General features: G+C 43.5%; 5 protein-coding genes and 1 pseudogene across 9 annotated transcripts in view; 3 read left to right on the top strand and 3 right to left on the bottom strand.

Annotated features, from left to right (window-relative positions):
- The first annotated feature begins 809 nt into the window (after positions 1-809).
- LOC110988203 (uncharacterized) lies at positions 810-64,620 on the top strand. The gene is made up of 50 exons (XM_022251518.2): positions 810-2,100; positions 14,478-14,633; positions 26,166-26,294; positions 27,533-27,670; positions 28,647-28,754; positions 32,047-32,210; positions 34,982-35,108; positions 35,757-35,789; positions 36,196-36,512; positions 37,013-37,157; positions 37,617-37,754; positions 38,229-38,419; positions 38,915-39,068; positions 40,267-40,421; positions 41,624-41,797; positions 42,107-42,248; positions 43,020-43,424; positions 43,839-43,964; positions 44,650-44,865; positions 45,973-46,135; positions 46,455-46,696; positions 46,982-47,208; positions 47,473-47,641; positions 47,826-48,251; positions 48,873-49,082; positions 49,268-49,370; positions 49,578-49,747; positions 49,892-49,942; positions 50,510-50,836; positions 51,223-51,348; positions 51,738-51,866; positions 52,181-52,297; positions 54,359-54,478; positions 55,283-55,426; positions 56,034-56,150; positions 56,468-56,584; positions 57,038-57,146; positions 57,544-57,663; positions 57,760-57,831; positions 57,989-58,060; positions 58,362-58,433; positions 58,792-58,863; positions 58,990-59,061; positions 59,233-59,304; positions 59,745-60,078; positions 60,526-60,921; positions 61,324-61,550; positions 62,117-62,238; positions 63,139-63,377; positions 63,689-64,620. The coding sequence occupies exons 1-50, from the start codon at positions 2,037-2,039 to the stop codon at positions 63,857-63,859; spliced, it is 8,190 nt and encodes a 2,729-aa protein (XP_022107210.2). The 5' UTR covers positions 810-2,036; the 3' UTR covers positions 63,860-64,620.
- A 3,211-nt stretch (positions 64,621-67,831) lies between these two features.
- dnaaf3 (dynein axonemal assembly factor 3) lies at positions 67,832-77,457 on the bottom strand. Of its 3 annotated transcripts, none has more exons than XM_022251519.2 (10): positions 77,271-77,457; positions 75,592-75,707; positions 74,813-75,000; positions 73,237-73,383; positions 72,820-73,036; positions 72,202-72,324; positions 71,801-72,047; positions 71,529-71,643; positions 70,992-71,148; positions 67,832-69,123 (listed from the first exon to the last, which is right to left on the bottom strand). In XM_022251519.2, the coding sequence occupies exons 1-10, from the start codon at positions 77,335-77,337 to the stop codon at positions 69,058-69,060; spliced, it is 1,443 nt and encodes a 480-aa protein (XP_022107211.2). In that variant the 5' UTR covers positions 77,338-77,457; the 3' UTR covers positions 67,832-69,057. The 3 variants fall into 3 exon arrangements, with proteins under 3 accessions (XP_022107211.2, XP_022107214.2, XP_087003038.1); XM_087146912.1 differs by lacking the exon at positions 67,832-69,123 and adding an exon at positions 71,305-71,404 and having other exon boundaries at positions 71,015-71,148; XM_022251522.2 differs by lacking the exon at positions 75,592-75,707 and having other exon boundaries at positions 77,271-77,403.
- A 51-nt stretch (positions 77,458-77,508) lies between these two features.
- LOC110988206 (uncharacterized) lies at positions 77,509-83,632 on the top strand. The gene is made up of 7 exons (XM_022251523.2): positions 77,509-77,633; positions 78,737-78,861; positions 79,587-79,651; positions 79,897-79,934; positions 80,769-80,848; positions 81,227-81,289; positions 81,913-83,632. Exons 1-7 carry the CDS (start codon positions 77,576-77,578, stop codon positions 82,015-82,017), a joined length of 534 nt encoding a protein of 177 aa, XP_022107215.1. The 5' UTR covers positions 77,509-77,575; the 3' UTR covers positions 82,018-83,632.
- A 682-nt stretch (positions 83,633-84,314) lies between these two features.
- Positions 84,315-108,964, top strand: LOC110988199 (telomerase protein component 1-like). 2 transcript variants are annotated; one of them, XM_022251508.2, is made up of 24 exons: positions 84,315-84,468; positions 86,448-86,746; positions 89,889-89,957; positions 90,190-90,296; positions 91,319-91,452; positions 92,116-92,249; positions 93,826-93,888; positions 94,545-94,640; positions 95,175-95,327; positions 95,913-96,049; positions 96,803-96,914; positions 97,347-97,454; positions 97,614-97,787; positions 98,764-98,951; positions 100,185-100,514; positions 100,999-101,113; positions 101,704-101,832; positions 102,197-102,324; positions 103,299-103,431; positions 104,464-104,580; positions 105,163-105,306; positions 105,668-105,748; positions 105,937-106,095; positions 106,607-108,964. In XM_022251508.2, the coding sequence occupies exons 2-24, from the start codon at positions 86,549-86,551 to the stop codon at positions 106,733-106,735; spliced, it is 3,138 nt and encodes a 1,045-aa protein (XP_022107200.2). In that variant the 5' UTR covers positions 84,315-84,468; positions 86,448-86,548; the 3' UTR covers positions 106,736-108,964. The 2 variants fall into 2 exon arrangements, with proteins under 2 accessions (XP_022107200.2, XP_022107201.2); XM_022251509.2 differs by lacking the exon at positions 93,826-93,888.
- LOC110988202 (transmembrane protein 50A-like) lies at positions 107,618-116,501 on the bottom strand. Its single transcript, XM_022251517.2, has 7 exons — positions 116,341-116,501; positions 114,860-115,163; positions 113,778-113,890; positions 112,924-112,991; positions 111,521-111,613; positions 110,840-110,903; positions 107,618-110,671 (listed from the first exon to the last, which is right to left on the bottom strand). Exons 2-7 carry the CDS (start codon positions 114,956-114,958, stop codon positions 110,626-110,628), a joined length of 483 nt encoding a protein of 160 aa, XP_022107209.1. The 5' UTR covers positions 114,959-115,163; positions 116,341-116,501; the 3' UTR covers positions 107,618-110,625.
- A 1,819-nt stretch (positions 116,502-118,320) lies between these two features.
- Positions 118,321-121,896, bottom strand: part of LOC110988201 (N-acetyllactosaminide beta-1,6-N-acetylglucosaminyl-transferase pseudogene) — a 4,198-nt pseudogene continuing 622 nt past the window's right edge. The window contains exons 1-2 of the transcript XR_015427890.1: positions 121,337-121,896; positions 118,321-120,588 (exon numbers count right to left, since the gene is read on the bottom strand). The exon at positions 121,337-121,896 is cut by the window's right edge and continues 622 nt beyond it. The product of XR_015427890.1 is annotated as an N-acetyllactosaminide beta-1,6-N-acetylglucosaminyl-transferase pseudogene (transcript). The remainder of the gene's footprint in view (positions 120,589-121,336) is intronic.

The raw sequence follows: 121,896 nt of genomic DNA, 5'->3' as shown, positions 1-121,896 counted from the left end.
ATATAGTCGACGAAAAGCAACCGGGAAGAAAATATATGTTAGCCATGACATTTTGTCTTCAAGCTACATTTCGAATGACCACAAATCTTGAAGTAAAACACTGTTGTATTAGGGTTTGGAATTTTTAGTCAAATTTGAGAACCAAGGGACCAGATTCTAAATCCATTTTGCATTACGATTCACTCCACACAGAATTTTAGCTCAAAGTGACCGGAGCCTACTTGGATTAAGTAACTCTAGATCTATAATCCATCAGCCAGTCGGTGACCTTTCAATTGCACAAGTACAAGTATTGTTCTCTTGGTGAACTTCTGGAGATTGTGCAGCATCTTTTATGTATGAACTCTTTCACTATAAGCACTGCAATGCAAATACTCCGAATAGCATAATGTAGTTACGACTGTTTTTCTGCGTGCATGGTCAGGTTGGCATTAGGGCCCTTTTTCAAGATCAAACTAGCTGATAATTAATCGGTTTAAAAAGAACTAAAGTGCCCCAAATTGTCCTGAAGCTACTTTCATCACTCCGTATGGGTATCCGTATTGACCCCCCAAAAAAACAGTATTGCTCAGTACCAGTCTGTATCGTTGTCGGCTCTTCGATAATGATTCACTTTATGTGCTTACCACTCTGTCAGGTTCCCTGAAAAGTAGAGTAGTCTTAATTGTATGCATCACACGTGGACAAGACACGTGTGAAACGATTATCCTGTTTGAAGTACACAGCGCCCTCCACGCCGAAAGTGCAAAACAGGTGGTTTTAACAACAGTGCACCTTTTTTTTTTAACGACTTCAAGATTTATCCACGGTTGGTTGGGACAGGCAGTCAAGCTCAACTTCCGCGCATCTGTCCGCGAGTTTCATAAGGATGATATGGGTTTAATATCCACAAGGAACACGGGTTCTCCTAATTTCATTTTCTCTGGTGTTGCGGCTAAAACAACATACAGAGGGTAAGGGGACCATCTGCGAGGGACTGCAGTGCCGACGTGTTCTCCCTTTGCAACCTGATAGATCACAGTGAAACGTATGTTTGTCGTCTTCGTCATATCCCTTCGGACTAGTTTGATATATCGTTGTGCCGCTTTCATGCGGTGACCGTACGACCAACTCGGCACGCTGCGATTTGCCCAGTTACGGGTGCGTTCTCATTCGACATCTTCCCGGTACTCGTAACGGTTTGAAATGCACTAAATTTTCTCTTCGGAAAGGCGACTCGACGCTCGGCAACTCTGAGGACTGTTGTACGGGAGTGGAGTGAATGCAGCCACCGCGTAAGGTCCGAGGTTGCGCCCTGACGGGAAACAGCAGTGTCAGATGCACGGCTCGGTTGCGTCCGGTACGCGGTTCACGGTTTCCACTATCGACCATCTTCTGTGGACAGAGAGCAAATTAGACCACTGCACACGGACTCGCGAACGAACCATGCCTGTGTGTGAGACCGCCCTGCCTCGTATTGCGAAGCCCAGATTTAGTTTGGACACAATTACCGGAAGGTAAATCTTGCCGCAAGACTGGATTTCAGAAAAATAGGCCCGGAGATCGGACAGGGAAGAAAAGGAGGTGCGGATCACGCAACTAAGAAAGGCTCGATACGTGCACGTGTGCGTGTCTTGTGTTTCCTTTTTTTAGCAGCTTTCTTGAGGAGAGAGTACGGGCTTCAAGACCACTTGATCTCGTTTTAATGGTTTCAACAAGCTCACATACTGGCTAACAATCTCGGGCACCCGATACTGTGGGTCGATAGTGGTGAGTGATATCGGATCCACGCGGCCACGGTGGCCCGTCTGGGGGGAAGAAAGGAGAGAAAAAGCTTGTTGCACGAGGGGAACTGAATCATTTTCTCTCTCGAGCGTGCTGGGAAATACAGCATTTTGCGGGCAATTAGAAGGACGCAGTGTCCCTTAACACCTGTAGCCGATTGGCTTAGGGGAAAAACCTGAAAAGGAAAGGAAGGACACCGACAGAGTTTTTTGGGGAAGTGGAGACTCTTATTTGTGTCGGAGTTGTTTATCACTGAGGTTCCAGGAGGCGTTATGGAGATGGAGCGTGGGATAGCTGTCCTCCTGCTGACTCTGACGGCACTCCGATGTATCGCAGGTAAGACTTGCTCTAAAACATCTACGTTGGTAGAATACAAAAGGTCATCCCTCTCTCTTTAATCCCCGGAGGAATCCTTTCTCAGCACCATGATACTGCTGTGCACTTTCCCCCTGCCAAGCTCACCCGATATGACTACCAACCACCGTTAATAAACGAGACGTTTACAGCAACATACAAATATTTGGAACGTGGAAGAAATATAGTATATGTATCATATTACGTAATATTATCTGACAGGCTAATAAGAGAGGTTACTTCATCGATAACGCGTCGAATGAGCGTTTTCCACTTGAAAAGGACAAACTTCAAGTTCGAGGCCACACATTTTGAAAGTACGCGAAAGAACTAAAAAAATTTGTCTCTGAAAGGAAAAAGACAAACCAAACGAAACAGTGAAGTACCTTTTGGCATTCGAGCCACGGACATCCTCAACACTAATCTCCTCGCCCACCTTCCCACCCACCACGCAAGCCAGCTCGATCGAGCTCCCATTTTACTTTTATTTGCTTCCACTATTCCGCATAATGGCGTTAAGCTTTCAAGTACTTAAGATTCCTATTATAATGTATTACCGGCAAGCTTCTTATCTTGGCATTTTCCTTAAAAAATTTAATGGAGCCTAAATGTAATGATTTTCCTTTCGGCTAACATCTTGTTGCCGTTTTATGACTCAAAGTTCATTAAAATGAAAATTAATGCTATGTTTAATCTTCAATTACCTCAATGGTTAATTTGCGTTACATTTTACCAGCGTGTGACAAAAAAATCTCATTTACGTTTTGGGCAAAGTAACAATTTAAACGTATGATAAATTGTTTGTAAATTCGTGAACTGCAGAGTACATCATTCCGGGTTACCGAACGATTTGAATGGACGATTAATCAAAGAATGTTTCTGGCATGCAAAATTTCAATACAAAAATCGGTCCGCGCAGGACCAATATTGGGGTAACCGGGTGAAATCCGTTCATGGCTACTTTAACGCATGCTGTTAGTCCATAGACTTCTGCAAATTGAGCCTGCTTGAGAACGCCTTTTTCTGGCCCCTCACTTTCAACGCCCACGGTTCGAGTATACCTGACGCATTGCGTGGATTCAGTGTCAGGCTGCTCATCGTTTTCCTGTTTTCAGAAGCAACGTGTTTGGGTTTTCCTCAAGAAGCCCCCGAACGCTATTTTTTTCAAAAATCATTCTCATGTCGCAAGAGCTGCGTTTCGGTGAATTAAATGCCAGAATATTAATTTTCTCAATTGTCAATACAGTTCCTAAAATGGAAATGAGCAACTACAAATACACTGCCTCCCGCAAACTTTAGAATGATTAATTTTGATTGAAGGACATCTGTCGACGTTCGTCCATGTCTAGCGATTCACTCGCACATTTTGGTATGTTTAAACAATCAACGTAGCGTATTCGCCCTATCCGTGTAGTTTTTATGAATGGTGCTGACGCAGTGGGAAATCAGGCTATATTGTGTCTTAGTGTACAGAGCACACAGAGCTCTATCATTCCTGTTTGAGACTGGGAGTGTATAAAGGTACTAGGTTTCACAAATTGGTAAATTTCGCGTGAAATCGGTATAAAAGACCTGTTGTTCGACTGTTGTCAATGTGTACCATTTTGCATTAAATTGCCAGACCGTGGTCTTCAGAAAAAAACAAAGGAATTTCTGTTAATTGCCCGTGTGATAGTGACGATTCAATGTCAATTCACTGGTGGATAGACCCGTAAAAATCACCGCCTGACGACAATCGTTGGGAATATCACATATTTTTTAAGGGCGAGTTTATCACTAAGCGTATAGCCGTTTTACTGTTACATTAACGATATTCAGCGCTGCGGTAACTATGTACCTGCGCACGCGTAACGTCACCAGTGCCTTGCCAACACAGTTTCCCCTTTAAATATTTGTTACAGCGGCACCCGCCTGAATTTTGATTGGTCAGCTCTGAACATCCCTAGTCAAACACTCCACCGTTGCCGTGAGCTTTTACGGAGGCGTCTCTTTGCGTGAAGTCACAGCAAGCACCGAGCATGGTGATTACATTGGGCTCGAGTCGAAAATAAGTTTGGATCAGGGTTGTCAAGTTACAAGTCAATTTAAAAATTGCTACTAATATCAGCCTAACGACCGGAAGATGAGAGATCCTTGGGACAAGTTGTAAAGTGACTCGTATCTTTAGCATCGTATACGAGCTAAACCCTCGATTTATCAGCTAAATATCCACTCACTGACAGCTTTATTTCAAGACCATTTCTGGTAACTATATTTAGAGAGCGTTTGCAAGATCTGGCTTTGGGCCCAAATCATTTTCAACTCGTCAAAATATACATTCTCAGACAGCTTTCTAAATTTAGCCACAATTTAACCTAACCGCTTGCCTTCTGAAAATAAGACACTAGAAAGCGCTGCCACATCCTAATTTGCGCCTTAAAACAAAACAGTTGGCACTTTGGAGAGACAGCATAGGTCCATGATGGATAGAGTAATTTCCATTGAAGAGCTTGTCCGGTAAGTTGTTATATACGTCTCTCTCTTTCTCCATTAGTGTCAAGGGCACGTGTAAATCAGAATCATCTGCGTGAAGACATCCGAGTGTAATGATGAATTTGAAAGTGTATGGGCCCATGTGATGGGTTTTGTCAAGATATGTGCATAACATTTCCAGCTGAGGGCAAGACAACGGCAAGGTCCCTGCTGCATTTTGCTTTCTTGCTGAGGCCGTCCGTTCGAGTAGCCGTCGCCATCTTTTGCCCGCCTCGCACATGTCTGCTTACCCGCATGCAAACAACATACATGAACGTCATTGAAGCCTTGTTAGCTTTTTCCATCCAAGGGTGGATGAAACGCTCAGCATGAAGCAGACTGGCTTGATGTTTGTCACGTTTTACCATGTTCTGTTCCTGATTTTGATGGTTTGAACGTGACGAATGGCCAAAAAGGCTGTGCAATATGAAAGTATGCCCTCTTTGTTCACACAATTCTCTCTCTCTCTCTCTCTCTCTCTCTCCTCTCTCTCTCTCTCTCTCTCTCTCTCTCCTCCTCTCTCTCTCCTCTCTCTCTCCTCTCTCTCTCTCTCTCTCCTCTCTCTCTCTCTCTCTCTCTCTCTCTCCTCTCTCTCTCTCCTTCTCTCTCTCTCTCTCTCTCTAATGTCTGGAGGTAAGATAATATTGCATTCCCTCTGGATATTCAAAATCCTACTTAGATCACTTGTTAAGTTGTATATAACTTTTATAATAAGCACAAACGGTACCATTTTCCAGAGATTCTCGAAAGTGGAATTATTGTAACGTGTATTTCAGCAGTACCAACTTTATTCGGTTCATTTTATAATAGTAAAGGTGTGCGGTGGCACCAAGTAACTGTCTTATTTGGGAAGATATGTGGTTCTGAAAAACTCACCGGTTCTTTTCAGAACCAGGAGCGTCTCCCTATTGAGATAGTCACGTGGAACTATGACAAACCTCTACCAGTCGATACCACTCCCACGCCAAGTTTCAACTCTTACTAAAGTTTATTTTGCAAAACTAAGGAAAACGTGATAATCAGAAAGCACTCCTAACTACATCTCTTCGCCGGAAAGGTTCTGAATGGCAGAGAAATCCCTCCGACTTTCGGTCTACTGTCTCTAAGACCTGCCACAAATGTCATCTATTGCTGGTCGTCGTGTGCATGGCAGAAGCGTCGGACAATTTTTCTATCAAGAAATGATTTCATTACGAGTTTTTACCGAGCAGCAGATGGAGTCATTTGGTGTTTATCACGTATATATTACAGAATCTACACGTCACTGGTCTACTTGTCTGCATGCTTATTTATTGCAAATATCGTCAGTGGACCCCAGACGTCCACGACACACTTAAAAATTAAGCAATTATTCATAAAACCGTTGTGAACTCCTTGTAAAAAATCCCATTAACTTTCGGCTTGATAAGGCCTCGTCTTTGCACATGTGTTGCCAAATGTTGACGGTAAGAAGATGAATAATGCGTTAGGCATTTCTCCATCGTGTATGGTTAAAAAAAGGACTTCGATTGTAGGAGCTATTGTGGTGAATAAATTTTGTCAGTTTGCCCTTTTAACTCTAGAAATTCTATAATCCCTTTAAGAATTAAATGCAAAGAGAGAAAAATACCCCCCAAAAATCGTTAGGCCTAACCTTTCAGTTGATCTAGCAGTGGCACTGGAGCTTTCCTCAAAAGTTGAAGAACCTTTGGACTTAATTTGACGAAGAGTAATGGTCAAGCGTTCGCTTCTTGTACGGTGCAAAGTTCAGCTTCAAAAACTGCATGGATGCAACTCTGGGAATACTGTTTTATTGTAATACTGTGATTGTTTAACATTAGTGCCGCGAGGGGTTGTCATCTACATGTCGGGATCTGCTCAGGTCACTGTAGGTTCTTGGAGTGAAGGAGTCACTTTAAAATTGGACTCGTATGAAAATGCCAGCGCTTCCCGTAAAGAGCACTTCTTGTCTCGCTCGATGTGCAGTGTTAAAAAAAATCCGCTTCCCCTGTAAAGGCCTACATTTTAGACAGTGTGCACAACTCAAAGTGAGCATCGTGTCTTTAGTTACCGGCGCTATATGTTATGAGTTTGGTTTTAAGTAACCATAACATGCTTTACCTCTGGCCCAAAATCTGGCACATTCGCCACCATGGGGTTCCAAGAATAGCATCATTTCCGATTTGCCTGTCTTCCTTTTTCGATCTTTATTACCTTAAAAAAATACGAAATCGTCTGAACATCCTGTCAGCAAAGCCCGAGGAGCAGAAATGTAATTCAGTTAGTCTTGATAAGCTCCACCCTAGGGGTTTAAATCGAATTTCCTCCACGCACGTTTCGTCGTAGGCTCTGTTGCGTGCGCGAAGCATTTTGCCCCAAGGTCTTGGCTCTATTGAAAACTGAAAGAAACTTTTTCCCAATCTGAGAACAGGTAGCTTAACAGGTTTAACGATTTCCTGTCCATGCTTTAACCAGACAAACATGCGTGGGATTTCGAAACGTCGCTCTTTTTTGTAATCGTCAACAGCAGCTGTACGACACTCACGTATACAGCGACCCTATCGGCAAGCCAAGGACAAATTAAGAGGCAGGCCTTCATGTTTCTCTCTCCTGTTCCGTCAAGTCTGATCGTAGATCGCGAGTTTAAGGGCCGTTCGTTTACTGTTTCGATGGTGGGAACGTCACGGTGACAGCGAATTTCTTCACCCTTGAAGTCCGGTCATGGGAAGACGCCCGAATGCGGGGACAGCGCGAAGGTTGCGCTGCGGGTGTTTAGGGTTATGATGCAAGCTGATTAATGGCGTTGATGCCGTCTCCTCCAGCAGTGGATCTAATTCCAAATTCACAATATCTTTGTAGAGTATTTCAAGAGGCTATATTTTGTCTTCATCAGAAATCCACAACCAGCACTTCCTATCAAAGCACATTAGTATTGTGCGAAGGCGGACCAGAATATGGAAGTATGGTGCTGCCGTATGTGGATTGAGGTTAGGGCAGTATGCAACTTACGCGGTACAAAGCTTTCCTTTACAGATGTGGCTATTCCGCAAGACGATCAAGCGCCATTCCCGAGAGGTAGAATATGTAAACAGCCGAAGGATCAATCCATACAAAACAGTGAAATTCTGTAAGAAGTGTGGACGAATGTGGGCGCCTCGTTTGTTTTTAGTTACCGGTGTATGTACACGCCATTTTGACACAGGTGTTCAGTGTCACTCTCAATATGCTCTTGAGACGGTTATCACGACCGTTGTGTCCCGGACGGTTTGCATATGAAGTCTTCGATATTGTCCTCTAGGGGGAGATGAAAGCCCAGGAACGGGATCCTGTCCTCCGCTCGCACCTCCCTCGCCTAGCTTTGCCCCTGGGCAGGCCGAGCCAGGAAAGCTGCTCCATGACTTAACCCGCATGTTACTTGCAATGAAGTAGTATATTCGCGGGAGCGCCGTCGCTGAAATAGTGCGAGAGCCAATGCGGAGGCTGATCGAGATCTATTAAAGCAAAGGTGAATCCCACGTAATGGATTTGGTGTACTTGGACGGTCGGTGTATTTCTAGCACGAAGTTAGGTCAGCTCACTGTTACAAATTTGCAGCGAATGCATGCATATTCATGTGCTTAAAAAAAATCCTCCTTGGTATACATCGTTTCCCAATCGGGTTAATATTTAGCAGTGCCAGATTATGTTTGGTTTTATTATGGTTGTAATGTTACTTTTACAGTTATCCCTTCTAAATCTGACGAGAAGAAGTCAAAATACAGTCACTTTGGACAATCAACATAGTTTTTGTCAACCAAATTTCGCCAGGATTGCTCTGCCGATGGCATTAATCTTAAAACGTTTGGGGTTCAAATTCATCAGTTATTTGAACGCAAGTATGAACCTCCCCAACAATACGGGCGTTTCACAGTAGTGCACCTCCAACAGTTTGCAACTCGTGGGCCAAGTACAATGCGCAGAAATTGGTCGACCCAATGCACGTTTGGAAGGGGTCGACAACTTTCGGCAACTCTTGGAGGCGCACTATTTTGAATCGCCCGTATTGACTGTGGTCCCAGAGCAAACGCACAGTCGTGATTCTGTAAAGACATTTTGAAAAACACTGAACAATAGAAAAAAATGGACCAGTAGTATGAATGGCTAACGGCTATGAGTACAACCGGTTTAGCACTTAATGGAGCAATTAGTCTGCTAAAAAAATTGTCACGTTTCAATCTAACCTTTACCTTGATGCTCTTTCCCTAATTTGACCAAGTCACGTATGCGCGTAATTCTTTGGTCTGGTCAATGCACCGAATTTGACTGCAGTTTCTCCGGAAATGGAAATACCACCTGATGTCCAAATATAACGTCGGCTTCCCGAAACGGAATCAAAAGACTGCGATATTGTTTCTGTGCTTAATTTAATCGATGGCAGATGCACCTTGCGAGAAGACTTAATTTGATTTACGGTAGGGACGGGGATGCGATCGAGAGAATTCCGTCGTGAAGACCGTGGCGGGACCGCCTGCCGGCCTGTGTAACCCCCGAGCGTGTCCGGTCTGTCGTGCTCTACCGGTTCTTTTATTAAGATACTCGACCCTATTCAAACTTGGCTGCTGTCGGCGAATCCCTGACGTAGCTTTCTCTGTATACATCGAGCGCGATCCCCGCGTATTCCCACGGATGGAAACCGTTGCTTATCTCGCGGCCCATCTCGCAGTTAGTCATTTGGGGGTCACATTTGGTAAAAGAAAAATCTGGAATCGGTCGATAAACCAAGAACTGTAAACTGTCCATCAAGAGCAAAGTCCCCGGACGGTTAGGTCTAATGATGGCAATACCGTTTGGAATCGACCCAAAAAAAAAAAAAAACCCGTACAGGGCTTTTACATGAAGGCCTACGTGCCAATACAGCTTAACTTATCCTTTGTACAAAAGCAAGACGCTTTCCCTAACCTGACACCTGATGTACGTTCAGCCGACATGTGGAACTCTTTGCACCTATATAGGCAAACTAACATTAAAAAGCAGTAGCTCCCACTGCCGTACTTTGCACTCGGCTGGTGGACAAAATGTTAATTTACCGACTCTCCTTCTCATTGACTTTAATGATGCAGTTCAATGTTCACAAAAATGTCAGATTTGAAGTCAAATTTCATTCGGTCGTCATTTAAAAGTGTTGATAAACTCGCTGATAAACTTTGAGACAAACCAATTCTGGTATATTGAACGAAAAGCAAAAGGTGAGGGGTGGGACTCATCAACTTGTGTGTGTTGTGGGTCGGGTCTTGGGTTTCACTTGAACTGGATCCCGTCTTTGTGAAGAAAAATGCGAATACGCCTTTCCACCATTCTCGAATCCATACCAGTTGGGGGTTATATATGTGTTTAAGCTTTGCAACTTAGGGGGGGCTCTATTTCTTTCCCCTGCCTTCTTAAAACGGGTACAAATCCCTCGAACGTTGTCTCATCCCCGACAAAAGCCATCAATATTTTCAGATTTTTCGAAGTAGCCCCCCCCCGGCAAAAAACTGGTCACTGGAACCACCTTTGGTTGTAACCATGTACAGGTAAGTCCCCATCCCAGCAGTGGCAGAAAAGGAAGTAATTCTGAAGTCATTGCATAAAACAGCTGTCCCGTAATGGGACACAAGCCGATGCCGTTGCTACAGGAGCTAACCCGCGGCTCAAGAGTATACTCACGCTCGATAAACTGTGTTTCTCATGATAGTTATAATCTCAGAAAAACAATGCTATGCTGTGTGCACGTGGCAGCTATTCGTCTACGTACGAGTTAAATATCGCTAGGTTAGATCTCATGTTCACAATTCTATGTTGTACACAAACCTACAGTGACTCTTTCGTGTGCGCAAATTAATTACCAGTCATGATCGTGTCTTCCATCGTCTGTAACGATTTAACTGTCGGCAATACGTGCAGAGGACGGTTATGGTGTGACCACGCAACATCTCGTAACAAGCACGTCTAACGTTGTCTTGTGCACGTGAGAAGACTGTAATTTGAATGATATAGTTTCTAGGTATTGGCACTCACATGTTCCGGAAAAGCGAAATTTCAGTTGCGGAGAGCAGGTAAAGTAGCGTAGTACTGGGGTAATGATAATGTGGTGAAGCGTGGTTATCGAGCCCTGACGATAAAAATAGTGTCGTCAAGGACGGGGCTTCAGCAACACGGGCGTTGTGCGCGTCCGATGCTTCAAACCTCTTTAGCCACTTCTGTCTTCCACTTTGCTTCGTCCGCACGGTGACCGGTGTCCCATGCATGACGCACTCTTGACGAACATTGTTTATGAACGGGAGAGGAAAAAACGGGCCGCACATTTATGTGTTATTCTAACACGCGAATTAGAATTGGCAAGTGTGTTGAGTCCGTTCTGTGAACACAGGCGGTGGAAAATAGTGTTTTTCTGGTGAAGACATGATTGCTTTGGAGCTAGACGGTGCATGAAGGCCAAGTGAAATCAATGAGGTCTCTGTATAGGGGCTTCCGAGAAGGGACAAGTCGGAAGACCTCACATTGGTCATGAATGAATGGGCTGAAGTATACAGATTGCCAACTAATGAGTTCCGACGGTAATCTTTTAAGCAGGAAAAGTGAAAAGAAACGAAATCCATCTCCACCAAAAGGGGAAAAACACATCAATATCACACCTTGACAAACTGAAGATGTCTTATACGGTTAGTCGCACTCATGATGTGACAGACACCGATATTAAGACAGTAAGCAGAGCTTTGGACCATGAGAAGCATTGCTGGACTTAATTAAGGACTCAATTGAGAGCTGTTTCAAACGTGATAAAGAAAGTGCTCCGCGAGGGAAATATTAATTTTGGTTTGTTGTGGACATCAAACTCGAGTTCACTAAAGAGTAACAACATTAAATTTCATAGCACAATCAATGCCTAAAAGGGTAGTTTCAAACTTTATTTGAACCTGCTCTCGTGGGTTACATCAAACGCTCTTTTGAAAGTTTTTCTGTCAATTTGTTATTCATGGATCGAGTCGTGTTTGGTTGGGCGCCTCCCCGGCCACAATGCGTGCGATGATGTTGATTCGAGCTATACGCATCGACCCGGTGTTCCCTTGCGACGTGCCTGGCATGAACGTGTGGGGACGGTTGACGCTCCCCTCGATCCCCAGAATGCGTGACACTCAACAGATGATGAAACACATCTGCAAGATTGGAAATGGAAATTTTTCCCCTCTCTTTTCTAGTTTTTATAGTGGACAGATTTTGGACGGATTTTCTGGATTTAAAGTTTACACGCCTACGCAGTCCCCATACGGCAATTCTGGAGACTATGAATAACAGTTGAACAATAAACAGCGCTTGTGGGGACCTAAAGTGTTGTATGGATCGCCAGAATCCCCACAACTCAGTCAGGAACGTTCCGCTTATATTACTTTCGATGTTAATACAAGAACAACAATTTTCTTCGAAGATCAAATCAAACAGAGAGTTTGGCAAGTGCTTTCTTTGTCAAAACTATAGCTTAATTCTTCCATAATTCGTTAGCAAGGGAAACCATCCATGGGCAAAGGAGCTCGAATGAAATACTCATTAAAGCAGTCGCTGGCATTCAGCTTCTCTGAAAACTTGACAAAATCTTCCCAAAGTGCTCTGTTTTCCAGCAATCGTACGTGGTACACATCTACACGGGGTAAACATACACCTGTTTTACTTTTGACAGCCCGTGCACTTTGGGTTCAAGCCGTGTCCGGTTCTTGACTCCTTTTTTTCGTTCCTGATGAGAGTTCCGAATAATTAGGCCCCGTAGGTCGGGGTAAATATCACGGGACCATTTTTGACACGGTTATAACGAGTGGGCATTGATCGATTGCACGCTTGGCACAGAAAGGAGACGAACGCAATCTGTTCTATATGAATAGGCGCGTAGAAGTCGCGTGGACTGTCGTGAGTATGTATTTTCGATTACGAGCAGCAGAAAAAAGTGCCAGAGCCCCATGAGCCCGAGCAGGACAAAGAGATGGTGAAATTTCCTAGCAAAAGATGGTCTTTCGGTGGGATCTGCACTTCACTGGTTCACAAACGACTATATGAAACATACACGTTAAGGCGCCTTTCCATGTACCTTTTGCGGTGTTTGCGTACGTGATGCGTTCATGCGTTTCACTTTCACGGACCCCCCTCCAAAAAACGACACCATCGACACAACACACGTTTGCGTTGCGTTAGGCCGTCAAAATCGCCCTGGACAATGATTTTGAAGAATACGTAACGCTTCGCGCAAGAGTTAACGCGCATAGAAAACTAACCAATTTCGTTTCCGTAAAAGTTATCGAAAAGTATTGTAAATGATTTTGCGACACTATTCAGTGTTGCTCTGAGATGACTGTACGGGATTGCAGGTTACCAGAATGTTCATTCTGTTCTTGTTTCTTCCCTATTTCGTCTTCAGCATTTTCCCTATTTCATTAATATTTTTTAAACGAATGTCGTAACAACAGCATCCCATTCACGACACACACAAGCTCTACGTAAATCAATTCGTTTTATGTGCTGCGCAAGTGACCTGTGCAAAACTTCCTTCACGCATGTACAGTCCGTAATTACGAACTTGCTTATTGATACAGTTAGATTTTGTGTTATTGAATGTCTGCAGATAATTGCTTCAGTCTATTAATAATTTCACCTCAAACATCTACTTACTTGATGTAAAAAACAATATTTCCGACAACCACCTACATAATACGGGCGTTTCACAATAGTGCGCCTCCAAGAGTTTGCAACGCGTTGGCCAATCACAATGCGTGAAATCGGTCGACCCAATATGCGTTTGGAAAGGGTCGACAGATTTCGCGCGTTGTGATTGGCCAACGCGTTGCAAACTCTTGGAGGCGTACTATTGTGAATCGTCCGTATTGCATTGCCTCTTTTCTGCCTATTCACATGAAAATTGACTATTCGTTTACTTAAAAAGTTATTTCATTTCGACATCTTCTTTTGCCTAACATGCGCCAGGCCTACATCTCGATGAGAACTAACTCACAAGAAAGAAAAAAAAGGCCTGATGCATGTACCCCCCGTTTTGATCGTCTCAAACGACGAGTAACAAGCGCTCAAACATCCATCATTCCCAATTAATTCGCGTCGGGCGAAGACCTTAACTTGGAGACCAAACAATGTTCACCGAACATTTACAATCGACAATACAACCCAGCTGCACTCATTGGTGACTCTCGGTGCGGTCGAGCATTCGGTAAGGATTTTGCTTCGCAGTGATTGATTGGCCCCCAACCCATGACAATTTCACACAAACTGAACAAAATCCGAGATGATGGATCTGGTTTCCTTTAGATCACAAAAGACATGTTTTATCTTGTCTGGCCAAAATGTGCTCGCCATCTGGAAAGCACACAGCTGTTGATAAAATAATCACAGTTTAAATGAAAAAATGAAATGCAACGAGGTTGAATTTTTTAGTGATGGTGAGAAACCGACGTTGCCCCAGCTCGATCCTAGTTACAAATATCTTGTAAATGTTTTGGATCTCTTCTGATCGTGAGGTCTTCATAGGATACAAAAATTTGAACTGCTGAAACCTAGCAATATACATGTAAGAGAGTAAAACCTCTAAAGAGGGAAAAACCTACACTTCTTGAGTCACAAAATTTGAACAGTTCAGAGAATAATAGGGATCTGCCGCAATTTTACCTTTGTCATTTAATGCTTCTTAAAAATACCAAATGAGATATAGTTCGGAAAAGTTGAGATCTGGCCATACCTTGTAGACAGAGTTTATAAAAAAAATTAAAGCAAAACAAAGGTACTTCAGCACACAAAGAAATGCAGAATAAAAAGATGCATTCAGACACGTTCTTGTCTTTCCTTGACTTCTCCCCCAGGTCAGTGGGATTGCTACGACCCAGGGCGGCGGGAGTACGAGGGCACGGCGTCGACGGCGTGCCGGACCAGTACCGAAGGTACCGAGTGTGTGGAGTGCCTACCCTGGCGAACGGTACAGGAGAAGCGTGGGTCCCTGCCCTTCAACCAGTCCGTTGGTGAGTAGTTCCAAACAGTCTCTTATCGCCATCTCACCCGGTCTATACCCAGCAAGAAATGAGACCGAGGGGTACCCCCCCAACATGTCCAATCCCTGTACACATTCAAGACTATTGTTACTTAACACATCCCCCCAAGATGTCTGAAAGGAATTCCCCAGATTCCTGCGAGACAATGACCAACACAAAGCGGGGGGGGGGTTCTCTCCCTCTCATACCTTGCTGCATATGACCCAGTTCAGCTCATCCATCCGAGCGAGCTGCGATACCTTAGAAATGGGCAACAGCTACCCAAATCAAACTGCCGAACTGCTGCTCAACTGCTGTCGCGAAATCTGTCGACCCAATGCGCGTTCCCGAAAGGGTCGACAAATTTCGCGCGTTGTAATTGGCCAACGCGTTGCAGACTCTTGGGGGCGCACTATTGTGAATCGCCCGTGTTAAAAAGCAAAGCAAAGTGGTACATACGTTAGGATAGGAGCCTGTCACGACAATGCTAAGAATGTTTTTACAAAAGTCCTAAAACCATGCAAAATTCGCATGAGGAGATAAGACCTTTTACAGTGCAACGCCGCTATAAATAAGAAGAACGGGTTTTACACACAAAACGTTCGGTATAGCGATTGCTCTTTATCTGGTTCGTATTTGACTTCGTCACAAAAGCGTACGCACCACGATTTGTAGGCTCCCATTGGACGATCGCTGAAGTTGCACGTTAACTTCCGGTTTCATGGTTCCATGTATTAAACGGCGATCAATGCATACAACTACTGCATGCAACTCTATGTGCAGTGCATGTGCAGTGGGCGTGGTTTAAACTGAAGTGACGTCACACTGACGAACCGGATAGCCGGTATAGCAATTGCTTGGTATAGCGATTTTCAGTCGCTGAGTATCAAATGCCCTTGTTCCCAGCTTTGGCCCGTTCGAACATGTTGCGGCTTGCCTCATGAACGTTTCTGCATGTTAAGAGAAGCTGGGGCCAATGTATATTTCATTGCTTCCATATTTCACCTTTCGTGGTTTTCAATGAAAGTTGAATTGCAAAATGATATTAGGTGTCTCATGACTTTCTCAGCGCCGTCACTTAAAAATCAAATGCAATAAGCAGTTACACTGGTTCCTGCTACTATATTGGGACTGTAAAAATGGAGATCGGAATCATTCTCTAGCGCTGGAGCGAATGACCGAAGTCGGCAGCAATACATTGGCACACGTTCTTAGATCCAAACTAGCAAAAATGTTACGAAAGTTTCTCCGATTTAAGTCTCAAAAGCTGATCCATCTCCGAGTTTATCTCCTGTTTTTGATGATTTTTTGTCATGGCAAAAACCCTTGTGCTCGTGCCGGTTACACGAAGCAAGATCTTCGCACAAGCAAGAGTCGCACATATTCATATTTTATTAAACCAAATCGCAGCATTAAGCTGAATTACATGGGTTTTACATTCATTATAAATTACAAATAAAAATCACAAAATATGAAAAAACAAAATAAATTATTAAAATCAAAATGAAAAACACAAAACTACCCAAGAGTCCATAAAAAAACTTGTTAGGTAATTTGATTGAGAAGCTTTGACAGAAAGGGTATTGCACTATTACCATATCTGTTGGTTTTGTAATGAGGGATCTGGTAATTATTGGAATTTCTAAGAGACATACTGTGGGAACTAATATTTGGGGGAACCAATTTGCACATCTGCTGGATTCTATACATTATTTTATTAGCGAATTGGGAGCAGAGATGACATCTTCTGTCTTCCAAAGATTGGAGGCCTAATGAATTAAAAGCATCTACATATGAGATGTAATCAGATCCAAGGATAATACGATATGCACGCTTTTGAATGCGTTCGAATTGATCAGCCTGATTTTTGTTAATATCACCGAGCTAAACTGGAGCTGCATACTCACAAATAGGGCGAACATAACAAGTGAAACCATACAGAACCATGTCATCGATAGGCCTACCAAACTTGTTTAAGTGACCAAGCATGTATACCGTAGCCTACGACTACTTTTTGAGACCGTGTCATTAATTTGAGGCTACCAGCCAAGATTAGATTGGACTATCAGACCCAGAAGCCTAGTTTCAGACACCACCTCAAGCCCAGTCCCTCAAATATTAACCCGTGGTGGTCTAGGTGGTACTTTTTGAAAACAGATTCAATTCAATTCAATTCACATTTATTTCCATACTCTTACGGGAGCAAGATAAAGCACAGGAAAGTCATGAAATCCGTAATATCATTGTATAACACTGTACATGATTGATTAATAAAAACATTAGTCACAGAAATCAGAGTAATGAAAAAAACAACTTACAAAAGAGAAAACAATAGCAGAAGCATCACGGAATTAATGAGTATGGAGGCTGTTCAGGGAAGCCAGGGCTTATGGGGAACAGCCTTTGGACAGACATGACAGACTGAACAAAAACAAGACAGACATGGCAGACAAGATTTGCATGACCTTGCATTTGGAAGGGTTGAGCCCGAGGTGGTTGTTCTTCGCCCACGCATCCAGGCTATCAAGATCCCGTCCAATCTGGCTAGGTTCACTGGAAGGACGGACCTCTGCCATGGTTAGATCGTCGACATATTTAAAACTTTTAGTCAGAGACCCTTCAGCAGGATTATGGATTACTGCCAAAATATAACAGGGCCAAGTTTTGAGCCCTGAGGGACACCACAAGAAAGGGTTTACACTCAGAAAAACTGAATGGTATTTCACCCGCTGACGTCGATCAGTAAGGAAATTGGCTATCCAGGGTAAAGTTTCGCTTCCAACACCTAATTCGTAAAGTTAATGGGTAGCTAAAGTATGGTCGACACAGTCAAACGCCTTGGAAAAATCTGACGTTACCAGGGTGCCTAAAGCTTTCCCCGTATCAGTGCCTTTAAAGGGAACATCTAAGATTTCAACAAGACAATGAGAAGTAGAAGCTACATAAAATCCCTCACATACTTTTGCCAGAAGAGATGTTAAAGAAAATGGCCTCAGTTTGGAAACTGTTGCAGGAGTTTCTTTTGGTATTGGAGTTACGACAGCATCCTTCCATACCTGGGGAACCACACCTTCAACTAGAGACAAGTTAAAAATGTCAGTCACAGGCTGGCTAAACTCACAAGCAAACTCCCTGAGCAACCTAACTGGAAGACCATCAGGGCCAGCTGCCTTTTTAACATTAAGTTTTTTCAAAGCGCTGTACATCTCCCATACCTGAATTTGTTGGGGCAAGTTAGCAGGGTAAAAAGGCAGGTAATTCCATGAGGTTGATTGGGGGTCGGCTTGTACACACTGAAGCAAAATTTATATTGATAGCTTCAGCAATCACAGAGAAACTACATTGTTCGATATGAGGCACTGAAATGATTGGAGGTTGTTGACTTGTATTTGTTATCAGTTGAATGCCCTTATGCCAGCCTGACGGATCATTAGATTCGAAGTTCTGAATGCGATCTCTGTATGATTTTTTAGCCCGAGATATTGCGCGAATGGTCTTATTACGTAGAAACCGCCAAAGCATCAATTTCCCTTCCTCAAACGCAACTTGACGTTTCCTGATTAGGTTGCATGTTGCATGAACGAACTGTACTTGTGGCCGCAACTCACATAAAAATAATTATGTTTCACGTATGCGTTGCGGTTATAGTACGTGTCAAATCTGGTAATCGGAACCTCACACAAAATGCAGTTTGGTCTTTCAAGGAAGCAGTGGTCTACCTCCTTCAAACCTGGAAAATTTTCCTTATTTCACACTGAAACATCGAAGTGAAGACGTCTCTTTTCGGCATACCAATGAAGAATACTCATCGACTTTTTTTTCTGTCCCTGACGATACTGAGTGCATAATTCCACGCCGCCGATAACATCTAAACAGGCCTTGTTTTTGTCGGAGGTAGGTCAGCTCATTACAAGTGACAAAAAAGGCCGCGGAGAGATCTGCAAATACGGGAACCTGAATTGGAAATGATCAGACCTTGTATCAGCCGGATGTCAGTTACCTGGGGATAGAGGCAGGGGGGGGGAGCGGGGTCGCGGTTCAACGACTGAGCGCTTTTTCGTTCCTCTTGCTCAACATGTGCGGGTCATCAATTCCGACTAGGATATTTTCACGACGGCTGGTGTGGAAAAAAAATGGGGAAGATGGGATGAATTAGGTCATCGCTGACCACCTTCGGGGCGCTCTTTAATCTGGGATCGCTATCACTTCTTTCCGAAAGAAAGTTGTAATGTCGAGAGAAAGCTGAATCCCCTAGAAAGATCACGTATAATAAAGGATCCCCCGCGGAAATCGCGGGCCCCACAGAGAATAGCGTTGAATATTTTACTTATCTATCCCTCCCTCCCCCCCTGCCAAAATGATGGTACTAAGGAAAACTTAATGCAAACACCCGCCGGGCACGGCGCTACGCCGATCAATATCACGCCATAACTTCCAAGTGATTGTGATACATTGTAAATGAATTAATGATTGCTTCCACCGCTGCTGGGCATGCACGTGCGATTTCTGCGCCAGACGCCGGGCGTTTTATCTCGAAAAAAAAAAAGTTATTCGGTGCATGAATAATATCCCGCGGACATTCACCGTAACGGCCTTTGTGGACTTAATCGGAGAGAAATCCTGCGCCTCGGAGGGCATCAAACAGTGCCAAAAATATCTTCCTATGAAGTATAATGATCGTTGGATTGGAGGAATTCTCAGGATGTCGTCGGGCAGATTGATTACTTACCATTTCTGAAACTATTGGCTATAGCCAATTGCCAGGACCTCATTTGTGGAACCTGTTGGATGATTTCTGCAACTTTCGGGAAGTTTTCGAAAGTAGCCGGCTTAAACACTGCAGAAACGAGCAAAAGTCATCATTCTTAAAATGATATATATTTGTCATAGGGACGGGGGAAAAGGTTGATGGAGCTGATTTTTTTACTTGCTTTCAACTTTGAACGAGTGCAGTCCGGTGCCAAAATTGAAATGATACAGCATTGATATGACTTGCAAAAATACCGATGCCTGAAGTCTCTATCGAAGTTGTGCAGGTGTTCGACATTAAAAGCCCGTTCTCACCGATCAGCCGACCGGCTCGTATCTCCCACGCAGACAACTCAGTCAGTAAAACCGTGCGTGGGCTGTCTTCGGTGGCCAAAGACTGGGCCGCGGTCGCAATTATTGCCAACGGGTCTCACGCGATCCTCATTGGATCCTAGTGCCCACGTGATGCAGTCTGTCAGACGGCGCGTGCTCAGTGCCTGAGCTTCGTACCTGGGTTGGCTCCTGGGTGTGGATGTGGCTTCGGCCGGGAGTCGAGTATTAATCATCGTACGATTCGTACTGCGCCTATGTGGGGAATGGCTGCCTCTACCAACTGTCGGCTTATGGCGTGCGGTTTATTTTCACAACTGCGGCTCCAGACTTAGAGGTTTTCACATTCCCGCACTCGCCGATAATTGTTCCATCCATGCACAAAACATTTTGGTGAGGCGCTCTGCCCAATGCAGACCTTGTTATTTAGTTTACAAAGAATTGACCGCCATTTTGTCTGGAGTGTCATTTAGTCTCAAACTTTAATGTTCTCTACCCTTGGCACCCAGCTGTTCACTCTCCCACTGCAAACCCCAACTGACACACTTGAGTAAGCACACACTCAGGTCATGCAGTGCCAGGATCCAGCGCAGCATCCATTGTTCCTGTTTTCACTGTTCCTGCCTCAACGCTTCACCGAGCTAATCCCTACATCTGGATCCCTCTCTACACCATAAACCCGCAGTCTCCTGAAGACGGACAGAGTACACTGTTCGAAACGTCGAGTTATTCCCCGGTTCTTCTCAAGAAAGAGATTGATCTATGGTGTAACTGCAATCGTTTTTACTTCACGCTCTTTGTCAGCAACATATCTTTTATCGGTGATACAATGGGGGCATTTTTATCTAAGATTCGATAGGCTTTTTTTTTTAATTTAACATTTGCATAAGATGGTGTAACACATTGTGAACTACATGTATGTTCTTTTGGCACGTACTTTTGTGACGTAGTAAAAAGGTGTTTACATTCAGGAACGGTCTTACAACTTTACCGTGATGAATCTGAGTAACTTAGTTTATGGATAGTTGTCTGAGCAACTTTTCATTTTGGAGAGATCACATGCAAGATTCCCTTTCTCCACACTAACTCATCAGAGCGTGTGTGTGTCTTGCCTTTCACGATGAGAAAATACCAGACAGGGAGGAAAATATCCTGAGAAAACTCTCTAGGACGTATGTCCCCGGGCCGTTCGGCTTCGATCGGCCCACTGTTCAGATCCCTTGACTCGATTTTGCCGAAGGACTCGACAGTGGGATGAAGTGTCGCGTAAGTTCAAGCATCGGTGGGCGTGCTCAGAAACAGCAATTGAGAAGAAAACCTTTACAGGCGGCTGAAATTTGATATTCAACGTGCTGTCTCTCCACATTCTGGTCTCTTCTCGAGAATAGGCCTGTGGGTGTGGGCATGATTGTCTACGTCTTTTGGAGGGATTGAAGTCAGGGGATCTGTTTTCAGGGAGCTTCGGTTGAGAGTTAATATTAGAAATGTTGTCTCAGGTTGTTACGAAGGCCACGTGTGCATCCATAGGTGGCTGGTGGTTGAGAAGGCCCTGCAGGGCTAATAAGTCGTCTCGAGCAACTGTAATTTGACATCAACAACGAGTTCGAAGGTTTAAAATTAGCGAAATTAAAGCAAACCAACATCAGAAACAAGACAATTGGAAACACATATAGAACGCACAGACGCTTGAAAGAATCTCCGGTGTGTAAATAAACACATCATGCAAGTGCTATATTTGGCAAAAGGCTTGACATAAATAGATGCAGCACGGTATCGGATTAACCCTGCATATTTCTGTAGTATACATGCTGCAGAGGCAAACATGTAAAACAAATCTAAAGAGACACAGACAGAAGATGCCAAACACGTTAGAAATAACAGTGACGGCTGCTCAACTAAATATAGCCTTTCTTGAAGTAATTTAGCGATCATGCCTCAACCTCACGTTCGGCTTACCTCAGATCACCGCGGTATAAAACCAAACGAATTGACCAGTACGTCATACATCCTATCTTAACGATCGCCCTTGAATTGGATAAACTCCGTCCAGCCATCTCTCCCTCGGCGTGACAGGAAACAAAAACACAGTCAATCCGATGCACTGGTGGCCATGACCATGAGTGTAGATATAATGGAACCTTAATGCGATTACATGAAATCATTACAGAGCCTTGGCAATTACCTGATTAAAGAGCTAATAATAAGGACGCGAAACCCCCTCGAGGCAGTGGCGTAGCTAGGATTTTACGAGTGGGGGGAGCCACAAGGGGGCACCAGCATCTTATGAGGGCACCAGCTTTCAGGGGTGTGGTTTTTGGGGCAAGCTTTTGTTAGCCTTGTTTAATATCTAGTCATCCGTTTTTAGTGGGGGACCGGGGGAGCCCCAGGAATGGGGGGGGGTGCACGTTCCCAGGCTCCCCGGGCTACGCCCCTGCCTCGAGGTAAATCACTAAGGAGTAGAAATATTCCAACTTTGTCCAAAGCAAAGAAGAGGGAGAAATGACCTTTCATTTATTTGCCACTAAATCTTTCCTCACACATTCCTCGCTGCGTAAAAATAATCTAGTGCGTAATTTAGATTTAGACTTATTTTGATTATACATTTATTGAACGTGTTACTTACAGTCGTGTAAGACCAAGTAAAGATATCAATTGTGCGTCCACATGTTTCCAAAAAGAGAAGAAAGCGGATTTTTGTCTTCTTTTTTCATATAGATGGTCATCGGTGTTTTTATGTTCCATCTGGCACACGTTTCCGGCCAAAGCTCTGCAGCGTTTACTGAATATCTTTCCAATATTCCACGCATTATCTGCTAGATTCACCCTAATATATGCACGTTCATTTTTTATACTTAGTCTAAATTAGAAACACAGAAATAACAAATGCAAGATATCTGCCCAAGGCTCGTCCACAGCGTTCCCAGATAGTGCTCTATGAACCAAACTGTATATATATATTTCAACTTTGAGGTTTCTTTCAGCTACTATCATGGATATCAGTCCGCGGCATTATGAGGAATTGGAATGGCCTTAGGTTGCTCAGCAACAATGATGGACGGACAAGACAGGACTGGGCCCCCGTTGTGTTACGATGTGGTCCATGAAGATAAATCGGAAGAGGGCGGGAATGCATCCTCAAAGTTTGAACTGAGTCCACTGGCGGACTTCAAGCCCAAGAAGGGGCATATCAAGAATCATATTTTTCAGGGGAGGGCAAACCTGCTTTCGGGGTCTAAAAAGTTGTAAATAATTTATGAATTTGTAATCATGTGGACTTTGAGCTGTACCAAGAGAGAGCGATTTTCTTAGCAACGGAGGCTCCTTTAGAAGTAACTTCGCATCGCTGGTTCACGAACGACTAGGAAACGCAAGCGTTGCAGTCGCATTGCTACCAACAAAATGAACACTCCCGACCGACATGGCTCTTTTGAGGGAATGAGGGCTCTTTTAAACCGATGAATGAAAGGGTCTCTGTGTTGGTGGATGTAACATCAGAAACATCAGGTATGCTGATGATACGGTTCTGCTAGCAGGGTCGGCAGAGGATCTGCCGAGATGTGGTGGTTAGGGAGAGTGAGAGGAAAGGATTGCCCATCAACTGTAAACAGACAGAATACTTGATTGTCTCAAAGACAGATAATCCAAGATGTGCTCTGGAAGTGAGTGGTGAAGAAATTAAGCACGTTTCCTCTTTCAACTACCATGGAAACCTGATCACTGATGATGCCAGATGTGTCAGAGAATTTCAAAGCAAGAACTGCTCTGGCAAAATCAGCTTTCTCAAAAATAATTAGACAACATTCTGAAAAACTGTTCCATGAGGATGAGGACCAGGTTACGTGTTCCGAACTTCTATGAACATGTACATGTATATGTATATTTAGTATTAATGTATGGCAATGAGGCATGGAAAGTAACAGCAGAGTCTATAAAGCATTTGGAGAGTTGCGAAAAATGGCTCCTGAGGAGGATGTTGCGTATTCCGTGGACGGACAAAGCTACGACTGAGGAGGTATTAAGAAGGTCAGGAGAGGAAAGTAAATCTTTAACTGAGATGAGAGACAAGCAAATGAGAATTTTGGGGCACCTAATAAGGAAAGATAGTTTGGAGAAACTGCATTGACTGGATAGATAGAAGGGAAGAGGAGCAGGGGTATAGGAGAAGGGTGCTTTGGATGGGTAGTTTGAAGGAGTGGTTAGCGGAAAGGGGTGTGCATCCTAAGGAGGTGGAACTGTTGGAGAAAGCCAAAGGTCGAGGATTGGGGCATGACATGATCAACTACGTCTGTGGATATGGTAGGGAGAGAGAGGGGGCGTGTTTCAGCTCAGGGTGGATGAGGTTTGATTTTAAGGGCTTTTTACACGCTTTACGAAGGCTGGAAAGTGAAATACAAGCCCATCAAATCGGCCTTTGTTCTCGTATTTTTCCAAAAAGAGCTTTTTGGCTCCTTTGGATAGCCCACTTGCAACCCCCCCGCCATCCACCAATGATTGACATGCAATATTTGCATAATCGTAATAAAAAAATCCAAGATCCCGTGAAGATACTTGCTTGAAGATAGGCCTACTGTGTCTTGTACTTTCTGTCCTTGACAAACAACAGACTGGAAATATCCGTGTCGACTTCCCTGACTGTATGCCTTGCTCATCAGGGGGAAATACTCGACCGTGCTCAATGCTGGGAGCCTATGTACATGTACATGCACATGTAATGTTGGCTTTTAGGCTGCACCGTGACTAATTTTGTAGACTGCGCTTGCAACGTAAATAAACATGACAAGCCCCAGAGAAAACACGATTTAAAAGGACGTTCATATGCCCATGTGCAAATTAAGGACAGGAGGGATGTTATGACTCGTTCAGGTAGGAATTTAGATTGGATGATTTCCTGTTGTTGAACTCGTTCTTGATACAAGACAGTAAGAAGAGTTTGAAAAGTGCAGTGTGTGTGAGATCAATGGGTATTAATCTTTTCTTTAAGAAAATGTGTTTCTGAGCCAAGTAAATCATACATGTTAATCTGTTCATACGTTTTACATCGAGTCAATCTCATCCAGGTGGTTTTGATTGAGCGCTGACGATTCAGAAGCAAAGGTTAGCGGGTTGTCAGGATGACAACTTTAAAATTGTACATTATTATGGGAATATTTCAATGTGTGCATGTATAGAGGGAAACCGTCACACAGTACGTTTAAAAGGAAAATGGTATCGTTGTTCAATCCAAGGCCTGGTCTCTTGACACTGCTTTTTCATGAATCCCATCTGCACTACGGTGTCGCATTGGCATTATGTATTCAAGGTGAATTATGTCTTCGACTATCGAATTAACCGTCCGGCATTTGTCGGCCATGCGGGATCAGCGAATCGCTGTCAGCGGACCCACATCAGAGAATCGAGACAAGCAGGAGGAGTAGATTGGAAAATCGAAGATACCTTACCATATAGATTTTTTTTTTCTGTGATAACGTTTCAATTGTATGTGTTGACACTCACACTATCATATCATGTACCGGGGTACGGGTAATGTTTATTTTGTCGTGTTTTTTTTTTCTATGGAGCATAACATATTTCACTCTATTCAAACTTCCTATTTCTTTCGCGGATGATCCGAATGGAAGAAATTATTGCCTGAGACTTACCTGAATACCTGAAGTTGCCAAGGAAAAGCGCAATTTACACCAGGAGCAAACAACGGTGTTTACATACTGTCTTCGACCAACCAGGCAGATATCTTCTCCATCTCACTCTTTTAGACGGAGTCATCCAACTATTAAGGATACAGACCATTTCAACAGCCCAGTGAATCTGTGCTGTGCAGCTCGCCTTTAAATGTGGCTTTTGTCGTGTTTGCCCTAGATAACGTGATTATGAAGCACGGATGAGCTAATGGCGATCTGTTTTGTTTAAAGGGTGAAGCAGGCTCATGCTGACTGAGTGTCCCCTGGTTTACACATTTCATAGAAACTAAACACATGTGACCCACATATCTTCGCCAACATCCTTCTGCTGATCCAAATTGTATCTCTAATGTTTACATGTGCATGCACATTACAGTTTTGAACTGCGATTTCCTTGAAATGATAGGGATTTCTTACGAGTAATTTTGATCCCTGATTTCCCTTTACACTGTAAACCTCTGGTGTTAAAAACGACACTTTTTGGTGTTATCAGATGATCACACCTTAGGGTGTTACTTTAACACCACTGGTGTTGCTTTGCACACGTATAAGTGTTAAAATTCAGTTGTGGTTGTTAAAAGTAGCACCAAAATTTTTAATACCAGTGGAAAGTGTTGGTGTAGTCCTCTGATAACACCGGGGTTGTTAAATTTAACACCCAAGATTTTGCAGTGTAGCCGGACAAAGTGCTCTTGCCGTGCATTTTGCTTTTAAACATACTCATTGCACTTAACTTTCGGCCGTGTTTCTCTTCTACCAATTGCAGTCAGTGACATTATGGACAAAAATTACTGCCGGTTTTTGAACATCGACAACACCGCGCCAAAATGTTTCTACTACATTCCCGAGGAGAATGCCACTGTCCCGACAACGTGCGACATACCTCCATGTGATGGTAAGTGTGACCCTTCTCAATTGTCGTCTGCATGCTGTTGACGATCTCAAGAGTATAGCGCCAAAAGTTCTCTCCTGTTCTCGAAACTACAGTCAGCACATCTTTAGCAGGGATTCGTTTTTCAAATAAGGAGGGATTGATTGACATAAATTAGAGCCAAATACTATAGAGAAAAACCGATATTTGTAATTTGTAATATGAAGTCCGTGCCTGCATGTCCAACAAAGTGCGCTTTGTTATTTCACTATGTAATCATCGGCGCAACCTCGCTTAACGACATTTGCGCTGGTTTGTGCGTGACGTCCCTGGTGCACGCCCACGGATCTTATTCAGGAGGAATCCATTTTCAATCTGCATCGCTGAATTAATTTTATAAATTGTACACTTTTTTGGGGGGGGGGTGTTTGCGTTATTTTGGATAAGGTTGACGTGTGTTACAAACATCGATCCTTTTCATAATTATTCAAATTTGGCTCAAAGCACCAAGGTATAAGGTTTAATCACAAATTTGAAATTATTCATCCGAGTAGGAGGTTGCTAAATTAAAATATCATTTTATTGTTGTCATTTCTTCCTACCAGTTTGAAACAAGAAGAGGTAACCTCGTTTTAGTTTCAACACGGCTGACCCGTGAATAAGGTCTCATATGAGGAGACGCCATTACTTCGGCGGCACCAAACCCACGTGCGCGTTCTAAAACTGGGGGTGCGCAAGCTTTTTACGCAACTGAAGCCTCTACGCTGTGACGGCTGTCGACAAGCGTGGTGCCATCTTTGTGTCGGTCATCGATGCTGGTCTTCGAATTAGGCTGCATCTAAATCTGTTGTCTAGAGCTAGGTCCACTGGAAATTTGCGCGGACGCGCAGATAATAGGACTACCGTAGCTCTGGAAGGCCATTTGCCTTAGCCTACACAAGGGAAGACAAGAATACTGCTCCCCTTCTCTCCACTGTGGCTCTATCTTCCAAAATCACCGCAGAGGCGCAAGCTATTCGACCAGTCTCGCCCCTGTCCAATTTCATGCTTCGCTTCCAGGGCGATTTTAACGGCCGAACGTAACGCACACGTGTGTTATGTTAATGGTTCGATTTTCTGTCCGTGAAAGTGAAGCGCACGAACGCATCGCGTACGCAACGCACCCAAAAACACGTACCGGTGCATTTAGAAAGGCGCCTGTTAGGGTATAGCATGAAATTTAACCCCGAATGTAATAACTACCGCTCTGATTGTCTCCTTAGCGCACGCTGGCTGCATGAAGTATGGGGACAGCAGTAGTTATCGCGACACCGCCATGTTCACAGAAAGCGGCTACCGGTGTCTCCCATGGGACAACGTGACGGGCATGCCCGTCAATCTGCAAACATTCCCCAACGCAGGTGGGTTCAAAATAGGTAACAAAACACAGAGATGTACGGTGTTCACCAAACACCATAATTCTATTTTCTAAATTTTCCAATAATGAGACCATGTTTATTACACTAAATACTTGCATCTTGTAACTGAAGGTGCAACATAGTTCTACCTGGGCACATAAAAAAACGTTCGACTGTAATTTTTCCTTGTACTTGTGAGAAAACATTGCGGACTAAGGTCAACAAGTCGGAATCTCTACTTGTCTCAGACACAGACAAACCCGAACGACCGTGTTCGTGCATATCATTGTAGATATAATATATTGCCATGGATATTTGTTTCCTTTGTTGAAATCCAATTGACAGATTGCGTTGCGCTGCTGTGGTGACACACACTTGGTTAACCCGTTCAAACGACAATGGAACCTTTATCACAATGCTGCCATGCTTGTCTTGTCCCCTGTAGACCTTCTGGCAATAGTTATGAAACTTCACATATTGTGTAAAAGGGAGCAGTAGTTTTCTTCCAGCCTCAGTTTAGTTATACTGATGGCTACCCCGATGCTAGAGGTCTACAGAAACCATTTTAGGTAACGCAATTCCTCTTTGCACCATGCTAAAGTGCACTGGTCGTTTACATTCTTGTTGAATAAATCCAGACATCCGGACAGAGCCAAGTGGGCGTTTTCGGGCTTATCGGAGATGCCAAAACGAACAGTAATCATTATACACTCGTGAAGCAATAGTTTTTAGACTAAAGTAACGGCTTGTAAGTCGAGTCCATTTAAAATTAAGCATGACATGGCCTTGACAGAGTATAGTATGGTCAGGTATGTGTTATACCCACTGCACGTAGGCTTTTAAAGGTAATTACGCTGAATTTTGAACGAAGCACAAATTCAAAGTAGGCCTATGCACTTAAGTTGTTTATAACATTGGTGGTTGATAGATGATGTAAATAAAAAGTTAGAATGTTTACGGCTGTCTCGAAAATGCCCAGATCTGGTGGAGAATTACTGTCGGAATCCCAATAACAAGACGAGGCCTTGGTGTTACTACAGGGACCAGGATGGCGACACCGCGTGGGATTACTGCAGCATACCATTCTGTAAGTCACTCTCACCTCCTGAAAGATTAATCGTAATCGCAAATAATGTATTGGCGTCATTACGCCGAGGATTAATAATTAAGAGACATTTTGCGCAGTGCAGGGCAGAAATTGTTATGGAACATTAGAGAGATGATGCGAGCGTCAACTGCGTCCGCAGTAATGACGTGTTTCTCAGTGCAACCCTCTAATTTTACGGCGCACTTGTACCAGGGACGTGAATCTCACTTCAAATCAAGTCAAACATGGAATCTTTCGCGGAATCTGAATCTTCTTCACAGGCAGCGGAAAAGAAACGACTGCAATGTTGTATGGTTATATTTTCACTCTACATACCCCGAGGTATTTGTTGGAAGATTTCGTGTGGAGTATCCAACTGATGATGTTGTCCCTTGAAATGGCGTAAAATGTTTAGTTAAGCGGTTTAAACACGTAAACTTAAACGTCATAGTTTTGCATATTCTTCGTGGCATTGTTCAGTGGATCAATGTCGCGTTCTCTTCTCAAGCGTTTCTAAATACAATGTAAGTGTCATAGTAAGCCTTACCACATTCCTTTACCTGGGAAGCAAATGTATTATACATTTACTGATAATATTTTCCTTTTTGATTTGTTGAGGAAAGTTTACTGTAACGGCACTAAGCAGTGGAAGTCATTCGGGCTTATCCATTCCTCCTGATCCATTCCACGCACGGTAGCTTCTTTAATCTTCGATAATGGTCTCACCTAATGAACCTGCACTTTCGCTCGCAATCCCAGGGCGATTCGACCGCTCAAAGTTCGCGGCACTTTCACGTGTATACACACCCCGGCCAAAAGGGAACTTACAAAAGAAATTATCACTTCGGCGCTGGCTCGTGGCAATTTTCTTGAATACCGCTGGGACCTCATTAGATGTATTTCATTACTGAATTATTACTCCTGCAAAATGATTAATTTCACATCAACCTCCCCGGCACGTAATACGTTTATATTGCTGAAGTATTTTATGGCAAACCAAATGGTGACTTATTGTGTGCTCCAGGTTCATTAAAACTCTGCGACTAATTCTCCATCAATTTGCAGCATAATTGAGCTGCTTCGCTGAACAAGAGCGTTATATTCGCTCTCCTTTCATCCTCATCTCATGTTTGCAATATTTGCAACTGAGACGAAAGGTGGTCGTACCTTTTAATTCCTATTGTACCTTGATGCAAGTTTAATGGGGCTATCAATGTACCCTTCTATCAGTACCATTTTAGCCCTGATTCTCAACACAACATCAACATTGACCTTTAAAAATGGTTACTTGACTTTATTTTCAACCGATTTAGAAATGACTTCAATAAAAAAAACTTTTCGGAAATTTTCCAAACGTTTCCCTCGGCAAAAGACTAACAAACAAAAAGGTGAAGGCATAATAACCGTGGTGACGAGGCGTTGTTATGTGTCTTCGACGACGATGGTGAATGGCACATTTTCAATAAAGAGCCGACTAACGCAGTCTCTGTCGGTCGACACCAAGGTATGAGAAGCGACGTCGTCATCCTCTGACGGAGGGAGGAACAGACTTGCAGCTGTTCGATTTCAGTATTCATAGACCACGGCTGTTTCCTGTTAGTATCGATCGTCGAATAACATTTCCCGGGTCTTTGTAATTGTGTCAGTGGCGTGTCCAGCGGGTTGGGAGGGGGAATTGACCCCCTCCCCGATTTATTTTGAAATAATACTTCATAGTTGAGTAGGAAAGAAAGTAACCGGTATATTTATTTATCAAATACCAGCACCAAAACCCTTAGAAAACAACACCAGGAAATAAAAGCAAGGATGTCAAGACCGTCAGTATGGCCGTCGGTATTTTCTCTCCTCAACATCAACCGGAAACCCCCTTCGCAACTGAATCCCTCCCCCGCCCACACACACATGTACAGCCACACCAGGAGCTAGATACGCCGCTGGACTGTGTCAAATTACAACCCACTTCTGCAGCGAAAACGATGAGCGTTGGACAAGGGGGTGCTCCAGCCCCCCTGGAAAAAAGTCAAATTCGGGCAAGGGGGTGCTCCAGCCCCCCTGGGAAAAAAGTCAAATTCGGGCAAGGGGGTGCTCCAGCCCCCCTGGGAAAAAAGTCAAATTCGGGCAAGGGGGTGCTCCAGCCCCCCTGGGAAAAAAGTCAAATTCGGGCAAGGGGGTGCTCCAGCCCCCCTGGGAAAAAAGTCAAATAAAGAGGAAAATCTAAATGAAAAAAAGCGAACGAAAGTAGGGAAAAAGAGATGAAAGTGATGAAAATCACCAAGTTAGGGACTGCACCACTTTAGGGTACATCAACAATACTTGGCCTACCCTAACTTTGCTTGAAAAAACCTTGACCCCTTCCACTTTTCATGATTGACAGTTCGTTGCTGATAAGTGTACAGCCCCTCCCCGGAACACCCCCCCCAGGAAAAGTGTTTTGCCACCCCCCCCGGAAAAATTCTGACAACACCCATGACCAGAACAAAAGGACATCAGTGTAGTCTTCGATCACTCCATTGGCATTCCAAGATAGCAGAATTGTTTCTTGCATTAGGGTTATTGTTTCGTCTGGATTTAAGTATATATGTTGCAACGTAACCAAGAAGGCTGCTGTACTGTGACCGCATCCTTACATCGGCGACGTATGAGAGACAAGTCTTGCTCGTTATCTGACCTCCATATTTTCGCCAACAGGCAAGGTTTCGGTGCCATAACACGGGGTATGAAGTCAATAGGTAATATATATTACAAAATCAATCAAGTGCGACGGTGCGGCAGGCAATTTTTATATAAGCTCTAGACAATGCACATCGGTATACAGCAGTCTGATGATGTCGGATGCTTTCAAGCAGGGGGAATTTTCGTGAGTTCACTGTATTTTTTAAGGCTTAAAACAATCCAAAATATGGGTACTTTACTACCTGTGGTTCACATTCACAACTCGCCCGGACAAGAAAACTACGATATGGCAATGATCCAACGTCTAGGATGTGTGCATTAATTTATGAAAAAGCCCATGTGGACAAACTATTCATCGTAACAGAATCTTTTCCTCAAGGTAGGAGAGGTTTCAAACTAGAGATCTTTGTAATGAGTTGTTCAATTTATTGACAACGATACTGCTTAACCACACTGCATGGACTAACAATAAACCGAAATAGCTGTCGTTTGAGACATAGGAAAGGTTACCATATTTTTCATTGAAGATTAGACCGGCCAGCGAACTTTTGGAACCTATGTTCATTTCAGTCATTGCAAAAAAGCATTGACTTGCTGGGTATCTCCTTCGTCAATACAGGCAGCTCGGACAGTCTGTCCCACTTCAACCGCACGGTATTCGCCACTCTCGATCTGAGCCTGGGCTTACTGAGCGCACAGCCGTCCATCAGTAACGCAGAGGAGTGCGCCAGAGAGTGTCTGGAAACAAGCGATTTCACCTGCCGTTCCTTCATCTTCAACGAGGTATGGACGCTCAATTCACAAAGCGAGACCGCGTTTCGTTTTATCTTGGCGTTGGATTTGCATTAATATATGTGACCCAGATCCTTATAGGCGACGCTGTCATATTTTATCAGTGGCCTCTCAAGATGAGTTCTTAATGGGTAATAAATCGATCGAAACTCAGGTGTTGATAATCAAATAATGCCCCCTCTTACTGAGCATAGAGCAAAAAGAAAGAAGGCTCCAATGCATAATACAATGGACTGATAAATGGCAAAGTAGCCCAGTTTCTGCAATGAAAAGTAGGCCAAAGGAATAAGGCATTGCTTCAGACATTGATGGTAATTTTGGTGCTATTTTTGCAGAGGAACCCCCTGAATAAAATGAGCTACATAACCAAACAAAGAATCTAATCTAACGCCACCTTTACTTACAGTCGATGAAGTTCAGAATGGATGGAGAGGATGCTTCAACGCATTAGATATTGTGCGAAACTCTAAAAACGTTTTTACTTAATCGCACAGGCCAGGTTTTCTTTAAAGCAACAGGACTTCGTGTTTTCCAAGAGCGGTCCTACGTTAAGATGGTATATCTTTCACAGTCTCAAAAGGATTTGTGGACTAAATCAAATCACATTGCTCTGTCTCATGGAGAGAATTGAAAGAAAATGTGATTATAATTATATCTGAATGGAGCACTTTTGACTGTTCAGTCTGTCTGTCTTTGCCCCTGCTGTTTCTCTCATCTTGCAATCACCCATACCATAGGACCTCATCTTGGTGACAGTTAGCGCTCGAGAGGAGGCGAAACCAAATCTGTAATTCGCGCAAGCCCAGGGTCGGATTTCGCTTCCAATTTCCCGGGCCCTCATTCGATTACTTAAAGTCTGTCTCGGATCTTTGAAAAGCCTGGCCCCCTGTTTCTGGACTTCTCTCGTGACATGTATTTTCTGACCCAAATCCTGAAGCATGGGTAAAAAAAGGTGAAATACCACTCCAGAAAATCTTTTAAAATGTGATTCGATTTTGCGTCGTTTTACTGGTTAAAATTGTCATGAAATCAAAGTTTTATTTGGACGATTTTCTTGTTTACAATATTAATTGATTAAACTGATTAAAGACATGCAACTCAACTGAGGAACGACCAAAGGCTAAACGATCTCTGCTAGTTTTGTCTGTTTGCGCAGCGAGTCGGGGAAATTGCCCTCAGAAGGTGTTCGTGCCATGTAATAAAATCTAAAAAAAATACTGCGTGCAAAACTGAAGGTTGGATATTGAATAAGCAATAGTTCCTCAGGATAGAGTTGTAATGGACTGTAAAAGTAGAAGAGGTTTGGAACATAAGACAGCTAGCGTTGAGAAGATTTGCGGTGCGACTTTAGGCGTTCATTTTCAAGGGAGACCAACTGGTTGTGTGGAGCAATTTCGATTATTTGCAATACAGGTTTTATTTCAGGGGATGTGTGCCGAAAGTATCAAAGGCCAGATCATAGGGGTTTGTTGTAACATGGCTTGACATACTGAAGTCTTTGGCACTTCGTTGTGATCGTTAGAATACTACATTTTTTGTTATTTGGTTCATACTTCAAAGTTAGGTAGGCAAAGTTAGGTATAAATTTTGATTTGGATTCTAGTGACCGTCGAAATAAATAGTGGATGTTTTAAGAGAGGGGAAGTAGGGAACGCGAGATTGTGTGTCTCTTTTTAAAAATTGTATCTAACTGTTCCTTGCGGTGTGAGCAAGCTACCTGTTTCACAACTGCAGGTAACGACACTAGTGTTGGTGTATATATAATATTATATTTTGTATAAAGTTTAACTTTGGTTTGTTTTTGACATGCAATGGGCCAAAAACGTCTCCGGTTTCTGGTCAGCGCGCGCATCTCCGTAGATCTGCACGTCGGCAAAAACCCGTTTTTAATCGATGTAAAACGATGTCCAAAAGCTACCAGATATACTTAATCGTCTGGAATCTTGCTACTGCGTAATTTTAACGTCTTTTTGATGAGGTATGGTCGAGTAATACACACAGTACAGGAGTCCCTCTAGTTCCTCATACATTTAGTCGGGTACTCTTATTCAGATGACGCCATTTCTGTATTATACATTTGCATCTGGGTACCAGACAAACGAGGTGGTCTTATGTCCTGTGTACGTGTAAAAGCTGCAAATGCTTTTAAACAGTAAAAAAGTGCAGGGCACAATCTATTTCAGTATTGGTAGCGGCCGGCTTTACGTGCGCGTGCTGTCGCGATGGATACCGCGCGTATACACATTTCCAGAAAAAAAAGTGAGGGTGAGAAAAAAAAACCCACGTTGCTGCACCACTTTTGGAGGCAGCTCCTGACCAGAAACGGGAGACATTGTTAGGCCGTAGTACTAGAATGGGATTGTGGTAGACGTTGGTAGAACTACCTGGACAGTGCAACCAGTTTTTGTAATGCGAAAATGTTGGTTGAGAATATCGGGCAGTACTGGTGTAACAGAAATGTATTTGAAATTACTCCTGTAATAGTTGGCTCTTGATGCGATATCCTTTATCAGTGTTGAAAAGAATTCGCTCAATAGTCTAGGCGATTGATACGTTTCGACCGCGTCAAGCAGCAATTACGCATGCATTTTTCAGAAAATATTGCGATAGTAATCTGACCCGTGTATACCTCCACTGTCAATTTCCAGCCGTCTCCACGGGCAGGGCAGACCGTTAGAGGAAAAGTTGAACGACGCTCCGCGCATCTGCTCCTGTCCAGGCTAAACAGGCTAGTGTTTGATCCGATGCTTGTATTTCCACAGATCCAGAAGCATGTCCCCCATCAGGAAGGCCACTGCTTCCTGACGAACCTCAGCGTGTACATGCTGGAGATGTACCCGGAGCGGATGGGGTCGCAGCACTACGACCTCTTCACCAGACTCGACACGGGTCAGTATCGGTCCGCGTTCGGCTGTGTCCCACATTTTGACAGCTAGCGATCGACAGACGCAACCGCAATCGACATGTAGCTTTTTATAAGTTTAAAAGACATTGCGAGTTCCCTTTGCGAAAATGTTTATTTCTAAAACTATGTCACAGAAGTAATTAGGTGAGGTAATATGATTGTTTTTGGAGCTATAATAGCTATCTCTGAGTCTTCTGGATTTTTTATAGTAATATCTCGCAGTCACTTTGACATCAATTTACGAATATCGGACTCACCTTTTCGCCTTGAGCTTCAAATGGCCGTGATAACAAAACCCTGAATTAGATTGAGTTGAAACTTCACTGATAACGAGCGTCGTTACATGCATGTCAAGTTTAGAAGAAAAAAAATCTCAAACATGAGACAGCCGAGTACTGAAGGAACGGGGAATCTGACTCCCGGCGGTGAGATGATCCGGAAAAAAAACTGACTGTTTTGGGGTTAAGCCTTTCGATAGGCACTTTAAAGAGACAACGGTTTATTGAAACAGGCGCATGTGTAATTAAAGAGAGTTGATCGAGTGTAATTCGGCATGTGGATATTATTAAGTTGTGCCATCTGTTGAACCACTCTAGAGAAATACCAAGAAGTATTTTTGTATCCTGTTTCAGTTTGTGACGCCTATGAAGAGGAAAGCTATCCAGGTAGGTTGCAGCTCGTCTTCCGTTCAAAAGCGTAATTCCTTGAATGACTGATATGCAAGTCCACATATTAACTTACCATTTTCGATAAAGATAAGTTTGAGTTACCGTTTTGGTATTACAGACGCTGTCTTTGCAGCATGAAAAGTGCAGAGGGTCCGATATTCATTGCTTACTGAAGTCCACTTGACTCTTCAATATCCAACCATTAAAATAATGAAGAGCGTCAGGTTTCATCTAAAGTGTTCCATTATGGGAACGGTTGAAGACATCATGTTAAAAAGATTATCTTGTCAAACCACGTCCATGCACCTATCTACAGAGCCAAAATAGTAATTTAAAAATAAATAAACAAAACAGAATAGACAAACTACATCATCAACTACATCAATTATGCGCCTTTTCATAGCGTCATGTCCTCTACCGCTGGGAATGGCCTCCGGTGACATCACCAACGCCCAGCTCCATGCCTCCTCCTACATGGACGAGAACCACACCGCGGGCCACGCCCGCATCGGTAACCACACCTCTTGGCGTCCCCACCCCGACGACCTGGACCCCTGGCTGGAGGTGGACTTCGGGGAGCGGACGCTGATCACTGGCCTGCTGGTGCAGGGCGGGGGGCGGGAACACAGCTGGGTCAAGAGCTTCACGATACGGTTCGGCAACGACCTGACTGTGTTCTGGGCCTACGAAGAGTACAAGAGATTGGATAGACAAGCAATTGTGAGTTTTCCTCACCAAACTTGTATGATTCTTTAAAACTTTCATAATGATATTGTCGTTTCATTTATTTGATGAAGTACTTAAACAGTGTTGCTTAAAAACTCTGTTCCATCTGGCAAATTGGAAAGGAATTTCAAATGACACTTTGATATAGGATCTTTAAGTTACCCATCATTGTTTATGCACAACACAATTTGGCCATGGTTTGGTTTAAAATTTATCTTTTTACACTTCTCTGCGGAGTAATACTTGCATACCAAGGGTTGCTTAACTTGTATTTAAATTAACAAAAAGTTCAAGTTGTATGCGTGCAATTATCTATTTTAGTTAACATTCTTAATCGGCGACCTTTTTCACCGCGAGTGCATTTGGTAGATAGAACGCATGCTGATCGAAGACGGTCAACACCGTTGAAATTTGATATGTGCATCAACACTGACTCACTGTTGTCACAGTTTACGTATTTCACTTCAATTGGAGCAAAACTTTTTTTGTGAAAGGTGGTTAAAGCCAATGGCGAGCCAGGGTGCATCAAGCCCATCTATCTGACTCCGCCCATCAAAGCCAGGTACCTTGAAATAAACCCGACGGAGTCGTACGGGGGAGTTGCCCTGCGACTCGAGGTACTAGGCTGCCGAGATAATGGTGAGTATTCATCGGCTGCTAAAAGCAGCGCGTTTTGAAGTATCTATATGACTTGAATCCAAATGTAACCAGGCCGTTTTTTGAAAGTTTAGCTTCGTGTCCGGCCGTTGCTCCAGAATCGTGTTTAGCATTGTTCCTAAGATTAAAGGGGTATCCGGCATGGTTTTTCCTTTTGATTGTATGAGGGAAATCACATTCCCCCCCTCCGAAAATGACGATTACCGGAGTGTCGATTCCCAGGAGTACTGGCTTATTGTCTTACAATATCACTGAAGTGAACTTTGATTGGAATTACGAATGTGGGAGTGTGAAATGCAGAATGGCAGATTTGAGCATGGCGATTTTAGAGATAAACAGAGACAGCCGATCTCGGGGTTCTCTCAAAGGGTATCGATCTGTGCAGCCTTCCTAATAAAAAAAATCTGATTGAGAAAACATCTGCCTTCTTGACTGCCTCAGACTGCGACTTTGCCGCCGGAATCGCGCGAGGAGACATCCACAACACCGAGATCACAGCATCATCTAGCGTGGATGACGAGAGGGGAAAACATGGTCCGGCCAACGCTCGGCTGAACCCGTTTGGTGTCCCGAAGTCAGGTACACGCCTCTGTCAAATCACCAGGAATTATTGTCGACAAAATACAAGTCGATTACTTAACGAAAAATGTAGATAAACTGTGGTGTAATTAAAAAAAATAATAATCGACGACAAATCACTGAAGGAAGTGTACATTGCTTATTTTCAGTGTACAGAATATTTCCCGAATTTAAATCAGGTTTTCTAACTGTGTGCATTTGCCATGCTAACCCTACGGATATTCCTCTTAAAACTTGTAGTGTCACTGTCGCTTTCATTACGTAGACCGATGACGGATTCTAGCATCATGTGATGGAAATATGTTTATACTTAACTTTCGATAGCCTCCACACTGTGGAAAAGCAAATTCTTGGTTAATGACAAATTGACGGCTACAGATTTCCGTGTTGAGTGAGAAAAAAACACTGAAGGTCCCGCGTTGTTGAGTGATTGGATTTCACCTGTGTTGACACGGGACTTCTTTTCCCCAGCAGGTTGGATGCCGTCTCTGTTCGACGCCAACCCGTGGCTGCAGGTGTACCTCCCTGGAGTCCATCGCATCACCGGGGTGGTTACCCAAGGGTGCGGGAACGTCGACAGGTGGACCGCCCGCTATACCATCCGGTACTCGGCGGACAGGAGCATCGAGGACCTGCTGGACTACCCGGAGCCCGGACGGAGTCAGGTTTGTGGGTTGACACAAAGCCTGCAGACGCGTCTTTCCCCTAGGATACACCAAAGTCTGTGTACATTGGCAGTGTCAGTTTCTCTCCAGCTATTGGTACAGGTGGTTTTTCGGAAACTGAGAAGGGCTTTATGTGCTTGTTTGCCCGTGGAAACCGATGTACCCTTTAAACCGAAGGGAGTCACGCTCGTGGCTATTGGACAAAAAAATTATGTGGTTCACTATATAGTTTGCATGAATACAGCTCACTGTGTAGAATTGAAGGTGTGATTAAACGACGAATCGAAATGAAAATTATTCTGAACTTCACAATATTACGCTCCACGTCAAATCAGGGTGTACAACGCGTGGATTTTTATTGGAAACCCATTTTCACAACAAACAAAAACCAAAATCATTCCGAATGAAATAAAACTCAGTTGAGAGTTGGTCGACATCGATTTGCATAATTAGGTAACTTGACAAAGCATCGATCAATTTGCATAATATACACAGGTATTTGTGGGAAACAATGACCGCTGCACCCTCAAGAGGAACAACTTAGACCCGTCCATCCAAGCTGAGGTCTTGAGGCTCTATCCTCAGGCCGCCCCTGACTCGGACGTGGGCGCCTGCTTGCGATTGGAGCTCATCGGCTGCAGATATCGAGGTGCGTTGCTGGGATACCGCAGTAGTCTAGTTGTTAATATTTGACATTCCTCTCATTCAACTCGCGATAGAGCACTTTCTTCTCATGTTCGAATCACTGCGCGTGAAATTTTACAAGAAGAATGTGACGCATTGTGTTAATAAATCCAAACACTGAAAGTACACACAAGGTTTATACTCTTTAATGTTCACTAATAGATCATTGATTTTTTAGACGGTTTTAGCTCCACGTACACCCAGTATGGGATCAGAATTACTGTGAAGAATCTACGGTGTGCAATTTAGTCCCCTAAATTGGGCAAGACTTACAATGGAATCCTGTGAATAATATCTCTCAGACATGACGAGACTTTCGACGTATTTTGTCTCACAAGGCGTGCCCAGCGCAGCCAGTGAGTGTGTATTTAACAGACTCCAATAGGTTCGTGTCTATTCACAAACAGCTTTGAGTGGTGTAGAAGTTCGTGTCTAAAAACAGTACTTTACAGGCGCCTATGGAAAAACCCCTTGCGAGTTTCTTCATCGTAGCTACAATCAGTGAGGTATTGGGTGAAAATTATCAGGTGCCTTGGGCCACACTTTTTTCAACGGTGTTTTTTTCTGCGGCTTACATAAAAATCATATTTATGCCCCTTTCACATTAAGTTTAACTCTAACATTGTCGCTGGTGGTTAATTCCACATCAGGGAAAGGTACGCACGATATGGTTCAGTCTTAGCGACGCCAATTACAGCACTTCATTTGTAAATGGCAAGAGGATGAAACCGGAGCAGCCTGCACGTGTATTTGTATCGAGGAAGAGTGTGTTCCAATTCAACATGTACAGCTCAGAGCCAAATCCAGGATGTTTTATTTTTCATTTATTTATTATTTATTTATTTATTTATTTATTTTTTGCTGGGGGATTTTTGTTGGCATTTGTGAAACGATTTGGTTGCTTTGTTTTATCCTTAACAGTTCACAGAAAATAAGCCCCCAACGTGATTTAAGTTATGGATGGGGTCTTCCAACCTTTTGACGTAGGCGCCCCGATCTACGTCTGCAAGTATGTTCTAATCGACCCCTTGCAGTTGGTAATCGGTAACACTTCCTTTAACATGGCAAGGAACCATTCAAAACAGACAGAGTGCAATCCCTCCATTGGAACTCCACTGGCCTGCTAATCGGTTCTTACGTGTGTGTGCCTGTATGTGTGACAGCTTGTGGGCGCCGACTCGGGATGGAGTCCGGCCTCATCGCCGCCTCACAGATCACCGAGTCCTCGGAGTACGCCGGGCAGGAGGGGGACATGGGCCGCCTGCATCACTTTAACTGCTGGAAACCCAACGGCATGGGAAACAACCACTGGATACAGGTCAGAAGTGGAGCTGTATACTGGAGTTGCGACCCTAATTGTTGGAACCAAAATGGTGGATTATGCGTCAGTGCGCGCACACGGACAATACAGGCGATTCACAAAAGTGCGCCTCTAAGAGTTTCCAAGGTGTTAGCCAATCACAATGCACGAAATCTGTCGACCCTCTCCAAACGCGCATTGGATCGACAGATTTCGCGCATTATGATTGGCCAGAGCGTTGCAAACTCTTGGCGGCGCACTGTTGTGAAATGCCCGTATTAGTAGACAAAAGTTGCAATATGTTATACTGCACATGATAATGATCAGCCATTTTGGTTCCCGAGTCTGAAATGGGCGTGAATCTCTCCATATATACCTCTCTGTCAAAACTGGCCAGGACCTATTTCACAAGAGCACAACTCCATACAGAAATTTACTTAGCATGGAAAATGTTTGCTTGGCAAAATGGGGTTACCTGCCGAAATGTTATGAATTTGAATGATCTTGTGACTGGTTCCCGGCTAATTTTTGCTTGGATTGGTACTTCAAGTTTATAGACCAATCCGGTGACAAGAATCAGGGGTCATTGTTAGCTGTGATGTCCCCACTCGCGTGAACAAAAGAGATGCACATTGAATACTTCCTCGTTAGCCAATGGGAGCGCACCAAACCAAAATCATCTCAAGCTTAGGAATGTGCGCCTGAGTGACAGGGACACCGCAGTAGTGGTGTCAGCACATTGGTCTATAAGCAATGAATATTTTTGAAATCTAACTCGGGAGGCATAAAGAAAGATGAACAGTGGAAAAGAGAAAAGAGATTAGAAAGCAAACACCCAATATATTCCAGAGGTAGTAGCTAGCACAGTTTGGCTGACAGAAATACAAAATGCGAAGTCCAGCATGTATTGATTTTTTTCCGAGCAAGCTGTGTAAAACTGAGACAAAAAGTGAAAATAAACGCACACAGCCCGATCGACGGCGCTCGATTTCCGTTGAAAGGCTTGATCTCTCCGCGAGGTTCAGTGTCTTCATGTAAAAATATTCTCACACAAAATTGCACTTTGAGATGAACAACCGGTAGTCCCAGGCACAGGTGAGAAAATCGAATTGTGTTTATGAGCAAAGGCACAGGGGAAGTATTAATCATGTGTGTCCAAAAAGCAAGTGATCGGCTGCGTCTTGATGCAAAATATTTTCAGCCTGCCGTTCCCTTTCCAGGTGGATCTCCTGGATCTCTACACAATCACCGGTCTGATTACGCAAGGCGGTTACAATGCTTTCTTAGGCGAGCAGGACGTGTTTTATTGGCCCGATAGCTACAGGGTGCTGTACACCAGCTCTCGAAACGACAGCTTGTGGAGGAAGTACTATAGCCTGGAAGGAGATGTCATGGTATGGTATTCAGTTCGAACGTTTTTGAGATTGATGATAAGAATTATAAGTCAGTCATACAAGATCATGTTTTAATTAAACAAGCTAACTTTAAACATGTAATACCAATGTGTGAGCGGAAATTGATTTTCCCAAAGTTTTTGAACAGTTTATTGGTCATTTAGCCTATATTTCTTAGCGAAGTTGGGGCGTTGAAAATATTAATCCTTTTTACAGGGCTGCTCTTCAGTGTATTTGAACGTAAAAGATTCTCCAGGTCTACTGATTCGTAACTTCAGAATTATGTTGAACAATATTTTCAATTACCAGGACTTTCCCGCGTATCCTGATCCCCACACGGAGAAGAGGCATGACTTTGACCGGCCGTTCATCACGAGAAAGCTCCGCATCATCCCCTACTCTTGGCGAGGTTACTGCCTGAGAATGGAGATCCTGGGATGCAGGCTATCGGGTAGGTGCTAGGCGCCCGTGCGAAGGCGCAAGGGCGCCTATGCAGACGCCGCTTTCAAAATGCGCTACTGTCACGGCAGCATCAACTATAAGAAGAGCCTCTGAGAGCTTTACACACGGAAACGCTTGCATTAAGAGAGAAACGATTGCTCGCCTTTGCAAACAGTATCAAACTGACCTGTCGCATTTTCAACCATCAACCCCGGTCTCGCTGAGTTGTTTGGTATCCTACATCTTTTTACAAGAATAAAGTAATGCCTTTAGAACATCAGCCTTGCAGTAATGGGCTTTGATGTGCATATTTACCCAACATGGCGTGAAAGGCACTTGCAATTGCTGTCATCGTCGCTTGTCTGAACCATGAATTATGCCTAAAAACCATTCATATTCCCGAGGTATTTCGAAGCTTGACACTGGAAAGTGGCTAGTGTTTTTGTACATTTAACAACGTGTGCGTCACCAAAAATGGGAAATTAACTTCCAGAAATATTATAAATTTCTCTCGGGAGTCGTTCTGATCACTTTGTGTTGCCTCGTGAATTTGCTCATTTCTGTTTGATATTTAGCTTTCAAACCATGACCAATGTTGACATCAGGAAACAGCCGTCTCCTGGGTGACCTGAGATTTCCTACCTACAGTTGGAGAAGCTTTACTCAAATGGGACCAAGCATTGAGATTTACCCCACTCAGAACAAGCAAAATAAAATCTGCTAAATACCTCGCTCAGTTTTTGCACCTTTTTGGCTCTTTTTCACCTCCCATCTGGGGCAGAGGGTCAAGTTTGCGGAGAGGACGCTCTTCTCCACGACGGCTTCTGTGTCGGCTCGGTCAACACCCAGTCCAGCGGGGCTTGTGACAACATTTACGCCGAGGGCAGCCAACCCATCACCATTAGCTCCGCGGCTACCCAGCAGTGGCTGGGGTTTAAGCGGGACGACATCAAAGTCAACGACCGCCACTACCAGTACAAGGTCGGCCTCCGGACCCAGCGGGGCGGGGACGCCTTTGCCTGGGCCGACGGCACGCCCATGACGTACGACAACTTCCGCTGGCCCACCAACATCACCGACAACAGCACCGAGTGGTGTGTGTACGTCGACATGAACGATGACTTGAGGTGGAGGGAGTTCCAATGTAGGAATGACGCGGTGCCACGTGCAACCATTTGTCAACTAGGTAACAATCTTATTGCAAGGGCGTAGGTGGGGGTGGCTAGGGGGCTAGAACGCCCCTTTCTAATCCTTTATGGCCAATCGTTGTTTCATTAACAAAACATAAGTCTTGGATTTGTCTTTTCAGACATTTAAAAAAGGTACCACATCGCAGGATTTTTATACCTTTTACAACTTTTCCCTAGAGAGCATGCCCAGGACGCTTCGAGAGATTTGAGGGGATCCCAAGCCATTGCATTTCGTACCCCTTCCTATAGACCTGGGCGGGCCCCTTTATTGAGTCAGTGAAAACAGGAGTTGAAATTAAGGTTCTCAGGCGTTGTGACGTAGGGAGCCATTTTAATCTTTGCCCCGAAATTTGTCTTGTCTGGCAGTATGTCAGTCGAAAAGTCATTTGCTTTTCATTGGACCATTCCAGATGTCGACGAATGCACGGCCAGCGACAACCGCTGCTCTCACACCTGCAGCAACTTCCCGGGAGGTTTCCAGTGTATTTGCCCGCGGGGCTTCCGTCTGGACAGCATGGACGGCATTGCCTGCACAAGTATGACATGAAAAACCGCCCCCGAATCTTTTAGTAGGCTCTGCTGGAGGAACTTACCTGTTTGCTGATTGAATTTGTGATAGAGAAAGAAGCAAGGTGATTTACAGTCGCCACGTTTTTATGCCTGAGAAAGTTCATCAGTGCTCAAAATGTCCCTCGGCAGCATTTTTACTGGTGATTCCGATTTTTCTCAACTTTGATTTCAAAGCAGATGGACGAATGCAAGGCAGCTTTTACTGACAGTCGTTCAGTTTATTTTTGGCATCAGGGATGATAGGAAACAACTGTGTGATTGTCTGGCGAGCCTACAGGGACCACTCCCCCTTTTTTTAAATAACGAAAAATGAATTGTTTGGTTCAGTTTGTTTTCCTTCCATTGGCAAACGCGCAAAAAGCCCCGAAATGTAACTTCACCCCTCAGAAAAGCCACAAAGCTTACGTGAAAAACTCCTATTTTGGGTCCTCACAACAATTCCCCCTTCGAAAATTGGACTCTGGGTCTGCCCTTGGGCACTCAACGCTCGGAATCATGAATATATTCCAGCGTATGATGCACAATTTTTGAGAGCGATTTGTCTTACAGATGCCCCGAATCTTAATGTCCTTTTTCTCGGACCGAACTCGACTTCATGTGCAAATCTGCTGCAGTTTGTTTCACGTTCACCTGCATGCTCTTTCCTGTCAGCACTGTGCACTGATAAACCGCCGGCCGAAGGGAACGGGAACTCCTCTACGGACTGCCTGTCCGACCCGTACGGCTTTGGCTGCTTGGACTTGAACATCCCCGACATCGACTGGCCCAACTTCAGCTACCATTGGCCCGTGCCTGATTCCGCTGATGAAAGTGGTTACGCCCCTTCCACCTTGCCACCTATGCTGTTGGGAGAGAGCACCTGCAACGGTAAGACTTTGTACCGTGCCTCGGCAGCCGCGTGATCCCGCCAAATTTAATGATATTCCGTCCACCATCGTCGATGTCCCGTAACATATTACGAACTGCCAAGGGTCTGCCGACGGCTGTGTCTGTTGGTACGAATAATGAAAGACGCTTGGAGTGTGCGGTTAGACGCCTCTCGGGAGAGATAATTCGGCACAACCTGCGAAGGCTTTGATCACTTAAACTTTCCTTCAGGGCCAAAGTTATCACCACCGCTCCTGAATACGAGAGCGTGAGACGCGTGAGATACATATACATGACGGAAAGTAACCGAGCGGGACTGAGCGGTTAGGGAACTGTTTCAAAAGTGTTGTAAAGATTCATGACTGAGGAGGGTCGCTGACACATCGTTTAGACGCTAACCTCTTTAAGCTTGACAGCCGGCGGCAGAATCTCACCCTTCTGTGTTTCGATCACCGCCACGTTTTTCACGCCAAGCGTTCATGAATTTTGATGAGTTACGCCTTAAGATCGTGTGGACATTAATTTCATGTACAGCTGTCACCGAATTGACAAAATTTCGAAACTCTGTGCCGGAAATTTGAAGTTGGTCACCGGCTGTCCTAAAAAGCCGGATCGTGGACGGCAGAGTACGATGTTCAAAATACGATTGTTTTCGCTAAGCTTGAAGATTATGCTCATCAATATAAATACTCTAGGAGATAGATCGATTTAATCAGAATTTTTTCGAATTTTTTCATCTTAAAAATGTCGTACGTGGGTTCAAAAAGAGTGCGTTTGGGGAATAAGCCCCACTTTTTACATATGATAAATTATTCAAACCTTTGCCACCGAAAATTCTGATTAAATCGATCTATCTCCTAGAGTAAAATATTTGAAACTACGATACTTGGGAAAATGAGACATTAAACTGCTGCAGCGTAACAGACGCCAGCTACGGAACAGTCACAACAACAATATCAAAAGCCTTACACGACAATTCAAAGTTACTGGTTGAAGTTGGTCGCCTCTTAGGGTAGGGGCTTTGCGGAGCCCTCGATCGTCCTACTGCCCCTTACAACTATCCGGGAAACCTTAACTCCGGTCGTGTTTACAACTGCAACATTTCAGATGTAGCTGACGTCAGATGCGAAGAGATGTGGGCGAGGAACGTCAACTTGGAATACGTCTACTTCAGCCAAGGATACATCCATTCCCTCAGCTTCCCGCCCTGGTACAACCAAGGCTCCACCTGTCAGATCAACATCCAGATACCGCCGGGAAACTTTGTAAGGTCAGTCAGGGTAATTGCATTGGTATACAGTTTCAGTGGGGATCACTCGGGATGATGTATCTACGATGATCACAAACCGCCAACAATTCTCATCAGTTTGAAGCTAGGGCCTACATGTCGTTCATGTAATCCACGGAATATGTTGAAAACCTCCTTCCTTTTTGTGTTCTGGCACAAAATGTCCCTGTGGAGTTCCATGTTGTCTCCGTCCTAGCGCAGTGGGCTAGTTTTACCTGTAGGTTAGAGCTTGCTTGTTATGCCAGCCTGTTTATAGTCAGTGATTCAAAAGCATGAACCTGCAGGGTCTCGTCATTTTCAGGCTGGAAATCCACGAGATGGTGCTCCGCAGGATGCCGAGAATGTCCCGCTGCATCGACGTCCTGAATGTCACCGACCACCTGACGCCCCACCACTCCATGTCGCGCGGCTCCTTCTGCGGGGAACTGCGAGATTTGGTGGTCACGTGCCGGTCCAACAACGTCACGCTGAGGCTGGACATAGGCGCTATTGGCCAAGACATGCCCAAGAAGCTGGGCTTCATGGCGTCCTATAGCATGACTGGTAGGATGCTTTTCTGCTTCTTGGTTATAAAACAACTGTAGTGCGGTCTTATGCGAGTCACTTAAAATCTCAGTCGCAAACCAATCACTAAAGAAAGAATTATCTCAAGTTAGGGCACAAGACGCAGAGCATGGTTATAACGAAGCCAAGGAAATTAACGAATTACCAGTTTAATCAGAGTTCATTTGAAGTTAAATAGTCTGTGAACTTGACTTAACATTGGATAACATTCAAATGGAGGTGGTTTAAGACACCCTGGCTGATTTTTCTTGTTACATGGTAAAGACTGCACAGCGTCAACGGACGAGTGCGACCCCGGATGCGGCAAGAAGGACGTCTTGACTGCGCCGAGGGGCAACTTCTCTACGACCGACTTCCCTTCCAAGCTACCACCTTTCTCCATCTGCGCCTGGAATATTAGCCTCCCGACTGGCTCCTTCATCGCCCTCAACTTCTCCGAGTTTCTGATCGCCGAGGAAGAAGACAGTTCCGAGTGTGTTGACTTCGTTCAGGTAAGTCCAGCCGATAACGGAAAGATTTCATCCGCCTTGAGCAGAAGCACCCCCTCATCCGTTGAAAAGAGTTACGTTGGTGGAGAGGGTTCATTTCTGTTGGTAGCGACGCGATCGTAACGCATGTATTTCACACACGTTTGTGAACCAGCGAAGTACAGTTCCCACCAAAAAAAAGAGGAGCCTCCGTGACGTACACTCAGGCATTCCTCTTTCATTACTTGTTGCTCTAACGTATTATGATGTTACTTTCCAATCCGTCAGATATTTCTGAGTGATGACAACGGTTTGTACGACAATGGCCCCGCTGGCCAGCCTATGTGTGGTTCCACGCCGTCTCTCATCATGTCTAACTCCTCCTCCGTGCAAGTCGTGTTCAGGACCGGACTGGACTCCAAATCGCTGGGATTTCTTGCCCAATACGCAAGTACAGGTACATATGGCTTTTCGGTCCACTGATATGCAATTAAAACATCAGACAAGATAACGTTGTTTGTAGTACACATGTATTTAATCCAGACTTGAAAAATCTTATACATACACTGTGTAAATATCAAGATTACTTTGGATTCTTAAAATGAAAGTGCTTAGTAGGAATTCGTTTTGCCTTCTCCAAGATATTCCGGGTTGTGGCGTTGGTTTCTACAGCGGCGAAGGTATCCAGCGCTGTGATATGCCCGAGGCAGCCATCGCGTCCGTCGATTACCCGAGGCCTTACCGTCCTGGTACGTCATCAATCTGGCACCTCACCACGAATATTGGCACATACATTGAGCTACAGTTCGTCACATTCGACGTCCCGGGTTCCTACGGCGACTCCTCCTTCGTAAAAATCAACGACGGGGCGCCAGACAGCACGAGCGGCATGCTCCTGGCCAGACTCAGCAACGAGCAACCGCCGCGCGGGCCAGTCAGATCGAGCTTTAACGAAATGACCGTGCGCTTCCGAGCCGACGGCTCCGTGACTGGAAATGGGTTCTACGCCAAGTACAGAGCGGCCGTCTTCACGCCAAAAGTGAAATTATTCGACAATGAGACCACAGGTACGTAACAGCGTTGTTTAACCGTATTTCCTGTACAGTAGTCTTACAAAGGCTCTTGACTCCTCACTTACGGTATTCTACTCACCCTTGAGACCTGGATGTAATGGAGGCACATCATCTCCAACATGCAGTACTAGGGGATGATGGTGGGTATTTCCTGGAGAATGAGACGAGCCAATGCTAATGTGCTACTAAATGTTACGAGACGCCCTCTGCATGTTGTCAGTGTCCACTGTTTCTCTAAGAAGACTAAGAGATTACTTGGGGTGGGGAAAATCTTAATGCAGGGTAAAGACAGTAGGGTCCTTAAAGGGGAAATGCCCAGAATAAGAGAGATTAAACAGCATGAAGAATCACTTTTGAGGTAAGGAGCTCAGCCGGCAGTCGTGACCAAGTTCGAACAACGACCGCTACCCAACCACTGGTCCTGTTTGTCGGGTGCCCAGGTCGTAGTAATTCGTCCGTGAGGTTAGCAGTGGTCAATGAGTCACGTCGCTAATCAGTCTTGGCACATGATAAGAACGAAGCAACCGGCCAGCACTGCTGCTGGTGTATGTTGTTTGGACAGCGCCTGAACGTTTATTTCAATTGTGCGTTGACCGCTTTTTTGTTTTGAATCAGATGAAGACTGCCAGTCAGGATGGAGGCACTACAACGGCCAGTGTTACGCTTTTAGAGAGGCCAATAATTCTATCCGATGGACGGACGCCCAGCGTCTGTGCTCGGATGAGAACGCTAATCTTGTCAGCATCAGTGACTTCGCCGAGATGAACTTCATCCATAGCTTGATGACTTCTTCCTGGTTAACCAACAACTCCAATACGTACATTGGTAGGCCAGACCACTTTTTTTTTAATGTTCTTCTTTTCTGAGCGTAAATTCGAATATTTACAGACAAGACACTTCTTTCCTTTGGTACGAGCATGCATGGACGACTGTAAGACTTTTAAGGATTGTGGGTTATGGATTTACTTTTTTTTAATCAGTCACTGGAAAAATATCTTCTTACTTATCAGGCTTACGGTATCATCACCTGCAACTGCAGCATCGATGGCAAGACGAAAGTCCCCTGAGCTACGCCGACTGGTTTGTGCCAGGACCTTTGGAAGGTGGGCAAATGTAAGTTTAGCACAGCGTTATTAACCCTGACATGAACAGCAGAGGGCGCCCTTCGACCCGGTTACTTTTTAAGTGCATGACACGGAGTACGCAGGTCCGGTTTCATCTGAACGGACAAAAACCATGACGTCTTCACGTGTTCTGGTGCCACCGCTGTCAGAGAGAATTTCTCGTTATTTTTCACCTATGCTACCTTTTCCTCGTCAGATCGTCGTCGTCATTCGTGGTGAACGGCGCTCCCCAGCCGGACGGGGGCGCCCTAGAACGGTGTTCTCAAATCATCTTACGCAATCTCCATTCCACCAGTCACTGGCACGACGTGCCGTGCGCGTCCAAAAATTCCAATCAGTTTATCTGTGAGAAATCAAATTACCAAGGTAGGCATGCCTTTTGTTTCGTGGAGAATGTTATTGCTGTAGGTTTTTTCGTGATAAGTTAGTAATTTTCATACAATCCACTGGCTTAAAATCAGGTATATTAGAATACACCAAGGAACAACGCTTCCATGTTTCATTTTTCAGGGCATTTACCCCCGACTTCTCCAAAAAGCGTAGGGAAATTGTCAAGTGCAGGTACGTGCGCTGTCTTATTTATTGGTTATAGTCCAAGCCTCATTATTAATTTCATTTTGTTCAGAAGTGAGAACGCCAGAGTTGTAACTAGTCACGAATTTTTGTGACTCGGGTCGAGTCCAGTCATTAGGCAAAAAATCGAGTCAAGTATTTAGATTAGGTCAATTCGAGTCACCAGTATTTGAACACAATAAGACAAATGAAAATGACAGAGAATGTGACTTTTGCCATTTCTAAATTTACCTCTGGGTTTCACCACATCTTACCTGTGATGATAATGACGCATGACAGGAATGTTATAGGCTGGTACTTTCGCAAAGAAGTTTACTTTTATTTTTGAGACTCGAATGCTATTTATTTTCATTTGAGTTGGGTCTTCTTGATGAGGGACTCGAGTCGAGTCATTTGCCCGCATTGACTCGACTCGATTCTAGTCATTTACCTTTTGGGATCTGAGTCATATCGCCAAAAATTATGACTGGGGTCGAACTCGAGTCGCACCATTGACTCGAGTCATTACCACTTTGTAAAACAGTAAATTGATAGTGTTTTTTTCTTTGAAAACAGTTTGTGAAAACGAGTGGACGCTGATACACGGCCAATATTGCGTCAAAATGCTGCTAAACAGTAGTGCAACTTTCCTCACCCGCTGCCCGGCCAACTCTAGACTGGCCACGTCTTTAGACCCCCAAATCGCGCAGAGGTTACCGTTCTACATCGAACACGTCTGGGGAATGGACCCCAGCACCCATACGAGGTTTCTGATCGGTCCCCGCGGAGAAGGTGACGACCGGGCATATGACGTCATGACCTACATCGACGGTCATTGGAGGACGGTTCACGAAAGGGCTGCGGGAGAAATTCACGGGGCTATTTGCGCCATGGAGGCATCAGGTATCGAGTAATTTTTAACAAGGATTGCGAATTTCAGTTGGAAACTTTGAGACACTTAGTGGTGGAAAACATACCGGTCATTTTTACCAGTTCTGAGCATGGGCGCGTTGTTTTGAGCAGGCGTGCGTAGTTCTCAGCACGCGCAATACTGTGAAGAAGGACCGGTATGTCTACTGCCATCAACGTCTCAAAGTCTTCCATTGATTGTAAACTTCTAGAACACAAAGAATACAAGAACGACCATTATTGTTCAATCTCAGATTTAGTTATACAATAATCAATTGTACAACACCTCATAAACTAGTGCAAGCGATTTATATTAAGGAAAGATTTGGATTCCAATTTGCTGATTGATTTATGTTTCGATTTTGCTGTCACCTTTCCAGTGGAAACTCCCGGATGTCCCAGCGATATGTTCACCTGTGGGTCGGGCGAGTGCATTCACCGCGTATTTGTCTGTGATAACCGCCGTGACTGCACGGACAACGGTGACGAGGCCTCCTGCAGTAACGGTATGCAGCTAGAGTTTGTCGTGTGGTGGGCAGAGCTGTTAGTGGTGGCGGGAGAAACATTTTACAATGTAAGGAGCAGATGGGAGAGACCGACCCTCTAAGCCCCTCCCTTTTCATATTTTGACCAATTCCGGCCATGGTTGTACTGCAGAGTGTCTGTCAAGAAAGAGGCATTCACACATGCGCCGTGTGGAGACGCATGGTGGGATATGTTGTTGTCGGACTGTGCGTTTACAATGGCAGTGATTTTTTATCGTTAGCTAAGGACTTAAGTTAAAGAGAACCAATACCTCACGGTCTCGCAATCAAAAGAATATAATTGGTGTTTGCTGCCACCAAGAGAATCGAGATCCCTATAAGCAAAAATGTGTCTGGTTCTTGCCAATCAGATGTTGGAATCACTGGCTACACCTGCACCGACACCAGCTTTCGCTGCGGGTCCGGCGAGTGCGTCTCGCTGTCATTTTACTGTGATTTCCACCCGCACTGTCAGGACGCGTCCGACGAGGCAAACTGCAGTAAGTGGGGGAAAGTTAAGGCTTGGAAGAGGGTTTCTGTTATTATTACCGTTGCGTAATGAAAGAAAATTATCTGAAAGGACAAACGAACAAGAAGTAATCCAAAGAGGATAATATTTTGATAAACTTTCCCGTGTGCGTTGATTTATGTTGAAATGATTGCAGATTAATAATGAATAACTTTTTATATAAAGGAGAGATACTTTAAATGATGTACTTATGTTTACAAAGGCGTCTTTGTGGAACCTCTCACTTTATCGTATGTTCTATTTGGTGATGATTTTTAACATAACAGTTTTACATTTCTCTGGCAGGTATAGTTACGTGCACCGATTTGGAGTTCCGCTGCAATAGTGGGCAGTGCATTAACAAGGAGCTACGCTGCAACTTGGTAACTGACTGTGTGGATGAATCGGACGAGCAAAACTGTGGTACATATGACTTGAAATGAAATGTGTTTACATATCCTATTAAGTCAAGAACAATTGGTTTGCTAATGCAGAGACTGGTGCCAGTATTGTTGCTACTGTTTTTATGCCACCGCGATAATTAATACGCTGAATCGAAACAGCATTATGTTCTCGGGAATGTATTTTGTTTTAATAATTTCCGGCTGTGTCTCCCGATCCTGATGTCAAGTCGCTAAGATCCCGGAATCTTTCAGCCAGCTCTCTCTTCAGATGGTAAATCCGCTCCTCTCTCGACGTGTGGAAGACAGGTGGGCCCCTCGTGGCGTCGCAGCCTCTGATCCAGGGCCAGGACGGGGTGGACTCGGCCGAGTCGCTCCCCTGGGGAGTCGACTTGGACTCTGGTTTGGCGGACAGCCAGGGGAAAGCGGGCAGGTCGCAGCTGCTGAGGCTGCTAGTCTCGTCGTCGCTGCTGGAGCCATTGCAAGGCGCTGCCTCGGAGCTGGGGAAAGGATGGTGGAAGTCACCGCTGGATGAGGCGCTGAGGCGGCGCCGTTTGCAGGCGGTGTCGGATCGCGGAGTGGGCGGGTTCGTGTCTGGCACGGACTCGCAGTCGTCGTCGGAGAAATCCCGGCATTCGTCCCGACTGGTCGGTGATCCTGCTATAGAAGCTGGCATCCAGTCCAGGTTTATGTCACTTCTACGGTCCTTGCTTGAGTATTTCTCCTGCATCAATGCAGTCGTTTGTGAAAGTTGAGTGTCGTCAATGGGAGGTAAGCAACTGTCGTCACACTTCTGTGAAATCGATTGTGGCGTTCCCGTTCCTGCTGATCTCAGTGGAAGATTTCTTTCTTCAGTATAATTTCCAGTGCATCTTTCACCGGTCCTGTCCGTTTCAGTCTCAGTATTCTCCTCGTACGGTCGGCATCTCAACCACACGTCTGCACAGTCTTGCAAGCTTCGTTTCCGGTTCTCACACAGTTGCGATGGCCTCTGTTGTCGCTCGCTGCAAATCTGTGGACAATCTCTCATCTGTCCATCCTCTCCCTGTTCCATCTCACCAACTGCTCGGTCGAAATTGGGGAAACCAGTTTCCTGTACCTCTGACTTGACAGAGATGCCCACGACTCGCCACGAAAACTTGCCGTGTTGAGCGTTGTTGTGTTGACGAGTGAGCTTTATCTTAATACGGGGCTCTTCAGGTAAACCAGTTTCCAAACTTCCAGCAGATTCAGGTGCCACCCTGTTTACAATCGCATTTTCCACGTCTTTCCCCTCCAAGATTTCACCGACTGGCTTACAGGCGATTCTCATTGCTTCAAAGTCGCCCTTACTGATTGATTTGACCTCAGAGATCCTCAGACCTAAATCTTCCGAACTCTTCGCTGTGGTCGGTTTATCGCACTCACCGATAGAGCACGTCTGGATGATGCCATTTTCTCTGACCGGTAGGTCAGGGTTGATCGCTGGACTTCCAATTGTTCCCATCGACTGTCTGATCTTACTCATGGCCCGGCGCAGTGCGAAGTATGGAACCATTTTCACGCAAGCCTGTCCATTCTTGACCAGTAGCAGCGGCACGACAGCGTCTGCTCGGCGGGGCTGGCGCGGGTCGGCTAGCCCCATCCTACGGCTCAACGAGCCTGGTTTCATGCCTGCAGGCGAATAAGTCTGATTTGCAAACAAACAGGGCAGGAACTTTCACTTATTTCACCCGACAGATTTGAGCAGATGGAAGTTTTTAATCAAAAGTTGTTCTCGCCACAAAGGCCAACGGTGGACATTCGTTTTGCATCGTCACACTTTTCGATTGTCTTCTTTATGACGCGTTCAGAACCATTTAGCCAATGGCGTTTCGCGCGAGTTCGACACGCGACGCGCTGTTTACTCAGAACGCGTTGCGCGTCGTTGAGCTGCGCGTGTAAGTAAACTGTTTAGAATCTTCAGGTTAACGGCTCTTTCATGGCTCATTAAAATACCTGAGCAAGTGGTCCTAGGGAAGTAAAGCCGAACACATGCTGTTTAAGGATTTTTTTCTTACAACATGGTTTTCTGAATAGGTTCAAATACATTTGTAATCCACAGAGGCAGTTTCGGGCGGGTTCCAGTGCTACGATGGGGCGTGGCTTCCAGCCCACACCCACTGTGATGGAACAAAGGACTGCCCCGGTAACAATAGAGAGGATGAACCTAACAGTGCATGTGGTAAGAAATGGGATTGTGTACTTGGGCCCCCCCCAAGGTTTTTGTCATTTTACTCTTGCAAAACTGGTGAGTCACCCCCCCCCAAAAAAAACCACACAAAGGCATTGTTGTTTTTGCTGTGTTTGACTCATTATTTCCATATTGCAATGTATATAATTATCAAATCATACACGAGGTCAATAAATGATAGAATTTCGACTACAAGAGTGAAAATTCAATAAGACCATAGACATTGAAAACAAGGGGAGACAAACACGGAGGTATAATTATTCAGAAGAGAAAGTTTTATGCAGAAATGCCTTATTTAGACAAGGAAAAAGAACCAGACAGGGAAGACAGATAACACATGAACGAAAGACAAGTACGTTATAATACAGTCAAAACAAAACAAAACAAAACAAGACAAAGACGAAACAACAGACAGATGTAACAAAAACTGGAATTACCAAACATTCAAAACGTTTGGAAGATCAAAAGGAGGATTGGAATGATAAAAGAGAAGGAGCTACGGTACCTCAGGTAATCAGAGACTAGGTGTTTTTGCAGTTGTTTTTGAAGCATCCCGAAGATGACTGTGACTCTAATATTACCATCAATACTATTCCAAACATTGGGTCCATAGAATCTTAAGGAATTTGCTACATTTATTCAGTAGCTTCTTGAATTCCCTCTAATGCTTTCCGTGATTCAGTGGTGCAAAAGTGAATAATGAACACTTATAATTTATGTCTTGTTTATGCTTTTTAAGAATATTGCTAAATCTAATCACAAATGTCAAAACTAAAATGGAGAATTGTTTCCCAGTTTTTTTCCAGTGCAAGGAAAACCCCAATCTGATTCAGTGCAACAACGGCGCCTGCGCTGACAGACGGCATATCTGCCTGTACGACTTCGATCAGTATGGGTACCAGACGGGCTGTCGTGACGTCACACACCTACGATTTTGTGGTAGGTGAGCATTTTCGTTTTCTTTCAAGTTTTTCCAACTCGAGCAAAATATCAGCTAAGATTATATAGGCTACACCTATCCACTCCGAGCGGAACAAAAGAGGGCGTGGTTTTTTTTTTTTTTGGTACCCACCGAATAGGCGTGGTATGAGGCGCGCAAGTATATGTGCGTTTGACGCGGAGCACGCTGAGATGCGTCAGTAATTTCTTCCCGGGCTTGTATGGTCTTTGCGTAAACACAAAACGTGTGCAAGAATCCGCTTGTAACCACCTGTCTTTCTTCCACCAATTGATGGTGCAATTCAGCTCGCGGCGGATAAACCACTTAAACAAAGTTTCTATTTCAAAGATTCTTTGTACAGTTCCAATATAAGGACCAACAGGCTCTGAAGAGTTCACAAAGTTGAAATAACCTTTGCGGAATGCAAAATTTATCGTTTTTTTTACACTATTTAGCACATGGGTGCCTCTATTGAAACATCAGTAATTATCTGACACTTGACCTACCTAATTTTCTGACGTCAGTGGCTATATTAATGCATTATTGAAAGTTTAGTTTAAATTTGTTTGATACATTGGAAGGGTTGTTGTCGCTGATTCACTGCAGGTGAGTTCGAGTGCAGCAATAACACATTCAAGTGTCCGGGATCGTACTGCATTCCTCTTCATCGCCGCTGTGACGTCACTAAGGATTGCCCTGGCGGCGAGGACGAGATTGGATGCGGTAAGCGTTCGGCGTCTCAAATTACACCAACTGACGCACGACGTATCATTAACTATACACAGTATCTGTTTGCTTTCGAATAAAGTGCCGCCAATCTGTTTGGCGACAAGCAAATTTGCCTCACGATCGATTGGCTTTTCTAACGACTGCGAAAACATACAGATCTTCCCGTTGCAAACAAACTGCGCCTCTGGGTATTTTGTGGATTGTCTTACGCCTGTGACGCAATTAAGCATTGGGTCCTCTTTCCCCAGTTATCTGTGGTGAAATAATTCAAGACGAGCTGTCGTTGATTCGTGCTTGTTCGTTTCCTGCAGCCAATCATACCTGCAATGGCCACTACCGATGCCACGATTCGCGCGTCTGCGTGACCAAGTCGTACGTGTGTGATGGCATCAAGCAGTGCCCGGCCGGGGACGATGAACTTTTCTGTGGTAAAATCTTCCTTTATCAAATTTCCTCCTGACCAATTTGTGGCAATAATTATTATTTGATTTAGTTCATTCCATCAAAACGGAAAACACATTGTTTCGTAATTGTTAAGACTAGGTGGTAGGCCGGTACTTACAGGATGAACAGTTAAACACAGGAGAAGAATACAAGCAGGCTGTTATGTAGGCAAGATTTTAATAGTAGAGCTCAAAACAAGCAGAAAGTGCATCTTCAAATCGTATTCGCTCATGGCCCTAAACGTTTTCCTGGGTTATAAATGTGAGGCATTGTTTGGTTTTTTTTTTTTTTGGTGGCCGCTCTGTGAATACTGAGTTAATTTCCTGACTGTTTAATTCTCCAGCAAGTTCCAAATCATTTTCATAAAGGTTGCGCACAGCTTAAGGAAAATTCCTTTCAAATCAGCTCAGGGTTTTTACTTCTTGGCTGGTTTCTAGAGACACAGTGCCCGGATGGATGTTCTTGTACCGGTCTCTCGTACGCGTGCACTGGGATCAGTTGGAGTGATGAGACGGCTAAGTTGATACCGCGGAACGTTCGCAAACTGTGAGTCAGTGGGAGATTAGATGTTTTCATACGCAATGGGTTCTGCCAATAAGAAATACTTTAAAAGAGTAAAGTTTAATTGTCGCTGGTTAGGGAGAAATTAAGCCTACGAGTTTTCATGGAACTCCACATATCAATTCAGAATGATACCTTCAACTTCAGTTTGCCAGAATCTTACTAAGTTCTGGGTTTTTTGTGGGCTTCATGAAAGTTCAGATCTACGAAGTAATAAGTATTACAGCTAAATCTAATTAGAATGGGGTATAATCGAGTGATAGAGCATACTTCAAGTTATTATATTCATTAATAACTAATACTGGAGGTGACTTTCAAACTCAACACTTCCACACATTTGAAACGGGGCGCTCAAGCTATGGATGTCTCTCTGTCTTGACAGGGAGCTAAGAGGAGTAGCTGCAGTCAGCAGACGGCGTCGGGAGACCGTACTCAACAACAACGTGACCGTAGAGTACACGTTGTATCTACCCCTGGACAGGCTCCAACAACTTGCTGAACTGTAAGAGAAGAGATGATTACCTCTCTTCAAGATAACAATTTTGTTTCGTTATGGGTTTGAAATGTCACTGACGCCGGTACTGTTTCTTTCTTACAGCGACCTGTCTGGAAACGGCATCGATGTTTTAAAGCCTGGGATGTTTAAGAAACAGAACAACTTATATAAACTGTAAGTACAAAGCCTCAGTGTTACTTTTGAAAGTAATGAAGTTTAGTTGCGGTCTTCATACGCGAGAGAAAAATTAGTACTTTGTCGTTATCAACTGAAAGCACGAGTTTCACTCTTTGTATTTGGTTTTCTCCCAAATGTTTTGGATGAATTACAGGGTTCTCGCGGACAATAACATAAGGAAGTTGGAAAATGGAACATTTGAAGGACTCCATCGGCTACAGTTTCTGTAAGTTTAAAGTCTGTCGGACTTATTGCGTACGTCTATATATGCTACTAGTGCGTATTGACAGTGATCTTAGATTTCACAGTAATTTCACTCAATCTGAAAGTGTAATTCCATCTAAAGGTTCGGGAGAAAATATCCCCATTTATAGGATGGGCAACATTTACCTGATACGTTCCCGGTATTCTATTATTTCCGAACCTGGCAAACGGCAAATTCTAGGAGTTGCCAGGACCGTTGAATGTTCATGTTGAGTGTACATGGCTTAAAAGCATTCCTCAATTTTTGGTGTATTTCTTGGCAGTAATTTAACCGGAAACCCGCTGGCCGAAATAGCTTCGGGAGCGTTTCTCGACGTGGTAACACTTCCTATTTTGTAAGTACTGTTCAGTTTGATGAATTCTAAAAAACGATTGAAAAGTTATACATATTAAAGCATCTGAACAGTTCTCATCGAAATGAAACGTATTATCAGAAAAACGCAGCACAGTATAGCATGATTTCATCTTGATTTCACTGTTGTCTTTAGGTACTTACTCCCTTCAATGTAGGGTTCCAATAATGCCCTTATATGGATCTATCTTGATGATGACGCAGCGAACAACTTTCTCAAGGAAATGATTAATTATATCATTGCACAGATCATCTTCTAAAAATGATGTCGCTTTACTCACTTATTATGGTTTTTAAGACTTAGTGCTGTTGGCGGTTTTTCTTTTGATTTTAATCTACAGAGATCTTGGCTATCTCCAACTGCGCCATTTGCAGCCGGGCGTGTTCAAAGGATTGGATTCTGTAGAAGCACTGTAAGCATTTCTGTAATATATTTCATTATCATCATTTTTCTGGGTTTTTGTGTTTTCGTTTTACATGAGTGGATTAGGAGTGAATGCGCTAAAACTTTGGATGATTTGAACCGTTCTTTCCGGCAGGAATGTGGGCCACAATCCGTTGGTGGCGGTCGATCGTGGAGCTTTTGACGGCCTTGAGAAGACCAGTACACTGTGAGCCTCGTACAATTTCTTACTTTAAGTAGATCATGAAAAAGGCAGAAGTTCAATCTTTTACCGTAATTTTGACATGCATTTCCCAAGTACACAACTGCATGAAAATTGTACGTGTATCATGACTGTCAGTGCTTCATGCTAATTTCTCTTTTTGTCTGTTGTGGTCAGCGATATCCGTCAGACTGAAATTTCAAAGGTGGACCCCTTGATGTTCCAAGGATTGGACAGCATACAAACTGTGTAAGTGTTAAGTGTATATGGAGTAGGTTAATCCAATAAAACCAAACGGTGAATTTGATTTAGCGAAATGTGCGATCGTCATCCAGTTGAATACAGACTCCTGATAATGCTTTATTTTCCCTGTAATGTGAATGTGATAAAAAAAGTACAATTCGGTTCGCAAATTGTGCAGTCGATACTAGTAAAGTAGTAATGTTGCTGTAAACCCATGGGTGGTGTTTATTATGAATCAGACTAGTTCATTTCAGAATTGTTCTCTTGGGGGGGGGAGACGCGATTCTATCAACACCAAACCCTTGTCCGGTATGTGTTATTTGGCACTACACTTTATTCTTGTATCTTGCTGCAAGAGGTTTTTAAGATGAAGGAAATGCCCCAATCACATATGGCTGACAAAATGACTGTCCCATTAGAAAAATAGCGCTCACTTTGAACCGCAGGTATGCTGACAAGTACCTCTACTGTTGCCTTCTGAGCGACATACACAACTGCGAGGCGCCAATGGACGAGCTCTCCTCCTGCGAGGACCTGATGCGCAACCCCATCCTTCGCGTCTTCATCTGGATCCTGGGCTTCAGTGCCCTGGTGGGCAACGCCTTCGTCATCGCCTGGCGGGCCCGCAGCCGGGACCGGGAGCAGTCGCGCAAGATCCAGACCTTTCTCATCCTCAATCTGGCGGTGGCCGACCTCCTGATGGGCGTGTACATGATCGTCATCGCCAGCGCCGACCTGCACTACCGGAGCGACTACATGATACACGCCGATGAGTGGCAGGTAAAGCCTATTCACACTCTCTGCCTTAAGCAGATGCAACCCCTCATCGGTTGAAAAGAGCCATGTTGGTGGGAAGTGTTCGTTGTAGCGTTGTAGCATAGTTGTTTATGACCACGAAGTGCATGCAGTTCCGGCCAAAGGAGCATCTGTTGCAAGGAAAATTGCGCCCTCTCTTGGTCCAGCTCAGGGCTCATTCCGGCAACCAGAACTGGAAGCCGTAACTATACGGCGGTGCCACCAAAGACACCTCAACTTCAATAACTAAATCATTACACAAGTATAACTTGACTTGAAGACTGATGAGAGAAAAATGAAGAAATATTTATCCTACCAAAAGTATCAATAACAGACCGGAAACACGCAATTAAGTAATATTGAACATTTATTTGCCTTCTGTAAAACACGTTTTGGACTCACGGAGCGGAAATGACCTTATTGGTGTTCCAGGAGAGTGTCGTGTGCCAAATGGCCGGCTTCATCTCTGTCCTCTCCAGCGAGTCATCGGTCTTCTTACTGGTCCTCATCACCACTGACCGCTTCCTGGGCGTGGTCTTCCCCTTCAGCCGCTGGCGCCTCCACACCAAGTCGGCCCGCTACGCTGTGGCCGGCCTGTGGCTGCTGGCCTTCTTCCTCAGCCTGCTGCCCGTGGTGTTGCGGCCAGCCTTCGGGGACCGGTTCTACGGGCGGTCCAGCGTGTGCCTGGCCCTGCCCTTCACGAGGACCAAGCTGCCAGGCTGGGAGTACTCGGTCGTCCTGTTCCTGGGCGTCAACCTGCTGGGCTTTCTGGTCATCTTCTTATGCTATTTTTCAATGTACATAGCCATCAAGAGAGCTTCCAAACAGGTAAACATAGTACTGGTGCATTGACTACGCTCACTTACTTCCATCCAACAACAAATGGACTTTACATACATGAAGTTATACGAACAATCTTGATGCGGGATATAATTATCCATTTCCCCGTGAAAAGAAAAATGGTACTACAAACTTTTAAGGCGGGGCTTGACGTAAAATCTTCCTCGGACTAGGTGTGTTTTGAAATACAAAATTGATGCAGATTCTAAAGAAAACGAAATATAATATTAGTCAAAATAATCACAGAAATGAAAAATTGGAAAAAATGACGAACAGCACTACTTGGATCCCTGAAAGAAAACACGGCTCTTTTCTGTGGAGGCTGTATGCCATTTCCAGGCAATATCTGAACTCGAAAACCGATCAGTGTGTTAATTGCTGTCTCAACAGTGCACGAGAAAGCGCGAGAACATGGAAGAGATCAAGATGGCGACCAAGATGGGCATCATCGTGGGCACCGATTTCTTCTGTTGGATGCCGATCATCATTATGGGCTTGCTGTCCTTGTCCGGCACGGCCACCATCCCTCAGGAGATGTACGCCTGGGCGGCTGTCTTCATGCTCCCCGTCAACTCGGCGGCCAACCCCTACCTTTATACCATATCTAGTCTGGACAGGTAGATCGCCGAATGACATCTTACTTTACGTCGGGTGGTTTGTTAGCAGGGTATTACTAACACGCATAAGCACCGGGAACGAAAATGAAAAACGGGTTCGATACTACGGCTGCGTCGGAATCACTTGGCTATGGCTTGAAATTACGCACAACTCAGTGAGAACCGGGCACGGCCACAGTCACAGACTCGTGTGTAATTTCTAGCCGCAGCGAAGTAATTCGGACAAGGCCTTGAACTCTTCAACGAAATCCTTCGTAAAAGAATAAAAGTAAACGCTATCGTGTACATGACAACCTTGGAAACAAAATGTTGAGGATACAATTATCCATACCTTTACGAAATCAAGCGATTTCGCAGCCATTGTGTTTCACTTATGTCTCATCATTCATCTGTGATTTATCTGTGAAAGAATAATGCAGGTGGAAATAGGTAGTTGTAGTGATGGACATTATGATTTGGTATAAAATCCGTAACTAAACGTTATGTTGGTTAAGGTCAATGGTGAATGACCATGGCTTTACATTCTAATATATGATGATGTATTCTTTGGTAACCTGTACACGCAGAAAGAGAAAGAAGGCAAGAACATCGACGTCGTCGCCAACGTGGAAGACAGAATGCACGCGTGACAGTGTCGATTTTGAGATGGTGAAATATGCCAAAGGAGACAGTAATTCAAGAGATAAAGGTTTGGGTTGAATATTGAGAGTACTTTATGTCAATACAATTTGTTATTTTGAGGACTTATATTGACCAAAGCTTGCCCCATACGGTTACAAAGAAAAGGAGATGACAACATGGTGAATGCAACATCTGAATCAACATCATGAGGCAGTGGCCGTAGCTAAGATTTTACTAGGGGGCACAAAGGGGCGCGCCACCAGGATCTTATTGGGGCACTAGCTTTCAGTGGTGTGGTTTTTTGGGGGGCAAGATTTTGTTGTCCTTGTTCAATATCCATTCATCCGGTTTTTTCGGGGGGGTGCACCCCGGGGGTCATCGGGAACTTGTTGGGGGGGGGACACCACTGTCATAAGGACGCTAAGTCCTTTTGCCCATTCGTTTTTGAACCGGGGTGGACGTTTGCGGTGCGTCTCACATACCGACACTGGTGGAAAAGCGTGGCATTCATAGTGTTGACCTCAGGACAAAGGAAGTCCACATAATGTACCGCTAAAAGATGTGTGGACTCGCACATGTCCGCACAGTGTATTCCCTCTTTGAAAAAAAAGCTTCAGAGGCATATTGGGGTCAGGGTCATTTTGTGGCAAAATGAACAGGAGACATCCAGGAAACCCTCATTAAAAATCCAACTCGAAGGAGTTATCCTAGTGGGAGAAAAAGAACATTTCCCCGGGATTTCATTAACCAGAGGGAGAATGAAAGAATGTCCACTTTATTTGAAACAAGCATGGGTGGTTCTGTGTGTTCACGTGGGACCCAAACACCATTCATCCAGGGTACATTCAATCGATACACTGATCTCCGGTCCTCGAAACTGATGCACGACTCGGCTATATATTGCTCTGATGGACACAGGCCTTTACGTCTTCTCGCAAAACTTCTCTGGATCTATTCTCTCCTTCAGACAACCCCTCTCTCATGGCCACGGTCTACTCGGAGCAGGTGGAAAACCGCGTGCTGCCCTACATGGGCAAGCGCATGCACTCCTTCATGTTGAGGCAGCACATCGCCGAGACTAAGACACCCCTCGCCGTGTCGGCAGTGGCCGCCATCGAGAACGACCTCCGCAGGGCCCTGGAATTCCTCCACAAGAACGGCCTAGCTCACGGCAAGATAAACGAGGACTTTGTCGCCATCGATAAGGTTTGAAATTGAAAGATGACAGTCCCCAGCTTCTTCCATGGCTCTCTGGGTGTTTTTTTTGTTTATTTCATCCATGCCGTTGTTGAATTCGAATCCATGGTTAAGAGACTTGCCTTCTCCATTTTGTCACCAATGAAAAGCTAATGCTCTTGACAGTCTAAACCAGACTATTAACTTAAAGCTTTAAGTGAATGAATTGCCTTCGATAACAGCTTTTAGCATAAACAAAAATGACAGACCGTTTTTGTGAATGGTGTCATTCAAATTCTCAGACAACACAGTAGGCAAAGATTTTTATTCTCGCCCTCCAGGACAAGAAAGACGGGCGTATTGCCTTCCTCGTCATGCGAGGGGAGCCGTTGGACGGGGACGAGAACAGCGGGGTAGGGAACTCCGTCTCGGCAGAGGAAGAGGTGCCCTTACTCCGTCGAGACAACCGCCAGCTGGACGAGCTGCTGGCCAGACTCCGGGGCTCTCACTGATCCAAACCGCAGTGCACACGGGTTCACGGTCTGAGTGAGGATGAGATATCCTCATTTTGGTTTGCTGTTGAACGATTGCATTTATCAATACACGCCCAACCAAAAAGTTGTAGTTCGACATGACAGCATTTATAATTCTTGAAGTAAACCATGTACTTTTAAAAAGTTAACACTGATACCTCCTCACATTATCAACCTCGGCTGCATTATCTCCTTTTCCTGATGATGTTGTAGGTACTTTGAGAGAAGATATAGCTTTATACATGTACCCAGTACTCTAATCCAGTTACCGTTGATTTACGTAGAATCAGCAGCTGGAAGCCAGACCTGAGACTTGTTATACGAAGTGCTATTTTCAAGTAAAATCAAAACTCATTATGAATTTAACGTCAAATAAATTTTGTCAAGAACTCACAAGTCAGTTATAGACAACCAGTAAATATAAAGAAAAGACGAGAAGGAGAAGCGAGGCCAAGATGACTTAAACAAGCCACGTCCAGTGGAACTCTGGTCAAAGTGGCCCAATCGCGAATAGCCCTGTAATGACGTCACGCTTTTTCATGTGGGCTTGATGGATATCGTGTCCCATTTCACTGCCATTGGAAAGCGTATTATCTAAAACACAGCTTGGCATATTGTGTTACAGTATACTGAACCATTGTTTCACCGTATATACAATGTCAATGCAAAGTACTGTTTCGTAATATGAATCAGATTTAATGAATAACATACATGGCGCAATATGCAAATACTATTCCAAACTTGGCGTGCAATACAATGCCTACTTTATAGATTAATTTCTAAACAGCGTTGATGAAGTCTCTGGTTCTCGTGCATCCAGGTGCACAAGTTCCAGAACTATAAGGTAGGTTAGGCTTTAGTTCTAGAACTTGTGCACAGTTGGCAAAGCGAGAGGGTGGCGTGGTTCATTTTAGGAAAAGACGGAAGAGAAAGAGAGGGAGTGAGTGTGAGCGGAGGTGGAAGGATGTATATGTATAATTTGTGGGAAAGGTCAGGTTATTTAAAGGGTGTGAAGAGAAGGTTTGGAAATATGGAGAGGTAGAAGAGAAACAGGGGGAAAGAGTCAAAGTAAAACAAGATTTGAAATAGTGGTGAAATTAGAAATGCACGACCCACTCAATTCTATGGGCGTTAAGATTTAAGTTTAAAGCATGAAATTTTTTTTACGGTAGAAAATCCAGGCTCCCCCAGAAAGACAGATTAAAAGCGCGAAAAGCGGAAGACAAAAAACGTTCAGTCATACAGAGAAATTGTTAAAAAGGGACTAAAACATACAGATTCATCTTTGATGACCTGGTTCACATCTAAGCAGAGGACCTAAGGACGTATTGGTTACAGGAATTGAGTATTTTTACGATGAGGAAAACTTACTGCAGAGGAAAAAGGATAGAATGAAGAGGTGTTGAATGAGATGACAGTGGCGCACCCAACGGAGTCTTGAGCCCCCCGTCCACCACCCCCGGAAATTTTCAATATTTTTTTGACTTTCTGAAAAGTAAAGATACATGTTTACCTACTGTAGCTCTGAAAGAGTCGTACAGCGAGTCCCCTGTGGCGCTATCGGGGGAGGGGGTACAAATGTGAGATGCATGGAGTGACAACGCCATGAAATGTAAAGCCGGCGACACTATTTTTTCACAGCATCTTTCATTTTAACATCATTTTGGTAACCGTGTTCACGACAATTGTTGATTGTGCCGAGAGTTGAATGTAGCCGAGTCCGTGTGTATTGGAGCGTCGAGAGAAAGGTCTACAAGCGTTTATGCCAACCAAGCATGCGCTCGGCAACGACTGTGGATGGAACGAAGTTCCAGGTCAGATTGCACCATGACGAATGAGGGAAGTCGTGGCGATGCGTCTTTCAGAAACAAGGACACCACCGCCACACAATGTAGGCTGACGGTTGTTGACAAGCAGCTGATGAAGCTCACCAATTAACATTCGACCGGTAAAAAGTCCTGCTTATATAGAATCATTTTTCAGGCGCAGGTACAATTTTTAGGAAAGCAATGTGGATTGGTGATCAGAATAAAGTCAGCGCATTTGCCAGAGTTTAGTTCGGCGACTGTTGGTTTAACGACTGCAGTTCCACTTTACATGTTTTAAAAAGTTTTTTTCAGAATTATATACGGCTCATGGTGTACAGTATAAAGTTTATAAACATCACACCGAGTTCTTTTGTTAAAGCGCAAATCGGCTGTAAGCTACGGTTCGATTAAAATTATAATACATTTATTATTGGTACGAAAAATATTTCATTTGGAAACTGTTGGAGGAGATAGGCGAAAATTCCTGTTATGTGCAATAAAGATGGCGGTATTTAAGGGTAGTGTACTGTGACTAAAGGGTTAGGGAAAAGTTGAAGTAATGATCGCGGGCAGAACTTACTCCCCTAATGAGAAGAGTTGGTTTGTTCAGGAAGAACTACATGTAGTTTTCTTTTCAGCAAGTGCTTTAATTGTGATTTAAATTCAAAACTTGTGAATAGGCCTAAATTGTTTGAATATCTCGATATGCATATCTTGTAACTTGCTAGTTTTGTACGTCGTACTTTGTGGCTTATATAAGAAACGAAATGTGCTTGGCCGGTCTTTAAACGTGTCAGACCGGTCCGGAGAATGAACGGTGAAAATGTTCCGAACTCGCGCAGGCAAGGTACTCCAAGCATATAACATTTTCAACCCATTCATACTGTTTTGTGTCATAAAGTGAACAAGAAATTGAACAACTTTCATTTCCGACAAGTATGTTCAAAAATTTTACTCCACTCGTTTTAAAACACGTCCAGCCATGTTATGGTTGTGCCTCTAGCGCGTACAGTGGTCGTAATTTCCTCCTTTGGAGATAGGTGCGCGTGGCGAGTACTGCGTGCAGAGGTGCACAGCTAGCTAATCAGTGTTCTGAGACCTGTCACGTGACAGGCTCTTGACCCAAAGAAATGGCTAGACCGTCTTTGGTATTTATGAATATTTAAATAATGTTCGTAATTGTATAATAATCAGATTCAAAACTATTTAATCAGTGTGAATTCATATAACATGGATCATAATTTTTTGAGTGATTTGATAATTGGGTAAGCCATAGGCCTATTTCGTATAAGATTCTCCAATGTTTTCTTAGATGTGCTGAGAATGGAAACATTAAGCCTTCGCATTGGTATTTTGAAGAAAAAAAATTATCTATAGGCTGGCGTAATCTTCATTCTAAACACAGTGTGTAAAATATGTATCTTGCAGCGATAATTCAGATAAGAAATGCAATTTATCTGCTTCAGGGAGCTACCAAAATAAAGATATGAATTTTCGCCTGACGCTGGGGAAGCCAATTACATGCACTCTATCGTGTGACTTGTTTTATTTTGAAGAAACCTAAAGGAAGGCTCGTTTTATATAGCGTAGATCTTTTTATCGACGTAGGTCCGTTTGCAAATTTAATTCATTTGAACTCCATGAAGTTGTAGGTAGTTTCCAATTACTGGTGAAATGAAGGCATGTCCCTGCCTCTTACAGTTGGCCAGTTGGTGAAAACCACGTGATTGACAAGAAGTTTGTCACTGCTGCGTTCAAGGCGACAGCACAGCAACTTACTTCGCTAAGCCTCGTTCGGAAGTCATCTTGCTTTCGCCTCCACGGCTACTTTATCATACTGATTAGACTTTTATTCACTACAGAATTTGCTATTTTTAAACCTCAATACTATAATTCAACTTTTAATTACCTGTCGTCTTGTCACGTCTTGCAAAGCTGAAAATCACCGTGACATACTTGACAGCCGACTCTGCAATGTTTAAGTGCCAAACTGTACAGAGATTTCATGCAGATGCATTACCTTTTAGGCCTGTGTCGAAGGCATACAGTACTTTACCGTGCTTGTACCATGATTGTAAAAAGGCACATTTTGAAGGAAAATGACAACGCAGTACTAGCACAATAAACGAAAACGAGAGTCAAATTTGTGTAACATTTGTATTTATTTCCAAATGCATTTCCCAACATGACTAATATGTACAAATGTTTCTAAACACTCGTGAAGGCTTTAAATTGGTGCAGCTGTTTATTAACTGGACAACAGAATGCAAGAACGTAGATATTTTATTATCAAAAACACTTGTATGAATTTTTTCAGTGACTACAATTGCAAACGATAACGGTTGAGGCACCACGCTTGTAGGCATCTGGTATGCGAGCGTTGCGTACCTCACCAACCAATAGCATTTGCCATGAACTGATTGGCCAAAATACACACTCAAGTGTAAGATCACATGCAGTGGCATATCCAGGAGGCAGGGGTCAAGCCAACCCCCCCCCCGACATGTTGCTGATTCTGTTGTTTTCAATGAATTGAAAAGCATTGGCATTATAGAATTCGCTACTACCACTATGATGGGGGGAAGGGCTGAATTTTTTTTAACGGGCGAGAAAAAAAAAGGGGGGCTAAGACCTGGACATGGGCGTAAATCCAAGGGAGGGGGGTATGGAGGTATATATCCCCCCCCCACACTTTTAGAGGGGGGATGGGCTACTGAATCATACCCCCACTTTTTTGTGGACTGTGAAGAATTTTTCAGACTTCCTACGACTAAAATGCACTCAATATCACTCAAAGGAGAACAATTTTTTTAAAAAGCCATACATATGTCATTTTGGACACATATTACAGATACACATGCACATTACTATCATGAACTTCAACCTCTTCATAGAGTCACATTGTGTCCCCCACCCCACTTTTCAAATTTACATGACAACCCTTCCCCTTCCCCCACCCCCCTCCCTTCCAGCACAAACGCCACTGGACCTGGATACATGTATATGCAACTGATCAGGGGGTTGTGGTGCTGCTATAGCAATAAACACCCTCTGGTCAGTCTGTGAGGAGACACTCTCAACTCCACTGAGGTATGTCCGATCCCAGGAGGGCAAACTCAGGTTGCTCTTCTGAAAGGCCAACCCTAATCTCCCTCTTCTTGAGATTCGGTTGAAGTGCCTTGTTTGAACTGCCCTTCCTCCTGCAAAAATGAGGTGCCTCTTTTTCACGCATTCTGCTCAGGATTTCCCATTTTGAGAGGCATTCCGGCACACGAATACCCCTGTATTCACGGAAGGAAAACATCCTCCCCAAATTGGCTTCCGCGTATATTGTGGCTGAACCAGTTTGCAGGCAAAGCTGTTGTCTCCTCACGTTTTTCTCTCGAATCGGAAGCGGAGGAAGGAGTCCTTGAGAGCGTCGCCGTGGGATGTGATCTGCGGCACAAGAGCACAATAAAGAGAACTTGGCACATGCTGTAGAGTGGGTTACTTCCGAGAAACATCATCTGAGCAAGGCCTATTTTCTCAAGAATGGGCATTGTTAGACTCACTTTTAACCGGAAGGGGGGGAATGTCAGATAGGGGTGCATAACATTCATCAGCAACAAACCGATAAACCATTAATAGTGAAATGGATCAATTTCGAGAGCTTTTTCAAGCAAAGAGGTGATTTCCGTCTCCTCCCCATCTTTTGTTTTTTCATTTCCTTTTGTTTTTTGTCTTGTATTCCCTAATGTTTTTCAGAGGTAGGCGGGGCAAACCCCCCCTTACAACACCCATGTTCCAAAGTAGTCAAAATGAGGTCACCGAGTACTGCACTTCAACTTAAAATTAGACTGCCTTTCACCGAGCTCCCTCAGGACAGAGATCTGGTATTAAAAGTGTGAATGAAACCCAACACTGAACAACAGCTTATGGTCCACGATCATAAGCTCTAACTAGAGCTCGGATGGCAGTGTTGTATTGGAATCCATCAGAAGTCCCTCTAAGTCCATCACAAGTCATTCAATTTTAAGCCAATAAGCCATTTGCGAGTTAAATTCGAGTAAAATCTGGTACACTGAATTATCTGATTGAACATAAACATAACAATTTGAATTCCCCAGACTAAAGACACTGTTGCTATACCTCATGATTCGGGGCAAGCTTTTACTCAGTGACTACGATCTCTGGAATGGACTGGTTCCTTTGTGCCCTTCTTTTCCATTGAGAACGGTGTATTGTTGCAAGGCGTCTCTCATGTAACTAAGGAAAAGCTTGTCCTGAATCACAAGGCATAGCAACAATTTCAATTGTTATGTTCACGTGAATTTAAAGAATTCAGTGTACCAGATTTTATTCAAATTTAACTTGCAAAAGGCTGATTCACAAGCTATTAAAAAAACTGTGACAAAATCATTCTGTCATTTTTCAACCCGTTACTTATGAATGGCATTGCGAAGGGACTTGTGAGTGAACTTGTGACTGGACTTGTGATGGACTGAAATACAACACCGTCTGACGGTCAATTCATGTGTGGGACTGCTCACTCATTATTCCTAGCTATTCCTGCAAGGAAACTTGCTGTGTAAGAAACCCATGGGATTTTCTGTGCTTCAACTTTGGGCAGGCATCAAGACCCATCTAAGGTAACCCAATGGCAGGGCGTCATCTTCCCCAATCCTGCAATTTCTTTTGAAACCTCCTACTGGATTTTGAAGGATGTGGGAGGGTGAGGATTAACCACATGCTGCTGGGTCCACACATGCGGGAGATTTTCAAGCTTTTCAGTTTTCAAATTCTTCAAAAATTCATCATTTCATTTAATGGACGTTTACACCCACACGAATGACTGTTTGGTGGCTAGTCTAAGCAGACAGGTAACTTTCATAGACTTCCGATTATTTCAGCCAAGCCTGCTGCCCTATAAAGAAAGCCCAGAATTGTGAGGCATTGCGTAATTTCCTTTGTCCATCAATGGGGTCCTGGAGCACTTTTGTCCATGGTGCTAATCCGCAGGCGCTATGCCCAAAACAGTGGTGTGCTGTTAAAAAATACTGACGGATTACCTTAGCCGCAAAATGATGGCAATTCCCAGCAGCAGGTCTTTTGATCCGAAAACGGTCTTTTGTTACACGGACCAGCTCTTTTATCCCATTTCGGGCACCCCAGCTCTGCGTATAAACCCATGATGCTTGAAATGGGGTCCCCCGCAGCAAGTGGTTAAAATATTCCCAGTTCTCTAAGAACCGCATGTGCAATGCAACCAGTTATGACAGTTCTGTGAACCAACGGCAAGCTGGATACTTCATGCAGGCACATACCTGGCATCCAACGGCAGTTGCCATTCCTGTGACTTTACTCAGGAATTCTTGGCACTGCTCCGTTTTGAGTTCCAGCATGAACCGCGCCGTCTCAGTTATGACCATGGCTTGGTCCGCAAAGACTGCCCTCAGGTCTTCTGTCAGGTAGTGCACCATACTGAAAAGACACAGACGTTTGTAAATATAATTTTGGGAACCAATCTGTAAGACTGCTCCCCATACGGTCCAATTAGAGCCCTCAACGCACTCTCTGACCATCATACTGAAAATACACTGACTCACTGCAGGAGAGCAATGTTTGAATCGTCATTACTTAATCTCATAAAGAGTCTTCAAGGCCTGTATGGCTTCTGTGAGATCCTCATACACTGTGTACATGTAGGTCCTGAATCACTGAAGCCTTCATGGAATTTCTGTTGACGGTAGGTTGAAGTGGGTCATGTTTGGTTCACAGGGCATAAATGAAATGAATATCTGTTATACCAGGTATGTGTGAAGTGCGTATTCACCGACTACAGATGTGAATCAAGTTCTCACCTGTTGGAGAGGTAGATGACGTTGAATAACCCCATGTATTTGCCTTTCTTATGTATCTCCCTTGCTGATCCAATTGGAAGGAAGTGAATTTTGACATCTTCTATTGGAATGTTTTCTGTCAAATAACGGAAAATATTTATTTCACCAGCAAAGTTGTGAATACCTCTCAGCATACCATTCAAAAGCAGTAATTTGTTGCAACAATGCTATCAATTGCACAATAATTACAATCATGCCTTGTTAATTTGGTAACTCCTTCATCAATAGCTCACCATGTTCCACACTGGTTTGATCGCTTTCTCCATTTTCTTCAAGTTCTTTCTCCTCGTTCTTATTACTTTTCTCTTCCTCTTCTTCCTCCTCATCTTCTTCTGTTATTTCTTCCAGCTTTGCTCCTTCTGAATTCGCTTTTTCCTTTGATTCCGTTTCCTTACTCGGTTTTGGCAGCACGTACTTTTCTCCCGTGGTCAGCTCATGGAGGATGGCCAGGATGTTGTATTCTGAGATGTCCTGGGCTGTCTGAGAGGGAAGGGGAGATCAGCCCATGGAGGTGAAGGAAAGATACGGGATAACAATTAACGGAGAACCTGCCAAGATGAAACAGGAAAATGGTTACAGGACTCGAAACTAAATGATTTACAGACGACGGACAGAAACAATAAGCCAGTCTGACCTTTGTGTATGTGTCATTCGTCTTCTTCATCAGACTTGCTTCGTTACACTCAATACCAAAGGCAAGGTAGGGACTGCTGACGATATCTCCCCAGTAACCTCGCTGTGGGACATTTCCACCGCTCTGAAGCAACAGCAGAAAAACTAGTACATGTCTATACTCTCCATGAAGCCAATCAACGGCCAAAACATATGTAACATTTTGAAACCTATCAACTTTAGTTCAATTAAATGTACTTTATCTGGAATTGAAAATCAAACTCTATTTTCTAGAGTAAGGTCTGTTCATCAAGTCGACATACCTGTTGCTAGTTTTAAAGCCTTGAGCTTTCTGAGGGGTGAAACAGACAAGATATCCCTTTGAAAGTACATCTTGAAATACAAGTGACCTACACCTCCCCTAAATTCCTTGCCCTTGTTCAGAGTATAGCTCAAACTTGCAAGGAATACATAGTCAAGCAGGCAAAGCAATTCGGCTACATGCTTTTTTACCCCTAACCCTAACCGAAGATTTTGTAGAACTGAGGAGGAATACCCTTATCACTGTTACTTTATAAAGGGCTTGATGCGCTTCCAAAGCTTCAGCAAAGCAGTTCCAACTAAAATGCTTCAAGCTCACAGTTTTGACGATAAGTCCCGAGGCAAGCGTCTTGTTGGGCACGTCGTAGGTGCCTTCTCTCACACTGAACGCCGACCCCGTCTCCCTCCAGTAGCTGTACTCCTTCTTGTGGATGATGCCGGCACCGCGGTCCAGTAGCTTCATGTTGTAGTCCCAGTCGTAAGCACCTACCCTGGAATCGTACCGGTTGGCCAGGTAATGTCTTAGCCTGTTGTCCCTAATTTAACAAAAAATATAAGACAAGGATTTGAGCCATGGATAAAACAGTTTTCACACTAATGGATCGCTCATTATCAACTCATGTTTCTTTTTTTACACTAATTCCTATGATTTATTTCACCAAATTAAGACTATTATACATTCAATTTGAACTGAAGTTAAACATCAACACTGAGAAGGTCCACTCTTCAAACCAACCAGCACTTGGAGATATCAAAAACTCTGTCGTCGCTGCCCCTCCAGAACTTGAAGATGGCCTCCAGCTGATCTCGCTCTTTGAACTTCAACAAGGACAAGTCAAATGCCGGGAGCTCCCGAGCTAGATAGTCCAAGTCGGTCACCATTCTGTGGAAACAGAAAAAAGATCAATATTGTGACGACCTCGGGTTGTCCTTTGTTTAGGGTACCGCTGTTTTTAATCAGGCACGTAGCTTCTATTGCGCGTTTCTACCACGGGTCACTTCCTTTTCTCACTGGTGAAAAAATGGTTGCACGTGCGCACTCTTGCGACTCAGCAGCCAATTAGGGATTAGGGAAGGTTTGCACAGTCCAATCACAATTAAGGGGAGGCGGGAGTTAGGAACAACTATTTTTAATTATAGGGTCTGAGACTAATACAGTATTAGTTGAGAGGAAATTTGAAATAAAGAGGGAGAACTGGTCTGGAGATGAAATGAAAAGGACTTGTCCGAGGCGTACATGTATCTCTCTGGGGTATGTTTTAGCAGGATACACTCGCCAGCGCAGCACTTAAGGCAGGGAGGGCAGAGGCACACACCGTCCCCACGCTACCTCGTGACGGACCGGTGCGTGATTCCATAAGGGCAGCTCTGTGCTGACAGAACCAACCACTCGGTTGACAGTAAAGGTCTGTTGCAATATTAATCCTTCTGATGTGAAATGACAGAGGTCCTACATTTACATGCCTGCCAACATTTAAAAGTCAGAAATCGGAACAGCCATTTTACGAGCCTATAGCGATGCAACCAGCCACATGAGATTGAGAGAGCTTTTTACATTTGACGCGACTACATACATGCATCCGCATGTGTAACAAATACCATTTTGACAACAAATAGCGCCCTAATTTTTCTGCAAATAGCACCCTCGCTTGAAGTTACTTTTACATTTTTTTTCTTCAATGAAAATCAGGATGTTCTTTTTTTTGTCGATCTGAAAACAAAAAAACTGGGAATGGCTGGCCGGTACGCATGTACAATTCACTGCCATCAGTAAAGCATTTCAATCAACAAAAATTACAAGTTTCTATCACTGTCCCTACCTGTATGTGGTTTATAACGGAATCATTAGCGCACACTGAAATTTGAAATCACTACCAAATGCCATTGCACTGTAAACTCCTAAACACTGCATCTGAGAAAGAAGTCATTACTGGCCTGCAGTGTTGTATTCAAGTCCATCACAAGTCCCTGTAAGTCCATCACGAGTCCATCACAAGTCCCTGTAAGTCAATCACAAGTCCATAACATGTCCCTGCACGTCCCTGTAAGTCTATCACAAGTCCATCACAAATCATTCGGTCTTAAGCCAATTCACAAGCTATTCAAATGAGCTGTGACAAAAGCATTCTTTAGTCATAGTCCACCCTCACGCCTAAGACTGGCCTCAGAAAGGAGTTGTGAATGGACTTGTGAAGAGGCTTGTGAAAGGACTTTTGATAGACTCGAATACAACACTGCTGGCCTGATAAGTGGGCGTAATAATAATCATCCAACTACATGAAATTCTGTGGAGGTGTGAGAATTCCACAGACCTTATGAAGTCATTTGCTTTGCTGACAATGTAGTCCCTGGTCTGTCGTCTCACCAAGGAGTTCCCAAAGACTTCAAGGAACAATTCCGTCTTTTCCTGCAGTCCCATCAGCTTGGGAGACTCCAGGGCTATGCTGGTGAGCAGTAAGTGACGACCGAGGAGCTCCAAATTGCTCTCAACGACATAAAACTGCATGGGACAAAGAAAAGTTGGGAGATCAGGTGTTACATTGGATAAGGTATTATTTTTCAACATCTCTGCTGAGGTGTTTCCACAAAGGTGTTGTTTTACGTGCGGTCAAAGAGACTTAAGTTGGTGGTTGAAATCTCACCTGGCTCGTAAAAGAACCATGTTGGTGTTTAACTGTGCAATTTAAACCCTTTTTCCTTCCTTCATGCTGCCAGCAAAAGACAATCTAGACCAGGCCTTGTTCACAAGAGTGCTAGAGTGTATTATGGGAACAAGATTGACACCCATACTTCATACTTCAAAAGGGCAGGGTAACTGGATTTCTGGTGGGTGGAGTTTCCTGTGCAAGAAAACTGAGGGCTTTAAGGTTAGCTAAAGAATATTGTGTTTGTTTTGCATCACACATACACAAAGATCAGCCCATTAACATTGCACAAGATTTCGACTATAAAGATGAAAAGTGCCCACGTTTTTTTTAAGCAAATTGTTTTTGGTGCGCTAACGTGAGACTCATCCAATTTCAACTGGTTCCTCTCTGATTAAGCACAGACAAGAATAGATTCTGACAGTGAGCACGCTGAAAGCACTTACATTGATTTTCCTCTTAGTATGCCTGTGTGATAACGCAAGGGTCTTTAGCATGTGTCTGCAATCACCAGCCCCGATCATCAAAATGTTGAGATCTGAGGAAGATTCGCTGTCTCTGACTGTTAATTCACAAAGAGAGTGAAAAATACTGATGTCTTTTCACTGATTAGCAGGTCAATGTCAATCAAAATGGAGATATTTCTGAACTTGAACTTCAAACTCTATAGATGAAGAAGTGAATGTGGAACAGGTGCATTCTTGATTTGATCACACTACAGACAATGTTTCAGAGGTGATTTAAGTAGTGGTTTCCTTATTCAGTTTCAAGATGGCTGTTGTAACCAAAGAATCTGGCAGTCCGTCGATTCAGTGCCTATTACTGGCAACACAGCCATGACAGTCAGGCTCAACTGAACATAAATTACCCTTGACATTGTGACCACACTAGGGCACGCCCCTGTTCACTGGAAACATCAACAGGATCACGGCCTGCCAGCTTTACTGCATACATGTATATTCGAAATATCCTGCAGTAAACATAGTTTCCCGTCAATTCTGTCCTGACTACACGTACAACTGGGACGGGGCCTATGCAGACCTGTAGTGAATGGTGTTGTGGTGTCCCAACTTTGTCACCATCCCAAATGTGTCCGTGACACCCCTAGGGCATGCGTGACTGAATCAGCACAGCCTGGCATGCCCCACTTGGTTTATAAGAGCACATTGAATAAAATTGTGAGAACTGGGTTTACCAGTTAAACAGGGTTTTGCATGTTGTTATGCCATGGTTGGGATGGCTAAAGTGCTGTTTCATGTATAACTGACATCGCTGCATTCCATTGATTTTGCTCACTCTCCTCCCCTCCTCTGATCATTTTTCTTCTTGAAATCAGTCCTTTTTCACTTAATGTGTTCCTTTTCTCTTATTTTAATCTTTAAATTCTTGACACAATCTGCAAAATTTTCACAATACTTGCTTGCCCATGCTCTTTCCCTTTACAAATTTTTTTGTTTCAAAAATTTTGAAAAGGGAAAAAAAAGAAATTAGAAAATGATAAAAGGGATGAAAAACATCAATATGCCAACAAAAACCTCAAATGAAGTTGAAACTCTCTGGCCGTTATGACTCTGAGTGTTTTACCCCATTAGAAATTTCACCCTCAAAAATGGGACTCCCTCAAGTGTGAGACTGCTCTGAAAAATACTCAGTCTTTTCTGAGTGGGAGTAATTGCAGAATACCCCGCCACTCTAAAAACGACCCCTGGAATGACTGGTTACATGGGTACAACAACATGTACAAGGTGAAAATCCCTCCAGAAGAGTGTGACACTTTGACCTGAACCTGGCTATGAGGTTGATCGAGTGGGGTGGCGTCTCAGTGAGAGAAAGCCTCATTATTTTTTAAGGGGAAATCAGTGGCGTCCGTACAAACCATAACAACAAACATAGGCCTACTAGTAGTACTACTAGGATGTATGTGCATAGAATACTTTCCTGCATAAAATGAGGGGTTTTTCGGGGGGAGGGGGTGTGCACAGGGTGTCAGAAGCGTCCGTCATGTCCGTGCTCCCGTGTCACTTTGAGTCCTGAACCTTCACTGCACACAATTCAACACCTCCATCCAAGATGAAAAGCACGCCAAAATTCTGCCGCTAACTGGCTAAATTCTTTTCACCGTTACCTTTGTCTTGGAAATCTAGTGCAGGGCTGAACCCCCACCAGGTTATTGCTCCAAATGCATCCACCATCTTTCAGTGCAACGTCCTCGAAAACAATAACGGTAATTTTTGCCTCTTCACGTCAAAAAGTGAGTTGGTAACCGTAAACAACCCCAACCGTCCGACCCACCGCACACTCACGTCACACATTTTGGCAACTAAACCGCACGTACTGCAATGTTATTATTAGGTTTTTCCTCACCCAGTTCCCCACTGGAAATTCAATAGCTGAAATGCGTCGCACAACAACGCGAGACTCGAGAGCAAAATGGATGTCAATCACGGAGTGAAGATTTGGGTAATCGTAAATCGCGTCGATTTAGGCGGTAAGAATTTAGAAAAGGACTCCAGGAGAACCTTAATTAAGCTTTGTACGATCACATAGTATTTAGCTGACTTACAACACTCACTTATTGTTTCTCTTCATAAATCGTTTCTTGCATGATGAACGATCATCATGAACAGGCATGACAGGACTATTTTATGCGTAGTACGAATACGAGGCGTACTGACTGACTACAATTTAGCATGTTTAGTAGGTTCATAAACTTTTCAGCTATTTTTTTCTGTTTTTTTAGAAGCGATCCTGGAGAGGATGTCACAAGAAACATTTTGATATAAATTTGGATTCCATCAGACTCTGCAAAGCAAAGAAAATTTGAAGCGGGAATATTTTGAGAAGATGTTTTTACGTCATGTACGTGTGTAATGCAGAGCAAACCGAATTTTTTTACCCAAAAATGAGTGTGGATTTTGATTGAAAAATGTAAAATTCACATTTCCATAAAATGTTTGTTCTTATTTGTGCCTTATTTCAATGAAGTAAATACTGGCTTCACTTGAAATTTCAAAAATTTTGAAATTGAAAATTAAATAGAAGAGCTATAGCCTGCGAAAAAAACAAATTTTAATCATACTAGTTTCCAAATAAACAGTGCCCTCACTCATTTATACATATCCCTATGGTTAGAACTTTATTGTTTTAGTTAGTAAGAGCTTGTCCGCACGGTCACATGAAGATACGTAGTAAATTTGTATGTAGCCCAGGGGGCCTAATTAAAGTTCGCTGAATTTTATCATGTTTGTGTGTTTTTTAATGTAGAGCCTACATGTACGTCCCAAGAATGATACAAAATCTGTCACTCTGGCCAACATCGCCAGGTCGCTGAATCACATTTCTAATCCAAAGCTGTGGAAGATTGTGTTGGAAATGGAAGTTAAGCTGTAACATTAGATTTTACATGCACAGTGCAGAGTCGGCCAGAGGCACAGTGCAATTAACCACTTGCGCAATTCCCAATCATGAGTTTTCACCATTCAGTTGAACTGTCTCAACCATCACTTTGCAGGGTTGAATCCGCTATGAGACTCAGACTGGTGATGTTTTCTCATCTCTGTTTATGCACGTGTATGTTTGTCTTCCCATCAGGGACACCATCTTTTGAGAGGCAGGCGGCAACACCGGTCCTGCTTCCCCAGAACACCAGCTCTGCTGAAGTCCAACAGGCCGTCAGGAAGGCGTTGCAGTTGAAAGATGAAACTCTTGTTCTGAAGGTGGGTGGGGCACTCAGGATTGGCCCTTTAGTCATGCAATTTATTTTGCGATAAAAAAATTTCATATCTGGTCATCACTTCGGTCAAACCCTGAATGACTGGTCTGAAAAATTCCAAGTAAATACTTACAACATTTGTCCTGCTTTAGTTGACTTTTTAATATTTATTATTACTACCTGGTGGCCCATTTGTCACTGCAGGGAAACAATGATATCTGCGTATTTAATTCTTCCCTAAGGCCTGTTGGCCAAGCCAGAATATTGTGTCTAGAGCCAGGGCTAGGCCTTTGCCCATTCCAGATACATGGACACTTTACAATTAGCTCTCAGCTTTACATGTAAATCTCGAGACCTTTTTCAGACACAACCAAAAGGGCAAAATTGCATTAGGGTAATTCCAGAAACTAGGGGTCCTTTTTTCGTGTCCCTGTCACATCTGACATATGATTTTGTAAGTTCAGAACGCATTTTCTAATTTCCAAGATTTCCAAGAGATCCATTACATTTTGAAACAAAAAGCAGTGGAGCTATTTATAATTTCCCAAACCTTTTCTGCACTCTGCCCAGTCTTGACACCGTCCTTTCTCAACCAAATATAGATTTATGCAATTAAAGTCAATTTCACTTTGATAACACGTTAAAACTATTTATTCCTAAGTTCTTTTACCATTCACCAAGAATAGGCTTCTTGATATCAGAAGGAGATATGACTTTTCACTTTTTCAGTTGAGGAACAGTCGAGGTTCCCTCATACCCATCAACAGCCACGTTACATCCAACTCAAAGTTTATGTAAGTATATTGGGAAGTTGAAGCAGTTTATATAACTTGTGATGTAGCATGGATGCAGAGTAGGAAGTATGGCATATGTTGCTTGTCTCATTTCTGTACTAATTTTACAATAACACAAAGAAAGTAATGATAATTATGTTCATATCAGAATGGAATTAGAACTAGAATTTTATAACTTCGGACTATTGTATTGGCAAATAACCATTGAAACTAGATTTTGCATTGCATTATTTTTTCTGTAATAGGCCATACACATTGGAGGTTGTACAGCGATATCAACATAGTAAGTTTGGTTTCACTCTATTAAGTATCATTGTGGAGAACAATCTTTGATAAGAAAACGTGTCTAAAAGTAGGTCATTCTCTCAGCATTTGGTTTCACAAAAGCCCCACGAAACAATACAATGGCTACTTAATGCTATTAATAAGGGAATAGATATGTGCTTGGCCGGTCTTAAATGTGCGTTTAAGACTGGGTCAGGAGAATGGACGCGACTGATGCCCCTGAGGCTCAGGCATTATCATTTTCCTGAACACCCCCGTCCATTTTATGGTATATTCCTTTTGCGAGTTATCCAATAGAAACTCCTTATATATGGACTTGGCGCACGCGTGGCGAGCCGTGTGCACACAGACTCTTGACCAATCAGAATCGATTAAACTCTCTTGTATCCAGGTGCCAGCATGTGATTAATGCAGCGGGCATTATCAAATGTGACCCACTCTGTGAAAATGAGTCTTAAGTTGCCAGAGCCACTTCGGAGTAAAAAGTCCTTTAGAATAATTTTGCACAGTGTGAATCAATAGGAACCCACAGCATTTTTCACCATGGAGTATCCACTTTCATCAAGATGCCAAACTGAGTGATACATCAAAACAAAAAACTCAATTTGCTCTTTCCAATACATACGAAAACTCAAAAAGTGGCTCTGGCAACTTAAGACTCATTTTCACAGAGTGGGTCACAAATGTTAATATTCAGTCAAGCTGCACGTTGTTGAACAGGGAGACTGTCTGAGGTATTGATGAATACAATATATCGCCATTGTATGTCTCTGTGTGATTCAAATTGCTGGTGATACTTTGACCCACATGTAGTTCCTTGTCTCTTCTACAGTTAAACCGATGCCCAGATCCGTCAAATTAAATGGCTTTAGCGAGATCACCAAGGTCAGGTTACAGAAAATCATGCGGAGGGTAAGCATCCTTGAGCCTGTGTAGTGTCCCGATCTATCAAAAATTTCCCCAAGTTATCGACTGGTGTGCACTCAAATGCCAATCGGGGAAGACGTCCATGCTTTTGTCGACCATCAACTTGAAAAGTAACTTCCCGTGGCAACCTCTAGGTGGCGTAATGTATTGTGTATCACCCCTATTGCATGTGCATTGAACGCACGTCACATGCTCACGAGCGCGATGTGATTGTTGTGGTGGCGTCTACTCAGATTATTCCACACAAAGTAATGCAGAAGTCTCGACGCACAACCACATTTTGTTTTTCAATTTCCTCAGTTGTCTGAGATTGAGATTGAGCTGTAGAGATTTCTCAATTTATGCATATCTTTTCTGTGACAGCTAGAGCAGCTTGAACGATCAGTTCCCGAGCTCAGAAATCGACGGGAGGAGAAAATTAAACAGGTGGGTTGATCCAGAACTAATATGCATTCAGCAAAGCAACACTAAAACCTCCAAACATCATACACTGGAGCTGTGGTTGAAGTCGATTTCTGGGGCTGCAAGTGAACCTAAAGACATGTGGTGTAGTAAGAACCATTCTTGGGTACACTATACGTGTATAGCGTATATCCTAGTTTTGTTTAAATACGAAGAGTTTCTCAAAGAAAAATCCATGTGGCACAGTGAAAAAATGCATTGGAAGCACATAAGTGCCTGCCATGGATCACCTCATTACTTCAATACTGTGGAGTCCTTATTGAAAAATCAAATTAAAAGGTCCCTCATATTGAAAAAAAATTGCTTTATGACTAAAATAAGCAAGAGAATTTGGTGAAATTTAAGTATACTTCCGCCAATAACTAGTTACAAGATTAAGATACTCCGAAAGATGTTCTGTTTCAAATGAAATATTTCTTTCAAGCTCAGAAGAAAGCCCTTAGAGTATTTTTTTCTAAAATCACGTGACTGCTGCCAGGACTTTTGAGTGCCTGTGAGCCAACAACCTGCAGTTGGCGGTACATTTTCCATTGGGAGGCGCGAGGAATCCCCAACAACGTTACTTCTTGTTACTTTTCCCCCACCAGGAAATGGAAGAGCTGAACGAGAAGATGAAATTCCTGAACAAGAGGATGCAGGAGGCGGAGGGTCATAAATGGAAAGGCATGTTCAAGAAGCACCCGCTGTGGTGAGGAGGACCAGACCGTGGGGGTTGCCTCTGCATATCACTGTCAACCAGTGTTGTACTGGATGTATCACCGTATCTTGCGGTTTTTTGCATGCTTAGAGGGTCCAAGCCATGCAATCATTTTACTGCAACCCTTGAAAATGCACCTTTGCGTTTTATTTATTGTTTTTAAAGGCATTTTTTGCATCTTTTTAGTTTTTTTATGCTGATGCAGATTTCCATATTCATGAGCAAAACTGTGATGTCATCCAAGGGAGAAAACCTCAATGTCACAGTGATTTGTGCACAAAACCTACTGAAATTTTTTACATTCTCGCAGTCCTTAATTACCTTTTCGCTATGGTTATTTGCTGTTGTGTATCAAAGTACATGACAATGAGCCAACGAGCAAACCTTTGTCAGAAATGTTTCCAGTGAAAACAATTTTCAGTTCTCACAATTTGAACAAAAAACCCATAAAGTGAATACTGTCCTCCCTGATTGACTGGACATCTTGAAAAGCCAGAAAAGCTTGGACTTTAAAGTAAAACAACCCAGCATTATCCAGATCTCAGTGTATTTAACCCCAGAAGTGTCATGTATTTGCGTGGGTTATACCGGGGGTTACAAGGTGGACAAGCGACACTAGGAGCTGCCATGTTGGAAAAGGGTGATTTATTATGCTGACAGTGCATGACGTCATCAGTTACATGAATATTCATGGTGTGCATAAGTAATACAGTTCTGATCTTGCACAATACATTACGAGAAGGCTGTCAGATAGTGTTCATGCATTGGAGATGAGAATAAAGAAGGGCAAAATTTAATTTCAGAAAACTTCATCACATGGGCCCTTTAAGCTGGCATGCATAAAAAGCTGGATTACCAATGCTTGGCTGTTTGGACAGTGTCATTAGGCATTGTATTGGCCTGTTTTGAGCAAGCACCTTGCACTGGGATGAAAATATGTACAAAAATTGGGACTATTTATTCTGCTGTAGAAGTTGGAGCAGACATGGTAGTAAATTTGTCTGACATCAAGTTTAAAAAGACCAAATAGAACTGTACATTCTCGTGAAAATAATCATTAGAATTTGTAATTATTACTGTAGATTTTAAAATTTAATGTTCATTTCCTGGCCAAATCGGGTCACTTGCACGTGATTGTTAAAGATCTTGATGTGTGACTTTAGATGAAGATACTTAATATGAATTTCAACGTACTTAGCACAACATGTAGTTCTTTTCTGGTATGTTTCGCTTTTTATTGGGGAGCTGAGTTCCTCGCTAGATCTTTGTCTCCATTTAGCCACCTTATGTTGTACAGAGGGTTAAGTTAACTTCTTTTTTATAGGAATTTTTCTATTATTGGAGTTTGTTTAATAATGTTGAGAAATTTCCCTCAGAACTCCAACAGTCACAATGTGGCAGAAAATAACCACACACACGTGCGCCTGTGGATGCCCCTGTGTCCGGCTGCGGCTACTTCCCACAAGTGGACTACAAGCCGCAGCCAAGACGTTCAGACTCAGCCAGACTAACTGAAGTGCAATAATTTTGTTACAGTCTCTGCATGTAGGCCTACACGTATGTGGTAGATCGAAGTAAGGAGGCAGAAAAAATTAAAAGATTAAACAAGATAGTTTGTCCTTGTCATTTCTTTTATTAATATGAGCATTTTACATGTACGCCAGTCACCATTACTTAGGCAACCCAGCCTTTGAAGATCCAACTTTAGCCCTCTACTTTGCAAGTTTATGACGATAACAAAACACTTCAAGTTCTCATCTTTGGCCCTATTCAGAGCCAAAATTTCATCTAAAAGATTGCATCCATTGTATCTCCCCAAACATACCTCTCTGTGAAACAAAAACTGTTGACTAGATTCGCCTAAAATCAGCCCTACGAGTGTTGCCTGGTTACTCACCTCGCCGGCTGTGTACAGCAAAGCGAATGTCCAGGCCACTATCTTGTGGGGCTAGCCTGAAAGAAGTTGCTCCGTGCACATTAACTCTCCCATGGAGGGAGGAAAACAGTTGTCTTTCGTAGCATACTTTAACTCTAACAGTCCTCAGTCTTCCAACAGGTGAAGGATTGAGGACGGTTAGGGTTAAGTATACTTAGGGATATTCTTCGACATGAGAAGGTTACTTCTAAGTCTGATGTTGGGCCATCTCAGAACTCACCTCTCAGCCTGTGATCAGATGTTCATGCACATGAGTGAGGATTGAGCCACAGAGGGCGTACTAACATTTGTTTTTGTAAGCATTTCCAGACTAGGGCACGATATTCATGCGTACGCGTATGGTTGCATATGTATCTCCACGATATACAGTGTACATGCAGAGCCAGTTAGCATGAAACACGGTGTACGGTACCTACGTGTATATATCAGTGGCGGATTGGATCTTGCAGACAAACTGTCACTCACAGTGTCGGTGTCGAGGACTGTCGTTGTCAAGCTGACAGCAGATAGGTAAGACGTCTGGATGCCGAGATAGAAATGAGCCGCTGTAGGCCTAACTGTGTTATGATTCTAAATTTGTGGCACTTGGCATTGTAAAGTTGTAACACTCGAGCGAAGCTCAGACCATGCTCAGACTGAGTCAGCTTCCGGAGGACAAACATAGAACATGCATAGAATCATTTGTTTTTTAACATTTTAATTGCACGGAACATTGCGTGCGTGGTTAGGTATGTCGGGAATCCCCAGATTTTTCTGCTCGTTCATATGAAAGGGAAAGTTCCACAATGGAATCGGTCGTGTGACAGATTTTCTTTTCACAATCAAGACCTGATGAAATCTAGCCATCACTTGTAGATTTTGCACACTGTTGTTGTATTCAGAAGCAACGTTTAATTTCTTAAATGTCCTGTCTTGTCATACATGTGCATGTACATAACATACATAAGCAACGGAATAGTTAACATGGTTAAGAAAAAGTCCCATACAGGTATAAAAAGAATTAAATACTAATATTTACAACTATAATCAGGCCTACATGTACTGAATGAAAGTAATAGGCCTACCCTCTTACAGACTCTACAGTATAACTAGGACACTGTACTTAGCTTAGGCCTACTTTGTAAATTTCATTGGGTCTTTGACTATCCCCATACTGTGGTCCCCCTATTGTCGTGACTGTGCTACATGTACATGCACATGTCATTGTTGGATACAGAGGTACATGTACATGTAAAATTATCCAGCAGACAAGCCCTTGTCTGGGGTTAGTCTTGGAGCATTTAATTTCAGTGCAAGGCCAGGAACATCATAATTAGACAGATTAAAGACCAAACTTGAGCTTGGCCTTAAATTCTATAACTACATGTACTGTAATAATTGGCATTGGCGCAGTCTTGATCTTTGCCTGATCTGTCAATCTTATTGCATGATTTCAACATTTGCCAATGGTAGTCTACTATCAACCGGTCATCTTTCCTTTTTAATTCAGATTTTCATTCAGTAACGACTGATACTAGCACAGTCTGATTATTATTATTATTCTATTCTACATTCTTCACATTTATAACACAAGAAGAGGAACACTGGGCTGTTATACTTCTTGCACACAACACTAGATACAACCGATCAAAGGCCAAACTCAAAGGAATTAGGGGTTCAGTGTCCCTTGGGTCTAATGGGGTCTAGTGGAACAACAGTCACCATCCTTCAGTGACCTGATGATCATGTTACAAACCTCACTTCATGAGGTAAACGGCACCTCGTGTACATGTAGACCCCAGCATGCAGCAGCTTGAATCTGTGTCAGTCGATCCCACTAATATTAACGGATACATCACAACACAGAAAGAGTTTAGGTTATTATTGTAGTGAGCGAGCAAAAATAACAAAAAGTTTAACTTGCATGATAGGTAGATCATGCAGTCCAGGGGACCGTTGATCAGAGAACCACCAATATCCCAACCCAGTTTCTGTATGTCAAACGATTGTGCAAGTTTTACCCCTAGTCATAAGGACTCTTGTGCTTGTGTGTGCCGAAGTATGCAACCTGTAAATAAAGCATTGCTTCAGAAGTTCAGTGCGTTACACTGCACACAGTCACTAGATGACTGAACTCTGCTCTTTTTGATTGATGCTTTCGAAGTCTGCCAGTGTACATACATTGTACTAGATACGCGAACAGTACATGAATGACACTTATATTGGTGCTGCCTACAGTGTAGGTGCCTATTGCACATGTACAGTATGTGCATGTGGACCAATCATCCATTGCAACCACTAGTGCAGGAAACAAAACTACGGACATTCCCCGCAAGACAAACCAGGAAATACTTGTTACAAGCTGTGTACATGTACATGTAAATAAAGCGATATCAGCCAGATACAATATACATGTACAGTAACAAAAACTCGACCTTTCTGAATTTTTACAAATAAGATAATTTGTTCAAGAAAAATGTAAGTTTTTTTTGTAACTCTTTCATTTGAAGTCCAACTGCTGATGAAGCTGAATTAAGTGCAGATTGCCGCTTTTGATGATCTACATATGTGTACATGTGTGTACGTGTACTGAGTGGCCACCAACGCAGTCATGGGTTGCGGAGCCTCCCGTAGCTTGGATTACTCCTCAGAAATCAGCCAGCAGTGGGACAGCGTGAGCAAGACCATCGAAGTCCAACAGCAGAACAAGAAGCTGGTTATCAAGCGGGTGGGCTGGAAGACGATTCGAGTCTTTGTGTCGTCCACGTTCCGCGATTTTCACGCTGAACGGGAGGTGTTGATTAAAGAGGTAAAGTGAATGTTTTTGATTAATACCCCACCCACTTTTTTTGTAATCGTTCCCCTCCATTTTACCCAGTGACCCATGCCAGGTGAGAAGAGGGGTAACTCCTCCCCTCCCATTTTTACATGTGACCATTTTTTTCTGTTTTCCCTTATTTAATATTTTGTATCATTTGGAATGAACAGGCCTGTCGTCGTGGGGGGTGAATTTATGATGAAAAAGTTGGACAATCTTTTTAGGAAAATTTCCATTTTGGCCCCCCGGACTCAAGAGCTGGATAGGCCACTGATTTTACCTTAACTTCAAGCTTTACATAAGTGGTGCCTCGATGTACGTCCCCATCTCCTTAGTTGAGATTTGTACCCCTCTCCCACTCTTATTTGTTAATTGGAATCAGAGGATTTGGAAGTTGAATTTACAGATAACAATTTCTGATCACTCTCTTTCAAATCAAACCCAGAAAAATGTGCATCATATCTCATTATCACACCTTGACTTCTGGCACTGAAGTTCTGGTACCGATCAATACGGTAATCTACAGAATGTTGCAAAGGTACATGTGGTACATTTTACAAAGGTACATTTTTTGTGTGTCCCTGTCACATCTGACATATGATTTTGTAAGTTAAGAGTGCTAATTTCTATTATAAGTAATAAATTAATGCAAATTACCTGCCAAACAAATAGTAATAGTTTGAAATCAGAACTTTTCCAGTTTTATACCATTCTACTGAATCAACGTACCGGTACTTTGTAAATCAGGTTCAGTAAGGAATCTTGGATTTGTGATGTGCCAGAATATGTGCAGTGAAACTTCGTCTCATTCACGAAAGCATTTCCATTCCTGTTACAAGGTCAAGCTTCGAAAAAAGAAGCTTTACAAATGGACTACGGATGCCATACCCTGAATATAGACAATGCCACAAACTCCGAGAATGCTTTTAGAAAGCTGACCAAATAACCTGTGTACATGTGCATTATGTACCGTGTAAACTACTTGTGGAAGGACTGACAATGCCTCATCAGGGTACATGTGGGTGTACCTACATGTAGATAGCTGTAGATCTTGCAAGTCAATACACCTTGTGTGTATGAGCACAATAGGCTTTACTCAAGCATGCCTAATTGTCATTTTGAGTAACCTGTTGGTTGTTGCCACTGGCGACAGTTGCTAAGTTGATCTCAACAATCAATAGTTAGCAGTCGAGGCCGTACAGAAGATGAGAAATGCATCACGCACCCTTTTTTTCATTTTGGCAGCATTGGCCCTGCTTGTTTTATTTCCATCCATGTGAAAAAGATTGGTGTACATGTACATGATTTTTTTATCTCATGACGACTTCATGTCACTTTTTTTGCATACATGTATGCACATGTAGTATTTGAATTAAAATTAAATCCATCTCTTCTCTTAAAATTACATACAGAAGTGTTTTTTAATTTGCCAAATTATTTTGTAAAAATAAGGTACATGATATGTACATGTACGTACATGTATATCGAGGCTAGGAAATCTTTTATTCCGTTTCCTCACAAGTGACTTTTCTGCAAGGTCAGAATGTGGATATTTGTCATAAATTTCCAACTGACCACAAAAGCCCAAGTTTCCTGTTTGAATAGTTACATGTAAGATTTTCTTCACCTACATGTACATGTGTTCCTTTATAGTAGAATGAAAAATATGGAATATTTTGTACATGTTCATGGGTTAAACATATTGAACACAACCATCATGTCTAGAGACTATAACTCTTGTGTATTTTTGTATCTACAAGACATTCGAGCATTTTATTCTAATAGTAGTGCGTTTGTGATGTTGAATCAAATAATTACATGTATAAAATCATTTAAATCCATACATGGACATGCAGTTGTTCATGTCCCTGCAGATCCAATTTCATTGTTTTTTGAAACTCATCCTCTCGATGCTTCCAACAGAGACTTGAATTGCATGATAGTCAACTCCAATCACTCATCATCGCTTCCTTACCAAAGGTGCTGCAAGACATTGCAAAATTCAAATACATATATGTACACATTCATGTACATGTATGTACCGGTACACACGTGAACCCAGCGAGATCTAACAATGGCGATTTTTGTTTCATGCTATTTACAGTAGAGAACCGTAGTAAAACTGTAATTGTATCATTGAATATGTAGGCCTATTGTTTTAGGAGCTTTGGTGATTTCTGTGGATGGTACACAGAATTTCAACCAATTTCAGGTGAAGTCAGGGGAAAACTTAAACCAAAGCTGTACTTTTCTATAACTCCACCAATGGTAAAGTTTTGGCTGTACGTTGGCAACCTGTATATTCCTGGACTTTTTTCTGTTTTTTTTTTTATGTGAAAGTATTGCGTAAAGAAATGCATCATCAGAGCACTTCATATTGGTACATGTACATATACATGTATAGTGCTGAGCTATTGTGTTTTACACTTAAGACAATTCTCCATCCAATTTTTTTTTGGTAATGTCGCCAGAAAATTTAACTCTAGTCGTTTTTATGTTCTTTTGGAATCGAAATAATTTTAGATGCCTCTTGCACATTCATATGCATAATTAGGTCTCATATGTACTGCATTAGCTACTGAGCCAGTAAGGCAGTATCAACAATTATGGACCATCCATACTAAACAGCTTCAGAGCACATTTTGTACAAAAGCCTCAATGCACTGACAGCATTATTATCCCCATTAAACAGACATGCAAACACTCCTCAAACCATCACAGCTCCCCGGGGAGCTGTGATGTGTGTGCATACATGTATGTCTAAAACAAGTTGGGTATTCTGGGATTGTGGCATTGTATTTTACCATTGACACAGAGCGAAGAGCCACACCCATTAGTGCATGTACATACATGTACATGTATATGCCATATGTGGGTGATTCCAGAAATTAGGTCCAAAAGTGTGACATTTTCGTGTCCTAGTTACATCTGACCTTTGTTATTTGACATGGATATCACCGGAACTGATTTCAAACGATTACTATTTGTTTGGCAGGTAATTTGCATTAATTTATCACTCTTGGAAATTATGCGTTCTGAACTTACAAAATCATTTGTCAGATGTGACAGGGACACGCACAAAAAATGGACCCCTAATTTCTGGAATTACCCATGTGCGTTGTTTGTTTGGCAGGTGTTTCCTGATCTAAGGGCATGGTGTGAGAAGAGACGACTCTACCTCGTGGATGTCGACTTGAGATGGGTAAAGATGATTTAAAATTCAACGCCATCCTTCCAGCCGATACTTGTAACTAGAACTTAAAGGTTTAGAAGAACATCTCTTTAGTTTTGAACTGCATGTAATTCTTCTTTCCTCAACCCCATTCCTCAAAGGAAACATTATAAAATTAAGAAACTTGGACAAGCATTACATGTGGAATAACACTGAAACAATTGGAATAGACAAATACGAACTGCATGTCTTATTTCTTCAGGGTGTGCCCAAAGACACAACCTCCGAAGAGACGCTGAGGATGTGTCTGGGAGAGATTGACCGTTGCTACGCCGACAACATCATGCCTTTCTTTCTCAACATGACAAGGTGTGGACAGAGATCTACAGTTGTAGGGCTTATTCGGTCAAGACACGTGTAGCATAACCCTAACACTCCTCAATCCTTCACCTGTTGGAGGACTGAGGAATGTTAGGCATAATCTACGTGTCGTTTGTTCCAATGCTCAACAGTGCGCCCTTGTACAGTATGTCAGTATTAATGTGCAGTAGTTATCAGCCATTTATCAGGGTTTTATGACCAGTTTCCATTAAGAGGAATAGTACATGCATGTTGATTACATGTACATGTAAGTGCTCTTCCAACGTGTCCAATGGATCAGTGCCCATTAAGCCTAATGACATGTTTGAAAATATAGCAAAATATGAAAATCATGAAATATTGTAGATACGGCACATCCGCGGAAGAAAATGTCAAAAGGCTATCCATAAATCTCTGATTGTAGGGCTAATTGTAGAAAGAAGAGCATAAAAAGAAACCCAAGGGTCAGCAAATTTCAGCTTTGGCCAGCAATAACACCTACATGTATACCTGCGGAAGCTGGTAGCTGGAGGTAGCCCTTTCACATGGATACATGTATGTACATGGATAATTCCAGAAATTACGGGTCCATTTTTTTTTCATGTCCCTGTCACATCTGACATGTGATTTTGTAAGTTCAGGACACATTTTCTAATTTCCAAGAGTGAGGAATCAATGCAAATTACCTGCCAAACAGATAATTATAGTTTGAAATCAATTCCGGTGATATTTCCATGTCAGATAACAATGGTCAGATGTAGCAGGGACACGAACATGTCACACTTTTGGACCCCTAATTTCTGGAATCACCCACATGCACTTGTAGCGGTACCTGTGTAGCTCAAGGCTCTCGGCTGTAACCACACATCCATACTCGACGTAATTTACAAACTAGGAACCAATCATTAAATTACATGTACTGCTACTGGTCCACCCTGTAATCTGCTGTAGCATGTTCATCCAAACTAGTTATCATCTTTCCTCTTCGTTTTTTTCCAATTCTGTTTTACACATCCGTATCGCTGTCGCAGTGAGCGTTGTGGATGGATCCCAGGTTTAAGTGAAGTCCCCGAGAGCCTTCAGCAGGAGTATCGATGGATCCATGGTTTGTCCGTCACCGAGATGGAGATCATGCATGGAGCTTACCGCAAAGATAACTATAATTGTAAGTACCCTGTGCCAAACTTTACATGCTGTAAAGCCCTCCTCGTTCAAGCTGCCGTAACATTACATTGTTCATGTATTATTTCTTGACGTAAAAAACACCAGCGATTCAAATCAGTCTAAAGGCAAGTTTGTACTTGCTATGAATGTGGACCTTAATGCTGATGTGACATCAGCATTGATGTCCATATCTGCAGTTACCATGACAATATACAAATGGGCATTGTTTGCTTTCACACGAAGCTTCAAAAGTTCCAAAACAGAAAACTTGACAGGAAGTGGGAAATGAACACATAATTTAGCTGCAGTGGGATGTGAACCGCCAACCTCCTGAACCCCACAGCGGTGGCCTACCCACTTAGGTTCCCAGCCCTATCTTGCCAGAGTCCCTGTTCATCAGCGTCTTTGTTCATTATATGTTGAACGGCACGGACAAACTGTGAGACCGTCCTCCATGATAGGGCTGCATTTAAGTTGGTTAGAATTTCATTGCATTGATCACAAGGTCAAAGTTTCAAATCCAGCTCCTGTTATTTTCTAAATTCAACTGAAGATTTGGGGGAAAAATGATTCTCGTGATTTCTGAACTGTTTTCTCTTTGAGGGGGATAAAATTAATGTCTACCTCCTAATTCTGTCGGTTTTGTTTTCTCCTTCTATCCCAGCTTTATTTGCAATAAGAGATGCTTCCTTTTTGGACTCGGTGCCAGAGAAATACCACAAGGACTTTGTAGACTCCAATCCAGTCGCTTCCCAGAAACTCAAAGTGCTCAAGGGCATGCTGACAGACAGGTTCCCCGTAAGTTGGTAACCGGCAGAAAATGTGTTCTTCACTTCGCTGTCGTATCCACCATCGTCTATGGATAGTCGTGGGTAGTTACCACTGTACACAAAGTACCCTTCAGGTTTTCTACAAACATCTTTATTCTTTCTGTGAATTTAGTAGTACTGTAGCAATTAATTGAAAAAAACAAGGGGTCCTGTCAAAGGAATTTCAGACCAAAATTAATTTCTCTTTCGTCCCGTAATCTGTGAATAAATTGTCACACATTATGAGATCTCTAGCCATCCAGGACATAGAGCCTCTACGACAAACTATCACACAGAGGAAGTTATCCTCCCGTTTGCAGTGTCCAGAAGAAGAGTGTTTGTGTTAGGAGTAGATCAACTGTATCGATTTGAAAAGACAAAAAAGTGTTTAAATCTTTTGTAAGACAGCAATTTTGTTCTCTTTTGTTGTCCTTTGTGTTGTCGTTTGGAGTGCAATTAACAAGTTAAGTGTGCCGAGACTAACTTTTGTAATATTTGTTTGTGGCGTGGGTGGTGCAGGACAGGGAAGTTTTGTTTCATAGTCCGCAAGGGGAAACAAATATCCTTGTCACGGATCCAACTTTCTCCTTGTTATATCATGGCAGTGCGCTTTACCTGATGATAAGTGTGAGGAGATGGAAGTACTAGTTATGAGAAATGAATTAGCTTGCTGCAAAAGGAAGGGGCACTGAACTCTCATAGGGGTGTAGCCCCCAGAATTTAAGAATTGCCAATCTACACTGGAACCATTTTGGATGTTTTGGCTGACAAGACCTTGGCAAGACACTCAGTCTCCATGGTGTGTAAAAACTGACTTCACTGTTCTTATTCATGACGTACTTCACTTCAAGAATTAGTGAGAGTGCCCTAGCCATGATGTAACACTTTGATTGCCTCCAAAGTATGAACTCCTTCACTGCTAGTCATTTGTGTACTTTACCTGTCGTATCAGACTTCTGGGCTTCAAATCACCATTCTGTGTTAATGGCACTGGAACAGATTATGCCCTGCCCTCGCACTGTGAACTCAACATCCTTAAAGTGCAGGTGTATGTGACTGTACAAGGCAAAGGACTGCACTTGCCACCAGTCTGGCTCCTGCCTCCATAATTACATGTGTTCATAGCTAGAGTCCGGCTACAGTCTTCCCTCCTTCCCTGAAACTGTACATTAAACCAGGAACAAAATGCATCAACCAGCAAACTGCATATACCCGCTGGCCTTGGTAGCCCAAAGGAAGTTGTTGCTAGGTAACAAAGCACCCTCTGTCGATCGTGTACACAACCTATACCGGTCCAGCCAAGGGCAAGTGCTTGCAACAATCATTTGTCAACCACTGGTCGGTTTTCCCTGGTATTCTCTGCCCAAAGTATAACCCGAGTGCCGGGCAAATTTGAACCAGTAGTCAATGGTCGTCATTCAAACTTGTCCCATATTGGAAAAGGAGCCTTCAAGTGTATGCTATATTGCAGTGAAGGGGTTCATATATATTATTGAAGCACCTGTGAACTGTACTTCAATGCACTCACCCTCTTGTTTTTTTTTCCCAAATCCCATATTTCACAGATCAATGGTTCATCATCACTCCCCTTCTCCTTATCTTCAGCCTCCTCTTCTTTGACCTCGATGGTATCTATCAGTCCATCTCTGTCTCTTTTAGTCAAAACAGTCATTTTTGGTACACGTATCTGGCCATGTGTATGTCAAGGTTGTGAGTATATTGTAAGTTGTCTCAAACGCACAGTTCTGGGTGCCGTCAGCGCACACTCATCGTTGTTCGGTAGTTTTGTTGACCGCCTGTTTGATGGAGCCTTTGTCTGAATTAGCTTTGAAACATTTGTATTTGTACATAATCTGCTAATCAGAACTTGATTTCGACCAAGAGTGACAGAGATGTTGTATGAAATTCATTTTCTTTAGACTGGAAATTATCAAACCAATCTAATGTAGGAGACGTTGTAGTCACTCCTCATGTGAGGATGGTTTTTAAGGTCAGTCACGTTTCTGAGCGTCCGAGCAATTTTATTCTTCAATTTCACTTTTCACAGGCCTTTCCCCCCTCCAATTTCCAGAACTAATTGTGTGATGTAACAAACGGTGTACCTTCGGTTAAGTAACCCCAGCCCTAACTGTTTACGTCGATGTCATTGTAATCAAGATTCACAAGGTTATTGAAGGTGAAGATGACATAAATTAAAGCAACCGCAGTAAACACTGCTTTCCACCCCTTCTGTCATTTCCAAAAAGTTCCGTTTTGATCATACGGTGATATTGTGTGTTACCAGGATGGCCGGGTGTTCAAGTACCAATGCAAGTTTGGTGGAATTGACGTCGACACTGGCAAAGTGCAAATGGAAGGCCTGGACGAGTTTAAGAATATGGTACGCTCTCTCTCAACAGCTGAAAGGCTCAACGGTATCATGAATGCGTAACGGGACGCGCCATGTCTGGAAGCTCATATAATCAGGGCCCACTATTACGATTCTCTCTGGTATAAAGCGAAAAATGTTCACTCACCAAGCAGAGAATTTCCCGCTCACAGTGAGCACATATTTCACAGGTTAGAAAGGAAATTGGGCTTATGTGGATGCATAAATATAAATCCTGTAATAGGATTCTGCACTTCCTCGGTTAGTGTGGAATCATTGGGCTAGCGCTGTGAGCATAGAACGTTAAGCCCAAAATTCAGTGGTTAGCTGGCCACAGAATGGGACCAGATGTTTTGAGAATATTCACATCATTTCTACTTTCCTTTCCTGATTGACAAGTGAACGTTTTAGTCTTAGTATCAGCTGAGTTTGATGTGGGAACCGGGAAGAGTTTCATGAAACAGATGTTTTAAACCCTCAGTGTTATGTAAAGTGCAGCACCCTTGCATCGGGGAGTTATCTCGATTGTTCTGCGCTTTTGGACAGATCTTTCAGTTCTTCAAGACCAGGATCACAGAGCAGTACCCGCTGGACGAGAAGGCCAAGCTGGATCCGTACGAGCAGCAGCGAGAGGCGCACGACGCCTTCATGAAGAGCCGCAGCGCCATCGTCATCGGCAGAAACGACATCTTACAGAAGGTGAGAAATTTGTGGCTGTGGCTTGGTGACTTTAGAATCAAGACAGATCAGTGGTTATTTGGAGGATCAAACATTTGATGTCGCCTGTCTGTTTTAACACGTTATACATATTCATTGGCCCAGCATTCTTCTTTCATTGGTCAGTGTTTCAGCATGTCAGGGAGGTAAATATACATGTATGTAGCTAACTCCCGAATGCATGATCGACATTGCAACTCCTAGCCTTTCTGAAACAGGAAAGTTGTACACCAGTGTTAGCACCTAGACTTCCGATCATGCAACAGTGGTGATTATGTCAAGGTTGGTAGTGGCACCATGCTAGAACTTTCCAGCATCCAGTGAGATGCTGCTCACTGAAGTTACGGCTATGGTTGCGGATAGCAGTAATATCTTCAGCCATGGAAGCCCCTGTCAAGCAGCTTCAGCCAGTTTCCATAGACTCATGTGTTACCGTCAGCTGCAGTCAAGACATTTTGGACACAGCCAGAAGTTAAAGTTTTCAAGTCGGCTTGAGGCATTTTGCCATTGTCAGCAATCTGGCACTGGCGTCGTCGATGTGAAGAAGTTTTTTTTTTTTGATCTCAGATGGAGGAGTATGTGACCGACCTTGGCACAGGGGTGCCCCTGTTATTGCTGGGAGGTCCGGGCTCCGGCAAATCATCCATTATGGCCCGAGTGGCTGACGTAGCAGCGAACAAGGCAGGAAGTGGGGAGATACCAGGGTAAGCGAGGGTACCTGTCAGAACTGATGAGGCTGTTCTGTTCATTTCCTTGTCATCGGAACAGATCTTAATTCTGTTTGACAGACGTGGGGTCGCTTGAACTACATATGGTGATCATTTCAAATTGCACACGATTGTTTTTGTTCGTATACATCTCATTTCTTTTGTCTTTTCATTGATGATCATGAGAGTAAAATACCCCAGGATTGGAACTGTAATGCCTCAAGGTTTCAAGAAGAATAAAACTGTTGGTTCTGGGACGGCTGTCGATAACTTGTTGCGTCTTTGTGAATTCCTTGACATTGATGAGACGACAACACGTAACATTCTGAATGAACATTCATGTACTCATATTTAGGGCTGAGTCAATTCAAATAATTCACTATTCGAATATTCAACCTTCAATTGGATCGAATATCCGGATATTCGGTCGCACCGACCGGCAGATTGTTGATGAACAAACCATACATACAAAATCAGTTGCAATAACACACGCAATTGTACATTATTATCAAAGTAATAGCTTGTCACATCTAGGAGTATGTCCAGCCACGATTTAGCAAGATTGAAGAGATGAACAAGACTTCTTGCGCTGTTGGAAATTTCTATTCCTTTTAAATTGTTTAATGAATAATTTACTTTTTAAATGGTTGTAAGATTTCTGTTGCTTTTCATTTGTACCTAGCAGAAAAGAAATTGCTTGAACACTCTGAAATGTGTATAATTGACCATTTATTTTGTATTTTCATGTAGCGGTGGTGAAAAGGGCTGGCATGTCTTTTATCACTTTGTCGGTGCTATTCCAGGATCCACGGATGTCGAGAAAATGCTGAAGCGATTACTGAGGGAGTTGAAAATGTGCAATGTGAGTACAAGGCCAAGCTGCCCGGTGCAACACTTCCAATTTGTCAGATGATTTTCTAAAACTTCCATTCGAAATAGAAGTGATCCGACAGGAGTAAGGAAACCTTTTCATTGCGCCCATGTTTCTCATGATTGTTGATAAAGCCGACACCGTGTAGTTGCAGTAAGCGGTATCCTTACTGATGCAGGGTCAGTCAAATTGACCCCTTCGCTCTGGGAGACGGCGAGAGCCGCAGCTTTGTGTGAGGATTAGTGCATACCACACATACAGTCTATTCACCATGCAGCTGCTGGTTCAATGGGGCCTGCTGCTGGACAAAGCTTTGCATACTGGGCATACCGCAGCCCAGAAGTCACGGTCAAAAGAATCCCAGGCGTGAAGAGGTTAATATCTGTGTCCAGAGGGATGAATTGTCTGTCCGTTTCCTGCTAGGATTCCAACATGCCCAAGGATTACGAGACGGCTGCCCAACTTGTTGGAAGTGTCCTGTCCAATCCAAACTCCAGTCCGGTCATCATCATCATAGATGCGCTGAACCAGGTGAGGATTTTTTGCCCAAAGCAGAATTCCACATTCCGCTTCTTTCACCTGAGTTAAATCGGCTGCAACCGATTTTGTAATATTCATCGGACTGGTTTTCCAATGCCACTGTGAAACTTTTGGAATCTTTCACTGCACAATCCTATTTTCCCTAAATAGCTGAACGAAGACAAGGTGACCTCCATCCTGAGCTGGTTGCCCCGGAAACTGGCCCCCCAGGTGCGCTGCATCTTTTCCATGATCGACGACACCCCTCCCCACCGTCTGCTGAAGGACAGGAACGTTAAGCCTGAAGAGTTGGCTGTCACGCCACTCGACATGGATTCCAGGAAGGTTGGTTTGGGGTCCGATGAAGATCCCCTGAGTTTTGTAGTTGGGCAATTCCAGAAATTAGGGATCCAAAAGTGTGACTTTTTGTGTCCGTGTTACATTTGACCTTTGTTATTTGACATGGAAATATCGCCAGAATTGTTTTCAAACTATTACTATTTGTTTGGCAGGTAATTTGCATTAATTCATCACTCTTGGAAATTAGAAAATGTGTTCTGAACTTACAAAATCATATGTCAGATGTGACAGGGACACAAAAAAAACCGGACCCCTAATTTCTGGAATTACCCAGCTATCTCAATACAATTTGAGTTGTGGACACTAAGGACGAGTAAAATTTCCGTGGGATGACATCCACTTCATGTGAAAGTGCCGACAAAAAGAGGTGTGGATAGGTGCAAGATATCTTGTCCATTCCCCGTATGCCATATGCGCCTAAGAGTCTCATAAACTGAGATCGTTGCTTATTGAAAATGCTGCCTGTCTCTCATCTTGGTGCCATTAGGAAATTTCAGTTATCGTGCAACATCATTTCCCATTTTTATGATGACTAACCTGGAAAAGGAAGAGCACCAACATTAGACACACCTGAGTTTTCAATTGATTAATAATTGAATGAAAAATATGGGTTTTTTTGTGGTTTGATTGTGTGCACAGTGCCACGGAGTGCACTCATAATCATTCTCAAGCTGTTAAGATGAAAAAACGAGAGATTGTTGAGGTGTGTGGCAAAAGCCAGCTGGGAACCAGTCGTAGAAAGTGCGCATTTGTGCATAGCATTTGGGCCGGTAACCTGTTGTCACCAACCAGATTTAAGTGCATTGAAAAGGCAGGTACATGTACTTTAGAACTATAGATAATTAAACACTGCACTTTTGGTAAACTGTTTCGAGAAATAATTCTTGGCACGAATGAAACTTTGAGATCAGACCCACTGAATGTCTTTTGCCTTTGTGTCGTTCTGTCGCCGTGCCAACAGGAGATAGTTCGGGAGATCCTCGGCCGCTACAACAAGCGACTGGACGCGGAGCAGATGGCAAGCCTGCTGGGTAAGGACTCCTCCCAGAATCCCCTCTGGTTGGCCATCGCCTGCGAGGAGCTTCGCGTCTACGGAGACTTCAGCACCATCACCAAGAAGATCAACTCCCTGTCTGACGGCTTGTTAAAGTGAGTGCAACGATGTAGAGGGCTCCGTTCATTTTGGCTTCAAGTTTGCCCTCTTTAAAAGGATTGCACGGACGTCCGGTGGAGGCATTTTGTCTGTGAATTCCACTTGTTGACGTCAGTTCAGAGATTTCCATTCCATTCCAATGTCATTTTGCACTGACATAGGTTTCTCAATGATGACGCAAGTCAAAGTGGTATGCAAGAATTTTTGGAAGTTAATACAGAGATTATGGGTCCACACATTTGTTCTCTGGCTTTTGGCCACGAATATCCAAGAAATTGTTCTGTGACTTTGACTTTTGGAAGCAGTTGTAGGAATGTCTTTTGCCGTCCTTTTAGATGAGCTTGGCTTGTTCGGATATGTTCAGACTTGTCTTCAGCATGTTGACAATAATTTTAAATGGACATGTCACTGGAGACATCTCTGTTTCAGACATTTTTACATTTGGAAGTGACTTTAATACATGTAAAATTTTGACATGTCTATTGCAGGCAATTTGATTAAAGGTACATCTAGGTTATTCATTGATCAATGCTTTAACCACTACCAGCCGGGGACTCCGGGATCGGAGCCGTATGGTTTATATGTGTGGCCGGGGTCTCCGAACTCGGACAAAGGAAACAAGGCCCTGTAACAAAAGACCGTACTCCGAACAAAAGACCAGGCTGCTGGGCATGACCGGCATTTTTCACTCTCAAAAGTGGTGATAATCCAGCGTTATTTTGAAACCGTATACCAGGGTTTGGGGTATTTAGAGCAAGCGGATTACCACCGGGGACAAAAGCTCTCCACCACCGCAGCGATGAGCCACACAGCACCGCTGCATGCTAATCTGGCCCCTATTGAAAAGAGGTCAGCAGTGCACTGAGCCAGGTTCGTGAACAAAAGACAGCTGTATAACACCGCACAATCTGGGCTCTGTTTACAAGGCTGCAGGCCTGGCTGAAATATTCGGGTGTCAATGAAGGTCACCTGTCAACTTAGAGTAGTGCCTGAAGATTACTCCGTGCGGCTGTAAACGACTGTTAAATGGAATGATGAATTGTTGAAGGATTTTGAAAACGGAAAAAATGATAGTCATGCCGGCCCAGCATCCTCAACATTGAAAAATGCCCCGGTCCGAAGTGGTTAACTATATGCCAGCAAGCCAATTTCTGACAAAAAAGCCAGGTTTAGACAAGGCCCAGCTGTTGCTGTTCAGGTCGTGTGGATCACTTTTTACTGTTGCGCAGTTTGCTGAGCCAAGTCCTGGCGCGCTTCGAGCAGGAGAATGGTGGTTACCTGGTGGTGGCCACCCTCTCGCTCCTGGAGTGCTCCTCCAACGGACTGCTGGAGACAGAGCTGCTCTCTATCCTGGGCAGCGATGACAACATGTCCATCCTCACCAAGAAGGGCCACCGCAAGGACCGGGGCCAGGAGAAGACCCGGGGTGAGCCCCTGCCGGCCATCAAGTGGTCGATGGTGTACCGGGCTCTCCGGCCGTTCCTCAGGCCGTTCGGGGACAGCGGGGAAGGGCGGCTGGACTTCTACCATCGGTCTCTCAGCAAATCCGTCCGGCAAAAGTGAGCTCATTTCTTCTCTTTTTTTTAGCGGTCTTCAAACGTAAGAATTGCTCGGTAATCATTAATAATGAATATTCATAATAGCTGATTATCATATCTTCATCTTTGATAACTTGTGCAGTCTGAATTTGTTGAATCTCTTTATTAGGAAAAAAATTTTCTTTATCTGAAAAAAATGACAAGGTTTCTCATAATTGGATCAATATGGGAGGAACTAGTAAGCTTTGTAACAGTAACTCAAAAGGACTTGTATTTCTTGCTCTTATCAACTGTCATGACTGTTGAGACAAAGCCGCTTGACGAAACCAGCTTGTTAGCTTCGCCATGCCTGAGTTCCGGCGCCCTGTGCCGTCCAGCTTGCAATTCCTCACAACTCCTCCTCATCACCTGACTGACGGGAAAGAATGTGCTAAGCAGGGGGACGAACGGTCACTCCACGTGGGAACGACATTTATACGTGTTGTTAACTTTGTGTTTTCGGCAGATATTTTGGGCTCAAACCGGGCCAAGAAGGGGGCTCAGACAAAATGAGCAAGTGGTGGCACCAGGTGCTGGCCGACTTCTTCGAGCACGAGCAGAACATGGACCGGAAAGTTGAGGTGAGATAAAAACCGGGATGAGAAAAGTGACATTCCTGGACAATCACGCCTCAGACGTATAAGCAAAAATTTTCGAATGATTCCCCTGTTTGCTGTAGGCAAGTTTCAAGAAGAACTAAGATCTTCTAAGATATGCTCAAGAGACAATACAAGTCGTTCCTGGTTTTCAGAGTCTCTCCAAGAAGGCACATCAGGGAGTTCTTTTGAAATAGATGAAAAAACAATACGTTCCACAAAAATTCAGTTGATTCCATTATATATCTTTTCTGTGCAAACCCTTTCTTATGTATTTGAGAGCAAGCCAGTGATGTTTGCCATCGGTATTTTATCTGAACTTGCATTCTCCCGTGTTCTTCTCCAAGAGAATGTTTTTGCAGAAAAAACGTCCACTCATACGCTACGGCCAAGATCATACATATCTCTCCGATCACTGGCTTGTCAAAAAAAGTAGTTGCACTGACCTGCACCGTCAAGAGCTCTTGATTTGATTTAACCATTTTTAGTTGGCTTCATTGCTGTGTAAATCACACCATGAATCAGGCCAACTGTGAAGAAATTCCTTCACAGACCCATCTGTCGCTTGCTTGCAGGAATATCCATACCAACTGGTGAAGACGCACGACCAGGAGAGGTTAGCGCGATGCCTGACTGAGTGGCCCGTGCTGGATCGACTCTTTGACGAGGAGTACAGCTCACAGCTGCTAGCTTACTGGAGGGAGGTACGACAGAAGCGGCTGGAAACCAAGACCAATATTAAACTCAAGGCCTTGACCACAGCGGCTGATTCAACCAGTTTGAAGTTAGGAATCAAGAGGGTGAAGCTGAAAAACGGAGGCCAAGAAAGTGCGAAGAGCAATAACGGACTTTCCTCAACAAATCAAACGATTTTGCACCAAGCGAATAAGTACCCCATTCTACTGATGGCTCGTGGAATGGCCAAATTCTTTTGTACCGTTCTTAAAACAGGCATATTCATTTTTACTCCTAACATTTGTTTGGGGGACCAAGATGTTTATCAAGCAAGTGCTAATAGATCTTGGCACCAAACTTTAAGTGGCGGTTCGTTTGAATGATCCTTTTCAGATTGATAAGGACGGGAAATACTCCAAGATGGAGGAGAACTACAGGGCGAGCCTGAAAGATCTCGAGGCACGACCAGGCATCTCGCAAGAGGAAATCTCCATGAGAAATGAGAATATTGCAAGACTTTTGTAAGTGAAAATGCCAGAGCGGCGCTTGATATAAAGGCTTTATCTAATGATGCTCATGGCGATGGGGGAGTGGTTGGGTTTATTCTGTCCTTTCCATGGAGCAAACCGTAGTTTACAGGTTGGATTTTCCCACTTTTGTTGGCAATCTCCTGTGCTCATATCATTCACTTTCAAAATGCGAGAGAAAAATGGGTGATTGTTGCTGTAGAACTAACTGTCAATTGCCAGTTCTGCTGTGGCTTTGTTGACTTAAAAAAATAGCGTAAGTAGATGAAGCTCGTCAGTGTGGATCATTCTCCTACCCTAAGCCTCAAAGTACACTCCTCGTGTAAACGTCAGTCCTTAGATATGGGGTCAAAGTCAGAATCTAATCCAGCCACTAGTCCTAAGGACAGGCAAAGACAAATTTGAACAGACGGTTTTGGCTTGTTCACAAATTTACAATCTCCCATTTTGTCGTGAATCTTTTGACACCGGTGAACAAGCCTTCACATCGTCATCTGAAATACTGGGAGCAGTTGTAGCATGGCCTCATATAGCAGCCAGGAGTGCGAGGTTTAAAGACTTCCCTGGGAGAGGACAGACAGTCTTTGACTTTGGCTGGCAGATATTTCCATCCTAGATGAAACCCTGGTGCGCGTGTTGTTCAAACCTGCTGTGATTTCAAATGGGCAGTATCAGTAGGAAGGCCTACCATACGACTTATGAACAGGTTAAGAACTTCAGTGAAAGCTAGTGCTATCCTGAGGCTGTGTCCAAATTATGTGGCTATGGCTAGATGAAACGCATGCACCTAGGGAAGCCATGCCCAAGCGGCTACAACATTTCCCATGGACTTGTGTGCCAATTGTCAGCCACAGTCCCATGCTAACTCTCATGCTTGGATCACAACATTCGGGCTTCAGCCATTTCCCATAGACTTGACTGTTGCAGTTAGCCGCAGCCTCATGCTAACTCTCACGGTTCAATCACAGCATTCAGGCAGGTCTATACAACCACGCAAAGGATCTCATAGACAAGGCAGTGTCCCTAGAGCAAGAGCACCTGGGTTCCAGACCAGAGAGAATGGTGGAGCTCTATGCACTCATGGCCGAGCTTTATGACGAGGTGGGTGAAATAAACCTGATTACTGAAACCAGTTAGGTACTTGTTATCCAGGTTTTGTGACCCAAATGTATAACCAAGCTAGCACCTTCTGTAATAAACCACCGTCAACTAGTAGAGGACGGTTATCTGGTTTATGGTATGGGTAATAGTTAACCACTTCGTGCCGGGGCATTTTTCAACGTTGAGGATGCTGGGCCGGCATGACTATCATTTTTTCCGTTTTCAAAATCCTTCAACATTTCATCATTTCATTTAACAGTCGTTTATAGCCGCACTGAGTAATCTTTAGGCACTACTCTAAGTTGACAGGTGACCTTCATTGACGCCCGAATATTTCAGCCAGGCCTGCAGCTTTGTAAACAGAGCCCAGATTGTGCGGTGTTATACAACTGTCTTTTGTTCACGAACCTGGCTCAGTGCACTGCTGACCTCTTTTCAATAGGGGCCAGATTAGCATGCAGCGGTGCTGTGTGGCTCATCGCTGCGGTGGTGGAGAGATTTTGTCCCCGGTGGTAATCCGCTCGCTCTCAATGCCCCAAACCCTGGTATACGGTTTCAAAACAAGGCTGGATTATCACCACTTTTGAGAGTGAAAAATGCCGGTAATGCCCAGCAGCCTCGTCTTTTGTTCAGAGTACGGTCTTTTGTAACAGGGCCCTGTTTCCTTTGTCCGAGTTCGGAGACCCCGGCCACACATATAAACCATACGGCTCCGATTTCGGAGTCCCCGGCTGGTAGTGGTTAACTTATTACAACACATTCTTAAGTATTGCCTTGTAAAATCTAAAGTAGGGTATGCTGCTAAACCTGGTTAAAACAGTTACGTTAGTAATTTAAAACGTTTCTTTCAAATTCTTAAAATTGTGTGAAGTCAGTAACCGTTGTCTGTTATGCATTCTCTGATCAATTATACAAGTGTTCCCATAGTCTTGGTAAACCCTTGTGTACCAAAAATTCCAGGACAAATTGAGAAACCAGAACAATTTTCAGTTAAGTCTGCAAATTGCACAATTTTTTTGGTTCTTCTGTCAGCTGTGCAAGCTCCACGATTTCATCACGAGGGAGCAGCTCAAGGAACTGAGGCCAGCCATTGACTTCAACCGGCGATCCATCAAGATCAGGGAAACCTTGGAAGGAGAGAGGCACAAGGTAAGCGGGCGATTTTCATTTCATGCCTGCAAAGATCCCTGGGATACAAGAAGAACTGCAACCAGAACACCGATTTTCTATTCTCTATCTCACTGCTGCAAGTTACTATCTGACCGTAGCACAATAGAACGTTGCTGTGAGCTTCAAGCTGTACCAAGAGAGGGCGCACTTTTCTTGGCAACAGAGGCTCCCTTGGTTGGAACCGAACTTCGCTGGTTTCGCAAACAACTAGGAAATGCACACGTTACGGTCGCATCGCTACCAACAAAATGAACACTCTCGACCAAACTGGCTCTTTTCAACCTGTGAGGGGGTGTTTCTGCTCGAGGCGGATCGTCAGTGAGGAAATCATCGGCTCTAGATTCTGATTCTAAGTTATAACTCTGATGACAACATAATTATTGGCTGTACGGAGAGAATAACTAGCTGCGGCAAGATAGTAACTCACCACGGCAACGTACCAATTCGACCCAAATAAAGTTTTAATGTGCAAAGCAGAGAAATCTGAAATTTCTAACACGTTCCCTTGGCAACTTGAAATGCACCTGTAATAACACCCTGACTGGGCATCTCTTGTTGCAGTACAAGATGGCAGACTCGGTGATGCGCCTGTCTTTCAATCTGAACAACTGGTCCGAGTGCGGGGGAGACTCCTCGCTGTCCGCGGAGGAAGCCCAGGATGAGTCGGTCGTGCAGGTCGACGAGGCCATTCGACTCTTCAAGGAGGTAACCTCCAACCCCCTTCCCCCCCGCTGAAACAGTATCCCAGTGCCAACAGTTACTGATCGCAACACCGCCGCTAGTCAGTAAACACAAGCAAGCTCAGTGGTCAAGAGGTTAAGACGTCTCCACGCTCGATTCGAAGCAGAAAGTCCAGCCTTGAATCTCTCCACATTTGCCTCTTCACTGGAAGCATGTTGATTTCTCTGCAGATGACCAACAAACACATCGGTCTGATCTGATGCATCTTCTGAAGTCACAATTCAGCAATTCATGCCCCATGCTTGGTTGTCCATAGAGCACACCACAGTTTCCTTGACAGAACACCTATGCAATATCACTTAATTGGTACCTTCTTCATTCGTAGATTGGTGATCTAGGTAAAGAGGCTGAAGCCAGCATGACCAAGGCCATTGTCTTCCCTCGCGGTGAACCAGAGCAACTAGAGGTAAGTGACGCACGACATGCCAGCTCGAACGTGTACAGAACGTGCCAGTCAGCTTATAGGACCAGCGTCTCAAAAGACCTGTGACAAGTCTCGCTTTGAAGCTTGCGCAGTCTCGTTACTGAACTCTTCCATCACAAATGCACGAGAATGATGGTTCTTGAAATCTAATTTCTCCGTCTCATTAACAGTGGTACGAGTTGGCCCGAGAGCAATGCCAGCAAGCCTACGGCGAGAACTGCAAGCTCATGACCCGAATCATGAGCAACACCGGCATCTACTACGAGGACAGGAGCGACTTCCAGATGGCCTACGACTACTTCGTGCAGTGGCACGAAATCTCCAGAGAGGTGAGCAAATGCTTTACTCGTGCCCTGTATGACTTGACGAGTGTTGAATTGGCGTCTGTATTGATGACTTGGCATTTTTACACATGCACCATTCTGTGAAGCCAATGTGGGTTCACAGTCCACTGAGCACCATGAGAAAGCACACAGTAAACAAAGTGTGGCGTCATCATAAGAGAGGTCTGTTGCACACCACAGTTGCCCTGTTCCTGTAGCTGATTTAGAGGGGGAAGGACGTACCCCTCTCCATTTATCAAAGTTGGTTTTCTATTTTGGGGGGAAATCTGGCCCTTTTTCCCCCATTTGTTTCTTATCGACTTAAATTGAAGAGAAAATGTTCGCTCAGATAGAAAAAGTGTCCTGGTTAAAGTCTTTGCCATGGCCGAGAAAGATATCGGGGTATCTATCAGGGCAGCATTGTAGCTGGGAAGTGAACAGACTGAATCATACGTGTATATCATTTGATCAAGATTTGTATTGGTGAGGGACTGATACCGTTTCTGTTCTGCCTCAGGTTTTCGGTGAGCAGCACCCCAAGACGTTATCAGCCCACAGCTGCATCAACGAGCCCCGCTACCGACAGATCCAGGCGCGGCGGGATCAAGAGAGGCACATGAACCAGGAAAATGCCAATGCGCGGTAGGCAGGGGGGTGGCTGGGAACAGTCACCGGTCCGGTCGAATATTACCAGCTGCCGCCGGAAGTAACACAGGCACCAAAGCAAGCTAATGGCTGGAGCCACCTCCCATTAGCCTTTGGAAGCGTGGCAGGCACCGTAGAGGGTGCTGTTTGAAGGGGGTAGTTTGGAGGAAACACCGAAGACTTCACCCGCACTGAATAGCGCCCTCCTATTGTGTCCACCATACCTCAAATATGATTATGGACACGTGTCGATTCCGGCCGCAAAGGACATGGTTCACTCCCAGGAGTCTGAACTTGTTCAAAGGTTCTCTACCGTTTCTGCACGCTCAGCTAGTGGAGCACTTGCACTGAATTTATTCAGATTTTGCTCGACTAGAAAGTTCCCGAGTACACACTCTACGGTTCTTATCAGAACCATGCCTCTTCCAAAAGAGATCCACACGGTGTTACCGCAAGCCCCCTCTTTAGTAGAAAGTTCTCCAAGATGAAATCTTTAGATATTTTGAATGACCCTTGTGCCCGTTTTGCTTTTTTATTATTCCATTGTAAAGACTGCCGATGGAGCCTTACTTTGAGGCTGAAAGAAGTAGATCTTTGTGTCTATATATAATGGACGAGTTTATCACCTCAAATTATAATAGTTTGTTTTTAATTAAGCAACATAGGTTTGTACAGGAATGAATAATTGGGCATGTTTTTGGAGTCTTTTTTGCTCAGATCTTTTAAACTTTGTTATAAAATTGAAATTTGAAGCCTTATTTTCCATGTTATTTTTATGGCACTTAGTCTATCAAGAAAAGGGTAATCAGAGATATTTTCACGCACCGAATGAACCAAGTCAGAGCCGCCTCAACATCAGAGTGAAAGACAAATAGACCCACACTGTCAGATCTGAAAACCTTTTATTTTCATCAATTTTTATGTACACGGGCAATTACTACAGAATACTACACCACAGTAACATACTTGCATGCAAATCAAGTTCATATCTGAAAACGTTCCCGACGTCTTCGGACTTCAACTTTTGGAAACCTACCCTCCGTGAAAGAGGGATGCAGTTTTAAAAGATTTACATAAAAATCATGTAATTATGCAATGGTGACAAATAAATATTTACAGCAGGTTTTCTTGAGTTTGTATAAAACAAAAGATTGTGTGGTTTGGACTTTGGGGCAGAATTATAGAGAAGCTGACAGAAATGATTGTTTTCTGCTTTTGTCAGCCATGGTGAGGTCAGTGACCTTCTCATGCATGTACAATATTTCTGAAGCACTTGGCGTTTTAATTAAGCAGTGTGTAGTGAGCATTATGTACCAAAACATTTCAGACTGGTTAGTTGATCTCTCTCAAATGATGTGACTTCTGAAAAGGTTGCCACGTGCATCGGCATTCTGGACGTCCAATTTTCTTGATGCGCATCTGCTGCACGGCGTTTCAAAGATATTTGGACCAACACAAATGTGAGCATAGCGTACATGCACAACATCTGCACGCACTCCTGATGGTGTTGAATACGCAGCCGGAAATTCCTTACGAAGATGGTGTCCTATGAGACAGATCTCTACTGAAACTCACGACAGTTTCCATCCAGTTTTGTCAAGGGAAGCCCAGGAGAAATTACCCAAAACACATTTTTAACAGGCTGTGAAAACGAAGAGCTAAAGAATTGATCATCTAAGCAAGCAAGCAGTACTAATGTTTTGATGAGCAGAGTCAATCAACAGCGAATATTTGCCTGTACCATACGACAGTTTCAGAATTTCAGACTTACTCTAAAAAGCTGGTTAACATGTGTAATATCCCTGTGTCAGGACCTTCAATTGTGCCCAGTGCAAATATACAGAGAGATTCTATTGGACTGGCACTGTGCTCTTTACTAGCATAGCTCACTTTGTGTTTGTTTTCTGTGGCAACTTTCCTACTTTATGTATCCCAAAATTATCCCTGCATAAAAGCCTCTAATTTACTAGCCCAAAGAACTCGGGCGTTCATGAGGAAAATTCAAACGAAAAGTAGTCGTGTGGCTCATGGTAAGGGGACTCCTCTGCAGTCGAGTGTGGTCACTGCTTGAGCTTAAATAGACCACAGTGCTTAGTCATACTTCTATAAATGTCCTAAGGACAGCATCATTTCCTTTGAGGTAAAAAGGGCTGCAATTGTTTTGTGTATACTTTGATATGTCGTTCTCTATGTACAGATAATAAAAGTGTGCAGTATGGAAAAAGTTGAACATCCCACGCTGCGTTTGCTGATGCATTCCTTGTATGATCTATGTACGAATCATGCAAGTAAAGAAACAATGTACATGTAACTGGGTTGGGATTACGCCCTGTTCCAGTCCTGCACCTGACAGATAATCCACCGCCACAGACCTTTACCACAATGCTGCCATGTTTGTCTTATTCCCTGTAGACCCACTGGCAATAGTAATACAACTCTGCCTGGTGATAAATGGGAACAGACTGTTTTCCCTTCCAGCCGTGGCTTCGTTACCCTACTTTTAATGGTAAGAAAGCAAGATGGCTGCCCCGTGATAGAGGTCTATGGACTGCGTGCACATACTTTGAGCACAGAGCTTTTGAGATTGCATAATTACTTGCTACACCACAATAACAATTCCTCTCTCCCTGCAATCTCTCTGGCCTGGTTCGCATTAAAGTGAGCATTGTTATTGAATCAAGTACCTATTCAAAGCCTTCATTTGACCCTCAACTTCTGTTGGCGATCCTCAGGGTGATGCCACGGCACCGAGATTTTGACTTACGGTGAATTTATCAAGGCCATATTCTGACTACAAGCACTAAAATGACTCGTTTCTACTCTGAGAGGCTGAAATAAGGCATTGTGCATTTTAAAAGTGCGTGCTGCTCAGCCTGCCACCAAAAAAAAATTGTTTCTGAAAAGACAATCTCATAATCGGTTCTATTTCCTGAACACTGAACGGTGTGCACCAGAAGTGCAATTTCTCACCAGTAGATAAAAAATTGACAATCCGCAAATGACGGCTCAAATTACCTCGACGTCCATTATAAATGACATCCGAGCACTTTATTTCTGTGTCCAATTTCCCTCTGAATTCCTATCTGGAGCAAATGGGTTTTTCCGATTGGAATAGATTGTTTTCCTGCAGCTGGCCAGTCCTTCCTTCGTTTTCTATCCATTCAGGAGCTGGACAATCCGCAATTATTTGGAGGTCAAAAGCAGCTCAATTTTCAGCTTTCTCCTTACGACACTTTGCGTCATGTGACCAGCTCAATTTTCAGCTTTCTCCTTACGACACTTTGCGTCATGTGACCAGCTCAATTTTCAGCTTTCTCCTTACGACACTTCACGTCATGGGACCAGCTCAATTTTCAGCTTTCTCCTTACGACACTTTGCGTCATGTGACCAGCTCAATTTTTCCCAGCTTAGAGTCATGTTTCATGAACATTATGAAAAGCTATGCCACTAGTGATTGTCCAAGAGGAAAACCCTCCCCGATTTTCTCAATGTTTGCACATTTTGTAGTCCTTCGACAGCTCTCAATCTAATCTCCCTTGTCACTGAGTTGACTACAGTTTCACCTAAACTGTAACTTCTGTTAAAAAACATCTCGATTGAACTAAAAAAACTTCAATTTGAGCCTCTCACAATCTAGAGCTATTAGCATACTGCATGATTGATTTACGACTTTTATACAACACAGAATTAATTCTCTGGACTAAAATAAAAAAAACCAAAATGTACACACAAATTTGTACTTAAATAAATGCATACGCAACAACAAAGTGTACAGCTAAAGCTGTCACAATGTTAGTATTTGGGCTGTAACTTAAACAGCTTGGACCTGAACAAGCACAAACAAACTTAAGCAGTAATCAATAAAAACAGGTGTTCTGCATGTCCCAGGCTTACTCCCACAAGTCTTCCGTTCGACCAAACTTGAACACGATTCCCCTGTACAGACGCAAAACAACAATTCATTAATCCTCTTGGGTAATGGATGTTCGTCTTCAACACTATTCTGTCCCTTCTCCAAAAACTCCTGCAAGGCATTCTAAATTTTGATATTATTTTAGGCGCTCGGCTCTCGTTAAGGGCAAAAAAACCAAAGACAATACTCACGACACAAAGATCAGGAAATTCTGGAAGAAGATTGCTATGCCTGGGTAAGATTCTGAAAATTGTTCTGTTGAGGGAAAAAAAAACGGTCAAGCCTTGAATGGTTTATCTTTTAGAAGCAGCGGGTCACATTGTTGCCTTTTAAAAGGCACTGCCCGAGAGAAAACTAACCTGCCCTACATAACCAATTCATGCCAGAGGATTTGCAACCTGTTGACAATTTTCAGAGACATTCAAAAGCTCAGGAAGCATGGTGAGACTATCTGCCAATTCCCACTCAGAGTAGCAGGTGATGTTGATTTTGTGCATACAAATATCGATGTGCATGTACGTGTGCATGTGGTTTGACCATTCCATGCAGGCCAACGGGGTGCGTTTACCTGGCTTTAAGCAGATTAACAAAATCATCTTAAAGGTCGGGGGAGGATACACAGCAAATTCTTCAGACAATTCTGTGACAGTTTTGTGGCAGAACTTGAAATGTCCAACAGCTACAGAAAATTATTCCCGGGCGTTACGATTTGCCTTCAGGAATTCTTTCCCAAAATACAGAATCTTGTTGAAAACGATTAGCCTTCCGGCTGCAGTCTACCATATTCTTTGGCATGTAAAACAAAAGAGGCAATTGACCTGAGTTTAATACACAAGAGTAGAATGGACAGCTTGTTGGATCTTTAAACTTACTGTTGACCACGTAGGGCCCAAAGAGAATCCAGCTGGCACCAATTAGTCCACCAAAGGCCAAGAGGAAACCAACAAAGAGCCAGAGACGGGCTCCTGAAATAAAACAAACACAAAAGTCATTAAGAACAAGAAAGCTGTTAGAAAAAAGTGCATACACCAGTGTTGTAGGCAGGTCCATCACAAGTACCTGCAGGTCCATTGCAAGTTCCTGCAGGTCCATCACAAGTCCCTGCGGGTCCATCACAAGTCCCTCCAGGTCCATCACAAGTCCCTGCAGGTCCATGGCAAGTTCCTGCAGGTCCCTGCAGATCCATCGCATATCAACCAAACAAGTCAACCAGTCTTAAGCCACATCAAAAGCTATTCAAATGAACTCTGACTAGAGCATTTCTTCGCCACTGTGCACCCCACTACTTATGACTGGCCTTGTGAAAGGAATTATGACTGGCCTTGTGAACAGACTTATGACTGGCCTTATGAATGGACTTATGACTGGCCTTGTGAACAGACTTAAGACTGGCCTTGTGAACGGACTTATGACTGGTCTTGTGAACGGACTTATGATTGGCCTTGTGAAAGGAATTATGACTAGCCTTGTGAAGGGAATTATGACTGGCCTTGTGAAAGGAATTATGACTGGCCTTGTGAGCTTGTGAACAGACTTATGACTGGTCTTATGAACGGACTTATGACTGGCCTTGTGAACAGACTTATGACTGGCCTTGTGAACGGACTTATAACTAGCCTTGTGAACGGACTTATGATTGTCCTTGTGAACAGAGTTATCACTGGTCTTGTGAACGGACTTATGACTGGTCTTGTAAACGGACTTATGACTGGTCTTGTGAACAGACTTATGACTGGTCTTGTGAACGGATTTATGACTGGTCTTGTGAACGGACTTATGACTGGCCTTGTGAAAGGAATTGTAACTGAACTTATGGAACTGAAAGGAACTTATGGCAGGTCTTATGATGGACTTGATTACAACTCTAATAGGCAAACCAAGTGCCATCCGAAGAGGGAATCATCCTGACCCTTTGAGACATATTAAACCCCATGCATAATAACTAACAGTGGCTTGACTCTATACACATGTACCTTAAGCAATCCATGAAAATCCTTTAAATTTGGAAGGCTTAAAACTAGTGATAAAAATTCCAGTTTTTATGAAAGGCTGTTTGTAAACAGCACGAGTTCTGAAAATTCTGACAGAGGAAGCAAATGTCTGAAGTGAGATCTAATTAATCATTATGCCAAAGCTTCCAACACCAAAACTTTGTAGACAAAGAGGCCTCTTTGGACTGCAAATACACGTACATGTATTTCTCCACATCATTGTGGAATTTGCAAGCTTCTGAAATAAGGTCTTTAACCCAGGGGGGCATGGTGTCATTTTGTACCTCTTTGTCCAATGCATCCCGTGTTGTATGAGTCGCCTCTAACCTGGCCCGCGGACACTGCATTAATCCTGCAACACAAAATGGGTGAACATAAAGCTATCCTCAGCGACAGATGTCTCGCAAGAATGGAAAGAATTTCAGTTGCTAACATACAGCTCACACTGAATCACACAGTTCTGTCACTTTAAGCAAAGAATCTCCGTTGACAACAGCAAACAATTTTCAGCTAACTGCTTACAGATTTCGTGAAACAGAAAGGAATTTCCGCATACTTCCCCCCAAATAGTTATGCTTCCTGTATTCCCTACCTAACGTACTTAGACAGTTCCACCCTGAAGTCACGGGGGGGGGGGAGTTTTGGGAAAATATGAAATTGGAAACAAAGGGAAAGAAAGGTCTATTTCTGTGTGAATGTGGTGCAAAAAGGTCCAATAGGTTTAATTACGCACGCAACTACGGCAGTACAATTGAATTATGTTCATTTCATTTGAAACAAATGAAATTGAACCTAACTGTTGCTATTTTCAACCCATAAACACTTAGCTGCACATGGAATCATAAAAAATGTGCACAAAAAATTTTCCTAACGTACCTACCTACCCACCCTGTTTTCAAATGCAGCGTAAAAGCAAGAACTCTGTGGCCTTGTGCGCACGTGCACATCACGTGACTATTCAGAATTCACAGTTACATGTAGGCCGGTAATCAAGCGTGCAATCTGCCAACAGTTTACAAAATTACAAACAACTGCAATCACACGGGCTTGTTGGGAGCTGTCCATGGGAAAAGTATGAAATATCTTTCACTTCAACACAGTGAGAAATAAGCGTCTTTACAGGAGGTGAAGTACTTACATGAAGAAGGCTATCGTTGAGACCACTCCACAGACGTGATAGGCTTTGACCAGTTTGTCGTCCTGGGGATAACATGCTGCGGCATCTATGGCTAACCACCAACCCGCAAAAAACTGCAAAACACCGATAAACACGACGAGAGCGAAACATGAGACTGATGTAACAAAATGGGTCAAATGAGTACATGTATTTCATTTTTGTGCTGACTGAAAGAGATTCAAAACACGACACCAACAGAAATGACTGCGGCCAATTTCATAGAGCTGCTTAACCCTCCTATGCTGAAGTCACTCTTTGGTTCATTTGGTAAACACCTCAATGAAGCACAGCTGTGTCGTGCTGAGCACTGCACCAACAGTCCCTCACAGGAATATCAGATTGCCCTTTTGTGCTGCCCAACAACTGTGCTTCACTGTTTCATGTGCATAATTGTGCAGTAAACCAAATGCAGTGAAGAGGACTGCACAAAAGACCCTGGGTCATTTTGTGCTGGCAATCTACTGTGTACACACTGAACCTGTGCATTTTGAGTTCCATATAGAAACTATATGCTCACCAGTGACTGTGGGCATTTGTGCTGTAAAACCAAAGAAGGGTTAATGCACAAAAGTTGCTTAAGTGTGAAAAAACCTCGCTTGACAAATCAGGTTACCAGCCAAAACTCTTTGGGATGTATATTGTTTTGGAATGGTATTCATCAGTCTTTTGGTTAGCATGACAATCACATAGATTTTGAGCTGGTAACCTTTGGTTTTTTAAGCAAGTTTTTTTGTGCTTAGGCAAATTTTGTGCTTAAGCAGCTCTATGAAATTGGCCCCCGCTGGTGATGGATTTACAAACGAGTAACGCATGGCAGGGGCAGTTTTTGGGGTGGGACCTGGATATGTGAAGGGGAATTTAGCCCCAAAATTCTCCATCCTGACCTCATCTAGTGGGCTTGCCTCATTTTGGACACAAAAATGCTTGCCGTAAGGCAACATGTTCCTACTTTTGCCTCAAAAAAAAGGAAGTCTCTCTTTGCCACAACTCAGGGATAATGATGGGTGGAGTCAAGAGCCAGTCGTTTCCCTTCCCCGACTCACCAGGATGCCGGCGGCGACGGAGGCAATGAAATTCCGCTTCTCCCCGAGCTCACACCATTCTGGCAAGTGGCACTCAACACGGTCTAAGCAGCCAGACATCTCGGCAGGCCGTGGCACCTACCCAAGCACGCGTGTCACACCAACGTGCGTGTCGGAATCTCCGAAAGAACTTCACCAAGCAAATATTTTTTCCCTGACCCGCGTGTTATGGAATTCCCTTCATATGAGGGTGGTTTTTGCAGTGACCTCTGCTACTTGAAAATTTCCACTGGAAGCCTGTCTTCGATGTTGCAATGTACGACTCCTAAAAGAAATCACAATTGAAGTGGTTGTGAATTATTGTAAGGTACTACATTCAACCTCCGTGTTTGCACAAACATGGCAAAAATATCAACTGATCACAATCGTTTGTAATGTTCAGTAAATAAGCCTACAAAGCAATTACTTTCAGAACTGTAAGGTTTATATAAACCTTATAGATAGCCATGTGCAAACTTGCATAAACACATTTTGGGTGTTTTGATTGGGCCAACTTACTCTGCCTTCACAGCTATTTGTGCAACCAAATTTCATACATGCCATCTTGGTGAAGTTAGATGTCGGACGGGGAGGTTTATTCACCTTATATCCTCTTTAAAATGATGAAATTCTTGAGTATTTTGGCCATCCACGCGACAAAAAATCAGCAACATCACTGAGCATGTACTCTCAACAACTGTCTGATGTGTAATAGCTTGACCAGTTGCAACACAACTCATATCTTTTCCTTTTGCTTTCCTGACCGCATGCAAATGAAAGCTGAGCTATGATTGGTCATTGGAATGGAAACAAATTGGGCCAATAACAGTGCAGCTTTCATCTGTAGGTGTCAGGAAAACATTAGGAGCTGTGTTACGATTGGTCAAGCTACTACACAGCTGACAGTTATTGAGAGTACATGCTCATCAGTGATCAGGTGATGCTGCTGATTTTCTGTAGTGTGGATGGGCAAAATGCTCAAGAATTTCACCATTTTAATGAGGATACAAGGTGAATAAACCTCCCCATCTGACATCTAACTGTGCCAACATGACCAAGAAGGCATGTATGAAATTTGGTTGCACAAATAGTTATGATCAGACGATGGAACTAAGTTGGCACAATCAAAACAACCAGAATGTGTTTATGGGAGTTCGTACACAGCTAGCTACCTACAAGGTTTGTAGAAACCCAAGTTACAGTTCTGGAAGTAACATCTGATATGAAATATACAATGAATAGCAATGCCATCACCACGACACAAGCATGATTCACGGTCATACATATATGGATACAGTCACAACGGTGAACTTTGGTCATCGAATAAGCAAATTAAATTCAATTCCGTCAGAGAAGTGTTTCTGCATGCAACGTAATCACGGCAATTTCAGTAACCAAAGCACAGTCCACATGTAAATACCCAGCAAAGCAAAATTATTGCCTTAAAATACGGCAAAACTTACCAGATGCACTTGTTGATTAACCTGGTAGCGTGAAAAAGATTTTTCAAACGGTAACGCAAACTGACAAAATTACCCAAATTTCCGTACCACCATGACCACGCAGCTAATCACACGCCCTAGTTTTTTTAATAACCTGTGATCATAATTTTTTTAGTTAACTTGCGCCCTCTGTTGGATATCCTGTCATTTCTGACGTTTCAGTGGCTTCAACCGATGAGTGCCTACGACTTTTGCATGTTTTTATCCAGCTAGTTCTAAAAAGCTATCTACATAGCACCTGCCCCTTTTCAGAAGCAGAGGTGAGTCCACCGCCTACATGCAGGAAAACAGCACAGACGCGTTATGCTGCCAACTCCAAAAATCATTTTATCTCGTTTAAACGACTTAATTTCTATTTTTTACGACTTATTGTTTTATTTAAACAAATTGTTGTTTTGTTCAAATGGCATAGTTATCTCGTTTAAAAGACATATATGTAGATTATTATTATTATTTTTTCGCGTTGGCAGCAATACGCTTCCGTAAAACAGAAACCCAATGTGTTCTGGAGTTCTGCTACGGACGTATATAAAAAAACATGGACTTGCAACGCCTTTGTATGAAAAAGAAACCAACCAGCAGCCATTTTACCGAGTCTAATACAAAAGCGTGGGTTGCTCCCTTCTATTGACGTCAGGAAGAACTAAGGCGGGCATTTTAATTGCCAGGAAAGCTTTGTATTCGGCTCGGTAAAATGGCCGCGAGTGGATTCCATGATCTCTATAATGGTCCAGTCCACTAATTCAAGCCCCATTGAAAACAGTGTAAAATCAGCACTGTTCAGGGCCCAATCGCATGCACGCCAACATCCCTGAGGTTTCTTAATTAATAAATCGATTTTATTATGGATATCAGTGCCCGAAATCGGCGAAGAGCGACCTCACGCGGTCTACTAAATATGCAAATCAGCTGAACATGATCCTGGTTCAGCTGATTTGCATATTTCTCAGACCGCATGAGGTCGCTCTTCGCCCTGATTTCAAGCGGCAGGTGCGCACTGCATGCCGTGCGCTGCGACGAATGACAAACGCCTTGACCAAGGCTACTGACGGACGTATGATACAATTATCGTTTGTTTGGTTGTGCCTTTATAACAGAAAGCTGTGTTTGGGCATCAAAGCAATTTAAATTTAAGTTGCGAAGATGGGTAAGCACCGTACAGACTTGTCACTAGAAAAGAAAACTTATGTCTTACATGAAGTCCCTTAGGCCAAGAGGTCAGCCCGTCTAAGCTTCTGCGGTGCTCAATTCGAGAGTACGCCCTACCAGGGCGACACCCATGTTAACGGCCACGTCATGGTCCTACAGGACCACCCCTATTGGGAGCCTTGCCAGAGTGGACGAGTATAGTTCCCGGCAAACAAGGGACACACAGAGAGGGAATTGGCAGTGGGCAAGGACCCCTCCTTCTTGCATCCAAGCCATCATGTCGGTCATCTCTCTGGTGTTTAAAACCACGGGAATGAATGGCATCGCATTTCAGGCCCATGCCTTCTGCCGTAGCCATAACAACACAGCCAACTTTACGACAGCTGGGCCATTTCCCAAGATGCACCTCAGATTATACAGACATCGCTTTAGTTTGGTGTCATCTGCTTTTGAAAACACAAAAAAATAATTCTCTACTTCTTCAATTCACAGTTTTTCCTTGCTTTTCAATTAATTTCAATTACGTCGCTCCTCATCACCCACAGTCTAGTATAAATGTACCTTCTTCTCAAAATCCTCTTCAGAACTGATTATTACAGCTCCTTAATATTGGCAATCTCAATTTTCCAAATTAAGGAACACGTAGGGGGTGCAACCATATTTTTTCTCTCTAAGTGAGACCATTATACGTAGTTTTACTGAAATGTATGAAATGGGCCTTGGTGTAGGCCAACATACAAATCAGTATTTAGTTCCAACTGAAACAAAACACTAAATACGAACAACCAAATATTCGAAAGGTTTCTCGCCGGCTCATATATTTGATCAAATTCGCGCGACATAGGTACACACAGAGGCGACACTGCCACGAAGTATTCAAGCTCTCATTATACGCATTCCATCCTTGCCAAGGAACAAGCCTTTTACTACGGAACTCTGAGAGTGCCATCCGACTTGTTGAGATCTTGACATATTTTTCTTGGGATGACGACATAACAAATGCAAGATGTCGACATCCTGAGATAATTTATCATGGGATGACGACATCCTAAAATTTGGATGATGACATCCTCCTGGTAATGACAATAACCATTAGCTCAGGATGTCATCATCCAGAGACATTCACCAAGTGTGATGTCTACTTGACTACTTGTAACAGGTGGTGAGACATCATGACGTTTTATTATTCTAATTAATACCATGGCAACAGGACAATGCATTGAAAAACATTAGCACCTCGGGCCACCTGTTTTCAAGGTGGTTTGTCATGGCACTCATTGACAAATAATGTCATCATATCACTTTTACGCTGTCGTCATCCCATGATAAATTAACTCAGGATGTGGCATTTCCATTCCTGCGTTAAAACATCTCATGATGTCACCATATTGCCCGTAATATGTCGTCATCCTAAGATTGTGTCAGGATCTCTACAAACCAGCGTCTCCGTCCATTTCCAGTTGACACATTTCAAAAGATGCCCTTGTGCCTACTTAGTTGAGGGGTAAATCATACACTTAGTTACGGTAAGGCTGTATGGTTTTGCCACACGAGGTTCGTGACGGGGAAATTAGGAAGCCTGTCTGATAGTGCAGGGTTTTGAGTCCTGTTGATGAGCGCCTCCTCTAAGCACTGTATCGCTACCGGGTCGTAGCTGTAGTAGAATTTGTTAGCAAAGAGGTGAGGCTGCGTGGCGAGGTACTCTAGGTAGCCGACGCCGAATATACACAGGAACCGCACGTACATGCCCCTGCACCATGGCAATTTCATATCGTCTCCCCACCACTTCATGAACCTGACGTTCCCGTCCCACGTCGGGTGCGGGTAGCCGCCTGGCGTCCCGGGCGCACGCTGCAAGGTGACCCAGTAGTGTTCGTCCGGGCTGTAAGTGTCGTTGGACCAGCGCAAGAGGTCGGTACCTGCTGGACTAGTCAGGACATAGTCAACGAAGTGCCTGGTGGCTGCGTAGTAAGCATTCCCGAAGTGGATTTTCAGTGCATGAGGTGCGGGCGCCTTGGCCCTGCCGGTCCTTTTGACTTGCTTGTTTTCGATGACATGATGGTAAGAGGTCCTGCCAATGTAGTGTGGTGGCGCTAGGACGCCGGTGATATCGTTGTGACCTTTGTAGGCCTTGAGTTGTCGAACAATCTCCAGATTGGTTTTCAGTGGGAAATCCTGCCCGCATAGGTTTATGACGTAATTCCAGCGATACTCGTCGCCTCTCGGACCAGTCAGGTCTCTCATACAGTTGATATCGGCCAAGAGCCTGGTGAACCCGGCAAACTGCACATCTTCAGTCTTTGACGCGACGAAGACGTTTTTGAAGCAGCCCACCAGCCCCCTGATCGCCCGATGGAAGTCCGACGACGACTTGGTGTCAGGGTGGATGCAGTAGAGGTTCTGAGGTTGGTAAATGGCCCTCAAGAGTCGCTCGACCTGGGCTGCCTCCTTATGAACAACGATGATGTATGCAACGGGGAATTCAGCCTCTTCCTTCGAGCGCGGGCTGCTTGGATATCGCCTCAGGCGCTTGTATGATTCACAGTAGCGCGTCCATGTCTGCACCTCGTGGTCCTCCGGCACCAGAATCGAGCCATTATGCGCTTGACGCTCCTCCTTCAACCTGTGATAGGTCGGTCGAATAACTCTTGTATCGCCTGCAAATATGGCTGAGCAGTTGGTGTCCCAGCGTCGGTGAAACGGCCACAGACTGTTGTTCGAGGGAGATGGGTCAATGAGAAATTTATCAGCTATTTGAGGGAGTTTTCCACGGCCACGGTGGGCCGACTTCTGGGCTTCGTTTCTCCTAACAGTTTTGTTATGTTGGCCCGATGCAGGGTCGAGGGGACTGGCGTCCTTGTTGGTTTGCCCGCCGAGGATGTCAATTCTCTGTTGTTTGATAATCAGCATCACCTGGACAACAACGAAGAAAGTGCAGAGGGCGGCAAACCAACCGAAGAACCTCTGCCTAACAGAGCAAACCATTTTGCTCCCCAAATGCATAATGCATCAATCCTTTCACCAAAATGAAAGGAGTGGCGATCTGTCAGTCATCCAACTCTGAGGAACATAAACAGGATGTTAATTAGCTTCCATTTTCAAACGCGTTCGAATCCTTGATTTCTGGACGAAGAGTTAATGAATTTTTTGTAAATTGTAAATCTTTAACGAAAGCAAGCGTTCTTCTACAGTGCACATTTCTCTTGGTGGCCCAAAGGGGGAGGGTTACATTAGGAAGGGAAGGGCAATCGGTGTTCTTTTCCTTTCTCTGCATTTGAGGCACTATAAGTCTGTCATGGCATGTTCACTTGCCCCGTCCCGCCAATGTCGACAGTCCATATCAAACAATAATGAGAAACTTATGCAAGGATAGACTGAAATTCCTTAAACGACGAGACATTACTGGAGGACGGCACGGACGTGTCCGGACGCGCCCCACAATTATAAGCCCAATGCGTGCTAATGGTGCAGACAGCAGTCGGGGAACAAGCCGTCTGCGACTACGTGCAAGATACTCTGAAAGCACGTACACACTACATGTGTATACAAGGGCGGATCCAAACCCCAATTTTTGGGAGGGGGGAAAAACAAACAAGCAGCGTCCTCGGTGAACTTATGCATTAAGTGATGATCGTACCAGTCATAATCAAGCAGGTGCTGAGGAATGGCCCTTTCCATACAAAACAACCTCCATTCCCGACACTTCAAATCTTAATTTGTACTGATTTTAAAAAAATCTTCATTTTTGGGGGGGGGGGGTTGTCCCTTCCCCCATCCGCCCTTGTGTGTGTATACATTTTATACTTACTTGTGGTGGCTACAGCTTCACATTTTAGCCGCTACGGTCTGCCTATGCTCTACGTGCGCATGTAAGTGCTCCCATGCGAGTCCTGTTAATAGCTTCGATGCTGGTCTTAGGCTAGGACCGTTTGTGACTAAATACAAGCCACTTCACCTGCACCCATCCAAATCGAGCACAATCAATGGGAAAACGTTCGCTCATTCCAATCCAGACCGGAGTGTCGTATAGTGCAAGTCACATCATAATGTGTCAACCCGGTGACATGCACTCAAGCGTACAAGCGTGAACTACTCTGAAATCGTACTACATGTACGTGTATTTAGAAATTGGAGAACAGAAATCTGAATTTACCAGGGCTGACACCCTACGGGGTTTTGTGAATAAAGGGATGAAACGATTCAGCTGTTTTACCATCTGTAATCGACCTGTTTAACATGACGGTCAAGACAATCAACGTGGTGTGTGTTGCGTATTTCCTGTTGTTTTAATCTTACGTGCGTGGTAGGCTGCTATCGATCGCTGTGCTTTGTAATGTTCCCAAATCTTTATTGATTTAGTGAGCTTTC

This window comes from Acanthaster planci, linkage group LG15 (genome assembly GCF_054643075.1).
Source record: "Acanthaster planci isolate LZ-2023a linkage group LG15, COTS_SCS, whole genome shotgun sequence".
Classification (NCBI taxonomy): domain Eukaryota; kingdom Metazoa; phylum Echinodermata; class Asteroidea; order Valvatida; family Acanthasteridae; genus Acanthaster; species Acanthaster planci.
Note: the sequence above shows the minus strand (reverse complement) of the source record. Positions and strands in the feature narration are given on the sequence as shown.

Excerpts from the sequence above, each read along its gene's own strand:
- LOC110988202 (XM_022251517.2), bottom strand. The coding sequence starts at position 114,958 with ATGTCTGGCTGCTTAGACCGTGTTGAGTGCCACTTGCCAGAATGGTGT. Across the intron at positions 113,891-114,859 it reads CCGTCGCCGCCGGCATCCTG|TTTTTTGCGGGTTGGTGGTT; the intron begins GTGAGTCGGGGA and ends GGTGTTTTGCAG. Across the intron at positions 110,672-110,839 it reads AATTTCCTGATCTTTGTGTC|GGGAATCGTGTTCAAGTTTG; the intron begins GTGAGTATTGTC and ends GCGTCTGTACAG.
- LOC110988203 (XM_022251518.2), top strand. The coding sequence starts at position 2,037 with ATGGAGATGGAGCGTGGGATAGCTGTCCTCCTGCTGACTCTGACGGCA. Across the intron at positions 37,158-37,616 it reads ACTAGGCTGCCGAGATAATG|ACTGCGACTTTGCCGCCGGA; the intron begins GTGAGTATTCAT and ends TGACTGCCTCAG. Across the intron at positions 54,479-55,282 it reads TGAACCTAACAGTGCATGTG|TTTTTTTCCAGTGCAAGGAA; the intron begins GTAAGAAATGGG and ends ATTGTTTCCCAG.
- dnaaf3 (XM_022251519.2), bottom strand. The coding sequence starts at position 77,337 with ATGGTGGATGCATTTGGAGCAATAACCTGGTGGGGGTTCAGCCCTGCA. Across the intron at positions 75,708-77,270 it reads ACTAGATTTCCAAGACAAAG|TCAGAGACAGCGAATCTTCC; the intron begins GTAACGGTGAAA and ends GTGAATTAACAG. Across the intron at positions 75,001-75,591 it reads ATACTAAGAGGAAAATCAAT|TTTTATGTCGTTGAGAGCAA; the intron begins GTAAGTGCTTTC and ends TGTCCCATGCAG.
- LOC110988206 (XM_022251523.2), top strand. The coding sequence starts at position 77,576 with ATGGATGTCAATCACGGAGTGAAGATTTGGGTAATCGTAAATCGCGTC. Across the intron at positions 80,849-81,226 it reads TACAGAAAATCATGCGGAGG|CTAGAGCAGCTTGAACGATC; the intron begins GTAAGCATCCTT and ends TTTCTGTGACAG. Across the intron at positions 81,290-81,912 it reads GGGAGGAGAAAATTAAACAG|GAAATGGAAGAGCTGAACGA; the intron begins GTGGGTTGATCC and ends TTCCCCCACCAG.
- LOC110988199 (XM_022251508.2), top strand. The coding sequence starts at position 86,549 with ATGGGTTGCGGAGCCTCCCGTAGCTTGGATTACTCCTCAGAAATCAGC. Across the intron at positions 95,328-95,912 it reads GAAACGACATCTTACAGAAG|ATGGAGGAGTATGTGACCGA; the intron begins GTGAGAAATTTG and ends TTTTGATCTCAG. Across the intron at positions 106,096-106,606 it reads GGCACGAAATCTCCAGAGAG|GTTTTCGGTGAGCAGCACCC; the intron begins GTGAGCAAATGC and ends GTTCTGCCTCAG.